Source organism: Xenopus laevis, chromosome 8S (genome assembly GCF_017654675.1).
Source record: "Xenopus laevis strain J_2021 chromosome 8S, Xenopus_laevis_v10.1, whole genome shotgun sequence".
NCBI classification, from domain to species: Eukaryota; Metazoa; Chordata; class Amphibia; order Anura; family Pipidae; genus Xenopus; species Xenopus laevis.
The window spans coordinates 89935549-90079727 of NC_054386.1; the positions used below are offsets into that span (position 1 = coordinate 89935549).

Here is a 144179-nt window from a genome sequence, read left to right on the forward strand (position 1 = left end):
TTAGGCAGGGCAGCCATCAGGGGGGACAGGGGGAAAAGTTGTAGGGGGCCCGAGGGTAAGGGGGGCCCCAGCCACGCCACACTTACTTGATTAGCCGAGCCCCCATCTTTCTGAGAGCTGCTGGCTTCGGGAAGGCATGGACAATTAAGGGGCCCTGGCCACCAATTTTCTTAAAATGTGTGGAGGGGGGGCCCATGTGGGGTCCTAGCCACCAATATTTTTTAATGGGGGGGGGCCCTCGCCACAAATGTTTTTTTATAGGGGGCCTTGACCATCAATATCATTTTATTAACATGTGGGAACCCTAGCCACCAATATTTTTTTTTTTGTTTTTTTTACTTGTGGTGGGGAGGGCGGACCTGTAGGTGGGGCTTGCGGTGGGCGCAGCCCAGGAAATTTTGTCGTATGGGGCCCTGCGATTTCTGATGGCGGTCCTGATTTTAGGTAAAATAGTCATCTTAATTGAATGTATTCTTCCAATCCAAGAAATATGATTCCATTTGTTCAGTAGAGGATACAGGGTTTTATATAATGGGGGGTAATTTCTTGTATGGTTTTTATCCTCTTATTCTCATTCAGTCTAAAGCTTTTAGAAAGGCGGTTTATTGCCAGGATCTTTATGAACATCTTAAAGAAAAGATCTTAAGGCTTGTGAACATGAAATGTTCAAGGACAGGACAATAAAACGTTGTATTAAAGTGTAACAAACCTTTAACTTTAGGCCCAGCAATGTCTTCCAGTAACAGAACGTTAATGGCATTTTTTGTTCAGGACATTGCATTTAAGTACAGTTTTCATGACTTCATAATACTATGGAAGTCACGCCCAACTGTAAAGTTATGGCATTTGTAGGTCTTCTTTTTTTAAAGGGCCACTAAAATTCTGATTAAATATTGACTATTGTTAATGGTCTAAGGGACAGGACTACTCTGCTGCTTCAACTCCCAGCGGCCCTATTCCCCCAAAGGCTCTAGATGTAGTGCATGCACGCTGTGCTTCTATGGAGGCCCTGAAGAAGAAGGGCTGTGGAGGTGTTGTCTGCGTGGTATATTGAGTTCTGAGTGGTATTGAACTCTTGGCCATAGGAAGTGGCACTGAAACCTATGACTGGTGGGTTGCAGGGCCCACCAGGGCTGCTGTCCCAGGGGCCCCTGCCTACACTCCCATGGGGCCCCAATGCACTGCCCACACCACCCTACAGGGCCGCCGCCACCCGCCCTTCCCCTGAGCACGCATACATTTAAAGTACCATCAGTGCATCAGAGGAGGGAGACCTGGGGGAGCACTGGCGAAGATCAGGTCTGGGCCGGGGCCCACCAATCCAATCCTGACTATTCTATTTTATCATGGATTTAGTTGGCTTTTTTTGAACATAAATTGCAAAAAACCCCTTTGTTAATTAATTGATTATTTATTAAAGCCCATAACATTTTCAAGATTTATTATACCCCAAGGATACAAAAAGTCTGAATCCGAAAATATTCCATCTTCAACCTGTCGAGGTCCTGTAGAAGTCAATGACAGAGCTCCTATTTCCAATTTGAAGATATTATGGTCTTAGCTGGGTTTCATACAATAATCCAAACATTTCGGGCATCCATTCCTAAAAATTCAGATTTTATTTTGCACGACAATCGGAAAAAGTTGCATTTTTTCCCAATTTGTTTGTGTTTTATTTTTTATGATTAAGTAGGTAAGGGACTCTAATTTAAATGCTTATTTGCTTCCCATTTTCACATTCAGTATCTACATTCAAATGAATATTGTTTCATTTTGGTGTGTGTATGTATGTGTATATATATATATATATATATATATATATATATATATATATATATATATATATATATATACACACACACACACATATACACACCAAAATGAAACAATATTCATTTGAATGTACATACTGAATGTGAAAACGGGTATATATATATATATATATATATCTCAAATAAAGTACTGTATATAGTAATACTGTACCAGATCTGTCCAACACTACTTAAAGGGGTTGTTCATCTTCAAACACTTTTTCAGTTCAGTTGGTTTCAGATTGTTCATCAGAAATTAAGACTTTTATAATAACTTTCAATTTGTGACCATTTTCGAAAATTAAAGTGTAAAGTTTAATTTTTCACCTTCTAAAGCAGCTCTGGGAGGTGGGGTCGTCGACCCTGTAAACTGTTCTAAATTGATTCATTTAGTTGATACATTTCTTATCTTTGTCCCTGCTGAGCAGAATCCCTGAGTTTCATTACAGGCAGCTGTTAGACTTGATACAATAGTTGCTGATACTCCAGAGATGCTGCTGAGAAATGTATCAACTAAATGTTGCAAAATTGTAACAATTCCGATGCTCCTGGATCACTGAGCTGCCAGATTGAGAGGAAATTTTGGGAAAATGGTAAAAAATAAAAGATAGAAAGCTATTGAAAAAAGCCTTTGTTTGTTAATACTTGGATTGACGGTTAATATATGTATTAGGAACACAATGTCATATCTGAATGACACACAGAACTTGTTTTTATAGTTTAAAAGATAAGAATTGATTGATTGATTGGTTTCTAGGTAAATCAATATGTGCAGCCACTGGGACAGAATGTTCTGTTATACAGATAGCTAGAATCTCAGCTGCCATAAAGCAGGACAGGACTGCTGCTTACAATGGGGATCAGATAGGATCTGTGTAGCCACTGGGACAGAATGTTCTGTTATACAGATAGCTAGAATCTCAGCTGCCATAAAGCAGGGCAGGACTGCTGATTACAATTGGGATCAAATAGGATCTGTGCAGCCACTGGGACAGAATGCTTTGTTATAGATAGCTAGAATCTCAGTCGTAAAGTAGGGCAGGACTGCTGATTACAATGGGGCCAGCACCAGCATGACCCTGATACTGGAATAGGGATCTATGGAACAAATATAACTCGGGGGGGGGGGGGGCTTTTGACTGCACAGACCAAACAGCTTTATTTGCCAGGGAGGTTAATGTGCTTGCTGAAACTCTCTTTAACATAAAAATAAATCATCACTTTTCACGTCCTACTCCTTCCTAGAATGTGCGGCAAAAGTGCAGCGGTAAAGCCGGCAAGGAATGAGGGCTACGGTACGGCCAACTATTCCTTTGGTTGTCAGCAGGGAAAATAGAAAGAATAGTGGCTAGTTACCTACCCTCCATTGTCACACTGGGCCGCTGTGGACATTGGCGCAGAGCGCACCAACTGTGACATCACACACAGCACGCTATGGAGATCCTGGCAATGATGCAGGGCCGGAACTAGGGGTAGGCAGAAGGGGATGCAAAGGTGGAAGGGCGCCAGGCAACGTACCTCTTCTGATGCCTTGCCCCTAGTTCAGACCCTTGTTTCCCCTGTGGCATCAATCCAATACTTCTTGAATATGCACTGTTCTGCGAATGCGCGCACGCACTGCAGCAGGTTCTGCGCTTGTGCACCCTCGCATATCAGAAGGAGGCTGATGTAGTCATAAGTTACTCGTGTTGCCTTTGGCGCCCAGCACTGGCTCTCCCCTCTCCTTTTGTCACACCCCCTACCTCCCTCCACCATCTTCCTATGGAGCACGCGCACTCGCACATGCGCACAAAGAGCATGTATGCGCGCACACGGGGGTGCAATAGCCGATCCGGTGCCTAGGGCACTGTTAGTACGGGCCAGCCCTGCGATGATTGCGGGCCCCATTGGGTAGTTCCGCCACTGCTGAAATGGTCCCTGCCGGTTGCGCATACTGCTGAGGAAGCAGGCCCCGCCGGGCCCCCTGTACCCATGGGCCCCCCGTGGCTGCGGGGTCTGCTTCCTCTGTAGTTACGCCACTGCACCAGTCTCATTCCAAAGATTTCCTGAGGCTGAAGGTGGCTGAATTTGCGGAGCAATAACTGTTCACCAGAGCAAAAAAGTCTATGGGCGTTATTTTTGCGGCGAAACAAGGCAAAAAATTCCCCCATCTCTAAAGGGGACACATCAAGTCCTGCAATAGAAAGTCTTTATTGACTCACATTCTGCGTGGCTGGTGGTTTTACTGCATTTGACTTCACACATAGAAACATCTCATTAATTCCTTCTCTCATCATCATAAAGGAGCCATACTTGGTCACATAAATAGATCTTTACCAGGCCTGTGGCTTTATAAGTCTCCTCCAGAACTTGAGGTTCATTAATGCCAGGCATTTCCATCGCAACCAGGGTTGCCAGGGTTGCCAGGTCTAATTTTCAAAACCAGTCCAAAACTAGCCAAGAGGCACTTCAAAAGTAGCCCAGAAATAGCACAATCTGTGCAGTGAAAAGAAGTCTAAAAAATAAATGACTATATGTTAAAATACACCTTTTTCAAATTTTCACTGTTTCGCATTTTTTCCATGAATAAAAATGGGACAGATTCACCAGTGTTGTAACTACAGAGGGAGGCCCAGGAGGTATAGGGGCCCGATAAGGCCCTTATACATATACAATTTTAATAAATATTAGGGATGCACTGAATCCAGGATTCGGTTCGGGATTCGGCCAGGATTCAGCCCTTTTTAGGAGGATTCGGATTCGGCTGAATCCTTCTGCCTGGCTGTACCGAATCCAAATTTGCATATGCAAATTAGTAGAGATGCAACAAATTTGCATATGCAAACTAGGATTTGGATTTGGTTCGCTGCATTCCTACAAATTAGGGGTGGGGAGGGAAATCGTGTGACTTTTTGTCACAAAACAAGGAAGTAAAAATGTTTTCCCCTTCCCACCCCTTATTTGCATATGCAAGTTTGGATTCAGTTGAGTATTTGGCCGAATCTTTCGCAAAGGATTTGGGGGTTCGGCCGAATCCACAATAGTGGATTCAGATCAACAGATCAACCTCTAGACATTTTAGTGGTCGGCAGATTTTTGCCCCAAAATTGTCTGATATTGAGGAAAGTCACCGAAAAACCCAAGAATGCTTAAGAGTGACGGGAGACTGGGGTGCAGGGTCAGACTGGGGGGGCTGGAGCCCACCGGGACTGCTGTCCAGGGGCCCCCCTCCAGCCCCCTCGCTCCCCTACTGTGATGCACCGAGTATCGCTAGGTGACGGAATTTTTTTTAACCCAAATATCGGGAGAGGGTCTGGCCCCGCGGGGGCCCACCGGGTTTTTTCCCAGTCCGACCCTGCTGGGGTTCAGAGCCCAAAATCTGATAACACCCGGCTTCTACACAAGTCAGTCCCCTTTGCATGCTGGGTATTGTAGTCTTACATCAAACTTGGCAGTTGGCAAATTGTTAAACAAAAACTACATTACCCAAATGCATTGGGAGTAGGGTTGACGCCTGGCAAGGTTGGACTGGGGGGCCCGGGGCCCACTGGGCCTCCTGTCCAGGGCTGCTGTCCGGCCTCTCTCCGGACCCCCTACTGCAACGCAACACGTGCGCAAAAAGAGCCAACGGTGCTGCGCGGCTCCACAATTGGTTTTTCTTTTTTGTGCAGCCAGGAGATCAAGAGAGGGGGGTCTGGCCCGGCAGGAGCCCATGAGGGCTGGGGCCCAGCGGGTTTTTTCCAGGTGTCCCACAAGGCCAGTCTGACCCTGCCCCCTGGCTGGTTAAAGATGATGGTTGACCGCAATGTTATTAATAGGGAAAAAAAATATATATAGCAAGGCCGGTATTTTTTTCCAGAAAAGTTAGCAACCCTAATTGGGAGACACAGGATTGGAATAGCAATGAACTCCAGCACAAGTGGAATGCTTAAGGGATTCTTCCCGTGTTTAATGTTCAAGCCAACACTACAACGTTTCGGGGGCGTACCCCTTCGTCAGGTACACTGAAAACCCCCCACCACCATCCTTAAATGAGACACAGGATTGGCACATTAGGGCAAGAAATACCGGGGCTGGTTTTCCAAAGTGCAAACCAGCCAAAGGACCAAAAAGTAGCCCAAATCTGTACCTTGGCTGCTAGTTTGTACTTTCAAAACTAGCCTGGCCTTTAAATTAATAGAAAACAAGGGAAAGTTGTGCTCACCACTATTTTTTAAAACCATTAGGCGGGGGTGCAATGAGGGTGTGACCACAAAATACATATAGTCAACTACAAGAGTCCTCTGCACTCAACCCATTATCAATATATTTAAGACAGAGACATTTTGTGCATACTGCTACTAAAAAATGCCTTACCCTTTAAACAACACAGGGATTGTTTGTCCATATATTGCAATATATTTAAGCTGGCCAACTACGTCAAAGTCATCCCATATCTGGCCAGTCCTACGCTTAATTTTCATCTGATTCATTAAGAATTCAATTGCTTATACATTTTACAAAGGGACTAAGTTTTACCTGCAACTTACTAGCTGCTTTCAAAGTAAAACTCCCAAACTTGGCTGCCCTTTTATTAGACACCAGTGGGATCACCTGACTATAGCTGGGAAGGGTGGGAGCTACAACATGGAGCTGGTCACTGCTCCTGTATAAACTATAACAAACAAGGGAAAGTTGTGCTCACCACTAGTTTGTTATAGTTATACATGAGCAGTGACCAGCTCTATGTTGTAGCTCCCACCCTTCCCAGCTATAGTCAGGTGATCCCACTGGTGTCTAATAAAAGGGCAGCCAAGTTTGGGAGTTTTACTTTGAAAGCAGCTAGTAAGTTGCAGGTAAAACTTAGTCCCTTTGTAAAATGCGTAATGAAGCAATAGAATTCTTAATGAATCAGATGAAAATTAAGCGTAGGACTGGCCAGATATGGGATGACTTTGACGTAGTTGGCCAGCTTAAATATATTGCAATATATGGACAAACAATCCCTGTGTTGTTTAAAGGGTAAGGCATTTTTTAGTAGCAGTATGCACAAAATGTCTCTGTCTTAAATATATTGATAATGGGTTGAGTGCAGAGGACCTCTTGTAGTTGACTTTAAATTAATAGCCCAATTTGGCAGGAGAACAGCCAACTCTGGTCAGGCATTTCCATCGCAACCGCCTAATTATACGCTGAGCCATTTGATTGGTCAAGAAGGCGAGGGCAATGTCACTTTAAGCCAATCATCGTGCTCAGTTGAGAATAGGCGGTCATGAATGGGCAACATTGTCCCGCAGCCTTATTACTCTCATTTGAAACCTTTTGCAGGCCGAGCGGCAATGTGGGCGTGGCTTGGAGACTGCGTCACGCTGCCTGTCTTCAGCAGGCGAGTGAAAGGTTGGAAGATGGCGGCGTGAGGTGTTGGAGAGGCCCCGCTGGGCCCCGGGAAATCGGGGCCAATGAACTCGTAAACTGGGGTAAGTGTTGGGAAGGAGGTTGTTATTTGCTGTTTAGCATCGCGCTCCTCTGAGGGTCGTTTAAGGGCGCGTTTGTTTAAGCTGTTGTTGTTGTTGGGTGACAAAGGATGATGGGTATTGTAGTTTAACTTGGGAACTGAAGAACAGTCCCACTTACCCTCTTTATTTGTGTCTGCGAGTCGTACGGGTCTCGGGAGATTGGGGGGTCACGTGATATCCTGTAGGGTTTTCCACTGAGGAGGATTTCCCTTTATCATATTAAAGGCACAGTCAGGCTATACAAATGTAATCACATACAGGTGTAGCCACATACAAGTGTAATCACATACAGGTGTAGCCAGATACAAGTGGAGTGGTGTCCGCAGGGATCAATAACCTCAGCAGCTGGGGCATCTCTGTATATTTCTCCTATTCCTGAATTCTATTTATCTCCTCTTTTTATCAATTCATGGGGCAGAGAGGCTCTTTACTCTGGGCTCCCAGCATCGAAGGGGTGAAAAGTAATAGAAAAAATACAAAGGAATTGAAAAAATCTATATATATGGGAACTATTGTTTTAGATATATATATAATACACAAAAGCCGTGAATATCTTGTAAATTATATCCTTATAAACGGTGAGTTCTGATGTCATCAGTTATAAACGGTGAGTAGTGATGTCATTTCTGTTACATGACTCACTGAAACTTGTGTATTATAATAAATAAAGTACACCCAGTTGTAAAATATGAGGATACTACAAGTTACCTCGGAGTTCCATGACCTGTATAAAAACACTCTGCCTTCGGCCTCGTATTTTTATATGGTCATGAAACTCCTCGGTCACTTACAATATCCTTATATTTTACAAGAGGGGGTACTTTATTCACTATATAATACACACAAGCCATGAATATCTTGTAAATTATATCCTTATAAACAGTGAGTTCTGATGTCATTTATGACGCATGACTCACTGAAATTTGTGTATTATAATAAATAAAGTTGCAAAAATATGAGGATATTCAAAGTTACCTCGGAGTTCCATGACCTGTATAAAAGCACTCTGCCTTCAGCCTCGTATTTTTATATGGTCATGAAACTCCTAAATTATAATATCCTTATATTTACAAGAGGGGGTACTTTATTCACTATATATATATATATATATATATATATATATATTATATATATATATATATATATATATATATATATATATATATATATATATATATATATATATATATATATATATATATATATATATATATATATATAATATATATATATATATATATAAACTCATAGGAATTCCGCACACCATTACTGAACACAACTGACCCGAGTGCTACTCACAAAATGTATTTAAATGCAGATCTTGGATACGTGGGTGCACATCAGGAGCCTTTAGACAAAAAAGATATTTGATTAAAAATAAAAACTTTTATTAGGACATTTTTAAAAATTGGCCAACGTTTCGGTCTCCACCTAAGACCTAAAAAAAAAAAAAAATATATATATATATATATATATATATATATATATATATATATATATATATATATATATATAATATATATATATATATATATATATATATATATATATATATATATATATATATATATATATATATATATATATTATATATATTATATATATATATACAGTATTTAGCATGTAAGGTTTTGCCTTGCCAGGAGCCCATTCTTTTCACAATCCCCTCTGAATTTAGTTTAGCAGCACAGACACTGCTCTCTGGCTTAATTATGACAATAAACAGGGCAATTAGTGGAAATGTCGTTGTATCGGGGTTCCTTATGGATGGATATTTATCAGTACAAGGGAGGGGCCCTGCTCTGTTGTGGCTATGAGACCTACATAGGGGACATGTAATGAGGGAGATGGGGGGATGTTTTGTAGTACAGGTATGGGACCTGTTATCCAGAATGCTCGGGACCTGGGGTTTTCTGGATAACGGGTCTTTCCGTGATTTGGGTCTTCATGCCTTAAGTGTACTAGAAATTCATGTAAACATTAAATAAACCCAATAGGCTGATTTTGCTTCCAATAAGGATTAATTATATCTTAGTTGGGTTCAAGTACAAGCTACTGTTTTATTATTACAGAGAAAAGGGAAATATTTTTATGTCTATGGGAGACAGCCATTCCATAATTCGGAGCTTTCTAGATATCGGGTTTCCGGATAAGGGATCCTATACCTGTACAGGTATGGGACCCATTAGCCAGAAACCTGTTAACCTGTTATCCAGGGGTGCACTGATTCCAGGATTCGCCCTTTTGTGTCTGGCCGAACTGAATACGAATCCTAATTTGCAGATGTGAATCAGGGGCAGGAAGGGAAATCATGAGACTTTTTGTCACAAAACAAGGAAGTAAAAAAATTTTTCCTACTTTTTCCTTTCCCGACCCTAATTTGTATATGCAAATTAGAATTCGGTTTGTTAGTCGGCCAAATCTTTCAGAAAGGATTGGGGATTCAGCGAAACCAAAATAGTGGGTTCAGTGCATCCCTATTTATTGTACAATATACTGGTAACTGCTCTTATTTGAATGTCTCTATAAACAATGCCTGTGGGTGACGATGGTGCCTCATTCATATTAGGGATGCACCCAATCCAGGATTTGGCCTTTATAAGCAGGATTCAGATTCGGCTGAATCTTTCTGCCCGGCCGAACCGAATCCTAATTTGCATATGCAAATTAGGGTCTGGAAGGGAAATTGTGACTTTACAAGGAAGTAAAAAATGTTTCCCCCCTAATTTGCATATGCAAATTAGGATTCAGATTTGGTTCGGCATTCGGCTGAATCTTTTGTGAAGGATTCTGGTGTTTATATAGTGGATTCGGTGCATCCCTAATTCATATATATTCATATTCAAATACAAGTCGATTTCTGGTTTAATGCAATGCAAAAGTAAAGACAAAAAACATTGGGGGTCATTTATCAACACTGGGCAAATTTGCCCATGGGCAGTAACCCATGGCAACCTATCAAATTGCTGCATTCATTGTTCTACTTGCAGCTGACTTTAAAAAGCTAATCACTGATTGGTTGCTATAGGTAACTGCCCATGGGCAAATTTGCCCAGTGTTAATAAATGAGCCCCATTGTATTTACCAAATATCTTTGCTGCCAGGGTTAGGGAAGCAATAGTGCTGATGTGCATATTCCTACCAACGGCCTAGTTACATAGTGTGTGTGTGTGTTCCTCTTCAGCCACTGTTCTACCCTCCCTGCACGAGAAGAAGAGCAGCAGCAGCACGATACAAATCCTACATGGATAATCCCAGAGCTCCCGCATGCTCCTGGCCCAGACGTTGATTGATCCTGCAGATGCTTGCTGCAGTGTCTTGAAGGTCAGGGGAAGATCAGATGACTCGGGGGCCCCGCACAATACTCTGGTGAGCCAGCCAGATTTAACACCCTGCAGCATGACAGATTTCCCATGTAGCTTTGTGGAAGGCATATAATGTTAACCTGTAGTGAGACAATCTTTAAAGCTTAACCTCTTCTGAGATGCGCTGGCTTCCCAGCATGAGAACATGCAATGTCATTTTGTGGGAAACGCTTGCACAAAAGGCAGGCAGCAAGGAAGCTAAAAAATGTTAACTTAAAGGGGAACGATCGCAAAAATGAAAATGTAATATTTGCTTAAGCCTACTGAAATAAGAAACTTTCTAAATACAATCAACTAAAAATTCGGAATAGTTTCTGAAATAATCAAGTTTATGTTCAGCATCTGTTTGTCTTCATTCTGTCTTCATGCAGGAGTTGGGTGTCAGCCAGCTAATTATTGACAGTTAAGGTGGACATAGGCGCACAGATAATATTGTGCGAAACAAATTTTCGTACGATATCCGGTGCGTGTATGGTGGGAAACGAGTCAACCGATATTGGCAGAAGACGTGAAGATATCGGCTGGACGGAAAATTTTGATCGGGTGCCTTTGAAGGAACCCAAACATCGGCCATTGTTAGTGCTGAATCGTCGGATACAGGTAGAATTCTACTGTTTATCCCTGAATATCTGACGATTCAGCTCCACGTGTGTATTGAAACAAACTATCTTTCTTGCAAAGATCTTTTCCAAGAAAGATTGTAATTGTTAGGTTTATGGCCACCTTAAGATCCAATATATCTTATCGGGGGGCTCCTTTCCTAGCAGATGTATTAGAGCTCACTCAAATAACTGATCCCAGTAGAAACAGAATCTAACAAAATAACTGCCTTTTGCACAAATCCTGCATGTAGAGAGACATGATGTCTGGTGATTTTAATAGAGTGAGCTCTAATACATCTTCTAGGCAATAATAACCCCCCTATAAGATATATTGGATCTAACTGTCAATGAATATCTGACACCCAACTGCTGCATGAAGAGAGAATGAAGAGAAACAGATGCTGAGAGAGGAATAGTGAAGATGAACTTGATTATTTCAGAAACAGTACAGAAATTTTAATTGATTGTATTTAGAAAGTTTCTTATTTCAGTATGATGAAGGTTACATTAAATTTCTATTTTCGCGATAGTTCCCCTTTTTAGGTTAAATATACAATATGTAAAGGTGACCAATACAGTGATGATTTATATCTCGCCATCTTATGATTTTTCTGTGTATTGATTTTAATAATGATTTCCGATGTTAAATGTGAATAATAAGAAGTTTATCCGTATGGATCGCAGGATAGTTTATTAACGGGGAAACCTCATTGTAAACCCTCTCTACCAACCTCAACTGATTATAAATTGCAGACCCATCTGGCAGCACATGGACTTGCAATGGTGATGGTGCTTTCCCGGCATTTGCTAATGGGAAAGACTTTCCAGCCTAAGAACAATGAGAGTCTCAGTCTATTAGACAGTAATGTAGCTGCTCCGCTCACAGGTAATCCATCATTCCAGCACAAAGCTCCGCACAAAGCTGTCGTCGGCTGCCTACTGCAGAGCTTCATGCTGAAAATGCAGATACACAGGCTTTGGTTTTTTTTCTTTCTCTCTATTGCCGTCTTTTCAAGAAGCAATTCCTTTGTCTTTGAGATGGACAATGAGTTCAGAAAGACACCGTTAAAGGAAAACTATACCCCCCAAACAATGAAGGTCTCTATTAAAAGATACTGCATAACAAAGCTCATGTGTAAAGCCCTGCTTCATGTAAATAAACCATTTTCATAATAATATACTTTTCTAGTAGTATGTGCCATTGGGTAATCATAAATAGAAAATTGCCATTTTAAAAAATAAGGGCCGCCCCCTGGGATCGTACGATTCACTGTGCACATAAACAAACCAAACAAATTATACTTCTTAGGTCACATGAGCCAATTAACAGACAGAGTTGTGTCTTTTGCTTCAAAACTTCTTCCTGTTACAGTTAGAGTTGAAGTATTTCTGGTCAGGTGATCTCTGAGGCAGCACAGACACCATCACTAAATGGTGGTTCAAGGCAAGAGATGTAAAAGGGCAATATTTACTTTAATATGTATTCCAGTTTGGCAAGATTCTTTAATATGCCACTTAGTATGATATAAACTATCTGTTGCTTAAGTATTCATTTTGGGGGTATAGTTTTCCTTTAACTGAAGAGGAGCGCAAGCAAAGAAAGTATCGGTATTAAGTATCTTAATAAAAGCTTTGCGAATTAAAAGTGAAAACTGTCTTTGTGTTAATTTTCGTTAAAAAGAAACAAATTTTAGTTCTTAGTAGGGATGCAGCAAATCCACTATTTTGGCCAAGTACCGAACCAAATCCGAATCCTAATTTGCTTATGCAAATTAGGGGCGGGAAGGGGAAAACATTTTTGACTTCCTTGTTTTGTGACAAAGTCACGCAATTTCCCTCCCTGTCCCTAATTTGCATATGCAAATTGGGATTCGGATTTGGTTTGGCCTGGCAGAGGGATTCGGCCGAATCCGTCTCCTGCTGAAAAAGGCCGAATCCTGGCCAAATCCTGAACCGAATCCTGCATTCGGTGCATCCCTCGTTCTTAGGAACTGCAAAGAAAATATTTGTTTGGCATCTTGCAAAGAGCTTACAAATATTGGAATAGTCGTTTGCCAGATATGTGTCACATTGCATAGCTCCCAGGTCTGTTGCCAACGTTTTCTCTCATGAGAAAATGGATCCAAATTCATTCTTCCCACTGCCTGGCAAACTGAGCATTTAATTTCCCAAAAGATAGTTGCGCTGTTATTATGTATTTTTTTTCACCATTAGGGGCAAATTCACTAAGCGCCTAACGCTAGCGTGAATTGGCCATTTTCGTTACTTCGCCGATTCACTTACAAACGCTGGCGTAAATTCGCTAGTGTTACTTCGCACCCTTACGCCTGGCAAAGTTGCGCAACGGACGTAACTACGCAAATTCACTAACGCACGCATTGTACTGAACGCTACCTTTAACACTAGACTTCCTTCGCCGCCTCAGACCAGGCGAAGCGCAATAGAGTAGATAGGGATTGCTTCAAAAACAGTTAAACATTTTTTCTAAGTCCCAAAAAACGCTGGCGTTTTTTCTTTATTATGGGTGATAGGCTGAAAAAGATCGAAAAAATTTTTGGGGCTCTCCTCCTTCCCCCCTACATTTCCTAACTCATGGCAACTTAACTATACAGTGGGCACATGTGTAGGGCAAAATAATTTTATTTGATGTTTTGAAGGTTTCCCAGGCTTGTGTAGTGTTGCTACGAATACTTCCATTGAAATTTGAATTTGGCGCCGTATGCAAATTAACCATCACTAGTGTAACTTCGCTTTGCTTAGCGAATCAACGCTAGCGCAAATTTGCAACCTTATGCTACCCCTGAGCGCATTTTAGTGAATTTGCGGAGCGCTGACGAAACTACACCTGGCGAAGTGCGGCGAAGCGTACGCCAGTGCAACTACGAATCATAGTGAATGTCCCACTTAGTGTTTCTGTTTTTTTTTTTAAAGGTTGATTTTTATTTATTAAAACACAAAACAAATAAGGCAGCTGGTGGTTTAGAGGTCACAGTGTTATCTAGTGGTTACAGCAAGTTTTGTGTGTGTGCTGTGATTGTGTAATTCCAAGACTGAAGGAAACATTTAAATAATAAATGTAGTGTAAGTAAAGTTTTATTTTGCTCAACTAACATGATAAAAAATTATTTGGAATTATTTCTTCGGGTGACGGGTCCCCTTTAATGAACAAAAATGATGCCGTAAGTTTGTGAAAGCACCACTATAAATCAATGTATAGTAATAAATATAATGGAAATAATAGTAAAGGTGAGGAGATCTACTCACAGTTCACCCCAGTCCATGGGTGCGTAATGCATAGCAGTGATCAAAAATTGTTAGTAGTTTCTCCAAAAATAATGACCAACATATAATTAAAAGTTCAATCAATTTACTGGGACATGCCTTAAGTCTACTAGAAATCATGTAAACATGAAATAAACCCAATAGGCTGGTTTTTCTTCCAATAAGGATTAATGATATCTTAAGGTGGCCATACACGGGCCGATAAAAGCTGCCGACAGGCCGTGTCGGCAGCTTATTGGCCCGTGTATGGGGCCCCCCGACGGGCTTCACCGATCGAGAAAAATCCCGTCGGATCGTGGCCGCATCTATTCGTTGGTGCGGTCCTGCGATCCGACCGCCCACTTACACATTACTATTCGTTAGGATCCGATTGTTGGATCAGCCCGATATTGCCCACCTCAAGGTGGGCATATCGGGGAGAGATCCGCTCGTTGCCAAACGAGCGGATCTCTCCGTGTATGGCCACCTTAAGTTGTGATTTAAGTACAAACTACTGTTTTATTATTACAGAGAAAAGGTATTCCATTTGGATAAAATGGAGGCTATGAGAGACGCTTGTCAGTGGTAATTAACTGGGCCCTTGGTTAATCTGTATGCTCAGTGCATGTTTATTCCCTTCTGTAGAATTTATTCGTATCCCCTTGTTAAAAACACCAAATGCAAACTGAATTCTTTTCTCTTTCCTCTCTTTAGGTACCTGCTTATTAAATGAGTTATGAAGCCCTTCCTTGTTGGATTTGGGACGTGGCCCCTTGTTAAATTTGACCTGTTATAATGAGATCTTGAACCTGAAAGCCAAGAATTCTGTACCAAATGAAATGTGCAGCTTTACCAGTGAACGCACGGGTGTCTCATGCCAATTACAATCCCACATTTTTGGGGTTTTTTTCTCAGTCATTTTTGCTTTTCTCATTGAGGAATGCAGATATGAACACTGTTTATTTCAACAAATCCATGAATCTAAAGGCTTAATCATTTGCGGTGTTGTTTCTCGATTCTGTCATCCTTAAAGAGAAGCAGCTGTATTGGGAAAGAAAGGCCCTGATGTCTGACAGTTTGTCATTAAAGGAACGGAGAGAAAATGCAAGCGTTTACTTAAATCAGATGGACTATGAGACCTTCCATTTATACTCAATTTCACAAATCTTTTTTTTTTTTCTCAGTTTCTCGATCTTTCTTAACCATGAGATCTGGACGGCACAGACTTGCAACGTTTCCACTTTTATATGAAGGTAATATATTTAGGACAGTGCAGTTGCGTGTTTTTCTACATCCGAGACCTCAAATGAAACAAAATCCATCATGGCCGTTTACTGATGCATCTTGTGATCTCTCATGAAGATGGAAAGAGAAGTACTTTTCATCGAGCGTTGGGAAGACTTGTACAAAAGCAAATGAGCCAAAATACGGCCCCTAAAAAATGTGTATTTTTACTCCTTACCGGAGACAAAAAACCAAAAAGAAAACAGCTTTTTGATTTTAAACTTTGAGTTTTTTTGTACTTCAGATTCATCTTTGCATATTGGGTATGTATTAAATAGGAGCTGAGAGTCCAGGTTTTTTTTTTTTAATTATTATATATATATATAGATATACAGTATATGGGGTTTGCTGCATGTATTTGTAAGGATCTTTTTGTGGTTGGGTTATTTTAGTACAATAACAAGAATAATAGGCTCTTTTTATAGTGTTCTGAGCCTCATTATTTGTTGCAGTTTAGCTGTTCCCTCATCTGGGCAGCAGGGGGGGTTGTATAAATGCAGTAGGTTGTGCAATTAATGTGGGGTAATGTGGAGTTTTAGTTTTATGTAGTGGAGATTTTATTTATTTATTTTTACAGTTTTGCAATGGTGTAACGAAGGATGCGCCGAATCCAGGATTCGGTTCGGTATTCGGCCTTTTTCAGAAGGATTCAGATTCAGCTGAATCAGTGTGCCTGGCCGAACTGAATCCAAATTTGCATCTGCAAATTAGGGGTGGAAGGGAAATCACACGACTTTGTCACAAAACAAGGAAGGTAAAAAAAATCCACTTTTTTCTTTCCAGCAATTTTCCACTTTTTCCTTTCTGGACCCTAATTTGCATAAGCAACCGGATTCGTTTCTGTATTCGGCCAAATATTTTATGAAGGATTTGGCCAAATCCCAAATAGTGGATTTGGTGCATCCTTAGGTGTAACACATTAGGAAATCTCGGGTTGTATAGAGATTTTCCTAGTCAAGATACAATACACATCTGCAGTGGATTGATTTAGGAGGGGCATTAATCCTGGAAAATACTGTTTTAAGGAAGGCCAAATTGACTCCTGAAAAGGTATATGTGAAAGCCTAAAACTATAATTATATTATATTCGTTAGGGATGCACCAAATCCAGGATTCGGTTCGGGATCCTGCCTTTTTCAGCAGGATTTGGATTCGGCCAAATCCTTCTGCCCGGCCGAACCAAATCCGATTTTTGCATATGCAAATTAGGGGCGGGGAGGGAAATCGCGTGACTTTTTGTGACAAAACAAGGAAGTCAAAAATGCTAAATTGCATGTGCAAATTAGGATTCAGTTTGGTATTCGGCCAAATCTTTCGCGGGGTTCAGCAAAATCCAAAATAGTGGATTCGGTGCATCCCTATTTTTAGTTTATTGTTTAATGGGGCTGTTGGGGTTATAATGGGCAGTATTCACAATGGGGAATACTTATTGCTGTAAGGGGATATCAAATTATCGCCATTAATCCTAGCACTGCCTGTTCCCCCCCCAAGAGAGCTAGCGCCTAGAGGCAGATACAGTGAAGCAGATATTCAGTTCTTTTTTTTTTCCCCCCGACTTAGAACAATTTGGAATGGGTGACCCTGTGTGTGAAAACCATATGGATATTTTATTTCCTAAATACAAAATAAATGAGGCGTTTACCCAAATACTCCAAACGCAGTAGGATTCATTCATTGCAGAGCTGTTTCTCCACATTGCCCCCGAATCCTCTCTCGTAGAGGCTTTTACATTTATTTTTGTTTTTTAATTTCATTACTGGGGATGTGCAATATTGCCGTACATATGTACATTTTTACTGCTTGTGAACAAAAACGTTACAAGTTGTCTGAGAACAACAAAATCACCAATGTCTTCCATTTTGAGATGTGTATAGTTCCATAAAAGCATTAGTGTTATGTAGCAAATTGTAGGATCTGTGCATGAGTACGTTTTTTTTTTTTTGAGTAACAGAATTTGTGTAAAAAACAAAACAATTTATTGCTACCAAATTAAAAAAAAGAGGTGCAGTGTTCCTTATTGGTCAGTACATAAGTCATATCTGATACTGGGGAGGATACACTGCACCTTTTTTTATCAAGACCCCATTTGTAAATGTGCCCTCAAGACGGGTTGGGGTTCTTCTTGGCAACTGCATGCTCTTAAATGTTAATACAATAGGAATTAAGAGAACGTGTAAATGATGAACGAGTAGCATTGGAGGTTTGTTTAGGAGCCTCTTCCATGTATGATTGGTCTCACAGAACAAAGACTCCAACCAAGGAAGCAATAAGAGCTCAGCTTTACGGTAGCATTCATTTCAACTAGATTAGGGTGCGACATTTTAAGGAAAATACCTCTGTGACTGGAATCCAGAAAGCACAGTATGTTGTTCTCGATGCAAACAAAGCCATACCTTGTTACATATACCTTCAGTAGCAATAATTAATGAGATTAATGCATGGTGTAGTGAATTCTGTACTGTACAACACTGGTTTTAATAATCCGCATGTTACCAGAGTCAGGGTTGTTTCGGTTCAGAGTTGGCATTTTTATTGCTCTTGTAAAACGGGATTTCTTCTAGTGTATAATCACCGTAAATCTATTTATCGGGGTTACACAATATCCTTATATTTCAGCTTTATATCTTGCAGCATATCTCGGGCTGCGTCACATTACAAGTCACGTCAGAATCCCTTTACATTGGATCAAAAATCAGCGGTTGCTCAGACCTGTCCGTTAATATGGGCAGATTAAATATATGAGCTGCTTGGCATAATTTGTATACTCTTTTTTTCCTTTACTAAATCACTTTTTTTGATGTATCGAAATAAACTGGGAATATAGTTTCATTGAATTAGAGATATTGGAAATAATGATTGTTCCATGTGTTAGTGGTTACCCAGAAATGTATACAGCCTTGTTACAGATGTTTTTGTGTTGACTCCTAGTCAATATGATCTTTTTTAAAGGAGAATTCTACCATTTTCAAAAAAAAAAAAAAACCCTACCCCCCCCCCAGCACAACTGCCCCTAACTTGATACTTACCCCTCTGTGTCGATTCAGGCATCGGAGTTCCACGCAGCCATCTCCCGGGTCTTCGTGTCTTCTTCCGTTGCCTGGGCAATTTTCGTGAGTTTCGGCACATGCGCAGTTGTTGCAAACCGTTAAATTGCGCCAACTGCACATGTGCCGCTTCACCGGTCTCCCACTCAGCGCACTGAAGACCCGGAAGATGACTGCGTGGAGCTTCGATGCCTGAATCTGCGCCTAGGGATAAGTATAAATTTTAGGGTATTTCCCCAGGGGGCAGTTAGGCTGGGGGGAGGAGGGGTACGGGTTTTTTTCTTAAAGGACAAGGAAAGTTAAACTAAATAAGTAGGTTAGAAATGTTGTACATAATGTTTTGGGCTTCTGTACCAGCCCAAGGCAACAACAGCCCTTTAGCAGTAAAGATCTGTGTCTCCAAAGATGCCCCAGTAGCTCCCCATCTTCTTTTCTGCTGATTCACTGCACATGCTCTGTGCTGCTGCCACTTACTGAGCTTAGGGACCCACTCACAATATACAGTACACATAGAATAGAAATGTCACAATATAAGGCTAAGTAATTAATTAATACAGATAATTACACAGAAACAGTGCAATTAGCATCAGAATTTAATAATCGGCAAACCTGTAGCATCAGCTTATATTACAGGGGAAGCTCATTTTCTGCTGGATAATTAGTGACGAGCCCTAAGCTTAGCTTCTCAACAGCCAATCAGAGCCCACTGAGCATGTGAGTGTCACAGACACTTTCCAAGATGGTGACCCCCTGTGACAAGTTTGAAGTCCTGGATCATTGCTGCTATTGACAAGCTGAAACTTTAGCCTCGTGCAATAAGTTCACTATATAAAATATGGCATTTTTAGCCCTAATCATTTTTAGGGTTTAGTTCTTTAAAGGGTTGAATTCTCACTTTAGAGGCAAGAAAGTGTTTGCAGATATAAATATGAATCCGCAATGTTCTGTAAACAGAGCAAGCTGTGATTGTATTGTCAGAGAAACGACATACAAGGGCAACATACAAAGCTACATTTAATTGCCAAATTTCTTGGCATTGTTATTCAGACCCTTTTTTATTTGAATGTAGGGGGAAAGGGCATAATTTGTCAGTACAGAAAGTGGGTGAAAATATTAATGCTTTACTGTAAATCAGCTGATCATGGAGAACATATAATAGCCTTGCACATATTAATCATTGCTACATAATTCAGTTTGTTTGGGTTCACAGTGACCGAGTTCTGATAGTAGACCCCTTTGCAGTTTGGGATTGCAGGAGCTGTCTGGTTGCTAGGTCCAGCTTACCTAGGCAACAAGGCAGCGGTTTCAATGAGAGACTGGAAGATGAATTGGCCTGAATATAAAATAATAAGCAATGAACAAGCTACAAGTATAGCATTGTAGCCTCATGGAGCAATCGTTTTTGGCTGCCATTGTCAATAACCCCCAAAAACATGGAAAAGCATTAAAAAACAAATAATAAAGTTGATAATAGGCCATTCTATAAAAATAGTTTCAGTATAAATTGTATTTGCTGCTCAACGGGGTGCATCAGTTTATCATATTGTTGCACCTGTAAGACCCAGAAGTAAAGTCAATAGGTTTGCCAAACCTCTCGCTCATATTAGACATTCAGGTGGCAGTTACTTTTTCTTTGAGTGGAATTGGCCTGTGCCCTGGTGTATCCCTAGTCCCCGGCAAGACATTATGGACTGACCATTCTAGTGAGTGTTTGGCTTCACTTGGATCACTGTGCCAGGCCACTATAGCGCCCAAAGCCGTTCTGTTGTTATGAGCAACTCTTCCCCTTTGCCTGAAACCATAAGCTGTGGCCTGAGCATTCTAGTTTGAGCCAACATTCCAAAAATTTGTGTCAAGTTGTTTTCTTTGGATCTTTAATTGTGCCAATTGTGTGCCAGGCCGGTTTTCTAAGCCAAGTGTTGTGAATCATGTGGGAAGGTCACGTTTTTACTGCTAATTATTACAGTTCTCACAGTTGCTCAGTTTCATGACAGAGGACATGTTTGTTAGAAGAACAGTAACACCAAAAAAATGAAAGTGTTTTAAAGGAATGACAATATAATGCAGTGTTGCCCTGCACTGGTAAAACTGCGGTGTTTGCTTCAGAAATACTACTATAGTTCATATAAACAAGCTGCTGTGTAGCCATGGGGGCAGCCATTCAAGCACAGGATACACAGTAGATAACAGATAAGTACTACTATAGTTTATATAAACAAGCTGCTGTGTAGTCATGGGGGGCAGCCATTCAAGCACAGGATACACAGTAGATTACATAAGTACTACTATAGTTTATATAAACAAGCTGCTGTGTAGCCATGGGGGCAGCCATTCAAGCACAGGATACACAGTAGATAACAGATAAGTATTACTATAGTTTATATAAACAAGCTGTTGTGTAGCCATGGGGGCAGCCATTCAAGCACAGGATACACAGTAGATAACATAAGTACTACTATAGTTTATATAAACAAGCTGCTGTGTAGTCATGGGGGGCAGCCATTCAAGCACAGGATACACAGTAGATAACAGATAAGTACTACTATAGTTTATATAAACAAGCTGCTGTGTAGCCATGGGGGCAGCCATTCAAGCACAGGATACACAGTAGATAACAGATAAGTATTACTATAGTTTATATAAACAAGCTGCTGTGTAGTCATGGGGGGCAGCCATTCAAGCACAGGATACACAGTAGATAACATAAGTACTACTATAGTTTATATAAACAAGCTGCTGTGTAGCCATGGGGGCAGCCATTCAAGCACAGGATACACAGTAGATAACAGATACGTTCTGAAGAATCCTATTGTAAACTACAGATCTTAACTGTTGTCTACTGTGTATCCTGTGCTTGAATGGCTGTCCCCATTGCTACACAGTAGCTTGTTTATATAAACTATAGTAGTGTTTCTGATCCAACAACCCGTTTTACAAGTGCAGGGCAACAGTACATTATGTTTTCATTACTTTAGGACACTAATTTTTTTTTTGGTGTTACTGTTCCTTTAATCGTGGGTATGTTTATGTACTAGGTGTTATTGTCAAGAAAATAAAATTAAAAAAAAATCAGATCTATCTGGATCCTGTTGGATTGTTAGCATTGCTTGGCTGTATAGTGTGCACGCTCAGCTGATAGGAGGCTGCTTAAAGGAATACTATACCCCCAAAATTAATACTTGAGCAACAGTTTATAGCATATTAAGTGGTATATTAAAGAATCTTACCAAACTGGAATATAGATTTAAGTAAATATTGCCCTTTACATCTCTTGCCTTGAACCACCATTTTGTGATGGTCTGTGTGCTGCCTCAGAGATCAGCTGACCAGATATACTGCGTATATATATTATAAAAATTGTTTATTTACATGAAGCAGGGTTTTACAAATTAGCTGTTTTATGCAATATCTTTTTATAGACCTACATTGTTTGAGTTTTCCTTTAATGCTTCCTGCACTGGGCACATGAAAAGCCACATATCAGCCAAGGAGGCTTCATAGTCACAAATCCCTGTTCATACATAATTCTACCCTTGGGCTGGATTTATCTAAGGTCAATATGGTCTGTCCTGAACTGCTATAGTACTTTATATCCTCAACAAAAGAAGTCTGCTAAAATACATTCAAACTGGGGGGCATCAATGTTAGAGCACAAGTCACATGATTGGGGGCAGCTGGGAAACTGACAATATGTCTATTTCAAAATTGAATATAAAAAAAAATCTGTTTGCTCTTTTGAGAAATGGATTTCCGTGCAGAATTCTGCTGGAGCAGCTCTATTAACTGATGTGTTTTGCAAAAAAACTGTTTTCCCATGACAGTATCCCTTTAAGCTATTCGTTGAATACCGACTATACGGGAGTGCCGGGTGCATCACTGAACTGCAAGAGAATCTGGGGAGTGTTGCTGTAACTCTAGAACGTAGGAAGTGCTATTTAGACATATGTATATAAAATATATATCTACACAGTATATTTTTTTAGTATTCGTAATGTGATAACGCATGACTAAATTGTGACGTTACTTCTATAACCAATATATGCATTTATCCGATAAAGCAATAGGAATTCTCCAGATTTTGTTATGAATGTACTATAGGCAGTTGTAAGTGATGGTGGAGATGGCTGCTCCATGTATGTGGAAACATACATCTTGTTGTAACTCTGTACCTCACTGCTCCAGAGTCTGGAGGAGGAATTACAAATCTACACAATGTAGTAATTGTGTAGTAAAACTGGATGAGTTAAGGTTACTATTGATATTAAGAAAGCATTTAGGTGGCTGTTAATCCTTTGAGGACAATGGTATATGGGGATGTTTTAATGGCTGCAACTCTAAAGGTGGCCATACGGGGCAGATAAAACTGCCGATATCGGTCGTTTGGACCAATTTGACAGCTTATCTGCCCGTGTATGGGGGCTTCCGACAGGTCTTCCCGATCGATATCTGGCCACGATATCGATCGGGAATGTTGGATTTTTACCCGACCCGTCGGAGCCGCTTGGCGCATCGTAATTCGATCATACGGCCGAACGCTCGAATTACCCCCGATATAGCCATGCAGTTTAGTGGCATATCGGGGAAAGATCCGCTCGTTTGGCGATGTCGCCAAACGAGCGGATCTTTGAGTCTATGGCCAGCTTAAGGGCTGCCAATGAATCTGTTCATCTGTCAGATCTGTTCCCCATTGGGCTGATTGTGGAAAAGGACTGGCTTTGTTTTTGTTTAAATTCATACGGAATAGAATGGGAAGTGGCTGACAGTGTTTAAAGGAGAAGGAAAGATACAAAAGCAGTTTATTGCCAATAGATTAGCCACAATAGTGCAAGTTATAACACTACATTTATTCTGCAGAATGCTTTATCATACCTGAGTAAACCGCTCTAGAAGTGTTCTCTATTTGTTTAGGATTGCAACTGCCATGTTGGGCTTGGTGTGAAATCATTTCCTGCCTGAGTCTCCCCCTGCTCCTTCAAATTACAGCAGGAAGGGGAGGAGGGGGAGAGGAGCAAACTGAGCATGCTCAAGCCCTAGCCCTGGAGGTTTAAGCTGAAAACAGGAAGTCTGATACAGAAGCCCATGAGTACACAAGAGAAGGAAAGAAATGTGGTGTTTCTTTTGACAGAGGACTCAGAGCAGCATTACTTTGAGGGTTTACTGGTGTATTTATATAGACCTTTCTGATAAAGCTGACTTATGCTGAGCATACATGTTTTTTTAATTAAAGGAGACATAAGATATCAAATCCCCAGTCCTTTAGGCAATTATGTATAATAGTACATGGTACTGGTCTCACACTGGACTAAAAATGAATATCATCTTTAGAAATAGCCCCATTATTGGAGCTCCCTATAGTTATGCTATGGTCCCTATGTTTCAAATGAGGGGTGGGCGTGTCTTAATGGTGCCTGCCAAAAGCACAGTAGGAGGGAAAGTAGCCAATCACAGCCCAGTAGTCACACAAGCACAGATAGGCTATAGTTCCCTATCAGGTCAGTCCAGCTGCTGATTGGTTGCTATCCTACAGTGCTGACGACTCCCCTGCACAGCCTGGGAAAAGAGGCAGTAGGAAGTGGAACAGATGGGCGGGACTAGTAGGGTTTTTGCTAAAGTTTTCAATGAATGAGCCAAAAACACTACTTTTTTTTTTTTTTTTAGCACTTTCCTTCTATAGTTAAGAGTATAATGCACTGGAACATTTGTTTTTCACGCAATATGTCTCCTTTAAGAAAACAAATTTTTTTTATTTCTATTTACGAGGCGAAGGAATGGCTTTGTTTATACAGAGCTCATTATTCCAGAGCCAAAAATTCTGTTACTGTTTTCTAAAAGAACAAAGAAATGTTATTGAGGAAAAGGCATACATACTGCTTTAAGTACTAAAACGACTTGTTCTAGTGATGTACCACAATCAGCATCTTTTTAAAGTTAAATTTTCACAATTTCTGTGTTTTTTTTTCTCCATGCAGTGGTCAATGGCTCACTGATAGTCAGACAAATAATTGATAGGGAATTGGGATTAGAGGCTTGAAATGCTGGGACACACAAGTCCAATTTTTAATGTTTACATTAAAAAAAAAAAACTAAACAGAACAACCTCCTCAAAAACACTCGCAATAATTGTATTTCAAATCAACCCGCAGGCATTTGCCTTGTCTCTGAATAACTTGTGTACGGGTTTATTTGGGAAATCCCCCTGACACTACTGTACAGTAATACTTTTACACCTATAGGAGGGTGGATCGAGCCTAAGGTTTTGGTGCTGTTAGTTATAACTCTGATACCTGTAGAGATCCAGTGTTTATTTCTAGTCATAACGTGGATCAGAAATCAATATTCGCAGTTGGTGAATACTTTCCCTTATTTTCAAGTAGGGATGCACCGAATCCAGGATTTGGTTCAGGATTCAGCCTTTTTCAGCAGGATTCCGCCGAAACCGTCTGCCCGGCCAAACCAAATCTGAATTTGCATATGCAAATTAGGAATGGGGAGTGAAATCATGGGGCCTTTGTCACAAAACAAGGAAGTAAAAAATGTTTTCCCACCCCTAATTTGCATATGCAAATTAGGGTTCGGTATTCAGCCGAATCCTCCGTGAAGGATTCGGGGGTTGGGCCGAATCCAAAATAGTGGATTCGGTGCATCCCTACCAGGATTTGGTTCGGGATTCGGCCGAAACCTTCTGCCAGGCCGAACCGAATTTGCATATGCAAATTAGGAATGGGGACTGAAATCTGGTGACATTTTGTCACAAAACAAGGAAGTAAAAAATGTTTTCCCCTTCCCACCCCTAATTTGCATATGCATTCGTGAAGGATTCTGGCGGGTTTGGCCGAATCCAAAATAGTGGATTCGGTGCATCCCTACCAGGATTCTGTTCGGGATTCGGCCGAATCCTTTTGTCCGGCCAAACCCAAATTTGCATATGCAAATTAGGGGCGGGAGGGAAATTGTGTGTTTTTTGTCACAGAACAAGGAAGTAAAAAATAACAGGCGGTTTAAAAAATAAAAAACTATTGGTATCGACGTTTCCTTTATCAAAGAGGATCAAAACATCGATACCAATAAAGTTTTTTATTTTTTAAAAAAAACAAAACAGAGTGCGACAGCATTTCTTATACATTACTTCTGTTTGCGCCAGGGCATCATCCCCCTTAGTATGTGCAGCAGTCTTACGGACTATACATATATATATATTTTTTTTAAATTGTTTTAACCAACGTGTATGGGTCATAGACGGCCTTCTGTTTTATTTGACCAACCCTGTATTTAGCAAAGACTCCTCGTGCATCTGATGGGCGCCAGAAATATCCTCAAAAGTCAGCCTGTGTATTAGAGTTAAAGGGGTTGTTCACCTTTAAATTAACTTTTAGTATGATGTAGAGAGTGATATTCCGAGACGATTTGCAATTGGTTTTAATTTCTTATTGCTTGTGGTTTTTGAGTAATTAAGCTTTTTATTCAGCCGCTCTCCAGTTTGCAATTTCAGACATCTTGTTGCTAGGGTCCAAATTCCCCTAGCAACCATGCACTGATTTGAATAAGAGACTGGAATATGAATAGGAGAGGCCTGAATAGAAAGAGTAATAACAAGTAGCAGTTACAATAAGGGGGTTACTTACCAAAGTCCAAATTTACCTCATTTGTATTAAAGTCCGACCAACTCCGAATTGCCAGTTGTACACTATTTATCATTAAAAAAAGCTTGCTAAAATCGGTTTGGGGAAAAAAAACGTATTTCCCGCCAAAAAGTCCTATTTTCCTGCCAAAATGTGAAAAAATATCGGATTTTTGGCTAAAACTAAGCGCAGACCATGATATTGAATTGGGACCTTTGCCATTGACTTCTACAGGACCCCGACAGCTTGGAGATGGTGGATTTTCGGATTCTGACTTTCAGCCTCGGGGTATAATAAATTCCGGGGGGGGGGGGGGGAAAATCGGATTTTAATTTTTTTGGTAAATTTTTGTATACGTTGCTTGATAAATAACCCCCTAAATGTGGAGCCTTACAGAGTATTTGTATTTTAGATGGGGTCAGTGACCCCCATTTGGAAGCTGGAAAGAGTCTAAAAAAGAAGGCAAATAATTAAAGAACTGTAAAAAAATAAATAATAAAGACCAACTGTAAAGTTGCTTAGAATTGGCCATTCTATAACATACTAAAAGTTAAATTAAAGGTGAACCACCCCTTTAACGTCTCTAGGTGAACAGCAGTTGTATATTGAATGATTCTCCGTTTGTTCGTTGCAGAGGAATAACGTTCTGTAATTCCTGGGATTTAGCAAACATTTATAGTCTCAGTATCGGCTACAAAACAACTTACATTTTTAATTGCATCAAGTTGACTGCGCTGAACCACTTTAGGCGGCAGTAGCGCTTGTTGCAGCGCAATTCTACCAGTCTGGGGCCTCCGTGTATTCCAAGGCAGCTTGCTTATTATCTATGCACATTTGTTGATCTGGGAGGACAAATAAAGTGTTTTAACCAATAAAAAAACAAGTACCAGTCCTGTCATGATTGTAGAAACTTTGTTAAAAATGGTTGTGAAAAAAAAATTTGCATTTGTGTTAAAATGTTAAGCAATAAACAGCACGGGCTGAAACGCACTGAAAACTCAACTGTTGTCCAGATGTTTTATTTCACATAGGAAATTCATGAAAGCTGCTTAGTGCAAAATCCATGTTGAGGTTATACCCCAAAAAAAACCCTAACCCCGAGCTGATTTTGCTGCACAATGACCTAAAGTTTTACATGTACATACTATAGATATACCCTAACATCAAAAATTCAGAGAGAAAAATTTGGGAAGGTTTGCCTTAACACACAACATCAGCAGTTCTCATGAGCATAAAGGAATTTTTATGGTGTAGTTTTTATTTATCAATGACACTGCAAATAATTCTCTACCATATACAATTTCATTCCTGAACCAACAAGTATATATTTTTTCAGTCATTTTACCTTGTCGTGTGCTTTCAGGAAGAGGCAGCACTTCAGGATGGAACTGCTTTCAGACAAGCTATCGTTTCTCTAACTTTATGTAACTAAAGGAGTCGCAGCAGGACTTGGATATATAATATTGAGTACTTTTCTTATATCTGCCGGGAAGCTGTTACCTTCCCACTGGTCTGTTGTTAGGCTGCTGGGTAGTGATGTGCGGGTCAGGTTTTTCCCCTAACCCGCCCTCCCTCAGCCCGCATCCGACTTCCTTTTATATACTCGCCCCGCCAATGACGTCACAAAAGGGGCGGAGTGAGCAGGCGATGGAAGCTAGCATTTGAAGGTGGCAGGTGGGGAGAGCAGGAGAAGAGCTCACCCCACACCTGCAAAGAGGAGTGCGAGATCGGACCAGCCCGCACATCACTACTGCTGGGGGAGGAGGGGGGTGACCACTCCAACTTGCAGTACAGCAGTAAAGAGTGACTGAAGTTTATCAGAGCACAAGTCACATGACTGAGGACACCTGGGAAATTGACAATATAGGGCAGATTGATCAAAGGTCGAATTTAGAGTTCATGGGAGTTTTTTTTAACCCATAAACTTGAATCAAATTCAAATAGTTTTTTCTCCCCCATAGGCTAAAACAGCAATTCGGCAGGTTTAAGGTGGCAAATAGTCTAATTTTTAAAGGTCCAGTACATGATAAAATTCTAGAGCTGGAGCATCACTATTAACAGTTATCCAGTGACAGTATCCCTTTAATAATGGCAGCGTAAAAGCACTTAGACACCTGAATGTCCAAAATCTCATTCCTAAACCAACGGAATTAATATAAGTTTGGTCATCCCTCTGCTTCTGTAATTTCCTCGACTCACCTAGGAAGGTTTTCCACTAGATTTTGGATTAGTGGGATTTGCTTCAATTCAGGCACAAGAACATTAGTGCGACTGGGATGTTTCACATCAGTCAAATTCACAGTTATCCAGTTCTATAAAGTACTTTTAACCCATTCAATTTAACTTAGGAGCAGATTTATCAAAGGTCGAGCTGGATTTTGGAATGAAAAAAATTCTAATTTCGAGCTATTTTTTGTGTACTTCGGGAATAGTCCAAATTCGATTCAAATTTGAAAAAAAATCCGAAAATTCTAAATTTATCATGTACATTCTCTTTAAAAATTCAACTTCCACCATTCGCCATCTAAAACCTAGCCTGTGGGGGACGTCCTAGAACCTATTTGGAGTCAATTGGTGGACTATGAAAAATCAAAAAACAATTTTGGGAAAAACTACAAATTGAATTCGATCGAATGCACTATTCCTTCAATTCGTACGATTCGAATTCGGCTAAAAACGAACCTATTCGACCAAAAAAAACTTCGACTTAATTTCGGTTGGTCTTTTTGAATTCTGAAGTTTTTGCAATTCGAAATTCAACCCTTGATAAATATGCCTCTTAGTGTGGCTCAAAGTTCTATTGGGCATTTGCTTGGCCTTTAATTGAGTCTGAGAAGAGCATAATACACATAGACACCTGTCAATAATGAGGCATTCATTATAATGTACTAGCGCTAGTAATTTGGGTCAGGCAGCTGTACTAAAGGAACGTTATGAAGTCTCCTCCATCAATAGCACGGCTGGTGTTTGTGTGGGTGACAGGCATCTGACCAGGTCATAAACAGGCCCCGGTATTTTTCTCTTGCTGTAGAAGTTGTTGAGATATTAGTTCCATTTTGAGGTGCAGCTGCACCAGTTGTGTCTTCAGCTGAAAAACAAAAACATCCTAGTTAATTGCCAATTATTTTAATCACCACTGGGAATCCATAAAGCAAATAGAATAGGAAATTGTACCTCTCGAGATATAAATATATAATTCAAGTATACTAGAGTAGGCCCATCAGAATCGGATTAAACCTGAAGGCAAGGGAAATGACGGACAAAAGCTCGTCTTTTGCAGAACTGCAACTAAAGGGTTAATTGCCTTTGCCATCTCACCTGGCACTTAGAGGGTTAAACATGTTCTGCTAAAGACAAGTCACACCATGCTGGTAAGGAGCTTCCAGGAATTTAAGATGCATAAGTAAGTCACTAACTACCAACTTGGCCTGTGTATCAGGTTAAAACAATGCCCACCCTAGTCTGTATCTGAACAGGTTTCACTTTAGGCCCCCATACACGGGCCAATATTAGATGCCAACAGATTAAGTGGGCGGCTTATTGGGCAGTGTACAGGGCCCTTCAATGGCCTTCCCGGATTGAAAGACTGACAGATATCGATCTCCCATGTTTAAAGGAATTGTTCAGTATAAAAATAAAAAAACTGGGTAAATTGATAGCCTGTGCAAAATAAAAAATGTTTCTAATATAGTTAGTTAGCCAAAAATGTCATGTATAAAGGCTGGAGTGACTGGATGTCTAACATAATAGCCAGAACACTACTTCCTGCTTTGCAGCTCTCTTGGTTTCCACTGATTGGTTACCAGGCAGTAACCAGAGACTTGAGGGGGGGCCACATGGGTCATAACTGTTGCTCTTGAATCTGAGCTGAATGCTGAGGATCAATTGCAAACTCACTGAACAGTTATGTCCCATGTGCCCCTTTAAAATCTGATAACTAACTGAGCTGAAAAGCAGGAAGTAGTTCTGGCTATTATGTTAGACATCCAGTCACTCCAGCCTTTATACATTACATTTTTGGCTAACTAACTATATTAGAAACATTTTGTATTTTGCACAGTCTGTCTATTTACCCAGTTTTTATTTTACACTGAACTGTTAAAAATCCTGTTGGATGGAGGGTCGGTCCTTGATCTGACCGGCTGTATTCTCCTCCGACTGTTAGGCCTTATGGCCCACGATTGTATGAGCCAGATATTAGCCACCTCTCTCAGGCAGAGAACCACTTGTTTGGCGAGGTCACGTAATAAGCTTTGTCTGTATGGCCAACTTTAGACATTTAGCTTTCATGGCAGAAGATCTCATTGATGGATCATACAGTCACTCAGTCTGTAGGGGGCACTGGTGATCCAATTTCTGCAGATTACTCATAGTATTCTACTTAGTGGTCATTAAAAAAACATAAATTGTAACAAATACAAGTAATTCCTCTTTCCAACAAGCCTGCCCTCTTCTGCTTTCATAAGGTGAGGGTCACGGTGGTACAATGGACACAAGTCCAGTATACTGTTCTACTGCTGAGTTATAATAGTGCTCAATCTGTACAGCATCTTCTGAAACTTTACTGAAAACCAGTGCAGGCATGGGATTTGTTATCCCGAATACTTTGAACAGGAGGTATTCCAGATAAGGGATCTTTCTGTAGTTTGGGTCTCCATACCTTAAAGGAGAATTCAACCGATTTGTAAAAAACCCGTGTAACCCCCACCCCAGGTAGACCCCCCTCCCCCCAGGCTAACAACCCCCCGGGGAAATTCCACATACGTTATACGTACCCCTCAGCGCCGATTCTTCCAGCGAAGTTCCACGCGTCCATTTTGCGGCTCCTCGGTAAGCTGACTGGGAGATTGGCAATTTCCGTGTAATTCCACGCATGTGCAGTTGTCGAAAACTGGCAAATTGCTCCAACTGCGCATGCGCAGAAATACCGATCTCCCAGAAGCCAGAAGATGGATGCGTGCAACTCCGCTGGAAGAATCTGCGCCGAGGGGTAAGTATGGAGTATTTCCCCGAGGGCCAGTTAACCTGGGGGGAGGAGGGAGGTGTACCTGGGGTGGAGGGTACTCGTTTTTTTACAAATGGGTTGAATTCTCCTTTAAATCTGCGCAAATCATTTAAATATTAAGGGACAGATATATTAAGGGTTGAATTAAAAAACATGTTATGGTCAAAACTGTCAAATTCAACTATCTGGAAGTATCCAAATTCGATTCGAGTTTTTTTTTTTAAAAAAAAAAATCGAATTTGATTTTCGAGATTCATCAAACTCTGGCCCTTTGAGAATTCAACTATTTGCCACCTAAAACCTGACAAATTGCTGTATAAGCCAATGGGAGAGGTGCAGGGATCATTTTGGAGATGTTTGCAGTAGTGATGTGCGGGTCGCCCTCCACCCACGCCGACTTCTTTTTATATACCCGCTGATGACGTCACAAAAGGGGCGGGGCGAGCAGGCGTGCGTCTATAAAAGTTCAACTTGGAAGCCGGCATTTGTTAGGTTGCTGGTGCGGGTTGAAGCTCTTCTCACTGCTCTCCCCGCCGGCGACCCGGAAAGGGGGGTGCGAGGTCGGCCCAAACGCACCCCGATCCGCAGGTATCAGGCTGGCCCGCACGTCACTAGTTTGCAGCCTTCCTGACATTTGAGGTTTTTTTTCGGAGAAAGAACTGGAAATCGAGTTTGATCGAATTCTTAATGAATTTGATTCCAGTTTTTGTGTCGTTGATTATTCGATTTTATTAATAATTTGATTTTATTAATAAAATAAATTAATACATTTGGCCAGGTCGAATTTCGAATTCAAGGAAGTAAAAAAAAAAAAAAATGAATTCAAAATTCGACCCTTGATAAATGTGCCTCTAAATAAACTAAATAGAGCCTAATAAAGTTTTGCCTCCAATAAGGATCAATTTTATCATAGTTGGGCCCAAATAGAAGGCACTGTGTTATTATTAGATAAAAAAAGGGAAACATTTGATTTCCATAGAACGCATCTCATCCATTTTGTTTCCATTAGTTTCCTTTTAATATACACTTAATACATACTTGTGCTATGTCCTCATCAAGGCTTGGAAATTCAAAATGCATTTCATTTCCTGGGACCAGAGAGCTGCATTTTAGTTTGTAGCTGAAAGGAAAGAAAAGTCATCATCTTACAGTATTTGTACCATAGTGTAACTCGCTCATTTTGCATTGAATAAATAGATCTCCAGTAAACAAAAAGCCCAAATCACTTATTAAAGGGATACTCTCATGGGAAAAAAAATTTTTTCAAGATGAATCAGTTAATAGTGCTGCTCCAGCAGAATTCTGCACTGAAATCCTTTTCTCAAAAGAGCAAACAGATTTTTTATATTCAATTTTGAAATCTGACATGGGGCTAGACATATTGTCAATTTCCCAGCTGCCCCAAGTCATGTGACTTGTGCTCTGATAAACTTCAATCACTCTTTACTGCTGTACTGCAAGTTGGAGTGATATCACCCCCTCCCTTTTCCCCCCCCAGCAGCCAAACAAAAGAACAATGGGAAGGTAACCAGATAGCAGCTCCCTAACACAAGAGAACAGCTGCCTGGTAGATCTAAGAACAACACTCAATAGTAAAAATCCATGTCCCACTGAGGCACATTCAGTTACATTGAGAAGGAAAAACAAGGAAAAACAGCAGCCTGCCAGAAAGCATTTCTCTCCTAAAGTGCAGGCACAAGTCACATGACATGGGGCAGCTGGGAAATTGACAATATGTCTAGCCCCATGTCAGATTTCAAAATTGAATATAAAAAAATCTGTTTGCTCTTTTGAGAAATGGATTTCAGTGCAGAATTCTGCTGGAGCAGCACTATTAACTGATGTGTTTTGAAAAAAACATGTTTTCCGACAACAGGATCCCTTTAAGAATAGGTACAGGGCATTGTTTTAGTCCCATTTTCTCTTTAACTCACCAGAGAATATGTTCTTTGAGGAGACAGAATAATCCTCTGAGGAAGGCATAAGCTCTAGGCGCAGAATAAAGGTTGAAGCCAATGTTGGTCCCACAGGAACGACAGACTAAAGAGTAATAAGCACTGGAAGAAATAATTCATGAGATGAAGGTTTGGTCAGCCCATTTTAAAATAAACTATTAAAGAGATACTGAAATCAGAAAATAACCTTTTTATTATCCAACATAACATCATCTTTGAATACTATTTATAATTTTGCCATACAAGTATTCGCCCGATGCTTTTACATTACCTTTCTTACCCCCATGTTCCTCTATGAAGAGGCTGCCATATTTGTGCAGCAGGAGTCCATTAGCATTAGAAACTCTAACTGACAGGTTAAGAAGGGACAGTCAGGTTGGCAAAACTGTCAGGTTTAAGAAACTTCAAGTGACAATTACTTACTAAGGCAGAACGATCGGCGAAAAACGATCAACGTGACCTATAGGTAACTTTTGATGTAGATTAATATTTTGAAAAGAAAATGTTTAGTGTCAGTATCACTTTAAAGGAACAGTAACAACAAAAAATGAATGTGTATTAAAGGAGAACTAACCTTCTCCATAGCTTCCAGGCATTGCCCCCCCCCTCACCTCTCCACAATGTGCTTTAGTGCAAGAAAAAAAAAACCTTTTAAAAACAATTCTGACCCTTAAATGCAGAGAAGAGCAGCAGAGCTCCTGGTCACCATCTTCTGGAATTCTTCGTACATTCTACGGGTCTCTTTGCTGTGACAAAGCCTGCCGGACCATGTGCAGTTGGACCAAGACAGGAATTGGCTTCAACTGAGAATGTGCAAATCAATGTTGACACCTGAAGACTATGCGTAGATCTGCAAGATGGCGACGGGGAGCTCTGCTTCTCTGCTTTTAAAGGAGAACTAAAACCTAACTAAAGAAGTAGCTAGAAATGTTGTACATTATGTTTTGTGCTTCTGTATCAGCCCAAGGCAACCACAGCCCTTTAGCAGTAAAGATCTGTGTCTCCAAAGATGCCCCAGTAGCTCTCCATCTTCTTTTCTGCTGATTCACTGCACATGCTCTGTGCTGCTGTCACTTACTGAGCTTAGGGACCCACTCACAATATACAGTACACATAGAATAGAAATGTCACAGTATAAGGCATTAGCAACGAAATGACGTCACGCTGGCGAATTTGTGCTAGCGTTGGCCGCTTTGCGCTTTAGTGAATTTGCCCATGGTGCCCGTCACCTTCAGAAAAAAGGTTTTCTATCATGTTAGTACACTTTACTTACACTATATTTATTGATAATGATAGTTCCCTTCAGTCTTGGAATTACACAATCCCAGCAAGCAGACAGGAGCCATTTATTTTGTGGACACTGCTATTAAGACAAATTGTTTATCACCCCAAAATCTTGTGTATGGACCAGAATTGGGGGCCTAATGCCCATGCACAGAGCCCTACACAATTATAGAATGTGAGGAGTGGAGTGACACGTAGCAATTGCTGAATAGAAAGTGAAAGTAATTGACTGCCCCACCAGGGCAGGTAATATTTGATTGACAGCTTGGAATTTTAAACACCTTTATAACAGTGTATTAAAACAATGTTTAAATTAGATTCCATGTTTAAAGGGCATGTAGAGGCAAAAAATAAATAAAATCCCATTTTTACTTTCTTAAATGAAAAGGAAATCTATCTCCAATATACTTTAATTAAAAAATGTCTACCGTTTTTATAAGAAACCTGACTGTATGCAGTGAAATTCTCCCTTCATTTACTGCTGTGGATAGGAATTGTCAGACGGTCCCTAACGGCTCTGCAGGGAAACAATCATACTTATGAACAGCAGGGGGAGCCCCCGCCTTACTTCCCAGCCATGCAGAACTCAAGCAGCTTTGTTTGTTTCCCTGTAGTGCAGTTGGCGACTGTATAGATTTTATTTTTGCCTTTACATCCCCTTTACTGTTTCCAACTCCAGCTGCAGGGACAAAGATCATGGAGCCAGATTTAAACAGATAAACTGGGATTTTATTTGGAAGATTATTTTGCTGCAGCCACTGGTTCTGGAGAGTTTGAGAAAGTTAGTATTAAACAATACAAAAACTATAAAATTCACATTAGATTACATGACAACACAGGGCCCAGTGCAGTCTGTATATTATGATTATTAATCAGTCTGTATCGGCTTCCGGCAGATATTATTTGACTTGTGCTGATAATTTCTGACAATTCTTAAGCAGCCCAGACCACACTGAGCATGTGCACAGTCTTGGCCTTGCAAAGATGTTTAACAAAGTTACAAGATAGGGACCCCCTGTGGCCAACTTTGAAAGCATAAATCATTTGTTTGATTAGGCTTGTGGTGCAGTAAGTTCATGTTTATGTTTAGTGTACAAAATACAGCATTTCTAGCCTTATTCTATTTTAGACTTTACTTTGCTTTAAGGTTCAAAGGACTTTTATTATAAAGCTTTAATAAAGGAAGAGGTTGAATTTCAAATGGCATGGGTCTTGGGCAGCTTATACCCTCCCAGAGAGCCGCATGTGTGACTGACTCAGCCTAAGCAACGTCCATTAGAGTGCATTCATTTCCGAACTCAGGTCTAACCTACCTAAAGCCCTAGTCTATGCAGGATTTAATACACATACTCACCAGCCTTTCAGGTTACCTTCTACCACAAAAAGTACTGATTCTCCAACATTTAAATCTTCCGTGACTCCTAAAAAAAGTACATTATGTTCAGTACATAAGCAATAGCCTTGTCTATTCCAGTATATCATTAGCTGAAAAAAAAAAGGGCTGGACATACATATTGATTCATTAAAACAGGCAAAAAGTAAGGTTATGACTATATAAGAAAAGGGGCTGAAATTTGATAAAACTAATTAGGCAGAGTGGCTGGTTTGCTCACGGATCAATAGTTGCAGCCGCTTCATGAGTGCAAAGGGTTAAAGGAACAGTAACACCAAAAAATGAAAGTCTTTTAAAGTAATGAAAATATGTAGTGTTGGCTTGCACTGCTAAAACTGGTGTGTTTGCTTCAGAAACACTACTATAGTTCATATAAACAAGCTGCTGTGTAGCCATGGGGGCAGCCATTCAAGCACAGGATACACAGTAGATAACAGATAAGTACTACTATAGTTTATATAAACAAGCTGCTGTGTAGCCATGGGGCAGCTTCAGCAGTAGTTAACAGAAAGCACAAGTTATAAACAAGCTGCTGTGTAGATGGCAGCATTCAAGCAGATCAAGTAGAACAGTACATATATAGTTTATATAAACAAGCTGCTGTGTAGCCATGGGAACAGCCATTCAAGCACAGTCAGTAGATACAACTAGTAGTTATATAAAAAGCTGTGTGTAGCCATGGGAGCATTCAGCCAGATGCACAGTAGATAACGATAGTAATTAGTTTATATAAACAAGCTGCTGTGTAGCCATGGGGGCAGCCATTCAAGCACAGGATACACAGTAGATAGCAGATAAGACTACTATAGTTATATAAAAGCTACTGTGTAGCATGGACACCTTAGACAGGATAACAGTATAGATAATACTATATAGTTATATAACAAGCTGCTGTGTAGCCATGGGGGCAGCCATTCAAGCACAGGATAGCACAGTAGATAACAGATAAGTACTACTATAGTTTATATAAACAAGCTGCTGTGTAGCCATGGGGGCAGCCATTCAAGCACAGGATACACAGTAGATACAGATAAGTACTACTATAGTTTATATAAACAAGCTGCTGTGTAGCCATGGGGGCAGCCATTCAAGCACAGAATAGCACAGTAGATAACAGATAAGTACTACTATAGTTTATATAAACAAGCTGCTGTGTAGCCATGGGGGCAGCCATTCAAGCACAGAATGCACAGTAGATAACAGATAAGTATTACTATAGTTTATATAAACAAGCTGCTGTGTAGCCATGAGGGCAGCCATTCAAGCACAGGATACACAGTAGATAACAGATAAGTACTACTATAGTTTATATAAATAAGCTGCTGTGTAGCCATGGGGGCAGCCATTCAAGCACAGAATGCACAGTAGATAACAGATAAGTATTACTATAGTTTATATAAACAAGCTGCTGTGTAGCCATGGGGGCAGCCATTCAAGCACAGGATACACAGTAGATAGCAGATAAGTACTACTATAGTTTATATAAATAAGCTGCTGTGTAGCCATGGGGCAGCCATTCAAGCACAGAACACGTGATACGATAAGTATACTATAGTTATTAACTGCGTTACCTGGGCGCCATTCAGCACAGGACACAGTAGATAACAGATAAGTACTACTATAGTTTATATAAACAAGCTCTGTGTAGCCATGGGGCAGCCATTCAAGCACAGGATACACAGTAGATAACAGATAAGTACTACTATAGTTTATATAAACAAGCTGCTGTGTAGCCATGGGGCAGCCATTCAAGCACAGGATACACAGTAGATAACAGATAAGTACTACTATAGTTTATATAAACAAGCTGCTGTGTAGCCATGGGGGCAGCCATTCAAGCACAGGATACACAGTAGATAACTGATAAGTACTACTATAGTTTATATAAACAAGCTGCTGTGTAGCAATAGCGGAAATTGAAAAAAGTATACATGCCACAGGTTAAATAGTGGATAACAGATAACACAACTATGAGCCTTTTCTCCTTTGAATGGCTGCCCCCTTTGCAACACTATCTTCTCCCACACGCGTCTTCTTCCTGCTGTGAACGGCGTTTTGGCGCATGTGCAGTAGGAGCATTTCGCCGGTACGGATCTACTGCGCATGAGCCAAAAGTCACGAAGTTTTCCGATTTCACTTTGTGACTTTTGCCGCATGCGCAGTAGATCCGTACCGGTAAATGTTCGTACTGCGCATGCGCCAGAAGAAGCAGGAAGAAGACGCGCGTGGGAGAAGATGGCGACTGTGAACTCCGTAGACTGGACCTGCGCAGAGGGGTGATAAGTTAGGGGCATTTGCCCAGGGGGGACAGGTAGGCCAGGGGGGAGGAGGGGCAACACAGGGGAGAGGTTTTGCGTCCAGGGAGTTTCCTTCTCCTTTAAGCATTCTCACATTTTCCAACGACTTTCCTCAATTTCAGACAATTTTGGGGCAAAAATCTACTGACCACCAAAATGTCTATAGGGTGACCTTTTTTCACCAATATTTACTGAAACTGTATATGTATTAGGCCTTATGGGGTCCCTATACTTCCTGGCCCCCCTCTGTAGTTACAACACTGGTGACGGCGAATCTGTCCCATTTTACGTCAAGGAAAAATGTTCAAATCAGCTAACATTTTGGGGCTACTTTTGAAGTGACTCTTGGTTAGTTTTGGGGCTGGTTTTGAAAATTAGACCTGGCAACCCTGGTACTGCCGCCTGCAGCCTTATACAAATAGAATGTAAGTATATAATAAAGGGCAGGAGTGTGGGCAGGCGCAGTAACCCATGGCAACCAATGAAAGAGCTGAGCAGTAAGTGTAAGGCAGGGGCAGGACTCACGCAGGCAGGCGATGGCGCCCAGGCTTTCCTCGTCCCCACAGACACTGAGCGAGTCCCCCAGCACCGAGTAGCACTTGTTACACAGGAATAGAACACAACCCTCCGCTCGGCCCCAACTGACGTTCAACTTTCCATGGGATCTGTCTGAGGTCTGTTCTAAACCCACCGTGCTCTCCTCACAAGCCCCCTGCATTCTCTCCACACTATGTGTAAACCTAAAGCTCCCCGCCACACTTTCAATTGGGATCTATAGTGACGTTTATGAACGCTACGCTCTAATTGGTCAACTGCTAACTCCTCATTGGCTCACAGGCCACGCCAATCAAGACGCCTCCCTTCAGCGTTGTGACGGGGAATGTCTCACCATAATAAAACTCTGTGAGACGGCTGGAAGCCTATACATAAGCGTTTCTTCCCAGCCAATCAGAGGGATGCGCCCGCGGCATCCAATCGGAATCGAAATTAGTAGGTGATGGCTGATTGGCTGGAAATGACACACCGCGAGCCAATGATGGAGCGGAGAAGCTGTGTTTTGAGTGGAAGCCGTTAGCTGTGTTTGCGCGCGTATATTCAAACGTCAGCTGTGTTGCCTGCAGCAATTGTAGCTCGTGGTACAGACAGGAATCGCCACATTGTGACTATGGAAGCGCCGACTTTATCCGAACTGGAGGGTCTGCGATACTCGGAACTGCAGAAGCTGGCAAAGACAGCGGGGCTCAAAGCCAACCTGAAGGTAAACATTGGCTCTTATGTTTTGGGTAGCCGAGGATGAGGAGAGTATAACAGTGCTTTATTAGCAGAGTCTCATGCAGCCATTACACAACAGTAACTTTAAGCTGTATAGAAAGTATGCACATTATAAGTCTTGAGCACAGTGACATCTACAGGCCATTTGTATAAACACCGCATATTCCCCCTATAGTAGGAAAGCATTTGGGCAAATGTACTAAACAACAACAATGCATTTTAAAGCCATATTATACATTCTTCACATCACAAAGTCCTTGGTCCATGCAGGTAGTTTTCTGATTGTCTCAGTACACCTTATAGGTTCACTTTCAGGCCTATTGCAGTTGACATCAGGAGTAGAAAAATGTCCTTCATCAAATGGAGCTTCTCCAAAGTCATATCTAACAGGAGCAAGACATCTTGCTTTCCATATGCGACCATCAGACAGTTCATATGTGTATGGTCCTCGGCGTCTTACTTTAAGTGGTGAAGTTAATTTAGATTGTCCTTGTTTCAGTATTCCTGGTTTCCTAATTCTGACTGAAGATCCAGGCTGAAAATGTACTTCTCTGGCACCACGTTTTCTGTCAGTATAAGCCTTGTATTTGGCTTGTTGACGTTTCACAATGTCAGCAGTAGATGATTTTGTAGGCACAGTTGTGGAAGTTTGATGTCTGCAACATGTAACTTAGTGTGCATCTGTCTGCCATGTAATGATTCAGCAGGAGATGATTGACTACCTATTACAAATATACCGACAATATCAATAGCAAGTTTTTCCCATGCTGAATCAGAGTATACATATAGAGAGTATACATATAGAGAGTATACATATAGAGAGTATACATATAGAGAGTATACATATAGAGAGTATACATATAGAGAGTATACATATAGAGAGTATACATATAGAGAGTATACATATAGAGAGTATACATATAGAGAGTATACATATAGAGAGTATACATATAGGACAGAGCCATTGGCCAGTGCTGACGAGTTTCCTTTTATTGTCCTGTTACTCCTCGTATGGTAGGAACCTTTAGCTGCAGCCAGTCAGATATTTACATTCTAAAACAGTCCAAACAGTGAATGAGGGCGGAACCAAACAGGGAATGAATGAGGGGGGGAACCAAACAGGGAATGAATGAGGGAGGGAACCAAACAGGGAATGAATGAGGGGGGGAACCAAACAGGGAATGGATGAGGGGGGGAACCAAACAGGGAATGGATGAGGGGGGGAACCAAACAGGGAATGAATGAGGGGGGGGAACCAAACAGGGAATGAATGAGTTGGGGAACCAAACAGGGAATGAATGAGTTGGGGAACCAAACAGGGAATGAATGAGGGGGGAACCAAACAGGGAATGAGGGGGGTTAGCTTGTATAAATATTGGTATTACGGCACCAAATCGATCATTTCTGACTGCAGCTTAATAGTGAATATATTCACCCCTTGTGTTTTCCATAGGAGCTGGAGGGTTACACAGCAGCCACTCAGGGTGGGGGAAGGCAATGATGCCAGTGATAGCAGTGCCACCATACAGGGTTTTGCCTGAAGCTGCTGCCAGTAGTCGTGCCCTTCTCAGTACAAACATATTGCTGTAGGGGCATAAAGCAGCAAAAGACGTTTTGGCCACAGTCATGTGACTTGTGCCTACACTTTAGGAGAGAAATGCTTTCTGGCAGGCTGCTGTTTTTCCTTCTCAATGTAACTGAACGTGTCTCAGTGAGACATGGGTTTTTACTATTGAGTGTTGTTCTTAGATCTACCAGGCAGCTGTTATCTTGTGTTAGGGAGCTGTTATCTGGTTACCTTCCCATTGTTCTTTTGTTTGGCTGATAGGGGGGGAAAGGGAGGGGGTGATATCACTCCAACTTGCAGTAAAGAGTGATTGAAGTTTTATCAGTGCACAAGTCACATGACTTGGGGCACCTGGGAAACTGACAATATGTCTAGCCCCATGTCAGATTTCAAAATTGAATTTAAAAAAATCTGTTTGCTCTTTTGAGAAATGGATTTCAGTGCAGAATTCTGCTGGAGCAGCACTATTAACTGATTCATTTTGAATTTTTTTTTTTCCCATGACAGTATCCCTTTAATTCAATATAATCAGTGGCTGGCCAGTCTACTAATTCATAAACCATTAAAAACGGTGAATAAATACAGCATAAATAAATAAATAAATGAGTAAAAATAATCAATGAGGGACCTTATAAATTCATACACACTTCTGACCACAATTCATAACACTACCATTTTTAAAAAATTAATTTCAACACAAAACGTTTTCAAAAAAGTTTTTCCTTCAAAGATGGAACTGCATCTGGCACATATTTAGAAGTAGATATTTCTTTGCAGGCACTTGTATTGTATCAAATTATCTGTTATAGTCAGGTCTGGGTTCCCTTACTGGCACAAAGTAAAGATGCCACAACTGATATTCTAATATATGGGACCTGTTATCCAGAATGCTCGGGACCTGGGGTTTTCATTATAACTGATCTTTCTGTAATTTGGATCTTCATGCCTTAAGTCTACTAGAAAATCATGTAAACATTAAATAAACCTAATAGGCTGGTTTTGCTTCCAATAAGGATTGAGTATAAAGGAAATCACTTTTAAAAATTTGGATTATTTGGATAAAATGGAGTCTATGGGAGACTGCCTTTTCTGTAATTCGGAGCTTTCTGGATAACTGATTCTACACCTGTATTAGGATGACTGCAACAGTCTGTTTTGCTAAAATCTGTCATGTGATAGGATACTGTAATAACCATGCAAGGTTCTACTGCAACATGATTCTTTAACCTCTTGTTTGCGGGGCGCCATATATAAAGGAAAATTCAGGCCTGACTGCTGAGTACTCCTTTCCTGATGCCCACATATTTGACATGGTGATTATATTTTAGTAGTGCAACACCTTTCTATCCATCTCAGAATTGCACTATTAACAAGTACTGATTCCTTTTGAACAGATGAAATGGGTTTTTGCTCTTCACTCAATAATTTCATTCTTCTTTTATGTTTTAAGGCTGATAAACTGCTCAAGGCTTTAAAAGTGCATTTTTACCCGGAGAGCAAAGATGAGAGTCCGGTAGGTAAAATAATATAAATATAAATATATATATATATATATCTATCTATATTATATATAGATATATAATAAGATATATAGATATAAACCCAATAGGCCTTGGAGTGCGGAGAGCTTTTCAGCTCTCTTGGTTTCCACTGATTGGTCACTGCCTGGAAACCAATCAGTGACTTGAGGGAGGGGCACAGGGGTCATATCTGTTGCTTTTGAATCTGAGCTGAATGCTGAGGATCAATTGCAAACTCACTGAACAGTTATGTCCCATGTGGCCCCCCTTCAAGTCACTGACTAACTCAGAGTTAGAGAGCTGCAAAGCAGGAAGTAGTGTTCTGGCTATTATGTTAGACATCCAGTCACTCCAGCCTTTATACATGACATTTTTGGCTAACTATATTAGAAACATGTTTTATTTTGCACAGGCTATCTATTTTTATTTTCTCACTGAACTATTGACTATTCACCACCCAAAAACCTGCCAAATTGCTGTTTAAGTCAATGGGAGATGTCCTGGGATCAATTTGGAGTGGTTTGCAGCCTTGCTGACATTCGAGTTTTTTTGGAGAAAAAACTGAAATAGAGTTTTTAAATTCAAATCAAATTCAATTTGAGTTTTCGATTTAGTTCATCCCAGTTTGAAAAATGTTGTTTTTTTTTTTTTTTTTTTAATAAGTTTCGAATGTCAAATTTATGGGAATTTAGGGGAGTTTTTAAAAAATCTCATGAATTCGAAATTCGACCTTTGATGTGCCTCTGGGTAAAGGGGTTTAATTTATAAGTGGATTAAGCCATATTTGTTCAGATGCGGAGATCCTAGATAGGTAGCAGTTCCCTGGGAGGCAATTGGGTGAGCATTGGCATGTGGTGGTTTATATTTTTCATTTTCTCCCTTGACTAAGGATTATGATGGAGGCTCTTCACTTACTGATACTGATGAACTTAACAGCAGCCAGGAGAAGGATGAGCCGGTCTCTGTATCTTTTGTTACTCACAGACGAGGCAGGGGCCGCAAACCATTAAAAAACTACGACACCCCAAAAGATGAATTTCTCACTGTCAGTGTTGGGACTGGCACTGAGAGTCTGGCTTCCGAGACAGACAACACCCAGGTAATTTAGTTTTTTGTCTGTTTGCTAACGGTTCCTTTCCTGAAATAAAAATTAAAAAAGTTCTACCAAACTAGAATCCACGATTTGAACGTATTTATTTTTTAAAAAAGCTTGATTTAATTGGTTCGGGTAAAAAAACAATAAAATCGAGCGAAAACCCTGAATCGTACGAGTTTTCCCCGAAAAGCACAAATTTGTCAGATTTTTGCAAATTCCAGCGCAGACTGCAGAAACGTAAAAATAGGAAAGGGACCTCTGCCATTGATTTATACACCACCTCGGAAGGTCTGAGATTGAGAATTTGCAGATTTGAGCTTTTTGTTGCATCAGGCTTTAATAAATCTCGAAAAATGTGACCAGAGTTTAGTAAATAACCCCCTAAATGTCCTAAAACTGAAAATGCATTCCAGGACTGCACTTTTTATAGGTAATGCTTTATTGATTTTAAACATAAAAGGCACAAAGCAGCATGTTTAGAACAATGTCATGGTTGGTAGATGAGACATCTTGTGTATTTAGTATCTACTGTTTAAATTTAATATTCCTTTTTTTTTTTTTTTTTTTTTTACATCAGGAAATGCTTTTAACAGCAGTAACTTAAACTTTTGCCGTTCTATCTGTGGCTTGTATAGACCAGCAGTGGGCATGCCTATTAAACTTTCTTGATATTTTCTTTCTTATTTTAAACTAAGGTTGTTGGGCCCCACAATTAAAGCCTGCTAGAGAGATCACACAAGAGGAAGGTTCCCGGTTGCACATCTTTTGGTTGTGCCAGACAATAAAAACCTATTGAAAATAAGTAGACCGTTTATGGGAACACTAACAGGGAGAAGGGTATACTGGACTGACAGATATTCCTAGTAGACTACACCCTAAACTGAAAAATCCTCTGCAGATATTTGTTAGAGTAGTTCACTTTTTTAAAAAAAAAAATTTTTGGTATATTGGAAGCAGTTACCATGTGTTTCCCTATCCATTTGCTGCTTTAAATAAAATAAAAGGGAACATATTGCCTGGAATGCTCTGATTTCTGAACATCAGTGTTTTGTAGTATTGTACTATGATAAATGTATAACTGTTTTTTTTTATAATACAATCATCCCATTTCCCTAAAGGATCAGAATTGTTTGGAATCAAAGAAAAAAAAGGTGAGCCCTCCCACTATAGACAATAAGCATAGGAAAAGGAGCAGATCAGAAGACACAAGCAAACAGAACAACTCGGAGACAACTGAGAAGCGGCAAAAGAAAGGTATATTTGTACTGGCAACACCGTTCTTCATTCTTTCTATTACCAGGTACCATGTCATATCAGTCAGTAGCCTCTTGCCAGCAGAACTTAGGTGACATTAAAAGAATTGTTCAGTGTAAAAATAAAAACTGATTAAAAAAAGTAAAATATTTACTTGTCATATGAAATGTACTCACTTTTGCTAAAACTGTTCAGGAAAGTGTAGAGGGATATAAACCAACCAAATTTGTTTAGAAAAGGAGTAGCAGTAAAACTTCCTTAAATCAACACACTTGATTAGAGATAAATATAAAATGCTTTTGTGTTATATAAAGTGCTAATATAGTCACGTGTGACGACTTCCAATCAATTCTGTGCCTGCACACACTTCATTTAACGATAAATTCAAAAAATAGATTATTTCCGTGGAAAATAAATTAAGTAAAGTGCTTGCGCTGTAATTAATTATTTAAAAGTGAATTCATGATTATAAAAATTAGGGAAAGCGCCAGCAATTCATGAGTAAACGGTCAGCAATAGAAAATAGTATAGAGGTGGAGTTGTCCCGAAGAAACTATCTGCTGAATTTTTTAAGGCAGCACACTGAGGACTGCAGTCTGGTATATTACATTTAGCTATCTATCCTTGGAGAACTAACATCACTAAAAAAACAGAAAATTCCCCAGTGCCTTAGAGTAAAAAGAGATTTAAGAGAATTGAACTTAAAATGGCCATGGTACTACTAAAATTCTGCTGATCCGTTGATTAATGATGTCGAAGGGAGAAGGTGAAAGATTCTTCTATAAATATAAAAAATAAAAGTAGAAAGCTTGCCTACATGTGTTTCGCATATGCTTTATCAAAAAACTGAGTAAATAGGATGTGCAAAATACAAAATGTTTCTAATATAGTTAGTTAGCCAAAAATGTAATGTATAAAGGCTGGAGTGACTGGATGTGTAACATAATAGCCAGAACACTACTTCCTGCTTTTCAGCTCTCTTGGTTTCCACTGACTTGTTACCAGGTAGTAACCAATCAGTGACTTGAGGGGGGGCACGTGGGTCATAACTGTTGCTCTTGAATCTGAGTTGAATGCTGGGGATCAATTGCAAACTCACTGAACAGTTATGTCCCATGTGGCCCCCCTTCAAGTCGCTGAGTAAAGGTGGCGATACACAGAGATCCGCTCGTTTGGCGATGTTGCCAAACGAGCGGATCTCTCCCCGATATGCCCACCTTGAGGTGTGCAATATTGGGCTGATCCGATCATGGGCCCTAGGGCCCAACGATCGGATCCTAACGATGAGTAACAGGCAGGCGGATCGCGGGACCGCATCAACGAACCGATGTGGCCATGATCGGCGGGATTTTTAGTCCCGTCCGATCGACATCTGCCCGACTATCGGGCAAATATAGATCGGGGAAGCCCGTCAGAGGGCCCCATACACGGACCAATAAGCTGCTGACTCGGTCTGTCGGCAGCTTTTATCGGCCCGTGTATGGCCACCTTAACTCAGAGTTAGAGAGCTGAAAAGCAGGGAGTAGTGCTCTGGCTATTATGTTAGACATCCAGTCACTCCAGCCTTTATACATTACATTTTTGGCTAACTAACTATATTAGAAACATTTTTTATTTTGCAAAGCCTATCTTATTTACCCAGTTTTTATTTTCACACTGAACTGTTCCTTTAACTTCCCACATATATGGACACCATTGACTATTGGCTACCAAGGCGATTTATCTCGCTCTATGTATCAGGAATAAAAGGCAGGGGTATGGGGCAGCACATATCAGTTCTGTTGGGCATGTATTTTGTGAAATCCGGTTGGTAAACTGAATTGCAATCAGTTATTAACTGGGGTTCTGGGTTAGGCAAACCATTTCTGTTTTGCTGTAGGAGGAGGCCTCACTCACAATTGATTTCAAAGCAAATGCACCAGCTAAATATAGAATTCCAATGTCTAAATGATATATTATATAGTTACTTGGAAACTGCTGTCATCTACCTTAGGGTAATCCTCACAAAATGCCAAAATAATATTGTGTGTGTGTATATGTATAATAAGAGTCGGTTATTTCTGTCCTGTCCATTTAATAATGTTCTGTGTGGGTCCACATGCTTCTAATGCATAGCGTAACCTGCTTATTACACCAGGTACATTTTTATAAAACTCACACCTTGAATTTGTGTTTTTGCATTCATATCTCCACATTCCCTGAATTCACTTCTTTGTGCAGTAAATCAAACGTTTATTCTGGTAATTAACATGAACTCAGTCATTCTGCATATTGCTTGAAAATACTCTTCTCTAAATCCATTGAGTGAACTTGCATATGCTTTGCTTTTATTCCAGCCAGCGACATTACTAGTGTACCTTCAGCTGGGAAGATTCCAAGATATGCCGGTCGTCTGTCTAAACCTGAATCCAAACCTTCCACTCCAAGTATGTCATGTACTATTAACACTTCTTATACAGGTATGGGATCTGAAAACCAGTTATCCAGAATGCTCCGAATTACGTAATGGACTACATTTTATCCAAATAATCCAAATTTTTAAAAATGATTTCCCTTTTCTCTTTAATAATAAAACAGTAGTTTGTACTTGATCCAAACTAAAATATAACAGTTTTTTTAATATTGAAGTGTAAAGTGTAATTTTTCACCTTCTGAAGCAGCTGTGAGGAGGGGTCGCAGACCCTGTAACTGTTCTAAATGGATACATTTAGTGGATACTTTTCTTATCTTTGCCCTGCTGAGCAGAATCCCTGAGTTTCATTACAGGCAGCTGTTAGAATTGATACAATAGGTGCTAATGCTCCAGCGATGCTGCTGAGAAATGGATCAACTAAATCATCAATAGCATCGGTCAAAGTTCATCTGTAAAGCATGGAGCACCACGTAGAGTATTTTATGTAAAATCCAGTATTTATTTAGTCCACTTAAAATTCAATACAAAAGAAAGCCAAGCTTTTGAAAAATTAGCTGGAGGGCTACGAAACGCGTCAAGCTTGATGGTTTTATATACACATGGCGTTCTTTTGTATTGAATTTTAAGTGGATTAAATAAATACTGGATTTTACATAAAATACTCTACGTGGTGCTCCATGCTTTACAGGTGAACCCTGAATTACTGAGCTGCCAGACTGAAACACCGGAGACACGAACATTCAACTTTAAACTTAGATTAAATAAATAATGGAAAGTAATTGAAAAACGTCTATATTTCTGGGGAACAATCTGAAAACAACTAACGTAAAACAAGTGTTTGGAAGGTGAACAACCACTTTAAAGGGATACTGTCATGGCAAAAAATTTTTTTTCAAAATGAATCAGTTAATAGTGCTGCTCCAGCAGAATTCTGCACTGAAATCCATTTCTCAAAAGAGCAAACAGATTTTTTTTTATATTCCATTTTTAAATCTGACATGTTTTCCGGTGACAAGATCCCTTTAAGGTTTACATGATTTTCTAGTAGACTTATGGTATGAGGGTCCGGCGCATTCTGGCTAACGGGTCCGGCGCATTCTGGCTAACGGGTCCGGCGCATTCTGGCTAACGGGTCCGGCGCATTCTGGCTAATGGGTCCGGCGCATTCTGGCTAACGGGTCCGGCGCATTCTGGCTAATGGGTCCGGCGCATTCTGGCTAACGGTCCGGCGCATTCTGGCTAACGGGTCCGGCGCATTCTGGCTAACGGGTCCGGCGCATTCTGGCTAACGGGTCCGGCGCATTCTGGCTAACGGGTCCGGCGCATTCTGGCTAACGGGTCCCATACCTGTAATGACTATTTCTAATTTTTGAACTATCACAAAAATATTTTGAGGAATGTGTAACTTACTTACTATCTTCTATGAAAAATAAATTATTTACAGCCAAGCTAATGCTGATTTACGTGTGCTGATACAGAACTTTCTGTGCTCTTTCTAGAGTAACGTATACCCTGTTATCATAATATGTGCATGAAAGAGTACAGACACACAGAATGCTGAACAGAGATGTTACCATTCTCTTTAATCGGTTTTTGTGTTTTAATTACTGGTTTTTTTTTTAGCAGTTTACCAACATTAATGTATACATTTATTTTCAGGTTATCAATGAACTATATTTAAATGGCCAATTTCTGACCTACAATAGGTTATTGTAGAGAGCTGTTTCGCACAGATTCTTTATCATAATCATTTGATACATTTAACAGATTTCAAAAAGTTGCATGAAGCTCACTTCAAGAAAATGGAATCTATAGACAAGTACATGGAGAGGAAGCAGAAGCGCCTGGATACAGTGAGCAGCTCTATCCAGGAAATGAAGGTAAACTTGCAATCTGCCATTGACAGTCCTTTTTTGGTTATTTTACTGCTCCACTAACCTATATTTCACGCTCTGCCTTGCTTGTACAGGTACAACTAAAACCCATTATCCAGAAAGCTCCGAACTACAGAAAGACCATCTCTAATTTTATCCAAATAATCCAATTTTTTTTAAAACATCCTTTTTCTCTGTTATAATAAAGCAGTAGCTTGTACTTGATCCCAACTAAGATATAAGTAATCCTTATTGGAAGCAAAATCAGCCTATTGGATTTATTTAATGTTTACATGATTTTCTAGTAGACTTAGGGTATGAAGATCCAAATTACAGAAAGATCCGTTATCTGGAAAACCCTAGGTCCCGAGCATTCTGGGTAACAGGTCCCATACCTGTATCTGAACTATTAGCAGTGCAATATTACAGTTTTTCATAGCAACATAATACAGATTATTCTTATTAAAAACTTTTTTTTTTCCATTTGCAGATGTTAACAAAAAAATCCAACCTTCTCAAGTTAGTGGAGAAAACGCCAGTCAGTGATATTAAGGTAATACTTGCCCAGTGGCATTCACATAATGATTTGTCAGACAGGTGGTAGACTGGAACATTGTTACAAAGTACACTGCAGTCCTATCTATAGTCAAATATATTATTTTTTGAAAAAGAATAGTATAAAATGGCCAAATGAGTGGCTCTATGTCAAATATTGCCACCTGTGTGCTGGACCAATATCTGATTATTTGGTTAAAATAGCATTAACATCAAAAAGAAGTGTTTTAATTAATAAAAATCAGTTTTACCAGTGCAGGACAACACTACATGATAAGAAAACACTCATTTTTTGGTGTTACTGTTTATTTAACAATCGTATCATAATGGAGGCCAATGCCTCAGGGACCTCACCCCCCAGACATGGTATTTAAATCTGACCAAAAGATAATCTGGACAATATTCAACCAGATATCTGTCAGGGGAATTTAGGCTAGGGGTGCACTGAATCCAGGATCCGGTAGTTCGGCCGAATCCTTCTGGCTGGCCGAACAGAATACTAATTTGCATATGCAAATTAAGGACGGGGAGGGAAATCGCTTTACTTTTTGTCACAAAACAAGGAAGTAAAAAATGTTTTCTCCCACCTAATTTGCAAATGCAAATTAGGATTAGGTTCAGTCTTCGGCCGAATCTTTCGTCAAGGATTCGGGGGTTTGGCTGAATCCAAAATAGTTGATTTGGTGCATCCTTTTGTGTTCCTTAGAGAAACACTGCAAGTCACCAGTAGAAGGGGTTAGAGCAATAAAAAAAAAATAAAGGACACTTGCCAGACTGGTGCTTGAGACCGATACCCCTTAAAGGATAATTCAACCCGTAGTTTAAAAAAAACCCACCCCTCCCTACCCTGGGTAGACCCCCCCCAGGCATTGGCTTGTTGTGTCATCACTTCCTGCGTTAGTCTCTCCCTGTTTACTCATAGCTCTGGGCTCAGATTACAGCAGGGAGGAGGGAGGGTAGAGAGGAACAAACTGAGCATGCTCAAGCCCTAGCCCTATAGCTTTAAGATGAAAACAGGAAGTCTGATACAGAAGCCCATGAGTACACAATAGAAGGAAAGAAATACTGTTTCTTTTGACAGAGGACTCTGAGCAACATTACTTTGAGGATTTATTAGTGTACTGTATTTATATAGACCTTTCTGATAAAGCTTACTTAATTTTAATTACTTCTCCTTTAAAAAGCTATTTAACATGACCTTAAAATTCCAGTTAATATATTGGTCATAAAAAATGTTTTTATTCTCTGCATTGTAGAAGCCAGTAAAGAGCAGGTTATCGTTACTGAGCTCTCTGCCTCCGACCACTGGTGCGTCTCCTTCTCGAACACCCACGAACCAGAGGCGATCTGGACGCTTTAGCGCCGCCAATAAGAGCATTCTGTTTGATAGATCTGGGTTCAAACCTTCAGTTCTTTCATCATCGAAAATGAACGTTAGGTAATAGGGCTAATTTTCTGCACACACACCCAACCACATACAAAAACACTTGCATTTCTTTTCTTGCACTTTTTTCCTTCAGTCATTTCTATTGCTTTTGATATAAAGGTATGGAAATCTGCTATCCGGAAAGCGCTTAACCAGAAACCTCCTGGGAAGGCTCCCATAGAGTCAATTTAAAATAAAAATAAACATTTTTAATTTTAAAAAATGATTTCCATTTCCTCTGAAATAATAATGCAGCACCAGGTATGGGATCCGTTATCCGCAAACCCCATTATCCAGAAAGCTCAGAATTACGAAAAGTGTCTTCCATAAACTACATTTTATACAAATTTTCAAAAATGATTTCCTTTTTCTCTGTAATAATAAAACAGTAGCTTGTACTTGATCCCAACTAAGATATAATGAATCCTTATAGGGAGCAAACCCAGCTTATTGGGTTTATTTAATGTTTACATAATTTTCTAGTAGACTTAAAGTATGCAGATCTATATTACGAAAAGATCCGTTGTCCGGAAAACCCCAGGTCCCGAGCATGAATCCGTATTTTGTCAAAACAATCCTACTGGGTTTATTTAATAATCACATGATTATTAGCAGACTTTAGTTATGGTTCTTGACATGTAAAGTCCTGTTATTAAAACTGCACTTGCCCGTAGAAAAATACCAAGCCCTTCGCTGGCATTTCCTTACCTTAAGATCTCTGTTCCTTTGGCATTTGTGTCCAACATTTTGGTACATCACAGTCAAGTCCTGTCCTTTAATCCAAAATGAATGAAATATCCTTTAAAGGAATTGTTCAGTATAAAAATAAAAAATGGGTAAATAGGCTGTGCAAAATAAAAATGTTTCTAATATAGTTAGTTTGCCAAAAATGTAATGTATAAAGGCTGGAGGGAATGGATGTGCAACATAATAGCCAGAACACTACTTCCTGCTTTTCAGCTCTCTAACTCTGAGTTAGTCAGTGACTATAAGGGAGGCCACATGGGACATAACTGTTCAGTGAGTTTGCAATTGATCCTCCGCATTCAGCTCAGATGCAAACGCAACAGTTATGACCTATGTGCTCCCCCGTCAAGTCTCTGATTGGTTACTGCCTGGTAACCAATCATTGGAAACCAATAGAGCTCCAAAGCAGGAAGTGTTCTGGCTATTATGTTACAAATCCAGTCACTTCAGCATTTATACATTACATTTTTGGCTAACTAACTATATTGAAAACATTTTTTATTTTGCACAGCCTATCTATTTACCCAGTTTTTATTTTTATACTGAACAATTCCTTCAAAACCCTAAGTCCCAAACATTCCAGATTATAGGTCACCTACTAGTATTGCCAAACATGTTTTGTGCTACCTTATTTAGCTAGGAACAGAAATACCAATACATGTTAGGTGAATGGATAAGATATTGTGGGCTGTAGCCTGCTGCTAGAGCTGTCATTAGTGTCTCTATCTCCCAAGGAGGCAGGGACTAACCTTATCCTTCAGTTGAAATGGTGTTTTGTTTTTCTTTGTGTAGGTTTTCTGAGGCTACAAAAGATAATGAACATAAACGCTCTCTGATCAAGACACCTGCCAGGAAGTCATCAAGCTTTTTGGCCATCACTCCAGAGAGTGAACCAAGGCAAATGTTGCCCAATGTAAAAAAGACACCTGCCAGGAAATCATTAAGCGTTTTGGCCGTCACTCCTGAGAGTGAACCAAAGCAAATGTTGCCCTCCGTAAAAAAGAATGAACCAATGACCACTCCAGAGAAAGCTAAAAAAACAGGTACCTGGTGATTTTTACCACTAGTTTGACTTGCTTGTTTGTCGATGGTTTAAGAATTCTTGTCACCTTCAATTATTCCTGCGTAGTTAGGGGCACATACCCACCCTTATCCCTTAAAGCAGGGATCCCCAACCTTTAGAACCCATGAGCAACATTCAGAAGTAAAAGGAGTTGGGGAGCTACGTTAGCATGAAAAATGTTCCTCAGGTGCCAAATAAGGGCTGTGATTGGCCATTTAGTAGCCTCTCTATGTGGATTGTCAACCTTGAGGCTCTGTTTGGCAGTGCATTTGGTTTTTATGAAGCCAAAAGTTGCCTTCAAGAAATTGAAAAATAATCATCTGATTTGAGGCCACTGGGAGCAGCGTCCAAGGGGATGGAGAACAACATGTTGCTCACAAGCTTCTGGTTGGGGATCATTGCCTTAAAGGAACAGTTCCGTGTAAAATTAAAACTGGTTAAATAGATCGGCTGTGCAAACTAAAATCTGTTTCTATATAGTTTAGTTAGCCAAAAATGTAATGTATAAAGGCTGGAGTGACTGGATGTCTGACATAATAGCCAGAACACTACTTCCTGCTTTTCAGCTCTCTAACTCTGAGTTAGTGCCCCCTCCCCCAAGTCACTGATTGGTTACTGCCTGGTAACCAATCAGGGCCAGAACTATGGGTAGGCAGAAGAGGCATGTGCCTAGGGCGCAAGGAAGTGGGGACGCCAAGCACGTACTTCTTCTTTCGCCTACCCCAGGTCTGGACCCTTGTCCTCTTACCGGCACTCTTCAGCGCGCCTCTGTGTTTGCTCTTCTGTGCGTGATCTGCTCCCCTCAACAAATTGTTATATTAGGCGCACTCATTCTTGTGGAAGCGTGCATGTGCGCTTGAGGGGGCGAAGTGGCCGGTCAGGTTACCTTGGGCTCCTTGCTGGCATGGCCCGGGCCTGTAACCAATCCATTGAAAGCAAGAGAGCTGCAAAGCAGGAAGTAGTGTTCTGGCTATTATGTTAGACATCCAGTCACTCCAGCCTTTATACATTACATTTTAGCTAATTCACTATATTGAAAAAAATTTTTTACCCAGTTTTTGTTTTTACACTGAATAATTCCTTTAATGGAAAATTGCTACATTGAGTATGAGAATAGCTGGTTGATGATGTGTGTTTTTCTGTGAATGGTTAGAGCAGTGATCCCCAACCAGTAGCTCGCGAGTAACATGTTGCTCTCTAACCCCTTGGATGTTGCTCCCAGTGGCCTCAAAGCAGGAGTTTATTTTTGAATTCCAGACTTGGAGGCAAGTTTTGGTTGCATAAAAACCAGATGCACTGCCAAACAGCCTCTATGTAGGTTGACAATCCACATGCTACCAAATGGCCAATCACAGAACTTATATGGCACCCCAAAAACATTTTTCATACTTGTGTTGCTCCCCAACTCCTTTTAACTCTGAATGTTGCTCACAGGTTTAAAAGGTTGGGGAATCCTGGGTTAGAGCAATAGTGCAGGCCTCTCTACCAACCTAATATGAATCAAATGCATTCTTAAAGGGACAGGCCACCTTTAAGTTAACTTTTAGTATGTTATAGAATGGCAACTTTTTAATTGGTCTTCATTATTTATTTATAGTTTAATTATTTGCCTTTTTTCTTCCAGTTTTTCAAATATATTGTCATTGATAATTTGTATTATTCATTTTTCTATTCAGGTTCTTTTATTCAAATCAATGAATGATTGCTAGGGTGATTTGGACCCTAGCAATCAGACAGTTGACATTGCAAACTGTAGAGCTACTGAATAAAAAGCTAAATAACTCAAAAAACACATGAAAAATGAAAACCAATTGCAAATTGTCTCAGCATATCGCCCTCTACATCATACTAAACGTTAACTCAAAGGTGATCAACCCCTTTTAAAGCTTTTTTTTTTTTTTTCCATTTGCAGATTTAAACACCACAATTCAACCGTCTACAGTTATCCTAGAGAGCACCTGTCCGCAAATTAAAGGTAATAACTTACACAGTGATGGTTTTCAAAAGCAGCACCCTATCTAGAGAATGTATTGTGTCAAGTGCAAATCATTAAATTGATAGGTTGCAGTATAGTTAAGCAATTCCTTGCACTTATAAATCTATCAGATTTCTTTATATACAATTCTTCTGGTTTAATTTCTGGGGGGTTTTTTTGTTTTAGAAATAGCTATCACACCTTTCAAGTTTACGGCTCAAACTACAGAGACCCCAAACACGAACAAAAAGGGTAAATTTAATCTGCAGGCGAGTCTCTCCCGTCCGCTTGGATACCAGCCCCACAAAGGTCAGTTTCAGTTAAAATTCTATTTTCAATTGTATATTAAACTGAAATGTATGTTAATCTGATTATTGCCACAGCTACACTGTTCTAATGTCTCACAAGGGAGAGGATTTTTTTCAACTTTTATCTGTATATTGGGGTACAGAGGTAACCTTGGAGTATAAGGCTAGAAAGTAGGTCATGAATACAGAGAAAAATAGCACCATTTCTGGTAAGGAGGGGCAGTTCAGTCATTCAGCAGGTAGGCTTCAGTTTTGTGCACTTTGAGGTAAGGGCAGACAGGAGGCGATATAATCACATGCCAACCTCCAGCAACCGCATAAGGACACGTGATTATGAAGATTTTCATTCATCCAGGTGATGGTATATCTAGTATAGGTAAATCTAAAAAACAACTGGACTTGCTGAGTAATCAATGAAGACGTTTCACTACTCATCGAGCAGCTTCTTCAGTTCAACTGACTGGTGTGGGAAATTCTCGGCATATAAACTCTTCCACTAATCCAATCACAATGGCACATTGTAACTCTTCAAAGAGATGACATCTGAAGAAATTCACAGAGGTGTAGATTCTGTGTAGTTACTGTGATAGGATAATCCAATGTGTCATGCAACTCCTAGAAACAGGTGTTATTTATGAGAGTTGTATGAATGGATGTGTGAAGTGTTCTGAAACCGCCGGGGTACAGATGTCAGAACAGCATTGTATGTAGCAGACAGGTGGTGTTGAAGGCCCCCGCCTCTGTTCAGGGATGGTTTCTCCACCTTGACACGAATCGCCTCTTTCACGCCTCGTTCAAACCAGCGGACTTCTTTATCCAAGATTTGGACCTTGCTATCTTCAAAGGAGTGTCCCTTGTCTTTAAGGTGTAGAAAGACAGCTGAGTTTTGCCCTGTAGAGTTCGCCCTCCCATGCTGAGCCATTCGCTTGGAGAGCAGTTGTTTTGTCTCCCCAATGTATAGATCTGTGCACTCCTCGCTGCAATGGACTCCGTATACCACATTGCTTTTCTTTAGGGGTTGGATCCTTTGGGTGTACCAGTTTTTGTCTCAGTGTGTTGCTAGGTTTGAAAAACACAGGGATGTGGTGTTTGTTGAAAATCCTCCTGAGTTTCTCTGACACTCCAGCTACATATGGGATGATTATGTTTTTGCTACTACTATGTGTCTCTGGTCAGTTATTTCTATTGGTGTTCCTGTTGGGCTTGGTTGTGGCGGTTTTGACAAAGGCCCAGTCTTTGTCTTTTCAAAGCTCCTCTGAGGTGTTTTTGCTCTTTGTCTTTGGACTCAACACAGAATCAACACCTCTGTGAATTTCTTCAGATGTCGCCTCTTTGAAGAGTTACAATGGGCCATTGTGATTGGATTAGTGGAAGAATTTATATGCAGAGAATTTCCCACACCAGTCAGTTGAACTGAAGAAGCTGCTCGGATGAGTAGTGAAATGTCTTCATTGATTACTCGGCAAGTCCAGTTGTTTTTAGATTTACCTATACTAGATATGAATAAGGACACCACTCCACACTATATGCAATAACACTGCATCATGAAGCACACTTACATTAAAGTTCAGTATAAAAATAAAAACTGGTTAAATAGATAGGCTGTGCAAAATAAAAAATGTTTCCAATTTAGTTACTTAGCCAAAAATGTAATGTATAAAGGCTGGAGTGACTGGATGTCAAACAGAACACTACTTCCTGCTTTTCCTTGTGCCTGGCCAATCCAAAACCTAATTTGCATATGAGGCAAATTAGGGTCAGGAACAGAAATCACTGGACTTTGTCACAAAACAAGAAAGTAAGATTTTCTTTTCCACTTTTTCCTTTCCGGGCCCTAATTTGCATATGCAAATTAGGGTTCGGTAGTCAGCCAAATCTTTCACAAAGGATTTGGCCGAATTCAAAATAGTGCATTTGGTGCATCATGATACTGTATTTCACATTTATCATGTGCCATTTATATACTTTTCTTTCTTCCCTTGTGATTATAGGAAAACTTAAACCGTGGGGAGGGAGTGAAGAAAATAAATGTGGCTCAAACAACAATGTATCTGTTTTGAAGAATAACTTCAAGCAACCCCACCTCCAGACCAGGTTAGTGATCACATCAAGCTCACTCATAGCTTGGCACTTGAAAACCAGAAAACTCATTTTTTTTTCCTTTTATTCCACCCCCCCAACAGAGAGGACAGACGTATGCAGCATGAACAGGATCGAAAGGGCAAGAGGGACCAAACGCTGGGAACAAGGAGAGGTGTCCCTGTAAAATAGAAAAGGCTGCGCATTTTAATGAGTCTTGTAAATATTCTGCTTTTCTTTCCAATTCTTTTTAACGAGTTTTGTAAATATTTTTGTACCGTTTACATTGTAAAACTTGCAAATTGTGCAAATGTTTAATTTCCAAGCTTGGCTTCTGCATCGTTTTGTTACAAGTAAGGGAAGGTAATTATTATTTATTTTATTTTTTTTTGCTTCCTTGTTTTAAAGATATTGCAAAAGCTATTCTTGCTGTTATGGAAACCAGTTCAAGCGTTTTAGCAGCTCCAGCTGACCTGGATGCGTTTTAGATATTGTACCAAGTTAAAAGTTATGTAGAATGCAGTGTTTCAGCTTAATATGTCTATAATATGACTAAAAGGAACAGGTGCCAAAACAAACTGCTGATTTAATAAATCAAATACACCATGATACAGCAGCAGGAGAAATCCAGATTCGTGCTTTATGTGGAAATATTTTCACTTCTGGCTCTCGTCACACTGTGTGCTTGGTCGCTATGTGAAAATCACCCAAAAGCTTTTCTACTGTAAAAGTACTTGTTGGGCAATTGCTGCCTATAGCCTGACCTATAGAGAGACTAAAGATTTCTATAATATTAAATGTTCAACTTATTTTTTTTAAGTAATATTGCTTCCAGTAAAGCTTTCAAAAAATACCAAATTTAAAAAGCTGAAATGAATGGTCAAAATGTGTCACTTATTAAACATATAAGGGGAACTATCGCGACAATGAAAAATTAATATAAACTTCAGAATACTCGAAAAAGTAACGATGTAAATACAATCCATTAAATATTCTGCGTCCTTTATGAAATCAAGTTTATCTTCACTATTCCTCTCTCAGCATCTGTTTCTCGTCATTCTGTCTTCATGAAGAAGATAGTTGGGTGTCAGATATTCATGGACAGTTTGATCCAATATATCTTCTAGGGAGGCTCCTTTTGCCTAGAAGATGTCTTAGAGCTCACTCTGTTAAAATCACCAGACATCGTGTCTCTCTACATGCAGTATTTGTGAAAAAGGCAGTGATTTTGTTAGATTTTGTTTGTACTGGAATCAGTTATGTGAGTGAGCTCTAATAAATCTGCTAGGAAAGGAAGCCCCCTATAAGATATATTGGATCTGTCAATGAATATCTGACACCCAACTGCTGCATGAAGACAGAATGAAGAGAAACAGATGCTGAGAGAGGGATAGTGAAGATAAACTTGATTAACAGTACAGAATTTTTAATTTATTGTAATTAGAAAGTTTTTTATTTCAGTATGATGTTTATATTCAGTTTTCTTTTTCGTGATGGTTCCCCTTTAAAGAAGCCTTTAGTTCCCCTTAAATGAGCATAGCACAGTTATCAAGAGCCTCAACTGTACTTTCTCTTTAAAATAAAATATTATTCCTGCGATAAAGTTGCACTACATCACTGCAAATCCTTTAACCTTTGATATGTTCGAGCATGCTGGCAGTCCTAGTGGAGGAGCTTCCAAGGTTAAGCAGTGATTGTTTGACAACAAAACCTGCAACGTTGTGTTTGTTTCCTGGAAGTGTTGCGTTGTCAACATCTTTCTGTATTGAGAGCGGTTTTCGGCATGAACACTAGATCTGTTCCTTAAATGTATTGTATCCAACCTGCTTTGTAGTAATAACTCAACATTAAAGCTTTCTGACTATTAACTTGTCCTTTATATATTAAAGTAGAATCTGAAATTTGCAATAATAACGAAGGATCCCAAAGAGTAATTTAGGAATGAAGCAGTAAATATTGAGCAGAGACATTGTTGCAGCTCAAGTGCCACTAAGTTGTCTTTTTTTGCAGCAGAGATTGCAAGCACTTGCAACTATAGGGGCTCGAATTTTATCTTAAATCTAGACATGCGTGTGAAAATGATCCCAACCATTTCCATTCCTCTCATCCCAGATCTTTGTCCACGTGACTTTTATATTGGGGTGATGACCGTAGCCGTGAAAGCTCTAGAGGTGCTGTGCATTTAAACAGGCAAGGTACCATGGCTATGTATTTTCTTGTTCATTTATAGTTCGGATGCCCTTTTGAGGAGAAACATCTATGTTTTGGCTAACAAAAGTGAAAAGTTCTGACTTCTATTCCATCTGCCAGCAGCTATTACAATTCTACATGGTAGTTCCTGGACTGCAGTGAAATTGAGTGGACGGAGAGGGAGGTTTCAAATTAGGGATGCACCCAATCCAGGATTCGGTTCAGGATTTTAGCTGAATCCAAGCTTTGGACAGCAAGATTGGAATAAATCTTAATAAAAGTGCAAATATTTTCCACACACATGTACTCTTTGCTGTTGCTATGCACATTTTTTTTCTCTAGGAAACTCTGTTAGATATGCAAATTAGGATTTGGTTTGCGATTCGGATAAATGCTCAAATGGAGGATTTGGTACATCACTAGTTTGGGACCAGATGGGACAAAATCATCAACTGTATCATGCTGAGCTCCCCCCCAACAGCAAAGACATAATCTCATACAATCAAAGGGGGAGCATTTTGTAGTGTTATTTTATGTTCACATTCCCACAGTAGAATTAACCGCTCTATTTATGTAAAGTACAGCTACGCCAACTGTTTGTCAATGTTACTGAAATATTGTAGTTTTTAATAGCATTTCAACAACTACCAAAGTCTTATTGATTATCCCTTAAAAACTGTGCTACAGCAGGAGGTAATGGAACAGACATTATCCATATATTTTGTTTTCTATAAATAAGTCAAAATGAGAGAACTCAAATTTGTAACAGAATGGCATATTTCACCTTTAACTATGGGGGTTGGCCGTTCTTCAGCCAGTTATTGTGAAGTTTGGTGACTGTTTTTAAGATGTAGGCCAGTTTGAAGATTTATGGTCAAGCTTATTTGATGTCTTTGATATTCTTGAAACTGGCAGAATGGCTGGGAAACCGCTGTATTTCATATCTGTAACCTTGTTATGAATTGAGGGGCACATTTACTAAGCTCGAGTGCAGGATTCGAAGTAAAAAAAAGTTTGGGCTTCAATGTTAGCCTATGGGGACCTTCCCCATAAGTTTTCTAAGCTTTTTCTGATAGAAGAAAAATCGATCTATCAATTAAAATCGTTCGATCGAACTATTTTTACTTCGATCGAACGACGTATTTGCGCAAAATCCTTGGAATTCGATATTTGAATTAGAAGGATTTAACTTCGAGGGTTAATTGACCCTCAATATTCGACCCTTAGTAAATGACCCTGAGCCCAAGAGGGGCTTGAAAACGTCTGACAAGCAACTAGTTTAAATGAAACCATGTGCATATCTGAACGTCAAAGTGGTTTTAGTTTCAAAATACAAAATATACGCCCTACTTGAACAAAAAGCTAAATTTGTTGGCACATTTATCTCTTGCGCTTATATTCCTCGTGGGTGTGGGTTCGGTCATTGAAAACACCTATATATATATATATATATATATATCTCTATCTCCTGGAAATCGAATAATAGCACAATTTGTCATCTGTATGTTCATGTACTCCTCTAGCAAGTAACTATCTATGATTCGATTAGGACTCTCCCCTTCCTAAATCAGTGGCGTTATTAGGCAGGAGCTATGAGGTACCAGGATAAGTGGTCTCAACCCGATCATAATACCAGAATTTTATTATAATTATTACATGTAGTTTCTATTCGTTTACTGTCATATTTAAAATAGGATTTCCATCCATAAACGTGAACAGGGAGCTGTTTAGGCAACTGTTTTCTCACACACAAGATCAACACAAAACTACAAGTGTCACAATATCCCGCCTTTTATTAGGTTGAAGCAATTCCCGGCATGCAGCGCGCGTGCACGTCACTTTCAATGCGTGAGAGGGTGTAGGCGGGGCTTGGAGAGTGGGCTCCCTGTACGCAGGCGCATTGATTGTCGCGAGTGGTGGCTCCGGGTGACCGGGCTGCCTACGAGGAACAGTGTCAGTAGCAGCAATGGTGAAGAAACGGAAAGGCCGGGTGGTGATAGACTCCGACACCGAGGACAGCGGCAGCGACGAGAACTTGGACCAGGTGAGTTGAGCGGAACGGGGTAGAGGCGAGGGAGAGAGCGCAAGGCCAGAGCAGGCTGTGCTGTGTCTGTATATTGGGCCGTGGTGCTTATTGGTGTCCCTCCAGCTACATTCACTCTGTGTCTCACCAACTGACCCTGGGTGTTCTGCCATAAATGACTAACATTCTATTGGCCTGTACCTTGTCTTACACTCCTCCTCCTCCTCTGTTACTACTAGTTACCTCTACTACAACTCCCATCAACCCTCACACACAGTCCCACGCATTGTAAACCCACAGCAGCCTTGCTTGTTACATCTTCTTTATTTCCTTTTCCTTATATTGAGTTATAGAGGGAGACTTTACACCAAAACACTGGTGAGGTAGCTGGTTTTCTCTGCACTGCTGGTTCTCACTCCAGAAACAATGTAGTGGAAATTGGCTGGTTCAGGGCAGAGACACACGCTGCTATTTCGAAAGATTAGTCGCCCAGCGACAAATCGCTTATTCTTGAGGTGAATAATCTCCCCGAACTGCCTCCCTGCCGTCTAGAATCGAAATCACCGGCGAGATGGCACTCGTTTAGGCTTTCACAAGTCGCCCGAAATTTCCTCGTGAGGCGACTTTGGAAAACTAAGTGTTCCGAGGGCTATCACGCCGGCGATTTAGGGAGATTAGTCATCTGAAGAAGAAGCAATTTGTCGCTGGGTGACTAATCTCCCGAAATAGCAGCGTGTGTCTCTGCCCTTAAAGGGGTTGGTCACCTTCGAACAACTAGTTGTTTTCAGACAGATCACCAGAAATAACGACTTTTTCCATTTACTTTCTATTTTTTATGTGTCACCATTTTTCCAATATTGAAGTCTAAAGAGTCATTTTTCACCTTCTGCCCCCATGGCTACTCAGCAGCTTGTTTATATAAACTATAGTAGTACTTATCTGTTATCTACTGTGTATCCTGTGCTTGAATGGCTGCCCCCATGGCTACACAGCAGCTTGTTTATATAAACTATAGTAGTACTTATCTATCTGCTGTGTATCCTGTGCTTGAATGGCTGCCCCCATGGCTACACAGCAGCTTGTTTATATAAACTATAGTAGTACTTATCTGTTATCTACTGTGTATCCTGTGCTTGTATGGCTGCCCCCATGGCTACACAGCAGCTTGTGTATATAAACTATAGTAGTACTCATCTGTTATCTACTGTGTATCCTGTGCTTGAATGGCTGCCCCCATGGCTACACAGCAGCTTGTTTATATAAACTATAGTAGTACTTATCTGTTATCTACTGTGTATCCTGTGCTTGAATGGCTGCCCCCATGGCTACACAACAGCTTGTTTATATAAACTATAGTAGTACTTATCTGTTATCTACTGTGAATCCTGTGCTTGAATGGCTGCCCCCATGGCTACACAGCCGCTTGTTTATATAAACTATAGTAGTGTTTCTGAAGCACCCGTTTTACCAGTGCAGAGCAACAGTACGTTCTATTTTGATGACTTTGATACATTTTCAGTTTTTGATGTTCCTGTTCCTTTAATAGTCACAAAGGAGATCTATCTTCTGCTACAGTGTTTGAGGAGGCAGAGTTTACAGTTGGCTTTAAAAGCATTTGGATAAATTGTGTAAATTGAAAAGCTACTTGGAATTACATTTCATTGTGCGAAACAGTGTTTGCAGACTGTGTTCCCTTATTCCCCTCTCCTGCGAAGTGCTTTAATGTGTATCTTAGCAAGATTTTATTTTTTGAATTTTTTTTTAGTGACCTTTGAATTAGAGTCCTGCAGCGGGTCAGCAAAAACCTGCTGTACCCTGCAGGTAGCGGGGTAGATGTTCCGGGTGCAGGTATAGATGCGGGTCGGCGGTTCTGCGGGTTTGCAGGTCGGGCCGCGGGTCTTCTCAATACTGATTTTTTACTACATTTTCCTGACTACACCCACTTCCGATGACGTCACTTCCGGTTTACAATGACCACACTTCCTTATTCTTGATGGTCAGCGGGTCTTGGGTCCGGGTTGCGGATAAGATACTTGCGGGTCCAAGCGGGTAAGAATGCGGGTTCGGGTTGCGGATTGTGGGTTATGGGTTCCAAAAAATGGACCTGCGCAGGACTCTACTTTGAATCCATAGATGCACATATGCTCCAGCCTTAAGCACCCCATACAACGGCCGATAAAAGCTGCCGATAGCTTATTGGTCCGTGTGTCGGGCCATGTGACGGGCGTCCCTTATTGATATCTGCCTGAAAGTCGGCCAGATGTCAATCGGCAGGGAAAAAAATCCAGTTGGATTGCAGCCGCATCTGTTTTTTGATGCAGTGGTGCGATCCGACTGCCCATATTGCCTCCATTATGATCCGATCATTGAGCCCTAGGGCCCACGATCGGATCAGCCCAATATCATCCAATTTAATGTGGGGATATCAGTGAGAGATCCACTCGTTTGGCCAAACAAGCAGATCTCCCTGTGTATGGCCACCTTTAGGGGTTTGGCACGTGGAGATTTGTTACATGTTATGTAAGCTCAAATTAAATTTCCCCCAAGAAAGATGTAACTTTCCACTAAACATTCAGTACAAATATTCAGTGGTTTTAATGTCATTTGTTTATTGGTAATTGCTGTTGAAAGCAGCGTTTGTTTATCCGTTAAAGGTCTCTTGAAACATTGTAGCTGAATCCGCCTTGTGTGCTTTCTTCACAGGTCTCTTGTGAATGCTGCTGCTACTTTGTTTCAAAAGTCACAAGCAGTGTGGAGAGCATATAAAGTTGTGATTTGTAGCAATAGCTATAGAACAGTTGTACGTAAAAGAAAAACACAAACAAAATCTCTGTGTATATATATGAGTCCTGCGCAGGTCCATTTTTTTTTTTACCCCAACCCGCATTCTTACCCGTTTGGAACCTCTATCCGACCCTACCCGCAGGAACCTTATCCGCAGCCCGGACCCGCGACCCGATGACTATCAAGAATCAGGAAGTGCTGTCATTGTAAACCGGAAGTGACATCATCGGAAGTAGACATGATCAGAAAAAAATGAATAAAACAGGAAGTGCTGTCATTGTAAACCGGAAGTGACGTCATCGGAAGTAACCGTGACCAGAAAAAAGGACTAAATATCACTATTGAGAAGGCCCAACCCGCAGAACCGCAGACCCGCATCTTTACCCGCACCAAGAACTTCTCTCCTCAACCTGCAAGGTACCGCAGGACCTGCTGCACACACACACACACATATATACACACACACACACACACACACACATATATATATATATATATATATATATATATATATATATATATATATATATATATATATATATATATATATTTTGTGGGGGGGTTTTTGGGACTAAAAATGACGATTGGACATTGGAGACCTAACAGTATGTCTACAATTCAAATTTTTTTTTGCACCCAAACTTACACATTCAAGTTATATTTTTGAAAACTCAAATATCAAAAAAAAATGTGAATTGATAGATTCAAGTTGTTTCAGGACATGAACTTGATCATTAGTTTTTTTCCCCGTCGTTTTTCATTCGACTTTCTGACATTTTTTTCCGTAAACACGCCAACATTTGAAATTCAAGTTTATCCGAGGTAGAAAAACCCTCGCACAACTCACAAATTAGAGTCTTGCTAAATATGCCCTTTATGTATACTCAGTAATAAGTAAAGCTTCTGCTCAATGTTCATTCTAATTTCCTCTCTGCTTTTCCGCAGAAAAATTATTTTATGCGCACATTTTAAGCTTGTGTGCGGATTTTTAAAAACGGTATGCTCAGGTTAAAATACAAGCAAAGTGTTCACACAAAATAATTTTTGTGCACCACAGCATGTTGTGTGCGCTGGCCTTAAAATGTATGTGCGCACGCACAACATAGAGGAACATATAAACTAATAAAGGACTGATCTGTCCGTTGTTTTGTGTTACTGGATGTTTAAAAGCCTTTCTTTTAGTTCTTAGGGCAGAGACAGATGAGAAGATTCGGGGAGATTAGTCGCCCAGCGACACATCGCCTCTTCTTCAGGAGACTAATCTCCCCGAACTTCTTCCCGGCCGGCTAAAATCTAAATCTAAAGTTTCCTCGTGAGGCAACTTCGAGCGACATCGGAAAACATAACGCTCCAAGTGCCACCCCACCGGCGATTTAGATTGTAGCCGGGCGACTAAATCTCCCCGAATCTTCTCGTCTGCTCTTATAGTTAGTATCGAGTTTGTCAGTGCACCATGACCTATTTATGTGCAAAACAATCTTATATCGGCTATATGTTGCAGTTTTGGTTTTGAGCTGGAGTTCCCCTTGAAAAGCAGCTGTTAGACTTGATACAATAGTTGCTAATATTCCACAGATGCTGCTGAGAAATGTATCAACTAATTTTATCAACTAAATGTAGCAAATTGTAACCGTTCAGATGCTCCTGGATCACTGAGCTGCCAGACTGAAACACCAGAGACACGAACATTAAACTTCAATTTTGGAAAAATGCTAAAAAATAAGAGATTAGTTGCCGGAAGAAGAGGCGATTTGTACTGTTCCAAATTTATAGATTTAGTTGATAAATTTCTTATCTTCATCCCTGTTGAGTAGAATCCCTGAGTTTTATTAAAGGTGAACTCCTCACAAACCTAACTTAAGCTTTTTGAAAAAGTAAACATAATTTCAAGGAACTTTGCAATATACATCAAATTAAAAATATGCAGCCATCTGTCCTCAGCCTGCATCCTCCAAACCCCACAATTCCCTGCACACACAATTTCAATAAGGAACGGAACATCACAGTGCAATGCATTGTGGGTTATGTAGTTCCTGCATGCTGTCTGTAAGATGTGGAATAGTTGATACAAATTGTAACATCAGTGTTTAGTCCCTCCTTCCCTGCCAGGATTTCAAATGATGCAGAAAGAAATGAACTGTTAAACAGCTGGATTTCAGCATAGGAAATGGCATTTATTCATACTTTTTGAAGAAACGGGTAACTGTGATTTGGTTTGGAAGCCAGAGTTCCACTTTAAGTGTCCTACCTCCCAGCAGAGGGCTATGTACTCTTGTTGCTGTCAGAGAAAGGGATTTAAGATATCTAAAAAAAATAAAGAGTCCCATCCCTGCTTTATTGCAGTACTTTTGTGAATACCAGTTGAGATATTAGGCTCGAGTTTGTGCACCAAGGCACTGCCATGTATCCTCAAATTGTTTATATAGCACCAACAAGTGAGGCATGCACAGTAGTGATTTGTGGGCCGGCCCAAAACCCACGGGTCGGGCGGGTTCCGGCCGACTCCTGCACAAAATCTTCAGGTCGCGGGCAGGTCCGGATCGAGCCCTTCCCTTGCTCTCCCTGCTTGTGATCTAGCACTTCCGGCGCCCAAATGAATAGACTCGTGTCCACCCCTTTTATGACGTTGGGGCAGGGCGGGCACGGGTCTATAAATAGAGGGGCCGGGTGTGGATTCAGAGGGAGCGGGTTGAGGCAGGTCGAGAAATTCTCAACCCGCACATCACTTAAGTACAGGCCAAGCTAATCGTTTATTTTGGGAAGCTTACAAATCAATTATGTGGCATTCATGACAGGAAGCTGGTAATGAGCTGCTTGTTTCAACCACAAACCACTCAAAAAGAGGTTTGTTTTCTGTAATCAGAAAATGATAAATAGCTGCTGCCTAATGAGCATCTGTGTACTGAATACAGTATTCCTCGTCTTGGAAAGGGTCCAGGATCTGTCACTTACAGCAATCCAATAACCATATGTACTTGTTTTTGTAGGAGCTGCTGTCCTTAGCCAAGCGCAAGAGGAGTGATTCAGAAGAGAAGGAACAGCCAGTAAGCAAACCGACCGCAACCTCAGACTCTGAGACCTCCGACAGTGATGATGAGGTATGTATTCACTGGAGAATTCTGCAGTTTAATAATGAAAACCACAATTCTCAAATATTGTTGGGTATTGTATGGATTTTCTGTTAAGGCATTTGCATATACATATTAACTCGTTAAAGGGGATGTAAAGACAAAAAAATAAAATACCATTTTTACTTTCTTTAATGAAAAAGAAACCCATCTCCAATATACTTTAATTAAAAAATGTGTACCCTTTTCATTAGAAACCTGAGTGCATTCAGTGAAATTCCACCTTCATTTACTTGCTGCAGATAGGAAACTTTAGATGGTCCCTAACTGCTCTGCAGGAAACAATCATACTTCCCAGAACCGGAGCAGCTTTGTTTGTTTCCCTGTAGAACAGCTGGCGAACATGTAGAGATTCATATCTGCAGCAGTCAGAGCAAGTAAATGAAGGAGAATATCACTGCATATAGTCAGGTTTCTTATAAAAATGGTACAGATTTTTTAATTGAAGGATTTTGGGGATATGTTTCTTTTTCAGTTAATAAAGTAAAAATGGTATTTTGTTTTTACCTTTACATCCTTTAATGTTTCCACTCCAGCTACAGGACAAAGATCATGGGCCAGATTAACAGATAAAAGGGTTCTATTGGGTATTATTGCTGCAGCACTGTTTGAGAGTTGAGAAAGTTCGTATTAAACAACGCAAAAAAAAAAAAAAATCCACATTGGATTACATGACAACACAGGACCCAGTGCAGTCTGCATATTCTGATTAATAATCAGTCTTGCTGTATCTGCTTCTATGTCAGATATTTGACTTGTGCTGTTTTGATAATTTATGATGATCACTAAGCAGCCCAGACCACACTGAGCATGTGCATGGTCTTTGGTCTTGCAAAGATGTTCAACAAAGTTACAAGATGGCGAACTCTTATGGCCAACTTTGAAAGCAAAAAGCATTTGTTTAATTAGGCTTCTGGTGCAATAAGTTCATGTTTCTATTTAGTATACAAAACACAGCATATCTAGCATTATTATTCCCCTCTAAATATTAAACTCTGTTCATTGTGGTCTTCTAATATTTGGTAATGATGTCAGCAGCCGAAATTGCCACCTGCTCAACGGAGGAATATCTATGGTTACTGTTAAGCTATGCAATGTTCTTACCAGGACATTTTTGCTGTGCGCATTTCCTGCAATTTCCCATTGCTGTAGATTCCTTGGAGGTGCAAGCAATCTAGTGTTTTGCAATAACCTTAGTCTTTCCATATCTTCATCCTGTTGCTTCTTAGGATCTTTCACTGGTTTGTGTCCACAGGCAAAACCAAATTTTGCCTCTCTAGTGTCCTTGCATCACTTCCCTGTTTTTCATTCTCTGTCTGGGTGTGAGTAAAAGGGGTTCAACAGAAAAAACACTTAGCTTGAGCCCTGGCTGTGTTTGTAGTAGTTATAGCATATTTTTGATAAACATTGTGTTAATTTCCCCTTAAAGGAGAAGGAAACCTAGTCGGCGCAAAAACCCTCCCCCCCCCCTCCCGTGTGTTGCCCACCCTCCCTCCTCCCCCTTGACCTACCCGTCCCGCTGGGCAAATGCCCCTAACTTGTTACTTACCCTTCTGTGCAGGTCCAGTCTACGGGGTTCACCAACGCCATCTTCTTCCAAGCGATCTTCTTCCTGCTTTGACCGGCGCATGCGCAGTAGGAGCATTTCGCAGGTACGATCTACTGCGCATGCGCCAAAAGTCGCGAAGTGAAATTGGAAAACTTTGTGACTTTTGGCGCATGCGCAGTAGATCCGTACCGGCGAAATGCTCCTACTGCGCATGTGACAAAACGCCGTTCAAAGCAGGAAGAAGATCACGTGGAAGAAGATGACGTCGGTGAACTCCGTGGACTGGACCTGCGCAGAAGGGTAAGTAACAAGTTACGGGCATTTGCCCTGCGGGATGGGTAGGCCAGGGGGGAGGAGGGAGGGTGGGCAACACACTGGAGGGTTTTTGCGCCGACTAGGTTTCCTTCTCCTTTAAGGGGTCACTTATATCTCCAGTTTATTTCAGATAACCTTTAACTTTAGTTTCCTATAGTGATGTTGTTCAGTTGAAACTTAGAGGCAAATTTATCAAGGGTCAAAGTGAAAGTTTGAATTTCAATTTGAATTCAAATTTTCGAGTTTTTTTTTTTATGGGCAAAACTGTCAAATTTGACTAGGGAATTGTTAAAATCCGATCTGAGTTTTTTTAAAATTTTGAATTTAGATTTTCGAGATTCATCATACACTGGCCCTTTAAAGGGGACCCGTCACCCAAAAAAATTATTGAAAACCCTATTTTATCACTTTACTCAAGCAAAATGAACTTTAATTACTGTATACAAATTATTTGAATCTTATTTCCTGCAGTCTGAGTTCCTGACACTGTTATTAAGGCAAGCCTTGCATCATCTCAGAATCTTGTTTGTGCACCAGAATGGGGGACCTGATGTCCACCCCCATGTACTGGCTACACAATTAAACGGTGAAGAGAACTGGGAGAATGTGGGGAGAGCAGTGACATGTAGGAAGTGCTGAACGGAAAGTGAAAGTAATTGTCTGCCCCGCCTCTATGCCTGGGCATAGAGGAGGGGCAGGCAATATTTGATTGACACCTGAGATTTTTAAATGAGCTTACAACCGCTTTGAATGCTTAAATAAAAAATTGAAACTGGATTTCATGTTTAATTTGAAAAGGACTTTTATTATACAGCGTTTTTTGTTTGGGTGACAGGTCCACTTTAAGAACTCGAATTCGACTATTCGCCACCTATAACCTGCTGAATTGCTATTTTAATCAATGGAAGATATCCTGGGATGAATTGGTTGTTTGCATCCTTCCTGACATCCGAGTTTCTTTCAGAAAAAAACCCAAAACGAGTTTTTAAAACCCGAATCGAATTAGATTCGAGTTTTCGTGCCGATCCTATTCACCCGAGTTTGGAATTTTTTTTAATAAATTTAGATTGGTCGAATTTCGAGTTCATGGGAGTTTGAGAGCTTTTAAAAACTCGCGTGAACCTGAAATTCGAACTTTGATATATGTGCCTCTTGTGGATTGAATGCTGTTTTGTATGTCAGATTTTATGTGGTCATTCAGATTAAGCTGCTCAAGTAAATTGAATATTTTATATCTGACCAGGAAGTTGCATGGTTTTTACTTCTTCCTCCATCTCGGCTGTATTTGTATTTGCAACTAAACTTCTGGCCATGCCAATTTTGACTTAAGCGGCCAGCCTTACAAGGAAATAAAAAATCAACTGCACTAAAATGTAGTAAAATATTGTTTTAGCAATGAAACCGTACTTTTGTTCGCACTGTTTGTTCGTTTTGGGATTTCTCTGATCCATGCTACTACTAGGCTCACTTCTTTTAAAGAATACATTGAGTGCTCTCCTTGTATTTTACAGTGGACAGTCACAGGCCAATCAAAAAACAAGAAAAAAGGGAAACCTGGCAAAGGAGGGGAGAAGAAGGGAGCAATGAAGAAACAGGCTAACCGGGCAGCATCTTCCGGCAGCTCTGGCAAGGAAAGTTCTGCGGAGAGCTCTGCTCCAGAAGAAGGTAAGAGATTTGTTATTTTTTCTACAGCTAGGGGACAGATTTATCGAAGTGTGAGATTAGAACTCACAGAAAAACTCTCTCGCTTTCTATTCATACCTATGGGATTTTTAGAATCATATTTATCAATGGAGTTCATCATTTGATAAATATGCTATTAAAAATCCCATAGGAATGAATAGAAATTAAGTGAGTTTTATTGTGGTGAGTTCTAATCTCACACTTTGATAAACATGCCCCTAGGGGGCAGATTTATCAAAGGTCGAGGTGAATTTGCGATTTTTGTGTACTTCGACGAGGGAATAGTCCAAATTTGATTTGAATTTGCAAAAAATTTGAAAATTCAAAGATCGAAATTTATCATCTACTGTCTCTTTAAAAATGTGACCATTTGCCACCTATTTGGAGTCAATTGGTGGACAAATTAGATCGAATGTGCTATTCCTTCGATCCGAATACGGCCCTATTCTATCGAAAACGGAGCTATTCGACCCAAAAAAAACTTCTACTTAATTTCTTTTTGAATTCGAAAGTCGACCCTTGATAAATATGCCCCTATGTGTCATGTTGGGTCTAGTCACATCATATTTCTCTTAAAGGGATACTGTCATGGGAATTTTTTTTTCTTTTTCAAAACACTAATCGGTTAATAGTGCTGCTCCAGCAGACTTCTGCACTAAAATCAGTTTCTCAAAAGAGATTTTTTTTTTTATATCTAATTTTTAAATCTGACAAGGGGCTAGTCATATTGTCCGTTTCACAGGTATCCCCAGTCATGTGGCTTGTGCTCTGATAAACTTCAGTCACTCTTTACCCAGCAGCCTAACAACAGAATAATGGGAAGGTAACCAAATAACGGCTCTCTAACACAAGATAAAAGCTGCCTGGTAGATCTAAGAACAGGACTCAATAGTAAAATCCAGGTCCCACTGGTGCACACAAGGAATATTGAACTGCTGGCGATAGTGAATATTGCCTGTGTTTATTCAGTCAGAGGGAGGAGTGGTATTGTATTTCAAAGCTATGTCCATTTTTTAATGCAGTAAAATAAAAAGAAATACTGAGTAATAATTAGATGTCAGCAGTACATAGCTAAGATTCAAGGGTGTCCCTGCTTATATTGCCATATTGTTAAAAACAAGATTGAACATGGGGGCATGTTTACTAGCATTGGAAATAAATCATTTGGAGAGATTTCTGGAGGTGTTGCCCATAGCAACCAATCAGATCTTTGCTTTTGTTTTCTAAAGGTGGCCATACACGGGCAGATAAAGCTGACAATATCAGTCGTTTGGACCAATTTGACAGCTTATCTGCCCATGTATGGGGGCTTCCGACGGGTCTTCCTGATCGATATCTGGCCACGATATAGATCGGGAATGTTTGATTTTTAACCAACCTACCCGTCGGAGCCCCTTGGCGTATCGTAATTCGATCGTTCGGCCATATGGCCGGACATTCAAATTACCCCCGATATAGCCATGCCATGCCGTTAGGGGCATATCGGGGAAAGATCCACTCATTTGGCGATGTCGCCAAACAAGCGGATCTTTGAGTCTATGGCCAGCTTAACTAATTGCTGATTGGTTGCCATGGGCATCCTCTCCAGATATTTATCTTCAATGTTAGTAAACATGCCCTTCAATCCCCAGGATGCCAAATGAGAATATAATCAATAATCATAAGTAAATTGCAGTGGCATAACTAGATGTTACTGAGCACCACAGCAAAATAATTTTATGGACCCAAAATCAATAGGTTGTCCTGTTTTACTAATATATATCAAAAATACTCATTAATTAGGGCCTCATGGAGGCCCCCTATACCTCCTGGATCCCCCTGCAGCTTTAGGGTCTGCTTCCTCTGTAGTTACGCCCCTGGTTGTCCCTTTTTTACCAATATTCATATTGAACTTGCTCATTATTTAGGGCCTCATATAGGCCCCCTATACCTCCTGGACACCCTTGCAGGATACACCACCGTGACTTCCATTAAGACCTCTGTCTTTTTCATCCAACAAGCAGCATATCCAACATACTCGCTCAGTATGCACCCGGGAAAAAACAATTGCTCAGAGACTTAAATCCACAGGGTTTGAGAGGGGCCCCTTCTAATGGCGTCTTCACTTCTCGACGGCCTTTTAGCTTTGTCAAGAGACCTCTTATGGGTGTCTTAGGGCTTTTAATGTGTTTAAATATATATGTGTTGGCATGGTTGACTAATAAACATCACCATTTTATGTATACTTGTGATAATTATTAATTAATTATATTATCTTAGTTATTCTATTCATTTTACTACTTTCTGATGGTCTCTGGTTGACCCGCTATTGAAATTTCATACCGTTGTCTGCACACAATATATATATGTGGGAAATGGCATGTGAGAATCAGGCTGGCTGTGTAGGACTAGTCTGAAGTAGTTAAAGCAAATCTTGACTTAAGCTCATCAATTGTGTCTTTCAGTTTACACATTCTACCCATAGATGACCTGTACTTACTAAATAATTTACATATATGCATACATTCATTTCAAGACTGAGCTCTAAATGCAGATCTAAAGGTATTTGAAAAAAAATAGAGGCCTGCTAACATGAACTTATTTTTTCTTTTTAGGTGAGGTGTCGGATTCTGATAGTAGCAGCTCATCCTCCAGTTCTGATTCGGATTCCACATCTGAAGATGAAGAGTTCTGTGATGGCTATGGGGAGGACTTTATGGGGGATGAAGAAGATCGGGCTCGACTTGAGCAGATGACTGAGAAAGAGAGGGAACAAGAACTGTTTAATCGGATAGAAAAGCGAGAAGTGCTTAAGCGAAGGTAAGATAAAATGCCATTTGGTGCAATTAGATTAGCACAGGTTTATATACCCAACATTTCATTAGTAGCCAGTTAACCTGCTAGTTTGAAAAATCTGCTGTACCAATGAAATACCAGTCCAAGCTATGTACAAACTGCATGCAGGTAGTGCTCTGGTTTGATCTAAAGCAAGTGCAGCAGTGCTGATCTCTGAGATACCATGACAATATCCAGAATCCTCCTCTGTGAACAATGGCTACGATAAGTGTGAGCAATGGTTGACATACCAAATATCCCAGAAGAAAAATGATCTTTAAAGCGTAATGATTATGCAATAATATGCACATCCTTTTAGGGTCAAGGCACACGCTCAGATTCAGGGAGATTATTCAGCGACTAATCTCCTCTTCTTCTGTGCGACTAATCTCCCCGAACTGCCTCCTGCCGGCTAGAATGTAAATCGGCGGCGGGATGGCACTCGGAGCACTTCATTTTCCGAAGTCGCCCGAATTTTTCTTGTGAGGCAGCTACAGAAAACGAAGCGCTCCGAGTTCCATCCTGCCAGCGATTTACATTCTAGCCCACGGGAGATTAGTCGCACCAAAGAAGAGGAGATTTGTCGCCAGGCGACTTATCTCCCCGAATCTGAGCATGTGCCCTGACCCATAATAGGGCATGAGTACCAATATTGCTTTCTATACATCTACAGATTTGAAATAAAGAAAAAACTGAAAAATGCAAAAAAGAAAGAAAAGAAAGAAAAAGATAAAAAGAAGAAGCACGATGAAGAACAGGAGAAAAAGAAACAAACACAGGTCTTGGAGGCACAGTTACAGGTAAAAAAACCTGTGCAATTAACTATAGTGCACAGTTTCCAACCTGTCAATTTATGTGTGTGGCACATGGAGATTTTATATTTCTCCCAACTCCTCCTTTAATCAGGTAACTTCACATAATAAAGAAAGGCGGTCAAAGCGAGATGAAAAGTCGGACAAGAAATCTCAAGCAATGGAAGAATTGCGAGCAGAGCGAGAGAAGAGGAAGAATAAGACTGGTAAATTTGAAATCACTACAGATAAAAATGTGTGTGTATATTACATGACATAATCGTATAATTAGCTGATATACTCAGGGTTACATTTTTAAAATAAAACAAACTTTTCTTTATATTAAAGCAGTTTAAAAAAAAAAAAGTAAATTCTGCAGTTTTACTGTTCAGATAGTCTGGAGGGCTGGTACCTAGTACAGGTAGGGGACCTGTTATCCAGAATGCTCGCGACCTGGGGCTTTTCGGATTAAGAATTATTCTGTTATTTGGATCATCATACCTTAAGCCTATTAGAAAATCATGTAAACATTAAATAGACCCAATAGGTTGGTTTTGCTTCCAAAAAAAAGGTTGATATCTTAGTTTGGACCAGATACAATGTACTGTTTTATTATTACAGAGAAAAGGAAATACTTTTAAAAAATTTGGATTATTTGGATAAAATGGAGTCTATGGGAGATGGCCTTTCCGTTATTCTGAGCTTTTTGGATAACGAGTTTCCGGATAGCTGATCCTATACCAGTATTGGCTAACAAACAGATAAGGATAGCAGACAAACAGGCTTTATAACCAATCTTGGCACCCTTGCAAACCCTCGGTTATGTGTTTTGTCTTGTGCTATAATTTACTGCTGAACAGTTTTGTGATACTATGTAGTGACACAATGTTATTGGTCAGTTCGGAGGACTGTAATTTTTGTAGTAAATGGATGGCAGAAGCTCTTTGAAAAACCATCTAGTTATGCGTTTTATTGCCTTTGATCTTACCCTGTGAATTTCTGATAAGAGTTGCATTCCTGAAAAGTTTGTTATATTTGGACACCGAATGCAAGAAAATTTTCAGGGATGCTCCTCTCATACATGAAAGTCTTAGTTTGCACAAATGAGATGCATGAAGGGGGCTCCATCTTTTTTGAAGCAAAAGTGCTATATATACTTGTGGGCGAGACGATGGCCACTGAAATGTTTAGTTGCATTTGGCCACACTGTGTTCCAGTGCATAAAGAACTCGTATACACACACACGTACATGAAGAATGTGCGTTTAAGTGTTTACTTGATTGATCAAATGTCTTGGCTTCTCACAGATGTTATTCTATAAGACCATTAAAGGGATACTGTCATGGGAAAAAATGTCAGTTAATAGTGCTGCTCCAGTAGAATTCTGCACTGAAATCCGATGCAATTATATTATATTTTGAAATCTGACATTGGGCTAGACATATTGTCAGTTTCCCCGCTGCACTCAGTCATGTGACTTGTGCTCTGATGAACTTCAGTCACTCTTTACTGCTGTACTGCAAGTTGGAGTGACATCACCCCCCCCAGCAGCCTAACAACAGAACAATGGGAAGGTAACCAGATAGTAGCTCCCTAACGCAAGATAACAGCTGCCTGGTAGATCTAAGAACAGCACTCAACAGTAAAATCCAGGTCCCACTGAGACACATTCAGTTACATTGTGTAGGAGAAACAACAGCCTGCCAGAAAGCAGTTCCATCCTAAAGTGCTGGCTCTTTCTGAAAGCACATGACCAGGCAAAATGACCTGAGATGCACCTACACACCAATATTACAACGAAAAAATAATACACTTGCTGGTTCAGGAATTAAATTTTATATTGTAGAGTGAATTATTTGCAGTGTAAACTGTGTAATTTAAAAAATAAGTATTTCACAGTTGTCTCATGGATGTTTTAACGTTTCACTCTGTACTGAGTTTTTTTTTTACCTGCAGCAGAGTTGATTGCCAGAAAACAGCCTCTGAAGACCAGTGAGGTATATTCTGATGATGAAGAGGAAGAAGAAGATGACAAGTCTAGTGAAAAAAGCAATCGATCTTCCAGATCTTCTTCTTCTTCTTCTGACGAAGATGAAGAGTAAGTGTACTTTTGATATTGTACTAGGATAGTCTGGCATTTGGGTTATGCTTTTGCATTTAGAAGTCACAACATTTTGATACATTTCAGCTTTTTACGTGTATTTAGTAGGGGTTGTTCCCATTTGTTAAGTTTGTCAGTGCAACTTTATTGGTTAAATAACTCTTTTGGCAATGTTCTACCCACATGTACCATTTTCTTTAACCTGCGCTCCTCGTTGGTTGTTTCCAGGACTGTAGAGATTCCACCAAAATCTCTGCCTGTGTCTCTGCCAGAAGAGCTCAACAAGGTTCGCTTGTCTCGGCACAAATTGGAACGTTGGTGTCATATGCCCTTTTTTGCAAAGACGGTCTCAGGCTGTTTTGTGCGGATAGGCATTGGAAACCATAACAGCAAACCTGTATACAGAGTGAGTGAAGCTCAAACAGTACTTCCAACATCGTTACACACTCCATTTCTGTATAAGTTTTTTTATATTTTATCTTATGTCATAACCACACAGTGCTGCGTCTCACCCCATTGTGCAGATACCCTGTCCCCTCTGTTTTACTTTCTTTCTGTGTTGTTTACCTTTGAATTAACTTTTAGTATGATGTAGATATTAATATTCTCAGACAATATGGAATTGTTTTTCATTTTTAATTATATTTGGGTTTTGAGTTATTTAGTTTTTTATTCAGCAGCTCTCCAGTTTGCAATTTCTGCAATCTGGTCGCAAGGGTCCAAATTACCCTAGCCAACCATGCGTTGATTTGAATAAGAGACTGGAATATGAGTCAGAGAGGGCTTGAATAGAAAGATAAGTAATAAAGAGTAGCAATAACAATAAATGAGTAGCCTTACAGAGCAATTGTTTCTTAGATGAGGTCAGTGACCCCCATTTGAAAGCTGGAAATGGGGAAAAAAAAGGCAAATTACTCAAAATATAACATATAAGTAATGAATACCAATTGCAAAGTTGCTAGGCATTGGGCATTCTATAACATACTAAAAGTTACCTGAAAGGTGAATCACCCCTTTAAAGGTGCACCTAGTTGGCCCCAGATTTATTGTTTGAACTACAATAACATTTTCTCGGTTGTCTTCCTAAAAAGGCAAACTTAAATCTAAACTATTTCATTGTATTGGCCTTTTCAACCAATTGTCTTGTAAACACTTGATGTCTTAAGCCTGATCTTGAGCCTCTAAAACCTAATTTTTTCACTTAACCGTTGTGATAATTTAGGTCGCAGAAATTACCGGAGTGGTAGAAACTGGAAAGATATACCAGTTGGGTGGGACAAGGACAAATAAAGGCCTACAGTTACGGTAAGGCAGCTATGAGACGTTGGTAAAGTGAGGTTGTTACCACAGATACATGCCAAGTCATCAAATTATTTACATTTTTGTTATCCCCAACATTACTTATTGTACTGGATACAATAATTATAATTAAAGGGATACTGTCATGGAACATCCGTTAATAGTGCTATTCCAGCAGAATTCTGCACTGAAATCCATTTTTCAAAAGAGCAAACAGATTTTTTTTTATATTCAATTTTGAAATCTGACATGAGGCTAGACATATTGTCATATTGTCTCCCAGCTGCCCCCAGTCATGTGACTTGTGCTCTGATAAACTTCAGTCACTCTTTACTGCTGTACTGCAGTGATATCACCCCCTCCCTCCCCCCCAGCAGCCTAACAACATAACAATGGGAAGGTAACCAGATAGCAGCTCCCTAACACAAGATAACAGCTACCTGGTAGATCTAAGAACAGCACTCAACAGTAAAATCCAGGTCCCACTGAGACTGATTGTTATATTAAGTAGGAGAGATAACAGCCTGCCAGAAAGTAGTTCCATCCTAAAGTGCAGGCACAAGTCACATCACTGGGTGCCGCTGGGAAACTGACAATATGTCTAGCCCCATGTCAGATTTCAAAATTGAATTTAAAAAAATCTGTTTGCTCTTTTGAGAATTGGATTTCATTGCAGAATTCTCGTGGAGCAGCACTATTAACTGATGTGTTTTGAAAAAAATATGTTTTCCCATGACAGTATCCCTTTAAGAAAACCTAAACTTCCTAGAATAATAGTTGTGAAGTGTATTTTCAAATGCTGCGCAGTTTTAGCAGAAGGATGTCAAATTCTGTTCTTGCTTCAGGCATGGCAATGACCAGAGGGTTTTCCGATTGGAGTTTGTCTCTAACCAAGAGTTTACAGAAAGCGAGTTCATGAAATGGAAAGAGGCGGTAAGTAAGTTCTTTAAGACCATGAATGGCAATTCTCCGTTGCCTGACCTGCATGTGAACTAACGGAAATTGCTAGTGTTTTGCCACCTGCCCACCAGGCTGTAACATGAAATGCTTTTATTTCCCCCTTTTGTACTTCCTAGCCGCACAAAAGTACAGAAGTCATATACACATACACATTTGTGTATGAGGGGCAAACTAATTGGACTTGACTGTTTACAGACAGAACCATGGCAGAATATGCATCACCTTCGTATTTTAAACGTATTAATTGCTCTAATAATATTTACAGAGGATAAGCCAATTTTGGAAACTTCAAGACAATATTTTGGTGTAAAATCAGTAAAAAAAGTAAAAAATTGGTGCACACACAGCCCCTTTTACTGCTGCTCCATTGACCCCTCTCCAAGCTTCCTCCTCATGCATCTATTCTTTTTATATGTCTCTGTACTAGGGATGCACCGAATCCACTAATTTGTATTCGGCCGAACCCCAGAATCCTTTGCGAAAGATTCGGCCGAATACCGAATCCCAATTTGCATATTCAAATTCGGTATACCCGGGCAGAAGGATTCAGCTGAATCCAGCGGAAAAAGGCCAAATCCCAAACCGAATCCTGGATTCGGTGCATCTTTACTCTGTACCCTGACCTCCTATGTGCAGCGGAGTTCAAAGGGGCCATCTTCTGTTTGTCTTCTGATTCTCTTCTGTCAGTTGCTGATACGGATCTTGCTGGAGCATTCACAGTAGAAGTTTTTTCAGGACATAGATTCAACTGCGCATACTCTTCTAAGATCTGTGCCACTGCTCTAACAGATGAGCATCAGAGACAGACAGAAGATGGAGCCTTTAAACTCTGCTGTGCAACTCTACAGATTTACAGCCGGTCAGGAGACAGACAGACTTTTAAAAGGAATAGATGCAGTGAGCAGGGAGCTTTGGAGCGGGGGTTAGGGTTTAGTTCTCCTTTAAAGGGAAAATATATTCCCTTGTTCAATAAGGGCTAGTCCACACTCAGTGAGGCAACTTCGGGCGAATATAGAAAACGCATCGCCGCGTGTGCATTAGCGCAGGCGACTTTTCATTGTAGCCTATGGGGGAAAAACGCTAAGGCAGTTCAGGGAGATAGTCGCTCAAAAGACGAGGCGATAAGTCGTCAGGCGACAAAATCTCCCCAAATCTCCTCGTGTGGCCTTACCCTAAGGGTACAGTGAAAAGGACTGAACATCCTTTTTCACATTTAGTTCTTGTGAAGCAGATAATTTACCAATCTCCGATAATCCTCCTGCATAATGGACTCCTGCTAATCTGCAAAACAATACGGTCACAACACAGGGAGGCCTGTACACTGGTAATATAATTACGTACCTCACAAGGACCAAACATGGAGTAGCTTCAATTGCCCTGTTTATCTTAAAAACAATAGCTTTTTCACGGCCAAAACAATAGACAATGTATGTGCAGCACAGACCCTATGAGTACTGTTCCTTTAACAATATAGGTGATTGGTGGATATTGTTCTTCTAGATGTTTTCTGCTGGCATGCAGCTTCCCACTCTTGATGAAATTAATAAGAAGGACGTATCAATTAAAGAAGCCATGAACTATAAATTTAATGACCAGGATATTGAAGATGTGAGTATCCGGTGCGCACACATTTAGTTTATTAAAATAGTTAGGACACACAGCTCAGTCACTATAGAGATCAAGGAGTAGCACCACATGATAGTATCATTATTTATTTTATTTTCAGTGATGGATGATTTTTATGAACATACTTCATATACCTAGTTTGCCACATATTTTATAGAGTAGTTTTGATTGAATTGCGTGAGCAATATGACTGCTTCCGAATATTATCAAATACAAATATGTTTAGTTTACCTTTTTTTTTTTTTTTAATCTGTATACATTGCAAAGGCAGAAAGTGTTGGTTTATATTAAAGAGTGATTTGATGGATTTATATTTTGATCTTTACCCTAAACTTCTGTGTTGCAGATTGTAAAGGAAAAGGAACGGTTTAGAAAAGCTCCTTCAAATTATGCCATGAAGAAAACGCAGCTTTTGAAGGATAAGGTAAACGTCCCAATTTTTAATTTGTTTTGTTACTTCAGTCTTCAGTGTTTAGATTAGGCTCAAGCACTTTGGAAATGTTTAAAGTGATGCTGTCATGATTTTTATGATGTAGTTTTTATTTCTAAATGACACTGTTTACACTGCAAATAATTCACTCTTCAGTGTAAAATGTAATTCCTGAACCAGCAAGTGTATTTTTTTTAGTTGCAATATTGGTGTGTAGGTGCATCTCAGGTCATTTTGCCTGGTCATGTGCTTTCAAAAAGAGCCAGCACTTTAGGATGGAACTGCTTTCTGACAGGCTGTTGTTTCTCCTACTCCGTGTAACTGAATGTGTCCCAGCGGGACCTGGATTTTACCATTGAGTGCTGTTCTTAGATCTACCAGGCAGCTGTTATATTCTGTTAGCCTAGCTTGAGGCATGAATAAATCACAAGTTTTTTCACTATATCGGAGTTCTGCTGAAATATTTTTTAGGTAGCTGCTATCTAGTTTACCTTCCCATTATTCTGTTGTTAAGCTGCTTGGGGGGAAAGGGAGGGGGGGTTGTTATCACTCCAACTTGCAGTACAGCAGTAAAGAGTGACTGAAGTTTATCAGAGCGCAAGTCACATGACTGGGGGCAGCTGGGAAACTGACTATAAAATGTCTATCCCCATGTCTGATTTCAAAATTAAATATAAAAAAATCTCTTTGCTCTTTTGAGAAACGGATTTCAGTGCAGAACTGATCAACTGATGTGTTTTGAAAAAATTTTTTTTTTCCCATGACAGTATCCCTTGAAATAGCTAAAATGCTGAGGTCAGTTACCTGTGTCCTTTTTAGGCAATGGCAGAGGAAGCTGGAGATCAAGACAAAGCTAAGCAGATTCAAGATCATATGAATGAACTAGAGGAGCGGGCTGAAGCTTTGGATCGGCAGCGGACAAAGAACATCTCTGCCATTAGGTGGGGCACTCCACTAATTGTGAGCTGGAAAGACTAGCACTCTATTCATCTCATGCCCTATTGTTACAATACAGTGGTGCACTGGGAGCCTTCAATTAAAAATCACTGGGGGTCATTTATCAACACTGGGCAAATTTGCTCATGGGCAGTAACCCATGGCAACCAATCAAATTGCTGCATTCATTGTTCTACTTGTAGCTGGCTTCAAAAAGCTAATCACTGATTGGTTGCTATAGGTAACTGCCCATGGGCAAATTTGCCCAGTGTTGATAAATGAGCCCCACTGACTTGCCATCTACGTTTTGTGTTGTGGTTGCCAAATATTTCATTTATTGAAGAGGTGGTGAAAAAAAAGACCATCAAGTTAAACATTTTTGTAAATTTTTCTTTTTTCTTAAAGGGGCTGTTCACTTTTAAATTTACTTTAAGTATGATGTAGAGAGAGATATTCTGAGACAATTTGCAATTGATTGTAGAAATGAGCATGCACTCCTGAGGCACACTGATGTGGTGAAACTCCTATTTTATTCCATGAATTAAAACAACCTCATCCTAACGCGTTTCGTATCTAGAGATACGTAATCATAGGCACAAATGTGCCTCAGGAGTGCATGCTTATTTCTACAGTTGTCTGCACCTTCACCCCAAGCTATGGGTTTGGGGCGCTGAACCCGAGCCACCACTTGATACCGGTGAGTGTGAGTCACATGTTTCACTTTGCCGTGTAACGTGTGCCTGATGGAGACGGACCTGGGGGTTATGCACTCAGGTCAACCTGTTTATTGGGTGAACCATGGCTAAATTTGTTTGCTGATTTAATTAATTAAATACATAGAGGTCGGAGTTTCACTCATCCTAACAATTAATTTTGTATAGTCGGCATTTCTTAACTTTTTTTTGGGATAGAGCCGCAAACAATCCTTTCTTTCTGAGTTTGCAATTGGTTTTAATTTTTATACTATTTGTGGCTTGTAAGTTGTTTAAAGGAGACATTTCATGTAATCTTCATATTTAGAAATAGTAATCCTCCATCCTAAAGCATGTACTGATGCAAAAAAAAAAAAAACATTTTAAAAGCAATTCACCTCCTAAAACTGTTGTTATATCAGAGCTTCAGAGAGATCCTTTCTGCTCTGAGATCCTGCTTGGATGCAGGGAGTTGATATTAAAACATGGAATTTGACTACTTTATACCTAAATGATTGGTTTCAGGTAGTTGAGGGCTGGTTAGATACACAGTTAGCATGAGCATTATTATGGCAGCAGTACTAATCTATATTGATTGTGTTATTACCAAAACGAATTTTACTTAAATTTAACATTGTTTAATCATCTTACTTGGTGGACAGTAGAAAGGGAGCACAGGTATTGCGCTAGGGCAGCTCTCCGCAATCAAAGCAGACCGGCAGGGGCGAATGTGTTCCTTCAAGAAGAGTGATGCGCTCATTCACAGAGAAGACTGCTCATTCGCCGACATCCAGATGCACGCCTTTGCTGCCAGAAAATTATGCACTCGCTTATGGGAGAAGCAAATGGGGGTCAGTGACCCCCATTTGAAAGCTGGAAAGAGTCAGAAGAACTTGCAAAAACTGTAAAAGAAAAAAAAAATGAAGGCCAGTTGAGTAGTTGCTTAGAATTAGTCGCTCTATAACATACTAAAAGTGAAGGAAAGGTGAACCACCCCTTAAAAGAAAATGCTTAGCATTAAAAAGTCTGTGTCTTCATATATTGATATGGGCAGGTGTGGAGGTGCATTGCAACCCCACTTTACAACTGAATGTATAGTAGGAGCAAAATTTCCTTCTTTGTATTAGTCAATGATTAACTTTATCAACTGTTTTTTTGTTTTGTTTTTTTAATGTTCAGTTATATAAACCAGCGAAACAGAGAATGGAACATTGTGGAGTCTGAGAAGGCTTTAGTGGTAAGTGAATTCTGATACATGGGGTCTGGGAGGAAACAACAATACGCTTTCTTTACTGGTGCAAGAATCGTCTCCTGCTCTGTTCTGAGTGTGGTGGAGTGATAGAGAAAAATGTTATGGGTATAAATGGAAATGGCACTTTTCAGCCCAAAAAAAACACGTTTCCCTAGCTGTGTTGGGAAATATTTTAGTTTCTGAAGGACTTGCCGAACTGGAACTTGCTGCTTGTATGGATTTGAGATTGCCATATGCTGTATTGCTCAGAAATACATAATGCATCAGAATTATGTTAGTGAATATATATTTTTCCCCCTCTTTCTTAGGCAGAGAGTCAGAGCATGAAGCAGCAACAGATGGATCCCTTTACTAGAAGGCAATGCAAGCCGACCATGGTGTCTAATGTATGTATACTGGGCGAATAAAGACAATAGACACCTGAGCTGTGGTGCAGCAAATTGTTAGAAAGTTCGTTTTAAATATACTTGGTGGGAGAAGTCTTGATTAACTTGTCATAAAGTGTTTATAGTATTGTTTCGTATGGTGCTCTAATTACCAGGGTTGTGATCGCACATCCTGAACCTAAGGATCGCTGAACACTAGTTATACCACTGTACAGCTTCTGCAGAGAGTTCATTCTCCTTCCAAGCAATAAATGGAGCAGATTTATGAAGGGTCCAACTGAAAATTAGAAATTTGAATTTTCACGTTTTTTTTATGGTGAAACCTGTCAAATTCGACTAGGGAGTTATTCAAATTCAATTAGAGTTTTTAGATTTTTGATATTTAGCATACTCTGGCCCTTTTAAGAACTCAAATTCGACTATTCACAACCTAAAACCTGCGGAATTGCTGTTTTAAGTCAATGGGAGACGTCCAGGAATCAATTTGGGGTTGTTTGCAGCCTTCCGGACATTCGGTTTTTTTCAGAGAAAAAAACTTGAATCGAGTTTTTAAAATTAGATTCTAGTTTTCGTTTCAATTACATTCATCTGAGTTTTGAAAATTCGATTTTATTAATATGTTACGATTGGTCGAATTTTGAATTCATGGGAGTTTAGGGGAGTTTTTATGAATTCACATGAATTTCGGCCTTTGATAAATGTGCCTCTAAATGTGTTCATGTGTATTTGTGGCAGTAAATCATTGAGTCTGCTTGTCTTTTAGTCCAGGGATCCTGCCGTCCAGGCAGCCATTATTGCTCAGCTGAATGCAAAGTACGGTTCTGGAGCCAGCACTGATGCATCCAAAGATAACGGCACGGTAAGACTACTATGTTTATCATTGGAGCAAAATATGCAATTTAATATGGGCGATGCTTTGATCATTTGTATTGGTCATACCAAATAATTGAAAATTTTCCTAAAGCAGCTCTTATACTGTTAAATTGTATTCCATTTTCTTGAGTTTTTCGGTGTAATGCATGTGTTCATTATGCTAGGCTCAAAGCAAGGATAAAGATGGAAACACCATGTCAGCCAGCGACCTCTCAGAAGACCTGTTTAAAGTGCATGATTTTGATGTAAAGATCGACCTACAAGTTCCCAGTTCAGGTGTGTAGGTTTTTGTTTTCCTTGCCCCTGTAGCTTTTACTATGGACTCTTTATAAGGTATATGTATGGGCATCTATGTGGTCAATGTTTCTGTTGTGCTTCACGTAGAAGGATGATTACAAGGGCAAGTCTATGGAAAGCTATTGCATTTTACCATTAAAGGAGAAGGAAAGCAACCAAAGCAGTTTATTGCCAATAGATTAGCCACAATAGTTCAAGCTATAAGACTATATTTATTCTGTAGAATGCTTTTCCATACCTGAGTAAACGGCTCTAGAAGCTCTCTTTGTTTAGGATAGCAGCTGCCATATTAGCTTGTTGTGACACTTCCTGCCTGAGTCTCTCCCTGCTCACTCATAGCTTTGGGCTCAGATTAAAGCAGGGATTGAGGTGAGGGAGGGAGGGAGGCAGAGAGGAGCAAACTGAGCATGCTCAAGCCCTAGCCCTGGAGGTTTATACTGAAAACAGGAAGTCTGATACAGAAGCCCATGTATACAAAATAGAAGGAACGAAATGTGGTGTTTCTTTTGACAGAGGACTCAGAGCAGCATTACTTTTAGGGTTTACCGGTGTATTTATATGGACCTTTCTGATAAAGCTTATTTAATTTGAGCCTTTCCTTCTCCTTTAAATGAATGCTGCAGAACTGGCCAGAGCAATAGTGTTGTACTCAAGGCTGCAGTTTGAGTCAAGTTGATAGAACTACAGAATTTCACCAATTTTTTTTACTTATGGCAATCAAATGATAGTAATTTATGAAGTGAACAAACCCTGTTTTAATTTCCCCGCAGAATCGAAATCTCTTGCCATCTCCTCAAAAGCACCACCAGCAAAGGACGGAGCCCCACGCCGCTCTCTGAACCTGGAGGACTACAAAAAAAGGAGAGGACTTATCTGAGCCCGGCCAGCATGCTGCTGACCTTGCATGCCCCATTTTGTAATCCTTCCCTGTTGTTTTTACCATCGTGTGTCTGGAGCAGTAGCACCGCTGGGAACTGATTCTGCGTAACTAATACTGACGTCACATGACACCTTACTTTGCTCATTGTTCCGTGGCTTCCACTTACTGTGGATCTTTCGTTATCCTTACAGTTGCCCATCTATCTACGTATATATTGCTTTTCCACAAGCTAGCCGTTTCATGGCTAAGCCTTCAAATGTAAATGTGATCCCTGCAGTAAACCAACACTACATATCCTCTGGTTCCTGTCTGCATCAACACCTCCAGGTTCTTGATTCTGGCAGTTACTTGGCAGGTCTCTTCTCCAAGAAATGGCACTTGAGGGATATGCATCCGTTTCCATCCATTAAGGTTTTCGTGGTGGACAGACATCAGATATTTATTTTTTTATAATTTTTTTTTTTATTATGAGCAGCCATAGTGTTTCTGTCCTGATGTGCTTTTGCTGACTTTGCATGCTCCGTTTTTTCCCCACTGTTTCCGGAGCAGCAGCAGCAGATCTGGTGATAGACTCAGCCTTGTATCATAAACTTACGGACTTTATGGGACTGTTCACTTGGCCACTCTTTTGGGACACCCTCCGTTTCTCTTTGGTTGTCTATTTTCCCAAACCTTTATCCCATTTTTGTTTTTTCCTGCAAGCCTGGTGTTCTATTGCTCAGTATTACAATGGAGATTTGAGCTCTATACGCAGCAAACCCTACATAAAGCGCTCTGCTTTCTTCTCTTTACCTTCAGAGAGGGTTAAGGGCCCCTCCAACTCCGCTGCTGTGTATGACATTAAAGAGACTGCCTCCATTCCGGTTCTTACAAAGAAAGGAGCCTAGAATGTGCTGTCGTTGATGCAGCTTCCTCTTCACGGTATGTTTTTGGCGGGCAGGTTTCAGGAAGATTCTTTTTAGCTGCAGTACGGTCCTGTCTGTCCTGGCTGTTTGGAAATACATTTAAAAGCTGTAAATGAGAAAATGAAACTGTAAAGAAGAAACAAATTAAATATGGTTCTCCTTATGAAAACGGGAGTCGATGAGCATTTACTCCACGACAGAAATATGCGAGTCACAAGTCGACAGAGGAGGTAAATGAGTGTTAAAATCAGCATTGTGATAGATTACATTTGTGGTCATAACTTGCACAGTTCAATTTTCGTATATCTGTTGTGGAATGATTGCTAAACAGTATATGCAAATGTATGAACAGCGGCCAGAGTGGTGAGCTGGAAAAGCATACCGGTAATAAAGAGTGTTACTCCATCTGTTGCCATCATATCTCTTAAGTTTCCTTTCATTCAGCTTAGAGCACACATAGCGTTTAAGCCACTGCAGCGTTTGTCAAGAATATACCCTCACCTACCTCAGCTTTTCATGGAAGAGACTGGGAAATGCCGTGCTTATTGCAGAAGCTAGTGATGACGGGCAGTTTTGGTAACTCCTGTCCTTCCATTGCATAAGTTTGCCATAGGCTGGTCGTTTCCTATTATTTTCAGTAGATGCTGCGATAAGTTGACATGGGTGTTTTAAAGCGGAACTCAACCCTAAAATGAATGGCTAAAAATGCCATATTTTATATAGTGAACTTATTGCACGAGGCTAAAGTTTCAGCTTGTCAATAGCAGCAATGATCCAGGACTTCAAACTTGTCACAGGGGGTCACCATCTTGGAAAGTGTCTGTGACACTCACATGCTCAGTGGGCTCTGATTGGCTGTTGAGAAGCTAAGCTTAGGGCTCGTCACTAATTATCCAGCAGAAAATGAGGTTAATCTGTAATGATGCAGGGCCGATTATTAAATTCTGATGCTAATTGCACTGGTTTCTGTGCTGCCATGTAGTAATTATCTGTATTAATTACTAATCAGCCTTATATTGTGACATTTCTATTCTGTGTGTACTGTATATTGTGAGTGGGTCCCTAAGCTCAGTAAGTGACAGCAGCACAGAGCATGTGCAGTGAATCAGCAGAAAAGAAGATGGGGAGCTACTGGGGCATCTTTGGAGACACAGATCTTTACTGCTAAAGGGCTGTAGTTGCCTTGGGCTGGTACAGAAGCACAAAACATTATGTACAACATTTCTAGTACTTCTTTAGTTAGGCTTTAGTTCTCCTTTAACGACCATGAAAAGCCATGCGTGGCATAGATAATACAACAGACTTGCTTTTGTTTCTGGAATTACAATTTGCACTAAAGCAGTTGCAATAAATTGTATAGAGAAGCCCATGCTAGCTTTTGCTGAGCTACAACTTCCAGTTTCCTATCCATTTTTATAAAAAAAAAAATCATGGTGAATGTAAATAATGTCCTACTTTGATTATAGGTGATGGTAAGTGCAAAGCTTTCTCTGCTGCTTTAGGGGGACATATGAAACTAGCAGGGTAAGAAGCTCTACCCCCCAAGGAGACAGGAAACTTACAGTTGTGCTCAGAATAATAGCAGTGTGTTTAAAAAAAGTGAATAAAGGTGATACATTTATTGGCTAACTAATATAATCATAGCAAGCTTTCAGAACATTTTAGTTACTTTTTCAAGCTGATTAACTATATATATATATATATATATATATATATATATATATATATATATATATATATATATATATATATATATATATATATATATATATATATATATATATATATATATATATATATATATATATATATATATATAAAAAAAATTTATTTTTTTTTCAAAAGGGTTGCCCGGTAACATTTTTACTGGCTAACACGGTACAACAACTTTACGTGCAAGTGAATAAAGCTCAAAATCCTTTTTATCTCCATACAGGCAAATGTATTGGGAACGCTGCACATTCTATTCCAAATCAAAGCATGAAGAAAAATGTATCAAATTTGTGTTGTTCCTTTACAGAAAGTGAATATTGGGCTGTTCCCAGACAGTTATGTTCCCTCTTTGGGGTCCAGAGTAGTTAAAGGGGTTGCCCATAAGGGGGTTGTATGCAGGAGTATAAAGGGATTCAAACCCAGGTGTTTGGGGTCTTGCCTGAGACCTCCCTTCTTTATGAGGTTGATACAGGTCTTTCGGGAGTTATAAGAGGTCAGGTAGAGGTAGCGGTTACTGTAATAGTCACTCTAGGAGAGAGAGAGAGAGAGCTCAGGGAAGTTAGCGAGCAGATGTTGCTCCAATGGGGAGGCTTAGTGCCCTGTGGTATCTGAACCACTAGCCTAGGGCTAACAGTGGGTGAGTTGAGGGCCAGTTACCAAGACAAGGAAAGTCTAAAATAGAATAAGGCTAGAAATGCTGTATTTTGTATACTAAACATAAACATGAACTTACTGCACCACAAGCCTAATCAAACAAATGATTTATGCTTTCAAAGTTGGCCACAGGGGGTCACCATCTTGTAACTTTGTTAAACATCTTTGTAAGACCAAGACTGTGCACATGCTCAGTGTGGTCTGGGCTGCTTAGGGAACGTCATAAACAAAGCTGCTTGAGTTCTGCATGGCTGGGAAGTAAGGTGGGGGCTCCCCCTGCTGTTTATAAGTATGATTGTTTCCCTGCTCAGCAGTTAGGGACCGTCTGACAATTCCTATCCACAGCAGTAAATGAAGGGAGAATTTCACTGCATACAGTCAGGTTTCTAATAAAAAGGGTACACATTTTTTAATGAAAGTATATTGGAGATAGGTTTCTTTTTCATTAAAGAAAGTAAAAGTGGGATTTTATTTTTTTGCCTCTCCTTGTCCTTTAATCCTCAGTAGGGAGGTACTCGGGGTGATGGTACATTGACTGCTACTCAATTACTCCATGAGAGGTACGGTGATGAGTGTCAGTGACTCTGCTGTATCTGAAGTGATCGTGAATACTTTACTATTTTGTTCCTGTTAACAAAGCAGTAACTTTTGCTGCAATAGAATGTGCAGTGTTTCCAATGCATTTGTGTGTAACTTATTTCTGTCGCATTGCGCCAAAAACGCCTGTGTAGTCCTACCCTTGTGGTTAAACCTACCCTTATATATTAAACAACGGCTGTCGCTTTGTTTTGTGTTTAACCCAACCCTTTAAATTAAAGGCATGTGCAGTGAACATTCCTTCATTATCTGATTGTCCCATCCACTGACCAGTTGAATTGTTTTATGACCTGTCCAATCGGCCGTTGGGATGATGTGGTCAGCGAAGACAAATTGTCCTTCAATTGGTTGTTTCGCACACCAGTTTGTATGGCCACCGTAAAGGGGAGCTGTCACCCAAAAAAAATATTCAAAATCCTATTTTATCACATTAGTCAAGCAAAATGAACTTTAATTACACTGTTTAAATGATTTGAATCTTGTTTCCTTCAGTCTGGGAATTCAAAATGATAGCAAGCAGGCAGCAGCCATTTTGGGGACACTGTTTTTAAGGAAAGCCTTGTATCATCTCAGAATCTTGTTTGTGCACCAGAATGTGGTCCCCGATGTCCATCCCCATGTCCTGGCTACACAATTAAATGATAAAGAGAACGAGGGGAAAGTGTGGAGATCAGTGACATCTAGGAAGTGCTGAATGGAAAGTGAAAGTAATTGTCTGCCCCGCCTCTATGCCACTGGCAGACAATATTTGATTGACAGCTGAGATTTTTAAATGAGCTTACAGCAGCTATGAATGCTTTAATAAAAAATAGAAATTGGATTTCATGTTTAATTTGAAAAGGACTTTTATTATACAGCTTTTTGTGTCTGGGTGACAGGTCCACTTTAAGGTATGGTTCCCCCCTTGTGGGTGGCAGAATTTTAAACACGGGGAGATAAGTCGCCAATCTCCGCAATCTGCCTTCCGACGGGGCAGGCACTCAAGAGTGCTTCGTTTGCCGAAGTCGCTTGAAGTTTCCTCGTGAGGCATTTGCGGGCGACTTCGGAAAACTAAGTCGCTAGTTAGTCTTTAGTTCTCTTTTAAAGGAGAAGGAAAGCTACAGAGGCATTTTATTGCCAATAGATTAGCTGCAATAGTGCAAGCTCGAATGTTATATTTATTCTGTAGAATGCTTTACTTTACTTGAGTAAAAAGCTCTAGAAGCTCTAGGTTTGTTTAGGATAGCAGCTGCCATATTAGCTTGGTGTGACATCACTTCCTGAGTCTCTTCCTGCTCACTCATGGCTCTGATTACAGCAGAGAAGGGGGGGGAAGAGGAGCAAACTGAGCATGCTCAAGCCCTAGCCCTGGAGGTTTAAGCTGAAGGCAGGAAGTCTGATACAGAAGCCCATGAGTACACAATAGAAGGAAAGAAATGCTGTGTTTCTTTTTAACGGAGGACTCAGAGCAGCATTACTTTGAGGGTTTACTGGTGTATTTATATGGACCTTTCTGATAAAGCTTAATTTTAACCTTTCCTTCTCCTTTAAAGCTCTTGGCGCTAGCATGGTGTTACCTTTCCATCTGACTCTGAAGAGCTCACTTGAGGCCAAGACCGACTCATTTTTCCCAGTATTTGCTTGGTACCAACTGGAGCATAAAGTTGCCCATCGTTGCTCTATGGCTTCCCGAATGTTGAAATTACAAACTCCCCCAACACCAGTAAGTTAATGAAAGTAGTAGTAACGTGACAAGGAATCCCAGAATGCACTGCAGAATCAGGAGAACAAAATGTAACGCCAGAGGCAACTAGTGTTTGTAGTTTTTTAATGAAAGTGTTGCATTTATGAAAGGAAAATCAGAACAACAAAGTATTTAACCCCTTCACAGTCAAATAGGCCTGCACTGCAGCCACATCACAGCTAATAGGTCAACCACTAGAAAAGACTCATTCCTGCCCCGTTAACCAACCTGTCTATATTGTACATTGGATACAGAACTGCTGCGGAAGCCTTAAACATGCCTTTAGCCTTTACTCCAAGCATTGCACTGCAACACCATCCAATGTCAAAACAATGACCCTTCCATATCCCTGATATTCACTGAAGCATTGAACGCACTCTAGGGCAGAGCATCGGTTGCTGAATATTGTGCTATATTTAGAGTTAGATCAAGTGATGCACAAAACCAAAGCAAAGCTTGCGTAGGGAATCTACCGACAAACCGCTTGATTTACAGCCTGTACGCTATATTGTTCCTGATTTGCTCTTAAAATGTGGGCATGCCATTGTGCCAGTGGAATACATTTTAGGAATTTTTAGTGTGACCCAAGTATGTGCTGGTGGGACAGCCAGAAAAAAATGACAGTTGTAGCTAGATAGCAAAGTACAGCAAAACCGTTGGGTTGCCTTGGCCAAGACATCACAAGCCAAGCTGGAGGATTTAGACATGACTTCGATTTGGTGGAGCCTTAAAGGGATACTGTCATGGGAAAAAACATTTTTTCAAAATGAATCAGTTAATAGTGCTGCCCCAGTAGAATTCTGCACTGAAATCCATTTCTCAAAAGAGCAAACAGATTTTTTTATATTCAATTTTGAAATCTGACATGGGGCTAGACATAGTCAATTTCCCAACTGCCCCAAGTCATGTGACTTGTGCTCTGATAAACTTCAATCACTCTTTACTGCTGTACTGCAAGTTGGAGTGATATCACCCCCCTCCTTTTTCCCCCCAGCAGCCAAACAAAAGAACAATGGGAAGGTAACCAGATAACAGCTCCCTAACACAAGATAACAGCTGCCTGGTAGATCTAAGAACAACACTCAATAGTAAAAACCCATGTCCCACTAAGACACATTGTTACATTGAGAAGGAAAAACAGCAGCCTGCCAGAAAGCATTTCTCTCCTAAAGTGCAGGCACAAGTCACATGACTGGGGGCAACTGGGAAATTGACAAAATGTCTAGCCCCATGTCAGATTTCAAAATTGAATATAAAAAAATCTTTTGAGAAATGGATTTCAGTGCAGAATTCTGCTGGAGCAGCACTATTAACTGATTCAATTTGAAAAAATGTTTTTTCCCCATGACCGTATCCCTTTAAGCTGGCCATAGACGTTCAGATAAAATCCTCGATTTGTACGATTTTCAGACCGTGTGTGGAGTGTTCCGAAATTTTTCGTGCCATGGTGATCGGTCGTTCAGACAGGTTAGAAAATTTCTGTCGATAATATCTCTGCGTGTATTGCCGATCTGACGATTTTCAGGCACCAGCTTTTGTCGGACATAAACTTTCGTACGATTGCTGTCAGGGGCGGAACATTGTCTGATCTGTTCTTTTACTCCTTTATTTAAACTGAAGGTTAGTGGCAGGTCGGGAGATGGGGAAGTCGGTTAGTTCGTCCGATATTGCAGGTAAATCTACACGTCTATGGCCACCGTTACCCTGTTTGTAGACCATGAGTTTTACCCTGTCTGTACCATAGGATGCAAAAAATGCATTGCATATTAAGATATAACCACTGGGGCAAGAAATTACGCACAGCAGGACACTTACAACCAGACAAAATACAGGGGGTGGGGTCTTTGTCAATTTTGAGGCCAAACTCTGTGGTCAAAAAGCTCCTACAAAGAAACTCCTTCCCAGGAGCTGATAACAAATGACTGCATCTTCCCTAAGCGGGTCCCACCACACCACTGCAGTTCTCCTATAGACATATGGCTGGATTCTACATAATAATATCTTTATATAATACACAAAAGACATGAATATCTTGTAAATTATATCCTTATAAACGGTGAGTTCTGATGTCATCAGTTATAAACGGTGAGTAGTGATGTCATTTCTGTCACATGACTCACTGAAATTTGTGTATTATAATAAATAAAGTACCCCCAGTTGTAAAATATGAGGATATTAGAAGTTACCTCGGAGTTCCATGACCTGTATAAAAACACTCGGCCGAAGAATATCCTTATATTTTACAAGAGGGGGTACTTTATTCACTATATTATCTCACTAAAGGCAGCAGGAGACGCTGTAGGAAGGAGGACGAGCTTCAAGCCTCCAAACTGACCTTGACAACGTCTAATTCAATAGTCCTATTAAAAGTAGTCTTTTATTCCAGGGGCAGCCGTTACTAATGATAGTGTCCATTTACAAAGACGAGCTCCCTGTAGACACTTGGGATTTTTGCTATAATGACCATGAAGCTCCTCCCCTAAAGGTCCCATTTTAAAGAGAGGGGATCAGTATAAATTAAGCCTTTGCTGGTCATTTTGGTGAGTAGGGCAGAAACCGATCTACAAAGCCAAGGAAACTTACCAAGCCGCTAGTAGTTATACAAGCCCACTCTCCCAAAAGGAAGCTGCTAGTGTTCTATGAAACGAGGCTACGTCCCCCGACAATCAACGTAACAGACAAATCAAGAATAACGTGATGGCAATAAAAGTCCGAGCAAAGTGCAAACACCATTCACTGTAAGTAGCAGTTTAGTTCTCTCGGCCTAGGTCAGGCCCGTCCAATAGAGCAAAACACCAATCCAAAATGGGTATTCACCCCACAACATGTAACACATTATTAAGCAGTGCAGTTATTCACCCAAACGTTAGAGTACCAAAGTTACTGTCGTGTGTTAACAGTTAAGACTTGTTGTTTTAATTTTAATTATTATTTCTTGTTCCTTTTTTTTTTAAAGTTTTATCCTCCCTTGGTAGTAAAATTAAAAATTAATATAAAAAAAAGGTAACTTCAAGCATAGCTTTAAATAATCGGCACAATAATAAAAACAATAGTATAAAAAAAAAAAAAAAAAGAAAGTCGTAGCTGGATGGTTTTAATTCGGAGTAGTTGGCACTCGTTAGTGTATGGTATCCAGACATCCAGCCTGCGGGGGGAGTGTTGGATTGGAGGGATCCGCCTTGTAAAAAGGCTAGAAGTTGGCTTTAGAGTGTCCGAATATACAGATGGGAAAGTGCTTGACGTGAGAGGACCACTGTGCAGCCAACTGGAAAAACTTGACATCGTTCCATTCCACTCCATCGATCAGCACTGGAAGAGGAAGGAGAAGTGGTGGGTTAGAGACGTATCAAGATCAAGAATGTTTGCAGAGTTCAGTATCATTGTATACAGCAAATGACCACTGCGATGTAGCTACCTCTGAGCATGTTCTGTTGGTGTTTAGCAGTGCAAATGAGTCTACTAATGCCTTCGATACATTGGCTCTTAGATTCCACTTCTTTATCCTTTGTCTTCTTCGGCAAAAACATGACTAGGGGAAAACAAAAATCACACTTTTAATGATTGTGCAAGGAGCAAAACAAGAGACGGCTGCTCCTGGTTGAATCGGCAGGACAACTTGTGAAAGAAACTCAACTGAACATACACCGATGGATTTTGGTTGGTGGCAAGGCAACCTTTGCCTAAAAGCGTATGACAGGGGTCCCCAACCTTTTTTTACCCGTGAGCCACATTCAAATGTAAAAAGAGTTGGGGAGCAACACAAGCATGAAAAAGTCCCTTCGGGTGCCACATAGGGGCTATTTGGTAGCCCCTATGTGGACTGACAGCCCACAAGAGGCTTTACTTGGCACTACACTTAGTTTTTATGCAATTAAAACTTGCTTTCAAGCTCAGAATTCAAAAGCACCTGATTTGAGGACCCCGAGAGCAACATCCAAGGGGTTGGAAGCAACATGTTGCTCACGGGCTACTGGTTGGGGATCACTGGCATATCTGGGTAAGGCTTATTCAGATACTGATAATGAGAGGGGAGCACCAGGAGTCCTCACCCAGCAAGTCTCCTCATGATATGGCTCTGATATAGGTCTCATTGATCATTGACCTTTCGCTAAATGTCTGATTAGTTGGCCTCATTTAGTGCAAGCAGATGTTCAAAAATAGCCAACCTCATCTCCTGGGCATTCATAGATATGGGAAGGTGTCTCTGTTTGTAAGTTCCTTTCGATTTAAAAGCAATGTGACCAAAGCCTTGTGACTACCAGGACCAAATGTAACAAAGGTGGAAATGGATATTATAATTTTTCATAGTAGATGGGGCAAGTACCAGCGTGAACCTTTACATAAGCCATTTATGTATCACTACAAGTCTGCTGCAGCAATGCCGGAAAATCACAGACCTGAGTAATCCACTGTAAGGGGAAAAGGTGAGTGGATATTCTTCTCCATTTACCTTTTTTGTTTTTTTCCTTCATGACAACGGTCATGGACATGGTGGGAGCAGTGGGAACGTCACTGTTGCTGGGAAGCCTGCTGACCTGCAGCGAGCGGAAAGTGCATTTCAAAGTGTTCTTGGCGGAGGTGGAGTCCTTCTTTTCCAAGTCTTTCTTCTTTTCGGCAAAAGGGGCCGCAATCCAGTAATCCAGTTGGAGCCCCATGAGTTCCCCTCCTGGGCTTTGGCTGTCAGGTGAAATAAAGAGATGCACCCAAATGTCACATTATGTACAATAAGCACAAAGGAGTATATGGATTTTGTGGAATGCAAGGCCCTAGTGGGAGGTTTCCTTAGAGGGATATTACTACTACCATTCTGGACATTGCTTCCAATAAGGATTGATTGCATCTTAGTTTGGAGCAAGTACAAGGTACTGATTTATTATTATAGAGCAAAGGAAAACCATTTTTAAAATTTGGATTATTTGGATCAAATGAAGTCTATGGGAGACGGTCTTTCTGTAATTCGGAGGTTTTAGCTGGCAACTGATTGTGAGCTCCAGTGGTTTTGTCTAGTCCGAGGCGCATAGCAGGATACTGGAATAAATGTGGGTTACCTTGGCGAAGAGGAGAGGCCAGACGTAACAGATGGCGATGAGGGGGGAGTGGGAGACGCTTCTTTCACAGCGGGAGAAACGGAAGGTGGAGTGGATGAAAGTACAGTGGAGCCTGATGGTGCAGCATCATCTGAATCCCCTGTAAGAAAGGTAAGTGGACATCCATTAGTTGGACATTGGTCTCTATAAGGACTCTCGGCTGTGGGTGGGACAGTTGATTCCTGAAGGAAGGCGGATATTTATAAGTGTAATGTATGTTATAATAAGCACCTGAGAATACAAGTACCTCAGATCTTGGTGTTTATTTCAGGATGTGTTTCTGCTGCCTTGGGTTTGGCTTTTGATGTAGCAGAGCTTTGGAGACTTAACCTGATTACACACATATCCAACTAGAGGCATTCCTGCCGGGGTATGTACGAGATTATCGGCCCCATAATAACTGCTTTGGAGGCATTACAGAACAGCCTTGGGTAAATATAACCTTCCACATTACTATACTCGTAGTTGTCCCATTGCTATGTAAATTATGGATGTTGATAAAGCATTTTTAAGCCCCTTTCAGTTTACACTAGACCAGGGGTCCCCAAACTTTTTCCACACTTAAGCAACATTCAGATGTAAAAAGAGTTGGGGAGCAACACAAGAATGAAATGTTCCTGGTTAGTTCCAAGTAAGGGTTGTGATTGACTATTGTTAGCCCCTCTGTTTGGTAGGACACCTGGTTTTTATACAACCAAAACTTGCCTCCAAGCCAGGAATTCAAAAATAAGCTCCTGCTTTGAGGCCACTGAGAGCAACATCCAAGGGGTTGGAGAGCAACATGTTGCTCAATAGCTACTGGTTGGGGATCACTGGTCTAGGCCCACCTTTTTGGTTCTTTGGGTAAAGAGAAGAATGAGGAAAGAAGTATTTCATTAGGATATCTCATCCAGGTATAATAAACCCCTCACTTTCAGCAGTAGCAAATAGGGCTAGAGAGTGGTTAATAATGATTATCAGAAGTTGATATTTTAGGCAAGGACTTACCTGAGGTCGCAGAAGACTGCTCAACAATACCAACTTTTACAACCTATTGAAAAAACAAAGTGTTAGTGTTGGGGACACCAAAGAGAGGAGACATATAATAAGAAACAAGATGTCCTAGTGTTACATGTGCTCACGGACATACAAACTGGTGCCCAATCCTAACACAACAGAAATTCATTCCATGCCACTAACAAGGTGCCTTTTCAAACCAGCAGCTGGTAGATTCAATGCTGCATCGACCGAACACCCATTGCGATCACTCCATGCACGCTTCAGTGATAATGGAATTGAGCAGTCTCTTAAATGTGTCCTTGATTCATACGTACCCCAACAAAAGGTATGAACTTCTGTGAGGAGTCTTCGTCAGGGCTAAAGGCAAACATCAGAAAAAAAAGATGTTCAGAATGGCAAACAGCGACATTATACAGCCAGGTGAGATTCAGCACCATTTGTGGCACCCCAAAATCCAGCATGCAGCAATCAGCAAGCAAATCATTCATTTAATTCCTGGCACGGACGTGTTTAGCAGTCATTGGAAGGATGGTATTATAGTTATAACATCTAACCCCGGAGAAGGAATGCTTTAAAGGGCACCTATCACAGCCAAAATCAAACACATATTAACAATCTGACCAGTACAAGCTAAACACGTTTAATCAAACCACTTATATAGTTTTTTGAAAAAACTGCAGGTTTTAAAAAAATCCCTTACTTTGTAAAATGGGTTCTTTCACTGAGGGAGGCCATACTGAGACTATTACAGAGACTATAATATGCAAATTTCAGGAACATGCTCAGATTGTAGCACTGCTTTGCGTATTCTACCCAGAATGCCTTGTTTAAGTAAACTCCTCCACTAGAAGTATCAGGAGATTTCCCTATCTTGTCCCCTGCTGGTGATGTTATTATGCAAATGAAGGGCACACAGTAACTTCCAGCAGGTGGCAGCACTACTGAACAGCAGCTAACACACAGGTTTCTCTGATTTGAAAATAGCTTAGAAGGGTTGATAAGCAAGCAAGGAATTCAACTGAGCATGTGCGAGATTTCAGAGATACAGTTGGCTGGGAAGATATAGGTAGGAGGAGCCAGTGAAATCCAAGATGGCTGCCTCAGCTAGAACTGCAGTGGAGATAGGGGAGATCTTGCAGAAGGAATAGTGAGCTGATCATTTACATTATACAAACAATTCTGTTTTAAAAATCGGACTTCTTGAACTTTCACATAGTGTATTTTAGTGATGATTGGTGTCCTTTAAGGAAGAACTATCCTATCCTTTACTGACCAACCAACCATGATAGGGTTCTTCCATAGCTGTGCTGAGTACACAAACAACCCAATACTCTTCCCAAGCCAATGGGTATACAGCTTTTATTATGTTTACAAAGCCTTTATCGTTCCCCAGCAGGACCTGCAAAGTTCATAAAGCTTTCATGGAGGAAATAAATGAATGTGTATATAAATAATAAAATATGAGGAATCACTGTGAAGCAAAAGGTCTCATTGTATATATGGACTTTCTTGCTTTTTTATTGCCCCCCATACATGTCCACCAGGCAGTAGAGACCACATAGAAGGGAGATATCTGAGCAGTAGGTGTATCTATATCACTTATCTCTGATAGGCTGCCAATCTGACTACTGTTGTTATGCATTACCTTCCTTCTTTGTCAACAAAACCCCCAAGGTAATTCTGAATCCCCAGTGATACCAATGAAAAAAATCAAACTAGTGTTTGCACCTACAAATCTAAGGACGAACGTACCACCAACTAGGGGTCATAGCTAGAGAATTCTGAGGAACTAACACCAACAAGGTGTCATAGCTAGAGGATGTTGCACCTACAAATCTAAGGACGAACGTACCACCAACTAGGGGTCATAGCTAGAGAATTCTGAGGAACTAACACCAACAAGGTGTCATAGCTAGAGGATTCTGCACCTACAGATCTAAGGACGAACGTACCACCAACTAGGGGTTATGACTAGAGAATTCTGAGGAAGTACCACCGACAAGGGGTCATAGCTTGAGAATTCTGAGGAAGTACCACCAACTAGGGGTCATAGCTAGAGGATTCTGCACCTATAGATCTAAGGACAAACGTAACACCAACTAGGGATCATAGCTTGAGAATTCTGAGGAACTACCACCAACAAGGGGTTATAACTTGAGAATTCTGAGGACGAACGTACCATCAGCAAGGGGTCATAGCAAGAGAATTCTGAGGAAGTAACACCAACAAGGGGTCATAGCTAGAGGATTCTGCACCTACAGATCTAAGGACGAACGTACCACCAACTAGGGGTCATAGCTTGAGAATTCTGAGGAACTACCACCAACAAGGGGTCATGGCTAGAGGATTTTAAGGAAGTACCACCAACAAGGGGTCATAGCTAGAGAATTCCGAGGAAGTAATGCAAACAAGAGGTTGTGGCTAATTCTGTGGAAGTACCGGCAACTATATGTTGTAGCTAAAGAATTCTGAAAAAGTACTAACAAATATTATTATTATGGATTTCTAGAGGGGACACTTACCATACATTCATTTTTGATTTTAATAGCAGATCATTTTTACATTTTATTCCTGAACCAATAAATGTAGAGTAGAGGTGAGATATACATTATATCTGTGACAGAGGATAAAAAGGGAGCATCGATCCAAACAGAACTGAAATGGCATTAAGAATGCGGCCATTATACACAGATGAGGCATGCTGGGAGTTGTTGGGTTTTTTTCCGCCGCAGCAAATGCAGGAGAAGGAAAGCAGCGTGCGGTAATATTAGTATATTAGAATTTAGAAATATTAATGAGCCGAAGAGGTACAGTCACACGTTACAGGTCTCTTACACCCAACGTTAAGATTAGAAATCAACACAAACTCGGATTAATGAGGCAAAACCAGATTATAGAAAAGAAAATGTAGTTGCATCCAGAAAAACCAAGCCGATTCCTCGATCAATCCCCCTCCATGGAAACAGACCTTTAACAAAGCAAATTGCCGGATGCAAATAATCTACTTGTCCCACCCAATTCCTCCTGTTTATTCCCATCCCCCTCATTATACGTTTCAAGGAAGGTCTCACTTCCAAGACAAAATGACTGCCGAAAAGGCGACGCTAACAGCGTGTGTCAGTTCTGTAAGGCTTTCTAGTAAAATACGAAGAACAAATGTATCTTATATAAATGAAGCCAAGAGCTGCCCAATATAAAGAGACAATGTGGCAGTCAAATAGGCAATATTTAGTATGAGACTAGTAGTGAGTAGTGTAGTGCAAAGGCTGCAGCATCCGGAATTTGCATTTGTTTCTCACCCGCGCAAATAAAAACAAAGAATTCAGCCAATAGAGTTGGTAATAAGAGAGAAGCGTTACCCAGAGAGGACATGATACCTTAAGGTAAAATCAAAATGAAAGCTTTTTTTCCTTTACAGGAAGCAACCACAAAAAAAAAAAAAGTAGGAACATTGTTATTTCATAGTATCGCTGGAAAGATCCCTAAGTGAGTTATAGTTCCAATACATGAGCATGAGAGAGAGAGAGACATTGAAGTGCAACGTACATTCTGAATCCACAGTTCAGTTTATAGAAGGGAAAGGAAAAAGAGCAGGTTATTATTATTATTATTATTATTATGTATTTATAATAGGGATGCACCAATCCAGGATTTGGGCCTCTTTCAGCAGGATTTGGCGGAATCCTTCTGCCCAGCCGAACCAAATCCTAATTTGTATATGCAAATAAGGGGCGGGGAGGGAAATCGTGTGACTTTTTGTCACAAAACAATAAAAAATGTTTTCCCCTTCCCACCCCCAATTTGCATATGCAAATTAGGATTTGGTTCGGTATTCGGCTGAATCTTTCGCGAAAGATTCGGGGTTCAAAATGGTGGATTGGGTGCATCCCTAATGTATATGTTGGAATGAGTCCTGCCCCTTTTGCATATATTGGCTGGTCGGCGGATCCAAGAAAGGAACGCAGAAATCGGGCTCGGGTAAATCCCGACCCGCACATCACTAGTCTGCAGGCTGGATACAGCTGGCCCCCCCTTAAGTCACAGATTAGTTACTGCCTGGTAACCAATCAGTGGAAAGCAAGAGAGCTGAAAAGCAGGAAGTAGTTCTGGCTATTATGTTACACATCCAGTCACTCCAGCCTTTATACATTACATTTTTGGCTAACTAACTATATTAGAAACATTTTTTATTTTGCACATACTATATATTTACCCAGTTTTTATTTTTATACTGAACAACTCCTTTAAATGGATTATTTACCTCTAAATTAACTTTTAGTATGACGTAGAGAGGGATATTCTGAGACAATTTGCTATTGGTTTTCATTTTTTATTATTTGTGGTTTTTGAGTTATTTAGCCTGTTATGCAACAGCTCTCAAGATTGTGATTTAAGCAATCTGGTTGCTAGGGTCCAAATTCCCCTAGCAACCATTCACTGATTTGAATAAGAGACAGGGGAGAACCTGAATAGAAAATGGGTAATAAAAAAAAGCAATAAAAGAACATTTAGCTTTACACAGCATTTGGGGGGGACCCACAGAGAAGCACAATGAAAGACAAGTGTCATTTCCGGGTGCATTGTGTTTTAATGAAGACAAATGAAACTTCAAAATCGCAAAGCCTTTATTAAGAAATAACTGACTGAAACTCCGCTTGCGCTCCTCTTCAGAAAAGGTGATTTGGTGATCCATCGTGTGGCGCTCGATTTCTCCTCCCTGCCTTCCTTATAGGAGAAATCGAGCGACGCACGATCGATTGTCGCTGTGTCGCCTTTTCTGAACAGGAGCGCAAGTGGAGTTTCACTCAGTTATTTCTTAATAAAGGCTTTGCGACTTTAAAGTTTCATTTGTCTTGGTGTTTTTCTTTTCTATGTATACAACACATTTTTTTCTTTGATGTTACTGGTCCTTTAAAGGAGAAGGAAAGGCTAAAATGAAGTAAGCTTTATCAGAAAGGTCTATATAAATACACCAGTAAACCCTCAAAGTAATGCTGCTTTGAGTCCTCTGTCAAAAGAAACACCACATTTCTTTCCTTCTATTGTGTACTCATGGGCTTCTGTATCAGACTTCCTGTTTTCAGCATAAACCTCCAGGGCTAGGGCTTGAGCATGCTCAGTTTGCTCCTCTCTCCCTCCCTCCTCCCGTCCCTGCTGTAATCTGAGCTCAGAGCTATGAGTGAGCAGGGAGAGACTCAGACAGGAAGTGATGTCACACCAAGCTAATGTGGCAGCTGCAATCCTAAACAAACAGAGAGCTTCTAGAGCCATTTACTCAGGTATGGTAAAGCATTCTGCAGAATAAATATAGTGTTATAGCTTGCACTATTGTGGCCAATCTATTGGCAATAAACTACTTTGGTAGCTTTACTTCTCCTTTAAATACATTTAGTAGCTGAAAGCATAGGAACCAGAGTCCAAGGGTTAAAGTCTTATGACCAGAACTATTACACAACCAAAAATTAAACGAGGAACTTCACTATATTCAAATGATTTGCCAGGAGCCCCGTTACCTTTTTTGCTTGTAAGTGAGCATGGCCTCTGCAATGGGCAGCTGGTGCGCACAGTTGGCGCCGGAGATATACTGCGTCACACGGGACACCACATCTGGTGGGTCTTGTACTGTGGGGGGAAGGCAGACATTTAATTATATACACAGGATTTAAAGGTCCGAGCGATTAAAGAAAACGCATCGCCGCGTGTGCATTTGCGATGGCGACTTTTCATTGTAGCCTATGGGGAAAAACGCTGAGGCAGTTCGGGGAGATAGTCGCTCAAAAGATCAGGCAATTAGTTGCCTCGCCAGGCGACAAAATCTCCCTGAATCTCATCGCGTGGCCTTACCCTAAAACTCAGCAAATAGAATCGTTTGTTGGTTGTTTGCTGCCATCTTGTGGATAACAACAAAACCGCACACTCCATAAAAGTGAAGGTGCACAGCTGTTAACTCTTTAAGTGCTAAACAATGTAAACTCATTACACCACAGCTTATAGGTTTCCAAACAGCAGAAGAGAAAGGTCAAAGCAGCCCGGCAACGAAAGGGTAAAAGTTCTGATTCCGGGACTGATTGAGTTAATTTTAGAGTTCATATCCACCATACTGGTTGCAGGGAGTCATTCCAATACTCACCCGCTGTTTGCGCATCCAGTTTACAGAAGAGATCCCTCCATGCTGGATCCTGAAAGAGGTGGTTGTACTTGTAATCTACAGATCCCAGATACTTGGCGACCGGGTGAGATCCTGTAAGAATTAGGATAAAAACGACGGGTAAAATGATTCTGTACTTATCTCTGGTTAAGGTCTAGCAATAAGGATAATGGGACAGTGATCTCCCATTACGGTGTCCCATAGGAAAGTATGGTTTTTAAAAGGAATGAAGGGGCTATTGTGATTGGATGTTGGGGACTATTACCCTTAAAGGGATACGGTCATGTTTTTTCCAAAACACATCAGTTAATAGTGCTGCTCCAGGAAAATTCAGCACTGAAATTCGTTTCTCAAACGAGCAAATTGATTTTTTTTATATTTAATTTTGAAATCTGACATGGGCTGGACATATTGTCATTTCCCAGCTGCCCCAAGTCATGTGACTTGTGCTCTGATAAACTTCAATCATCTTCTGTTACTGCAAGTTGGAGTAATATCACCCCTCTTCCTCCCCCCCCCAGCAGTTCCATCCTAAATGCTGGCTCTTTCTCTGAAAGCACATGACCAGGCAAAATGACCTGAGATGCAGCCTACACACAATATTACAACCTAAAAAAATACACTTTCTGGTTCAGGAATGAAATTTTATATTGTAGAGTGAATTATTTGCAGTGTCATTTAGAAATTAAAAAAAAAAACATCATAAAAATCATGACAGAAGGCCAAAAAATCTGGGGGTGGGGGATTCCCTACTACTCAGCTGAAGTAGCTGCTTGTGCGAGTGATCATTCACTCTGTGCAGTCTAATTAACATGGATCTAATATGAACAAGAGCCCCCGTCTCTCCATTATATACGGACTGAATTAGAATATGGACTTTAATCCTGGCTATTGCTTTCTCCTACTTACCCAGTGGGATGATGAGAAACCTCAGGTAGCCCAGCCAGTCGGGAGTCTTGTGTGACAGTTGCTCAACGAACAGTCTCAGCACGGCACTGAGGTAATTCTGATCTCCCGCCACTGCCACTTTCACCGGGTTTGGGGGCTGAGAATTGCAGTTGCAACTGAAAAAATAATAGAGAAAAACAAGGATGAAAGAGAGAAATGTCTGAGACCAAACAAGACCCGCTAGACTCTGTCCCTGTGAAGCATCAGGGGAACTAACATCATTTATGGACATTAGTCTTACTCTACACACTAGTTGTGTCAATGGGTTAAGTGGGGCTGCCATCTTGGAAAACTGAGCAAAAAATGGAGAGCTAGCTTTTAGGGGAAATTGAAAATCAAACAGAAATACAACTTCCAGCAGAGAATAGTTTTTTAGCGGGTGTACATTCATTTAGATAGCAAGGTGTAGCAATGGGCGCAGCCATTCAAAGGAGAAAAGGCTCAGGTTACACAGCAGATAAACTCTGTAGAACATAATGGTGTCATCTGTTATCCACTATTTAACCTGTACAATATAGACTTTTTTTCAATTTCCTCCATTGCTACACATCAGCTTGTTTATATGAACTATAGTAGAGTTTCTGAAGCAAACACATCAGTTTTACCAGTGCAGGGCATGAACAGTACATTATATCTCCATTACTTTAAAACATTTTCCTTGTTTTGGTGTTACTGTTCCTTTAAGTTGTCAGTAACTAGAAGCATAAGTGTAGAAGCACATTCACCCTGTGCAAACATCCTACATCACCCATCCTACATCACCCCATCCTACATCACCCCATCCTACATCACCCCATCCTACATCACCCCATCCTACATCACACCCATCCAACATCAACCTCCACCTACATCACCACACCCACATCACCCCACCCTACATCACTCCCATCCTACATCACCCACCCTACATCACCCCATCCTACATCACCCCATCCAACCATCACCCACCCTACATCACCCCACCCTACATCACCCCACCCTACATCACCCCATCCTACATCACCTCCACCCTACATCACCCACCCTACATCACCACCCACTACATCACCCCATCCAACATACCCACCACTACATCACACCAATCCTACATCACCCCATCCAACATCACCCCACCACTAACATAACCGCCCACCCCCCACATCACCCAATCCTACATCACCCCATAATCGCAAGCAGGAATGCCTAGTCCCATGGCTTTGAGTACGAGTCTCACTGGGGTAAGTAAATTGGCATGAGCTTTATTAGTGGGAAACAGGAGAGCAAGATGGCGCAGGTCACTTACTAGCGCTGTATCCTGGACACTATGGTATTGAAGGCAGCCTGGATGTCAGCAGAGGAACAAGTACACACTAAGGGAACGTCGTGCTTTTGCAAAATGTCTGAAAGAAGCTGCAAGAGAAGAGAAGAGGCACAGGAATGGAATGGAGGGGCAAGAGAAAAGGGCACTGCAGTATAAATCGATACAGTCACATCTATGTTACCTGGCCCTGCCAATCAGACGTGTTCACCAGAATGATATTCTCAGGGAGGTGATCATCTGAAATCAGGATGTGGTTTAACTGATCGTACACGGTTTTCCGGGGAATCTAAACAGATAGGAAAGTCGTTATACAGAGAGAATGATAAAACGGGTTTCTGACCAGCCTTCCCAGGTACATTATAAACGCATGATCTACGGCTCCCATATAGGCTTTGACACATTCCCTTCACTCCTATGCACTTGCTTTCAGTATAACTATATATGACGTTTGTGTTACATACATGGGTAGTAGCACCTGCTTTATTTAGCAAAAAGATAGTGTAATATTTCTTCTTTTGAATTCAGAAAGAGTTTTGCTTTACAGCAGGTCATGGGGATGGATTTAGGGTACGGTGCTTTGAAAATCTTCTTTTGTACTCCTGTGGGGTTTTAATCTATTAAAGGAACAGTTCAGTGTGAAAATAAAATAAAGAGATAGACTGTGCAAAATAAAAAATGTTTCTAATATAGTTAATTAGCCAAAATGTAATGTATAAAGGCTGGAGTGACTGGATGTCTAACATAATAGCCAGAACACTACTTCCTGCTTTTCAGCTCTCTAACTTTGAGTCAGTCAGCGACTTGAAGGGGGGCCACATGGCACATAACTGTTTGGTGAGTTTGCAATTGATCCATAACACAAAGGTCAGAATCAAAAGCAACAGTTATGACACATGTGGCCCTGCAGCGGGTAGGGTTACCCCCAAAAACCTGCGGTACCCTGCGGGTTGCAGGTAGAAGTTTCGGAAGCGGGTATAGATGCGGGTCTTCGGTTCTCCGGGTTTGCGGGTCTTCTCGATAGTGAGTTTTACGCCTTTTTTTGATCACGCCTACTTGTAATGATGTCACTTCCGATTTACAATGATAGCACTTCCCTGTTTTTACTCCTTTTTTTTTTTGACCACGCCACTGCTTAATGGGTCACTTCGGTTTAAAAACGACAACACTTTTCCCGTTTTAGCTCCATTTTTTTCTAACACACACGCCTAAGTCTAATGATGTCACTTCCGGTTTACAATGATAGCACATCCTGTTTCTTGATGGTCAGCGGGTCGCAGCAGGTTGGCTCGGGTAGCAGGTCCAAGCGGGTAAGGATTCGGGTTGCAGGTCCGGGTTGCGGATTTAACAAATTGGTTCTGCGCAGAACTCTACCATGTGGGCCTCCCTCAAGTCAGTGATTGGTTACCAGACAGTAACCAATCAGTGGAAACCAAGACAGCTGAAAAGCAGGAAGTAGTGTTCTGGCTATTATGTTAGACATCCAGTCACTCCAGCCTTTATACATTATATCTTTGCCTAACTAACTATATTAGAAACATTTTTTATTTTGCACAGTCTGTCTATTTACCCAGTTTTTATTTTTATACTTTAAAGTCAGGATGTTCCATTAAGCTATACATATTTAGTATTGGGGTGATCAGTTGTTTTCCTCAATATAAGGCTTGCTTTTCAACCAGAGGGCTCTGTTCTTTTAAAAATGGTGGGCACAGTCAGACAGATAACATGAGCTCTCACCTTGCTGGTGCTACACCTGTAGATGGACCCTTGTGTCAGGGGAGCGCTCTTATCAAGGACTGTTTGGCTCTCTCGTTTGAAGGGCTTTGCTGGGCTGCCTTCTCATTTAAGATGTATTTTTCCGGTTCTGCAATTTGCTTCCAACTAGAAATGGAAATACATTACCCTTCTAAGTATTCAGTAGAACTAGGTAAATACAATGGTTGAATGGATTATTAAGGATTCAGTCTTGGTGATCTTGCCACTAGGTGGTAACCTCTCAATGAAGACATCCAGCGTGGACAGCTCTGCATCCTGGGCTTCTTGCTGAGAGGCCTCCTGTTGGAGCAATGAAAAGGACCTGGAACATGAACTCTCAAATAACACACTCAATCAATGATTTTATGCTGAGAGACAAGTCTTTACTTAGCAATTCCTTCTCTAAAAGAAAATAAAACCTTTCTGATCTTACACCAGCTCTGTGCAAAGCAAACAATGAGCCTCTGAGCTTGCACTTATACTGCTAGAGTCTCTGCCACCACATTGGGCAGGTGCTGTACTTAGGATTTAGCCTTATTCAGCTAGCCATGGGCACAGATAATGTCTATATGGACAATACTGATGAGGGCCAGGCAAGGGTTTGGATGGGTGGTGGACCACGAAAGATGTCACTGCAGATGCACCGACACTGAACTCTTTAATCAGTGGTAATGACACACCAGGCCTGGCAGTTCATTTAGGCTTTGGCATTTCAAATACACAGAGGCCCCAAACATCCCCCACCAGACCGATAATAAGTGCTTCCCTTTGCCAGGTCGTGGAACCAAATGGATGGATTTAGGGGGCATGAGCTGGGCAGCAGTTGGTTAGAGTTGGCTGTGGGCTGGAAAACTTTTTGACCTGCCTGCCACTGATAGATAATAATAGAAGCAGTCTGCGTACCAACGACAGTGTATCAGAGACACAGTCAGACTGAGGCTTGGTTCCCGATGTCCGTCTCTCAGGCACCTCCACCTGTGGCAAAAAAGACAAAGTGTCACTTTCCAGCAAATACACATGTTTGACAATGACCATTCTAACTAGACAAACCAAGAGAGTGTCATAATAACTCCAAGGTATCAGCTTCCAAAATCTGCGAGGAAGGCACTGGGAACATACAGGCGGCCTGCTATTAATTCATCCTGACCACAGAATAAGTCAGATAAATTGTTTATTTCACAAATTACAGATGTCATGTTTTGGTTAAAAAAAACTATGAAATAAAAAGGAGATAATCTCTGGGGTTTATTTCCCACCTTTATTGCTAATTTGTTTGACTGACAGCACATTTCACATTGCTTTGTTCCTTCATAAAACAATGCAAGGTGTTTTGTAATTGGGATTATTATAAATCATACGGTATGTGTTTATGGCAGCAGTATTACGTACTCCCAATGGTGAAATCATAAAGCTTGAGGGTGTGGAGCAGCTGAAACGTATATATGTGCTATTGGGCTGATGGGGAAAAAAAGATGGCAGAAATTGCTGTTTTGTCATTTGGGTTCCACTAGAGCAAAGGCTGAAGACTTACTAAAGGGCAATGTAACCCAGTCAGACACAGGCACAATTTGAGATTATCCAAACAATCCGTGCATGTACCAAAAGGTCAGATATTCTCTGATTTAGCCATCCACATGCTGATTCAATGGAGGACTATGTACTTAGACGAACCAGTCACTCATAACTGCCCAGGACCCACTATTTGAGGATTCAGCGGAATCCCAAATCCTCCATGAAAAATGTGTCAGAAACCCAAACTGGATCCGCAATTGGTTAAAGAGAAGCATGCATGTAGCACGCAGTTAGAGTCACACGATTTTAAGGATTTAGGTAGGCCAGGCACTTGGATTTGATCGAATAAGAGTCCTGCTAAAAAAACAAAAACAAATCCTGGCTGAATCCTAAAACGATTCCTAAGCCGATTCCTGAGCCGATTCCTGAGCCGATTCCTGAGCCGATTCCTGAGCCGATTCCTGAGCCGATTCCAGAGCGATTCCAGAGCCGATTCCAGAGCCGATTCCAGAGCCGATTCCAGAGCCGATTCCAGAGCCGATTCCAGAGCCAAATCCAGAGCCAAATCCAGAGCCAAATCCAGAGCCAAATCCAGAGCCAAATCCAGAGCCAAATCCAGAGCCAAATCCAGAGCCAAATCCAGAGCCAAATCCAGAGCCAAATCCAGAGCCAAATCCAGAGCCAAATCCAGAGCCAAATCCAGAGCCAAATCCTTGCTTATAGCATATAGTAGCAAAGAAGCACCACAAGCTGGTTAGCAAAGGTTTCTATAGCTGGGTCTGTCCTATTTTATGTTTTAACTACAAATAGTCATTATCAATATTTTGTTTAAATGAGCAGCAGCTCCTACAGCAGCAGATAAACATGACACTAAAGAGATATAAGCTTTGAGAATAAGCAACATGAGGGACAACATTAGAAGCCCCTTCCTGTTCTCAAAAAGTCGTCTTGTCTTGTTATATATGTTCTATAAGTTATTTTATAGCTACCTCTGTAACAGTGCAGGAGTCACAAATCAAGGCAGGAGCTACAGTCGATACTTTTTAATGAATTTCTATCAGCTGTAGCTTTTCATGCCAAAAGCTTTCATGTTCCCATCACATGGTTTCATGCAGATAAAAATGTGTAAGAGGGCAGGACATGTGTAGTGTCACTTTCATTGATTCGGCAAAAACAGAGGGAATGGGGCTGCTGATCAGTTCTTATATGGGGCAAATCCACTTACCGGGCTCGGTAATTCCCTCTGGCTTCTTGCACTGTATAAGCTTCCGATCTCTGTCTGAGAGCTGGAGTGTGACAGGCCCTCAAAGTAAGGTCTGTACGAGATAAAGGGATAAGAATATAAATATATATGGCAATACAAGAAGGTGCATATTAAACACTCAGGGATATAGCTATAAAAAAACAACAAGACAATCCACCACAATACACCCCAAAGCACTGCACAAATACATTGGCTGTGAAAGTATCTTTGCCTGCAGTTTACTGAACTTCTGCTGTTTGATGTGTTATTTAAAGGAACAGTAAAACCAAAAAATCAAAGTGTTTTACAGGAATGACAATATAATATAGTGTTGCCCTGCCCTGACAAAACCTGCCTGTTTGTTTCACAAACACTACTATAGTTTATATAAACAAGCTGCTGTGTAGCCATGGGGCAGCCATTCAAGTACAGGATACACAGTAGATAACAGAATTTCTGAAGAATCCCATTGTATACTACAGAGCTTATCTGTTATCTACTGCGTATCCTGTGCTTGAATGGCTGCCCCCATGGCTACACAGCAACTTGTTTATATAAACTATAGTAGTACTTATCTGTTATCTACTGTGTATCCTGTGCTTGAATGGCTGCCCCCATGGCTACACAACAGCTTGTTTATATAAACTATAGTAGTACTTATCTGTTATCTACTGTGTATCCTGTGCTTGAATGGCTGCCCCCATGGCTACACAGCAGCTTGTTTATATAAACTATAGTAGTACTTATCTGTTATCTACTGTGTATCCTGTGCTTGAATGGCTGCCCCCATGGCTACACAGCAGCTTGTTTATATAAACTATTTTTTGTTGTTCAAGTAAGAAGCAGTGAATAAATTGTCATTATGAAAAAAAAGAAAGAGTAAAGGCTGCTACAATAAGCATTCAAACTACATGTCACTATGGGTGCAACTTGCAGAGATGTTTGTGTGTACAACAGATTGATATTTGCAATACACATGGAGTGCATTTTGCACATTTTTAGCGGTGTAAAAAGTCGGCGTTTCCTGGTTAAAAGCAGCTGGCGGCTTCTGTCAGCTTCAACTGCATGTGACTAACACAAAGGTCTATGAAACGAGAGGTTGCTCAGTATAAGGAGATATTTGACTGGTTGATATCACTGCACACATGTATATACAGGTATATATATTAAGAGTGATTGTGGTGCTTCTCACTTTAGCTTTGGCTTGGGTGTGCTAAGGACACTGTCATCATCTTCCATCTCTGGGCCACTGTCACTGGGATTCTCAATGTCCAGAGTGTCGTACAGTAAGTCCATGTCCTCTTCAACCTCCGGCACATGCTCCCCTGGGTCCTGCTCAGAGTCGAGCACCTAAAAACCAAGTGAATACATTACTATTCATTATATTTTGCTCTTAAAGTGGACCTGTCACCCAGACACAAAAATCTGTATAATAAAAGTCCTTTTCAAATTAAACATGAAATCCAATTTCTATTTTTTATTAAAGCATTCATATCTGTTGTAAATTCATTTAAAAATCTCAGCTGTCAATCAAATATTGTCTGCCCCTCCTCTATGCCTTAGACATAAATTACAATTGCTTTTACTTTCCATTCAGCACTTCCTACATGTCACTGCTCTCCCCACATTCCCTCGTTCTCTTTACCATTTAATTGTGTAACCAGGACATGGGGATGGACATCAGGTCCCCCATTCTGGTGCACAAACAAGATTCTGAGATGACACAAGACTTGTCTTAATAACAGTGTCCACAAAATGGCTGCTGCTTGCTTGCTATAATTATGATTAGGAAACACACTGTCATTAAAGTTCATTTTGCTTGACTAAATAGGATTTTGAATAATTTTTTTGGGTGATGGGTCCCCTTTAAAGTTAATTTTGCTTGACTAATGTGAGAAAATTTGATTTTGAACATTTTTGTTGGGGTGAAGGGTCCCCTTTAATGAATGTCAGTGAGATGAGTTATGGCTTATCAACACTCTTCAGTGCTCAAACATATTCTCATGACATTGCCTTGAAGCTGATGAGCACAGGACCCACTTGCCTGATGTTCTGCTTTACCATCTCCCTTTATTCCAGTGTGTTCAGCTCTGATATCATCTTAACCCTCTGCTCTGAATAGATAGATAGAGAGAGATGGAGAGAGATGGAGAGAGATGGAGAGAGATGGAGAGAGATGGAAGAGATGGAGAGAGATGAAGAGCAGAGAGAGGAGAGAGAGAGAAGAAGAAAAAGGAGAAGGAGAGGGAGAGGAGAGGGAGGGGAGAGGAGAGGAGAGAGGAGAGGGAGATGGGAGAGGAGAGGGGAGAGAGAGAGAGAGAGATGGAGAGAGAGAGAGAGAGAAGAGATGGAAAGATGGAGAGAGAGAGAGAGAGAGAGAGAGAGAGAGAGAGAGAGAGAGAGAGGAGGAGAGAGAGAGGAGAGAGAGAGAGAGAGAGGAGAGAGAGAGAGAGAGAGAGAGAGAGAGAGAGAGGAGAGGAGAGAGAGAGAGGAGAGGAGAGAGAGATGGAGAGAGAGAGAGAGAAGAGAGAGAGAGAGAGAGAGAGAGAGAGAGAGAGAGGAGAGAGAGAGAGATGGAGAGAGAGAGAGAGAGAGTGGAGAGAGAGAGAGAGAGAAAAAGGAGATGAGAGAGAGAGAGAGAGGAGATGGAGAGAGAGAGAGAGAGAGGAGAGAGAGAAGAGAGAGGAGAGGAGAGAGAGAGAGAGAGGAGAGAGAGAGAGAGAGAGAGAGAGAAGATGGAGAGAGAGAGGATGGAGAGAGGGAGAGATAGAGAGAGAGAGATAGAAGAGAGAGAGAGAGAGAGAGATGGAGAAGAGATGGAGAGAGGAGATGGATGAGAGGAGAGAGATGAGAAAGAGATAGAGAGAGAGAGATGAGAGAGAGAGTGAGAATAAGATGGATAGAAGGAAGATAGATGATAGAAGATAGATATAATAAGAGGAGGATAGAGGAGTTAGATAGATGATAGAGGTAAAGATAGATGAATAGATGAGATAGACAGATAGATAGACAGTCTGTTTAAGACAGGCAAGAATATTAGCAGTTATGTACCAGGGTCTTGTGTAACTCTATGGTGGTTAATAATTTAGGCAGGAGCTACACTTGGTGCAGTGTTTATAAAGCATACATCTGTACTTTTGATTACAGGGAGATCAGCAGGAGCTTAGTCCTTGTCCTGTTCTTCCAGGGCACAGAGCTCACACTTTAAGTATCTACTTCCCCAAGGCACATGCACTAAGTCCGGTGAGAAAGGTTTTCTGGCTGCTGGGGTCAGTGAAAGCCGGAAAATATCAAAAGCAGAAGGCAAATAAATAAGTTGCTAAGAATGGGCCGTTCTAGAACTCATTCTAAGGCGGGGGTCTTGTCTTACCTCATCGGAAACTTTAAACCTCCGTAACAATGCAACCACCTTCTGCTTGAAATTCTGTTGCTGTAAACGAGGAGAAAACATGACATGAAAGTTCACGCGGGATAAGCAGGATAAGACATGAAGAGGAAGACGTGGTGGTTACATTGGCAGAACATATCGCAGAAACATAAAAAGGGAAAGAAAACCCCAGCAGGGATTTATTATCCGGCATTCATGGAGACGGCTATAAACAAGCGTTAGTCAGAGCTGTACTAGTCCTGCCTGGGATAGAGGGATCTGCTACGCCTTTTTCTGGAAAATCCTGTTGGACGGGTGACTCTATGCTCTGGGGTGACATGAAACTAGAGGCTCGTGCATCGAAACTTCCCTCCATCATCAAGAAGAGGAGGCTGATATCCTTAGAAGCATTAAATGCAGTGACTTTTCAGGGCAAGTCCATATTTTCACCATTAGGCACGTGACAGGGTTACAGACGGAGGAAAATATTGGCAGGTTGAGAAGGTTCAGTGCTGGTCATGTTTGCCAGTGTTTGGTGCAGCAGCAGATGAGGATGTTGCAGATGTTCTTCACTTACTGCTCTCCTGATTCATTGGCTTGTCAGCCCAAACAAATGGAACAATAGAATAATGTCCATTCCATGTGTTGCCCCTCAAAGTATCAACACTTCCAGCCTTTGGGGCAATTGGCCAGATCCCATACGGGGTGGGCCCCTTAAGATTTCATGACAAATTTCTTCCTAGCGAACCTTCAAGTGGTCTTTCAGGTGCACCTAGAAGAGCTTCCCCAAATATCACCTTTACTGACCTTTAGGCTGAGCCCATTATCCCTCCCCACAGTTTAGGAACCACTGCAAATTTGGAGAAACAGACCCTTTATTAAAAAAAAACCTCCTACTCCCTACCCTAAATAGACCCCCCTCCCTTCTATCCACCAGTCTAGCTGCTACCCCAGGCAAATGCCCCTAACTCCTTACTTACCCCTCGGTGCAGATTCTGTTCAGCGGAGTTCATGGGCGACATCTTCTTCTCTTCGGTAATTGTCAGAATGAGACTTGCGAAGTGGTTGAAGATGTCGCCCGTGAACTCCGCTGGACAGAATCTGCACCGAGGGGTAAGTAAAGAGTTAGAGGCATTTGCCCGGGGTAGCAGCTAGACTGTGGGGGAGGGTGGTCTATGTAGGGTAGCGGGCAAGGTTTTTTTTTTTCTTATTAAGGGTTTGTTTCTCCTTTAAAGTATTCTGTCATGATTTTTATGGTATCGTTTCTATTTCTAAATTACACTGTTTACACAGCAAATAATTCAGTCTACAATATAAAATTTAATTTCTTACCCAACAAGCAGGGGCGCTCCGCCAATGAGGCGTGTTGAGTAACTCGCCTCAGGCGGCAGCGCGCCACTAGGTACCAGCGGTGGCAAAAATGCCGCTCCTGGTACTTTAAGAGCCAAATTTACGGTTTTCAAATCAGACATTCTGCTCTTCTAGCGCAGAGAGCACAATTATGCTCTCTGCGTTAAGTGTCCTATCCCTCTCCGCCACCCTTGTGGACCTTCCCGACGAAAAAGGTGTGCGCACCGGGGAGGAAGGGGGCGGTAGCAACACCAAGCTGCCTCAGGCAGTGGAGGGGCCAGGATCACCCCTGCCAACAAGTGTATTTTTTTTTAGTTGTAATATTGATCTGTAGGTGCATCCAGTGTCAGACTGGCCCACAGGGATACCAGGAAAAGTTCCGGTGGGCCCAGGTGTCAGTGGGCCCTTGTGCTGCTAAACATTTGGCCTATTTCATGGTCATTCCTTATTTCTATGTGAAAAAGAGGCTAAATAGGTGGAATAATCAATTAAAGTATTTAAAGAAATGACTATGAGAATAGAGGTTGAGTGAGGAAAGGAAGAATAATATTACTTAGAGTGGGCCCTTGGTCTAAGGATTTTGGGTGGGCCCCTGGTGTCCCAGTCCGACACGGTGCATCTCAGGTCATTTTGCCTGGTCATGTGCTTTCAGAAAGAGCCAGCACTTTAGGATGGAACTGGTTTCTGGTAGGCTGTTGTTTCTCCTACTCAATGTAACTGAATTTGTTGCACTGTGACCTGGATTTTACTATTGAGTGCTGTTCTTATATCTTCCAGGGAGCTGTAATCTTGTGTTAGGGAGCTGCTATCTGGTTACCTTCCAATTGTTCTGTTGTTAGGCTGCTGGGGGAGAAAGGGAGAGGGTTCAAATCACTCCAACTTGCAGTACAGCAGTAAAGAGTGACTGAAATTTTTCAGAGCACAAGTCACATGACTGGGTGCAGCTGGGAAACTGACAATATGTCTAGCCCAGATTTCAAAATTAAATCTGTTTGCTCTTTTGAGAAACAGATTTCAGTGCAGAATTCTGCTGGAGCAGCACTATTAACTGATGCGTTTTCGAAAAAAAAATTTTCCCCATGACAGTGTTCCTTTAAATATATCATTAGCTAATGCAGCAATTACAACATGGCTACCCTGAAGACTTCTACCCTAGACTGAGAGTGCCCCTGGCTGGGGATGGAGATAACTCCTGTGAACAATTCTGCTAATCCAATAAACGCAGATCAGGAATAACGGTAAGTGCATGAGGCCACTTTGGCTGCTGGTGCCCAGGAGGTCAGTTATTAGAGTAACAGGTTGTGGCAAAGCTCCAGATTAAGACATTCAACCATTAAAGAAGCAACACGTGGGTTTAACCGGTTCATTTTTTCTTCCATAGTTGAAATGAGACACTTTCACCTTGAAGTTAACTTTAAGTATGTCATAGAATGGCCTATTCTCAGCAACTTTTCAATTGGTCTTCATTATTTCTGTTTTTATAGTTTTTGAATTATTTGCCTTCTTCTTCTAAGGCTTTCTGGCTTTCAAATGGGGTCACTGACCCCATCTTAAAAACATATGGCCGGTAAGTCTACATATTTATTGTTATTGCTGCTTTTTATGACATCCATCTATTCGGGCCTCTCCTATTCACAAGCCAGTCTCTTATTCAAATCAGTGCATGGTTGCTAGGGTGATTTGTATCCTAGCCACCGGATGGCTGAAATTGCAAACTGGAGAGCTGCTGATTAAAAAGCGAAATAACTCAAAAACCACAAATAATAAAAAATGAAAACCAATTGCAAATTGTCTCAGAATATCACTCTCTACATCATACTAAAAGTTAACTCAAAGGTGAACAACCCCTTTAAAAAAATTTAGAGTAAAATCATATTGAGCAATAGCAGGTACAAATACTTGATAAGAACCGGAATAGATAGGGCGTTGAATGAAGCCCATGTGAGGTGTATATATCGTATATCACTTTAAATGGGAGGATCAAAAACATATTTATAAGGAAGGAAATAGAAAAGTACAGGAAGGTGTACAAGGGGGGGGCATACCTTAAAGGAACAGTTCAGTGTAAAAATAAAACTGGCCAAATAGTTAGTTAGCCAAATATGTAATGTATAAACGCTGGAGTGACTGGATGTGTAACATAATAGCCAGAAGACTACTTCCTGCTTTTCAGCTCTCTAACTCTGAGTTAGTCAGCGACTTGAAGGGGGGTTACATCATAACTGTGCAGTGAGTTTGCAATTGATCCTCAGCATTCAGCTCAGATTCAAAAGCAACAGTTATGACCCATGTGCCCCCCCTCAAGTCACTAATTGGTTACTGCCTGGTAACCAATCAGTGGAAACCAAGAGAGCTGAAAAGCAGGAAGTAGTGTTCTGGCTATTATGTTACACATTGTCAGCCTTTATACATTACATTTTAGGCTAACTAACCATATTGAAAACATATTTTATTTTGCACAGCCTATTTATTTACCCAGTTTTTATTTTTATACTGAACTGTTCCTTTAAGTGGCAAAGGGATGTTAAAACTGCTAAACATACAAAACAGAACACATTCACTTTATGCTTTAACTGCTCTTTAACTTCTGCCTTCACTTCAGAATGGTACTGAGCTCTCATTTGTCAGAGATGCGGTCTCTATCAGCATTAAGTGGAATATAAATCGCCTCTAAATTCTATCAAGATCAATCCCTCTCATCAGTGCCGGGACCATAATAGATTTGAAAATAAACTCATTACACGCACTTCAATAAATTGCCTGTAACCTCTTAGCAAGGAACAAATCATACGGACTATAAAAAAATGCAGAACAATTCTGTATCATTTATTTGTTTATTGTAAGTGTTGTATTTTCCCTTTACAGTCCCTTAAATAACAACTACACTACAGTTAATCAGTATAAACTTTCCCGAATACTGCCATTTATGGAGTGGGATTTATCTATAATGGGGAAAAAATGTAATTCATTTAATTGAAGGACGGAAGAAAATGTATAGATCTCCCGTTTGCTTCTTTAATTTCACAAGAAGTTAAAATAGGTTATTCCCACATTAATATTATTTTGAATGAGTATGAGCCATAAAAAGCAGTCCGCGTAGTCAGTTAAAAGTTGTGTTTCAAAAAAATGGAAAGAAATACCTTTGTCCCACCCTCATTTCCTGACCAGCCCCTCGTCCCGACCCCCCCCGTTAGTAAAATTAACTTCCACCGACCCTGGTTATTGACGTCGTTCTTACTATCGTTCTTCGCTGCTTCTTTGGTTTCCCAACATCAAATTCGTCGTCATCTAAATCCTGCAGGATGAGAGGCCGGGTGTGTTGTGTTTATTTAATGAAGCAATTTATCACAAAAAAGGTAGCGGTATCTATTGCAAAATTCACATATTCAACAAATAACACATTATACAGACACAAAGACATAAGCTTGGAAACTGTAGCATGGCACTCGCATCTAAATATCTGGAGATCCTCCAGCTCCCAGTCTGTTGGGGTATAATCCCCAGTAGATCCCATCTAGTGCCCTGTCCTATGCGTATTCTCTAGCTATGCAATGTTCATTTTGCTTAATAATAGTTACATTTTTGTCTTTGAAATACAAAGCTGAACTCATCCAGGCCGCTGAGCCGTACTCCACTCATCCAAACCGCTGAGCAGTACTCCACTCATCCAGGCCGCTGAGCAGTACTCCACTCATCCAGGCCGCTGAGCAGTACTCCACTCATCCAGGCAGCTGAGCAGTACTCCACTCATCCAGGCCGCTGAGCAGTACTCCACTCATCCAAACCGCTGAGCAATACTCCACTCATCCAGGCCACTGAGCAGTACTCCACTCATCCAAGCTGCTGAGCAGTACTCCACTCATTCAGGCCGCTGAGCAGTACTCCACTCATTCAGGCCGCTGAGCAATACTCCACTCATTCAGGACGCTGAGCAATACTCCACTCATCCAGGGCACTGAGCAATACTCCACTCATCCAGGGCACTGAGCAGTACTCCACTCATCCAGGCCCCTGAGCAGTACTCCACTCATCCAGGCCCCTGAGCAGTACTTCACTCATCCAGGCCCCTGAGCAGTACTCCACTCATCCAGGCCACTGAGCAGAACTGAACTCATCCAGGTCGTTGAGCAGTACTTCACTCATTCAGGCCTCTGAGCAGAACTCATCTAGACCACAAAGCTGAACATGTATATGTTACGTTTTAACATTTGAAGTATTGCCTATAAACCTCTTCCTACCTGTCCTTGCACAGCATCATCACTGGCTTCTTGCTCTGAGGAGAAACTTTCATACTCTTCCTCAGAATAGTTATCTAAAATGACAAGAACAAGCACACATTCACAGCACTTAGACCCTTAAAATGACATTTGCAATATCAAATAGGTGAGAAATCTGCAGGAATAAGGGAAGCAAAGCCCCTCTGTGCTCTAAAACACATACTGCTGCTTGGTGATTTGAGAATACAGGTATGGGACCTATTATCCAGAATGCTCAGGACCTGGGGGTTTCCAGATAACAGATCTTTCCATAATCTGGATCTTCATACCTTAAGTCTACTAGAAAATCATGTAAACATGAAATAAACCCAATAGGCTGGTTTTGCTTCCAATAAGGATTAATTATATCTTAGTTGGGATCAAGTACAAGTTACTGTTTTATTATTACAGAGAAAGTTTTTTACAAATTTGGATTATTTAATTATAATAGAGTCTATGGGACACAGGCTTTCTGTAATTCAGAGCTTTCTGGATAAGGGGTTTTAGGATAACAGATCCTATACCTGTACTAGGATTGCATGAGCCATACTATTGTCTATGAGCCATACTAATGACAAATGTAGATCCATAGAGATCTAATGTAGAACCCACCAAGTAAATGATGATTTTTACTGAACAAACATGGCAGTGTTTATATTTTAAGGGTGGAGTTTTAGGCCACACAGAGTGTTCTCCTAGTCTCTATGTACAACCAGTGGACAGGACTACCACCTTCAACATAGACAATCGTTTGATTTTTATTGGTAACCAGCATTCAGGGGGATTGAGAGGAGAGTGTCAGGCAGGGATCTGTCTTTTGGTAGAAGTGGATATTTTAAATACCAAAAAGGCACCAGATTTCTATGGCCACTACTCCTCCTGCCATCTATGTGTCACTCAGTAATGTTATTATAATGTGGCCTGTCAGCATGTGGTGTGTTGGATAATCAGCCTAATAAAGGGAAACAGCAGTAGGATTTGGTTCAGAACATATAAGCCCAGACCTGTGGATTTAATCTTTTGGTTGGTGTGCATGGTGCTGTCTTCATGGTCAATCGGTTGACTGGAGAGTGAAAAGATCCAAATCTCTGCAACTTTGGCAGATGTTTCCTTCATGTTACTAAACAGGCTCAAGACTTGGCTTCCTTCAGTGGGATGCTGCATGACCTGCCATAAAGACACAAAGACACTCTGTACTTTGGGAAATACATGATCCATACCTGATAGTCACAGTTAAGAGATTCCATACCTTAAAAATCATTTAAACAATAAACCTAGCACCATGTAGCATGGCTACCAGCAAGTACAGGCTGCCCTCTTATTATTACAGAGAAAAAGATAAAAATATATTGTAAAAAATGTAATTATTTGATTAAAATGGTGTCTATTGGAAATGGCAGTTAAAAGCTTTGTGGATAATGGGTTTCCGGAAAATGGATACCTGTATAATTATAATTAAAAATTCTGTAGCCTTTATGAAATAATCAAGTTACTCTTCACTATCCCCCTTGCAGAATGATGGCCGCCTAAGTGCAGTGTTGAGTCTGACTCAACCAGTTATCAATATATCTGAACTTATTGTCCACCCATCAGCTTAACAGTGCGCTGGCAAAACACATTGACCCCCCGAAAATTTTCAGAGGGGGCCACCCATAGGCAACTTCCGCTCCCCAGCCAATCACGCTGGAGAAGGCAAGAAAGCAGCCCAGGAGAGGGGATTTCTTAGAACTGTAAAGCAAGCAGGACCCCCACGTGACTGCAGGATCTGCTTCCTCTATAGTTTCTCCACTGTGACCACCAATATCTGACCAGGATTCCTACACGAAGAGAGACAGAATGCTCAGAGGGGAATACGGAAGAATAATTTTACAGTTTCAGAAATGGTACAGAATATCTAAGATTAGATTTGGAAAGTTTCTCATCTCCACAACATGAATCTTATATTAAATTAGGAATGCATCGAATCCGCTATTTTGGATTCGGCAGAACCCCCGAATCATTTGCGAAAGATTTGGCCGAATAACGAACCAAATCCTAATTTGCATATGCAAATTAGTAGTGTGAAGGGGAAAACATTTTTACTTCCTTGTTCATGTGATTTCCCTCCCCGCCCCTAATTTGCATATGCAAATCAGGATTTGGATTCAGTTCGGCCATGCAGAAGGATTCGGCCGAATCTGAATCCTGCAGAAAAGACTGAATCCTGGCCGAATCTCGAACCGAATCCTGGATTCGGTGCATCCCTATATTAAATGTTCATTTCACAATAGTTCTCCTTTAATAAGAAAGCAGAACAACAGACATTAATAGTACCCAAATAAGACCGCTATGGAAACAGGAGCAACACAGTAAGGTGGGGTGGTGGGTACTGCCAGTGCTGTGTATGCTACGGACACATTCATTAGCCGGCTGGATTTGCCACTAGCTTGGTCTCTGGTTCTACATTCTACAGTATATATACAATTATATAGTGAATAAAGTACCCCCTCTGTAAAAATATAAGGATATTATAAGTTACCGAGGAGTTCATGACCATATAAAACACGAGGCGCGAAGGCCGAGTGTTTTTATACAGGTCATGGAACTCCGAGGTAACTTATAATATCCTCATATTTTACAACTGGGGTACTTTATTTATTATAATACACAAATTTTAGTGAGTCATGTGACAGAAATTACATCACTACTCACCGTTTATAACTGATGACATCACTACTCACCGTTTATAAGGATATAATTTACAAGATATTCACGGCTTTTGTGTATTATATATAAATATATAATATCAAACTCAAAGCACCTGGATAACACTTAGGACGTGGCCCTTATATAACACAGTGTCACACACTGTAACCTACAGCATTTAATACCACTGAATTGTGTCTGTAAGTTACCCTCCCATTTAGACTGCAAGCTCTACGGGGTAGGGTCCTCCATCCTTTTGTCTCCTTGACACTGAGCACTTAATCTGTATTGTTTTTATATTTTATATTTATGTGAATGGTATATCTAATAATGCACTTATTGTTACTTATTAATGCAGTGACCCCTTGTTTGTTACTACTTATTTATTGTTTTGCTGTACAGTGCTTCAAGGAGCGATATACAAATAAAAATATACACACACACAGCACTTGCTGGAACAAAAGACCAATCTCCTAGTGTAAAGGTGGCCATAGATCCTATCGTACGAATGGAGGATTCGTACGAATGGAGGATTCATACGATTTTTGGACCATGTGTAGAGAGTCCCAACATTTTTCGTCTGGTGGAGAACGGTCATTTGTTCGATCGGACAGGTTTGATTTTGTCCCGACCGTCCCGTCGGAGCCCATTGCGCTCTCATCATAATCCGATCGTTCGGCCATGGGCCATGGCCATTCAGATTAACCCCATACAGCCATGCCCGTTAGTGGTATATTGGGGAAAGATCGGCTCATTTGGCGATGTCGCCAAACGAGCGGATCTTTGCGTCGATGGCCACCTTAAGTCAATCACAGTGTTCCTGCAGTCGTCCCAGCAGTTACATGTTACACACACAAGCTGCACCCTCTATTATAACATATTTGGTAACCATGGTATAACTGGAAAACATAAACGGCTATGCCCCAATATACGCACCTCAGCCATGTTAATGCTGCCGACAGCCAGAGTCTTGTAACCAAGAATTGTTCGGTTTTTGTATCTTTTCCGTCTCTGAAGCATGATCTGTAGTTTATTTCCTTCCCGTTTCAGAAAGTGAGGGTACTGCAGAGAAAGCAACACCGGAGGCTTTATTTGTGTACCGCAAGTGATTCTCTAGTACACACCTGACTTATCTAACACATGAAAAGGTTGAATTCGACTGCTGAACAGCCAACAGAAACATGGTTCTTGGGTGACATTGGAACTTGTATGGCCGCTCCACTAGTGTATGATATAATGTTTTCACCCAAGAAAACATTTGATATTTCATTTTAGAGGCACAAATAGGGGTATTGTAAGGAGGGCTCCCCGCCGCTCCTTACTCCGTCTGCGTCTTCTGCAAGATGGCGGCGTCCAGGGGAGCCATGTGGGCAGTCGGGGCGGCAAAATGTGCAACGTCAGCAAAAATCGGCCTTTAAAAGGACGTCAGATGCCTACAGACATTGCCCGATAATAGGTTCTAGTGTTCCTGGGTGCGTTATATTGATAATTCTACTGATTCTGATCCTGACCTTGGCCTGCAATATCATCTATTGAACCCTTGCTGCCTGAACTGACTCTTTCGGCTTGACGTCTGTTTCTCTTTAACCCTTGGATACCACGAACTGTGTTTGGTGCCAACTGCTTCCTCCTTGATCCGTAATTCCAACCTGAGTCTTTGGGCCCTGACAGGTATCAGCAGCAAAAAGGGAAACTAGGGGTAAAGCGAGAGGAAGCAGACCCTGCAGTTGCGGGGAGGGAGGGGGGGTGGTGCAGGAGTATAGGGGCCCTAATTGAAGGGGAACTATTGCGAAAATTAAAATTTAATATAAGCTTCATCATACTGAAATAAGAAACTTTCTAAATACAATCAATTAAATATTCTGCATAGTTTCTGAAATAATCAAGTTTATCTTCACTATTCCTCTCTCGGCATCTGTTTCTCTTCATTCTGTCTTCATGCAGCAGTTGGGTGTCAGATAACATTGACAGTTAGATCCAATATATCTTATAGGGAGGAACATTTTGCCTAACAGATGTATTAGAGCTCACTCAAATAACCGATTCCAGTACAAATAAAATCTTACAAAATAACTGCCTTTTGCACAAATCCTGCATGTAGAGAGACATGATGTCTGGTGATTTTAATAGAGTGAGCTCTAATACATCTTCTAGGCAAAAGGTTCCTCCCTATAAGATATATTGGATCTAACTGTCAATTAATATCCGACACCCAACTGCTACATGAAGAGAGAATGAAGAGAAACAGATGCTGAGAGAGAAATAGTGAAGATAAACTCAATTATTTCAGAAACGGTACAGAAAATTTAATTGATTGTGTTTAGAAAGTTTCTTATTTCAGTATGCTGAAGCTTATTTTCGCAATAGTTCCCCTTTAATAAGCAATTTCAATATATCTTGGTGACATTATGTGGGCAGACTGTCTGCTAACAATGAAACCTTCTGCTTGAGAGAATGTAAAACTACAACGTACCTGCAATGAGAATGTCAGTGCCAGGTCAGTCTCCACTTGTCCAGCAGGGGGCAGAACAATCTCATGAGAACGCAGAATGCGCTTGGATCCCTTAAAGATAGGAGAGAAAAGAGCATAACCTCATACAAAGCCAAAGCTGGCCATGAAACAGTTAATATCCCTATCCACAGGATGGCTCCTAAAGCGAAATGACAGACAGGTCTCTGAGTTCATTGCTAATCAGCACACATACACGCATAGGCTTAATGGGGTTGTTCCCCTTTAAATTAACTTCTGATATTCTGAGACAATTTGCAATTGGTTTTCATTTTTAATTATTTGTGGTTTTTGAGTAATTTATCTTTTATTCAGCAATTCTCCAGTTTCCAATTTCAGCCATCTGGTTGCTAGGGTCCAAATTACCCTAGTAACCCTGCACTGATCATCATCATCATTTATTTATATAGCGCCGACAAGATACGCAGTGCTTTACCTATAAACAAACAGGGAGTAAATGGTGGATAACAAACAAGGGTTACAGATAGGGATGCACCGAATCCATTATTTTGGATTTGGCAGAACCCCCGAATCCTTTGCAAAAGATTCGGCCGAATCATGAACCTGAATCCGACCCCTAATTTGCATATGCAAATTAGTGGTGGGAAGGGGAACATTTTTTTACTTCCTTGTTTTGTGACAAAAAAGTCACGCGATTTCCCTCCCCACCCCAAATTTACATATGCAAATTAGGATTCAGATTCTAAAAACGAGTAATAAAAATTAACAATACATTTGTAGCTTTACAGAGCATTTGATTTTTAGAAGGGGTCACTGACCCTCATTTGAAAGTTGGAAAAAGTCAGAAGGAGAAGGCAAATAACTCAAAACCTATATATAAAAAAATGAATATCTACTGAAAAGTTGCTTAAAATTAGCCATTATATAACATATTAAAATTTTACTTTTAGTATGATGTAGAGAGTGATATTCTGATACAATTTGTAACGGGTTTCCATTTATTGTTATTTGTGGTTTCAGTTATTTAGTTTTTTATTTATTAGCTCTCCAGTTTGTTGCTCTCCAGCAGTCTGGTTGCTATGGCCCAAATTATATCAGTAACCATGCATTGATTTGAATAAGGGACTGGAATATGAATAGGAGAGGACCTGAATAGAAAGAGGAGTAATAAAAGGTAGTAGTATCAATAACTGTGTAGCCTTACAAAGCATTTGTTTTTTTTTTAGATGGGGTCAGTGACCCCCATATGAACACTAGGAAGAAAAAGTTGAAAATAATTCAAAAACTAGTTTAAAAAAATGAAGACCAATGAAAAGTTGCTTAGAATTAGCCATTCTATAAAATACTAAAAGTTCAAATGAAGGTGAACCACCCCTTTAACTTAAAAATAATGAGCCCCAGGGGAACGTTTCTTCATGGCACAAACATGGCTGGAAGGGAAGCAGAAAATGTCACATGTGGTACCTTTTTGGTGATGCTCATAGAGGGTAACAGGGAAATAAAACAGATCACAAGGATTCTGGCAGCACTGAGCGTAATCTCTAGGGATGAGCATATTTTTCGCAAAGTTTGCTGCAGAAATGGAGCCCTTAGACTTCAATGGGGGAGAAAAAAATGACGCGCATCAAGAAATTTTGACGCCCATAGTGCGTTTCGGCAAATTTTCCGAAGCGAAATTCGCCCATCCCTACTCATCTCATTCCAGCCTAACAGCAACTATCAGGCGGTTCTTTCTTCTAACACATTGTCACACACGGCATACCTCTCAACATTTTGGAAAGAGGGACAAAAACACCCCCTAATTACCACGTTCATTTTACTAAATTTGGCAGGTAATGAAAGTTTAACCGCATTTCTGTGGTTTTTATGTGTTATTACAGTTTTGCTAATGAAGGTGAATTGCCCTTTAAGCTGCAAGCCACAGTTTCCCAGAGAGACCTGCTGATCTTAAATGGTTACAACTGCTTCTTATCTTAAATTGTTACAAATGTATCGAAGTTCACCTGCCACATATTCTGGGCTCTATGCCAATAGTCAATTAAGTTTTAGAAACGTTGTATTTTTTTCTGGCTGTTCAGTGCAGGAGATCAAAGAGAAAGTCGGGACATTTGAGTAACAATCCGGGACTGCAGGCTGAGCTGTCAAAATCGGGACAGTTGGGAGGTATGCACACAGAATAAACCGATTTACCTGCATCTTCACTGCAATGACCACTGAAATATGCTCCTTATCCAGCTCCTTCACCACCAGAAGTTTCTTCAGAGTCAGACTGCAGAGCCTGTGGAAACAGGAGACAGAGTATAAACTGCCACATAAATGCAGAACGGATACAGGAGGCAACACCTTGTTTGTACCCAGTATCTCTATGTAGCGTATTCTCACTGACAATTACTACTGAGCCAGACAGAAATAAATAAAATCCAAAGAGATATTATTTCTTGCACTAAATAGGGTAAAATATAGTTCCGTCCACTGGGAAGCCTCTGTATAAACAACCTCCTCCCTTCCTCTAGCAACAGTCTTTGAGATAAGAAGCAATTTATTATACAGACGCTTGCTTTCATATGGACAGGAAGGTGCTACAATAAGGGCTCTTACCTGCGCTCCCCTGCGTTCCGTTTTTCTGCGTTCAGCCGCAAGGGAGTGCAGGAATAGACGCATTACGTTTTTTCCAATGGGGCTGTACTCACACAGGCGCATGTAGGCGCCGAACGCAGGTTGAGACGCAACATGCTGCATTTTTCCTGCGTTCGGCGCCTACACGCGCCTGTGTGAGTACAGCCCCATTGAAAAAAACGTAATGCGTCTATTCCTGCGCTCCCCTGCGGCTGAACGCAGAAAAACAGAACGCAGGGGAGCGCAGGTAAAAACACTCGTCAGTAAGAGCCCTTAAGTAGATCGAATCACCAGAATAAACCACAATGCACATGTTTTTCCTTACTAATCAGCCATTGTATTCCACTTCAGCACCCAAATAATTCCATGAAGTGGTAAATTGCGAGGGGAGTGCCCTGTGCTGCAGAGTGACAGCTGGGTGTGCAAATAAGAGTGCAAATAACATGATGCAGAGCAAACTACTCTCACTGCTTAACAGGATCAGGGGAGCCTGCAATTATCCAATCAGACTCACATAAAAGGCAATATTATTGCTTATAAAAGAAAAAAGTGAGTATCATATAGAGAGAAAGTAAGAATATTTTTTTCATAAAGTGAATGAAAACAGAGCAGTCACTATCTGGCAATAAAGTGATGCAATTGATGAGTGATTTTAAGTATAAATGCATTTATTTTAGCATCATTAGATGATTCCAGCCTATGAGGCATTATTACAACTGCTCACAACTTGCTTATGACTAAGTGCCCTACACAGGCACGAAACGCGTCAACCTTTACCTACACTATTGTTAAAGGGATTCTGTCATGATTTTTATGATGTAGTTTTTATTTCTAAATGACACTGTTTACACTGCAAATAATTCACTCTTCAATATAAAATGTAATTCCTGAACCAGCAAGTGTATTTTTTAGTTGTAATATTGGTGTGTAGGTGCATCTCAGGTCACTTTTCCTGGTCATGTGCTTTTAGAAAGAGCCAGCACTTTAGGAGAGAAATGCTTTCTGTCAGACTGTCGTTTCTCCTACTCAATGTAACTGAATGTGTCTCAGTGGGACTTGGATTTTACTATTGAGGCAGCTGTTATCTTGTGTTAGGGAGCTGCTATCTGGTTACCTTCCCATGTTCTGTTGTGAGGCTGCTGGGGGGGAAGGAGGGGGCAATATCACTCCAACTTGCAGTACAGCAGTAAAGAGTGACTAAAGTTTATCAGAGCACAAGTCACATGACTGGGGTCACCTGGAAAACTGACAATATGTCTAGCCCCATGTCAGATTTCAAAATTAAATATAAAAAAAACTGTTTGCTCTTTTGCAAAATGGATTTCAGCGCATAATTCTGCTGGAGCAGCACTATTAACTGATGAATTTGGGGGGAAAAAAAACATGTTTTCCCATGACAGTATCCCTTTTAAAGGGTGTTGGAACCTTTAAATAAAATAACGAATAGCATTTATTGACTGGGGTCCAGTTTGTGCCGGCACCATTATGTAAGTGTTGTGTGGTGCTGAGGGGGCGAGCAGCGGGGTAAATAGATGTTACCGGGCCCCATAGCAAATTCATTTTAGGGCCCAATACTTATTCAGGGGTTGTCAAGTTCTACCGATATTGAAATTGCTCATTATTTGCGTCTCATGGGGCCCCCTAAACCTCCTGGGCCCGCTGGGTCTGCTTTGTCCATAGTTAAAGGCTCAGTGCGACACACACTTACATGTTATGGCAATGCTCATACCTTCCTGATAGGGGCAACATTCTGCTCAGGTTATACATATAACAATTCCAAACACAAACATATTAGGCTGTTCCAAAAAATAGCAGTGTCTGCATTCTTCTATACAAACTCATTCACTGTATTAACGGAAACATGTTTCAAGCCGTTGCTTTCCTTTGAATGACTGAACTAATATTTAGTTGTATAATCAGTGTTTCTGAGAACTGCTGCACATCTGTGTTACATGGAGTCCACCAACTTCTGGCACCTGTTTCATTACACAATTCTTCTGCATTTCTTGCTTTTGCCTCACAAACACCATTTTTGAAGTTTTCTATTGGATTTAGGTCCAGGGATTGGGTTGGCCACTCTAGAACGTCAATCTTGTTGGTCTGGAACCAAGATGTTGCTCATTTACTGGTGTGTTTGGGGTCGTTGTCTTGTTGAACACCCATTTCAAGGGCATTTCCTCTTCGGCATAAGGCAACATGATCTCTTCAAGTATTTGGATGTATTGAAACTGATCCATGATCCCTGGTATGTGATAAATAGGCCCAACACCAGAGTATGAGAAACATCCCCATATCATGATGCCTGTGCCACCGGCTTTACTGTCTTCTGTGACTTGAATTCAGTGTTTGGGGGTCGCCTGACAAACTGTGTCTGTAGCCTCTAGACCCAAAAAGAACTATCTTGCTTTCATCAGTCCACAAAATGTTGCTCCATTTCTCTTCAGACCAGTCAGTGTGCTCTTTGGCAGATTGTAAGCTCTTCAGCACATCTTTTTTTCAACAATGGACAGCGGGGGCTTCTTGCCAATAGCTTGGCTTCTCATAGGCGTCTTCTAATTGTAACAGTATCACAGGTAACATTACACCTTCTTTGATCTTACTGGAGCTGATCATTGGCTGAGTCTTTGCCATTTTGGCTATTCTTCTATCCATTCCAATGGTCATTTTCTGTTTTCTTCCACATCTTTCAGGTTTTGGTTGCCATTTTAAAGCATTTGAGATCATTTTAGCTGAGCAGCTTATCATTCTCTGCATTTCTTTATATGTTTCCCCCTCTCCAATCAACTTTGTAATCATAGTACGCTATTCTTCTGAACAATGTCAGATTTTCGGGTTGAGTAAAACACAACCCGCCCTCCCACAACCTGCGCCTTCCCGGATCCAACTTCCTTTTATAGACCCGCCCGCCCCGCCAATGACGTAACAAAAAGGGCAGGACGAGCAGGCGTGCGGCTATAAAGCTGGATGTCGAAGGCGGATTTGAAGGTGGCGGGCGGGGATAGCAGTAGAAGAGCTCAACCTGCACCCACCCACCACCCGTGAAGAGGACTGCAAGCTCAGCCGGAACCCGCCCGAATCACAGGAATCGGACCGGCCCACAAATAACTAAAATACACTATAACCAACATGCACAACATCTGCTCCTTCCTTAAATAAGGCCTGTAATGGACACCTGATTTTTCACAGAATGAATGATCTTTACTAATTGAACTCCACACTGCTATTATTTGGAACAAGCCTCAATTAATGATTCAATGAAACAGAATCAGCAGCATGTCGTGACTGTTGGGTCTGTTGGTTTTCTATTACTCTTCTACACCTACAAGTAAATTATTTGCCATGTAGAAATATAATTTTTTACCAAAAACGGTGATCAGGTTAGTGATGTCAGACTGCTATTATTCTGAACACAACCGTATACAACATATTGTGAGTGGGTCCCAGCAGCACAGAGCATGTGCAGTGAATCAGCAGAAAAGAAAATGGGGAGCTACTGGGGCTGGGGTTGTGTAGAGAACCCCAAAAGCATTTCTGCCCTACATCTTTGTGAAGCTTGATTTCTCCTTTAAAAAGAAAATGACAACAATGTTAAAAAGACAAGGCATTGTAATGGCAGATCCATGGACAATGCCCCATTGTTGGGATGGACAATGCTACAAGGCTCCTTTATGAGCGTGTGAGGCCGAGAGACACAGAATAGGATATGCAGGTAGTAGAAAACATAAACGCATGTTGTTTTTCCAGCAAACAAAGAACAAGGAGAAGGCTCTTGGCTATGAGATCACTTGGTGTTGCTCATCCCAATGATTGTTCATCAGCAGCTGGTAAAACAGAACGGAGGCCGGGATGGAAGCCGTAGAGCAACTGGTACTGAGGCCGTGGACAATGAGTTCTGTATCTGGGGATGGAATGCGGGAAGGACCTTCGGCAGCTGTAAGGGATTCATTGTCCGCCCGGCACACGGGAAACGAGAAACATTCTAGCGACTTCACAAAGTGCTGACAAGTGAATCTTAACAGCTGCACAACAGGGTGCTAACTAGTCGTAAACCTGCCTCACACCCTCGGCACAAAGGCCAAATGAAATAGGAAAAAATAGTGAATTTGGGATGCTGACCTAGTCATGTGAGCACCACACATTACCTACATTTCACATGTATAACAGACACCAATATACATGTCAAATGGGGGTCACTGACCCCAGCAGCCAAAAGCATATTGTTCTCCAAGGTTTCCGTTTTATGGTACGGTTACTTTTTCTCTCTATTCGCACCCTCTACTTTTCGTCCTTCGGACTCTTAATCGAACCATTGTCTGGCCAAACTGAACCCGACTAACCAGATTGCTGCCTAAATCATTGAAAAAAAACCCCACAAAATTAAGAATCAATCATCTACATCATCTGAAAAAATATATATATATATATATATATATATATATATATATATATATATATATATATATATATATATATATATATATATATATATATATATATATATATATATATATATATATGTTATATAGTGAATAAAGTACCCCCTCTTGTAAATTATAAGGATATTATAAGATACCGAGGAGTTTCATGATAAAAACACGAGGCCGAAGTCATGGAACTCCGAGGTGACTTTTAATATCCTCATATTTTGCAACTGGGGGTACTTTATTTATTATAATACACAAGTTTCAGTGAGTCATGTGACAGAAATGACATCAGGCTCACCGTTTAAGGATATAATTTACAAGATATTGATGGCTTTTGAGTATTATATATATATATATATATATATATATATATATATATATATATATATATATACACACACACATACACACACACACATACACACACACACACACTGTATATCACATATAACACACATATCTTCAATATGAGAGGGGATCTAAACCCAAAAAATAAATTGATAATTTTTAATATTTAGTGGTTCTAAGATATTGACAGTTTTATACGGCTAACAACCGCCTTTCAGCTCAAAAGCCCTCACTGAAGGTGAGAGTGTGAGAACCAAATTGTCCAGTATAATCTGTTAATTCTAGTGTTGCTTTCTCTCTTGGGTCCATTCATAAACTTGGGGCAAATTTGCTCCAGAGCAATGACTAATGGCAACCAATTAGACTCTTGTTTTCATTGTTCTACCTAGAGCTGGCTACGAGTTAGTGCCCATGTGCAAACTTGCCCAGTGTTTATGAAAGAACCCAAGAAGAGACAGCAACACTAGAGTTAATGGACTATACAGGACGTTAGACAATTAAATTCTGACACTCTTGCCTTCAGTGACAGCTGCTGAGCCAAAAGGCTTAAATTAGCAGTCTAAAACTGTCACGATCACAAAAAACGCTAAAAAAAAAACCCAGAAAATGAATGAAATTTCTATCCACTCTAAACAAAAGTAGCTCTTGTAAACATATTTAAACCCCCTTTTATAGAAGCATAAGATTGCCCAGAAGAACTTCATTTAGTTATCATCCTTTGAAGGAGGCATTACAGCAAGAATTCTGCCACTGGAGGGCCTGGTTTCATTTTTTATGGCATGGGGTGAATGCAGAGGTGCAAGTAATGACAGATTTAGGAGTATTTTGTGCTTCATGGAATTGCAGTGACGACGTGTGAAGGGTGAAAATGCAGAATTACGTGATACAGATAAAGTATAGAATACATGTCACATACGGCTCCCTAAATACTAAAAAATGCTAAGCTCCCTGGTCACGGCTCGATCTTCCGCCTGTAGCAGCCGACTTTGGCCTCAGGAGGAGCCCTTTAGTTACTCAGATGCTGCCAGGTCTTACCTTAAGGGAAACAAAGCAGATGTTCTGAACGAGCAAAGGGGCACGTTCGTTTCCAAGGTTTTGGACAGTAGGCAACATTTCAGGGAATAAACAAAAGCATAGTCAGGCAGGCTGGGGTCGGTAAAGGCGGAGTTCAAGCAAGGTCAATCAGGCCGGGGTCGGTACAGGCAGCGTTCAAAGAATAGTCAGGCAGGCAAGGGTAAATACTGGAACCAAACAAGACAAATATCGCACCCAGGATACTAACAAGTTAGACCTAAGAACGGGCACCGATCACAAGCCCAAAGCCCCATTAAATAGTTTGAATTTGTGTCAAAAAAGGGGTTGACGTCACAAGTACAGCGCGTAAAACCAGGAAGTGTGCGCCATGCACGCCCTACGAATCAACCAGCAACGGAGGAAGAAGCACCACGTGGCGGCGTTCCGCCGACCCACTAGACCACCAGGGTGAGTATTCGTTAAATACAGTAGATAAAGTTTATTCACAAGCCGACGGAATCACCCATTCCGATTAGAAGAAAAGAGGTTCCGCCTAAATATTGGGAAGTGTTTTTTTTACAGCTGTGAAGATGTGGAATTCTCTCCCCGAATCAGTGGTACAGGCTGATACATTCGATAGCTCTAAGAAGGGTTTAGGGTTTAAGGATGGTGTTAAGCAAGTGAGGGAATACAGGGTTATGGGAGATAGCTCATAGTACAAGTTGATCCAGGGACTGGTCCACATTTGGAGTCAGGAAGGAATTTTTTCCCCCTCTGAAACAAATTGGAGAGGCTTCAGATGGGTTTTTTTTTGCCTCCTCTGGATCAACTGGCAGTTAGGCAGGTTTAAATAGAGTTAAAAGGTTGAACTTGATGGACGTGTGTCTTTTATCAACCTAACTCACTATAACTAGGATGCGTGGAGTCTATGAGAGACAGTGGCGTAACTACCAGGGGTGCAAAGGGTGTGATCGCACCAGAGCCTGCACCCCCTGTGGGGCCTGCTGGAGCCTAGAAAATGAATATTGCTGGTGGCTGGGCAGGGGGAGATTTTACAACGTGCATGCCATCTGCAGTCCATCGTGCAATTCATAGGGGGAGGGCCTGACAGGGGTGCCCGGGTACCCATTATGTACCAGGGCCCGTCGGTGAGTAGTTACGCCACTGATGAGAGACAGCTTTACCATAATTCACAGCTTTCTGGATAATGGACGACATACTTGTATAAAATGAACTGATTTACTTTAGTTGTTTTGGAGCGGTTTGTTGAGTGCCTGCTTTTAATTTGCCTTCGACTTTTTATTCTTTTGGGCTGGAGGGAAGAAAGGAGTTAAAAAAGCCCCCTAGAGGGCAATATTCTGTTGCGGCTGCTCGAATGACTACAACAACACTATGAAGCTGCCTTAATCTTCCCCCTGACACAGATTTCAAAACAAAAGCTCACGTGCCGCCCCTGAGTAGCAGCTTGCCAGCATCCAAGCCGTGATTTATCTCTTGGCAAGGGACTCATGGCTTTCCCCAGCTAAATGCAAATTAATCCAAGTCTAAGTGAAAGTTTCAAGCAGCAGAGAAAATGTTTCCAGTGCAAAGCGCCCCGTTCCTTCTCACTTGGAAAGCCCAGCCTGTTGTTTTGGTGCTAAGATTCTACAAATATGGGCCCCAAGCAAAGGTGCCAGGCACAGGAGAATATGTGCTAAGGCTTCGGGCCAGAAGACTCAGAAAGGCTCACTAAGTCCACAGATTTCCAGATGAAGCTATTAAAAAGATATGTAGCCATCTGAATACTGAACGCGACTGTGCCCAAGAAGACCGATTTAATGGAAAACGAATCCTTCAAAATGAATACTTAAGTTGCCTTTTAAAGAATCTTGGCAAACTGGAATATATATTTAAAGGAGAATGAAACCCTAACAATGAATATGGCTAAAAATGCCATATTTTATATAGTGAACTTATTGCACGAGGCTAAAGTTTCAGCTTGTCAATAGCAGCAATGATCCAGGACTTCAAACTTGTCACAGGGGGTCACCATCTTGGAAAGTGTCTGTGACACTCACATGCTCAGTGGGCTCTGATTGGCTGTTGAGAAGCTAAGCTTAGGGCTCGTCACTAATTATCCAGCAGAAAATGAGTTTCCCCTGTAATATAAGCTGACGCTACAGGTTTGCTGATTATTAAATTCTGATGCTAATTGCACTGGTTTCTGTGCTGCCATGTAGTAATTATCTGTATTAATTACTAATCAGCCTTATATTGTGACATTTCTATTCTATGTGTACTGTATATTGTGAGTGGGTCCCTAAGCTCAGTAAGTGACAGCAGCACAGAGCATGTGCAGTGAATCAGCAGAAAAGAAGATGGGGAGCTACTGGGGCATCTTTGGAGACACAGATCTTTACTGCTAAAGGGCTGGTGTTGCCTTGGGCTGGTACAGAAGCACAAAACATCATGTACAACATTTCTAGATGCTTCTTTAGTTAACAGAGGTGGCTTTGTCCATTACTTGGCCCTTAGTTAATTCTAGAGGATATTGGTAGAATGGTGCAATTAGTTTCTGAATATTTGGCCATGCGTCTACCTACTTACACCCAAAATAACATATGCAGCGCAACACTCAGGGGCAGACTGGTCTGCTGGAATGCCTGCAGGTATGGGATCCGTTATCTGGAAACCCATTATCCAGAAAAATCAGAATTACGGAAAGGTTGTCTCCATTATATTCAAATAATCCAGATTTTTTAAAAAAGATTTCCTTTTTCTGTGTAATAATAAAACAGTATCTTATACTTGATCCCAACTAAGATATAATTAATCCTTATTGGAAGCAAAACCAGCCTATTGGGTTTATTAAATATTTACATTATTTTCTAGTAGACTTACGGTTCATGCTCCACACGTACTTAAACAAAAAAATAAAATGGGTTAAAACCAGCAAATAAATGATCTTTATTAGAGTATCATCCTGCGATGGTAAAGACGGCAGGAAATGCGCAAAGCTACAACTGTCGTCAGGATGTTGGGCTCTCTAGGCGGGAGCTCAGCATTGTCATTTAATCTAAATTTGATCTCTTCCATATCAAATGTAATCCTCTTAGTGAGCTTTATGGAGCGAGCAGAGGGATGAAATTATGTGATAGGAGCGCGGTGAGAAAAAGCACTTGTTCTCCAGGACAAGAATGAGCCGAGCTTGGGAGTGTTCCAGGTGGAGCAGGGGAGAAGATTAGGAGCCATTTATAGACTTAATACAATACTCGGCACTACCCAACCTGCGGCACATGCTAAGGTGGAAAAAATACCTTCTCACAAACAAATCCAGCATAAGCATCTTATTGTATAAGCAATATTAACTTTTAGTATGTTGTAGAATGATCAGTTCTAAGCAACTTGTCAATTGGTCTTTTTTGTCGTTTTTCCACCTTTCAAATGGGGTTCACAGACCCCCCTCCATCTAAAAAAACAAATGCTCTGTAAGGGCTCTTACACACGGCCGTTCCGACCTGCGCTCCCCTGCGTTCCGTTTGTTGGCGTTCAGCCGCAGGGGAGCGCAGGAATAGACGCAAGTAATGATTTGAAATGGGGCTGTACTCACTCAGGCGCGTGTAGGCGCCGAACGCAGGAAAAATGCAGCATGTTGCGTCTGAACCTGCGTTTGGCGCCTACACGCGCCTGAGTGAGTACAGCCCCATTTCAAATCATTACTTGCGTCTATTCCTGCGCTCCCCTGCGGCTGAACGCCAACAAACGGAACGCAGGGGAGCGCAGGTCGGAACGGCCGTGTGTAAGAGCCCTAGGGCTACGTATTTATTGCTCTACTATTCATGTTCCAGTCCCTTATTCAAATCAATGCATGGTTGCTAGCAGGGATGCACCGAATCCAGGTTCAGGATTCGGCCTTTTTGATTCGGATTCGGCCGAATCCTTCTACCTGGCCGAACCCGAAATTAGGGGTGGGGAGGGAAATCACCTGACTTTTTGTCACAAAACAAGGAAGTAAAAAAAATGGTTTCCCCTTAACACCCCTAATTTGCATATGCAAATTAGGATTCGGTATTCGGCTGAATCTTTCGCAAAGGATTCAGGGGTTCGGCCGAATCCAAAATAGTGGATTCGGTGCATCCCTAGTTGCTAGGGTCATTTTAACCCTAGCAACCGAACCGTTGAAACTCCAAACTGGAGAGCTGCTGAAAAAAAAAGCTAAATAAGTAAAAAAAAAACACAAATAATAAAAAATTAAAACCAATCGCAAATTGTCTCCGAATATCACGAAGAGTATACTAAAAGTTAACAAACAACCCCTTTAAGACAGGAGAAGGTTACAGGAAAAAAGTTAGCAGATTCGGTACACTGATAATTGAGTTCTGGTACACGCCCCCTAATTACCATGTTCGTTTTAAAAAATTTGGCAGGTTATGAAAGTCTAAACACATTTCTGTGGTTTTCATGTGTTATTATAGTTTTACTAATGAAGGTGAATTGCCCTTTAAGCTGCAAGTCACTGTTTCCCCAAGAGACCGGCTGATCTTAAATTGTTACAAATGTATCTAAGTGCACCTGCCACATATTCTGGGCTCTCTGACAAAAGCCAATTAAGTTTTGGAAACATTGGATCTTATTGGGAAGTATGTCTCTGTGCTGCCTTTAGAGATCACCTGACCAGATATACTGCAGCTCTAACTGTAACAGGAAGAATTGAAATTGGAGTTACTGAGAGAAACAGCCAAGAATGCAGTGCTTGCTGCTAATTGTGCTTTATTGCCACGACATGTTTCGGGCTCAAGGCCCTTTATCAAGTATTATGTAACACTTGATAAAGGGCCTTGAGCCCGAAACATTTCGTGGCAATAAAGCACAATTAGCAGCAAGCACTGCATTCTTGGCTGTTTCTCTCAGTAACTCCAATTTCAATTGATTTACTCTACACCTGAGGTGGGGGTGTACACTGAGATAGAAGAAGCCTATTAAACCACTCTCCCAGAGCGCAGTCACTTCTATAGTGTGTAAAAGCAAGACAGAACATAAGCATCTTATTTTGAATTAGAAATGTTAAAGGGTGGTTAACTTTTAATATGTTATAGAATGGTCAATTCTAAGCAACTTGTCAGTTCTTCATTGTTTAATAGTTTTTGAATTATTTTCTGTCTTCTATGTCTTTCCACCTTTCATATGGGGTTCACTGACCCCCATCTAAAAAACAAATGCTCTGTATCACTCATCTTTCTATTCAGGCCTCTCATATTCATGTTCCAGTCTCTTATTCAAATCAATTCATGGTTGCTAGGGTCATTTGAAGCCTAGCAACTGAACTGTTGAAATTGCAAATTGAATTACTGCTGAATAAAAAGCTAAATAACAAAAAACACAAATAAGAAAAACTGAAAACCAATTGCAAATTGTCTCAGAATGTCACTCTCTGCATCATACTAAAAGTTAATTTAAAGGTGAACGACCCCTTTAAGATGGGAGAAGGTTACGGGAAAAAAGTTAGCAGACTCAGTAGACTAAATATTGTGTTCTGGTAAACAGATGTCCTGAAAATCAGGGTTTACTCTTACTTGTTTTTGACCATGTGCACAAAAATTAAGATTTGTGCCCCATTTACAGGAAACATTGCTCACAATGCTGCAAAATTATTATTATTATTCAACAGAGGAGGCTATGCATATTACTTGGTCCTTAGTTAATTTTAGAGGATATTGGTAGAATGGTTCAATTAGTTTCTGACTATTCAGCCATGTGCCTACCTATTTATACCCAAAATAACATATGCAGAGCAACAGTCAGGGGCAGACGGGTCTGATGGAATACCTGCAGGTATGGGATCCGTTATATTGAAACCCATTATCCAGAAAACTCAGAATTACAGAAAGGACGTTTCCATAGACTCCATTTTTATCAAATAATCCAGATTTTTAAAAAATAAAACAGTAGCTTGCACTTGACCCCAACTAAGATATAATTAATCCTTATTGGAAGCAAAACCAGCCTAATGGGGTTATTTAATATTTACATGATTTTCTAGCAGACTTAAGGTATGAAGACCCAAATTACGTACAGATCTGTTAACCTGAAAACCCCAGGTCCTGAGCATTCTGGATAACTGTAATGTCCAAAAAATACTTTTAGAGATTCTGTAGCTAATACATATTTTTTGTGATTCTGGATAACAGGCTAAAAAGGCTAAAACTAAGTAAGCTTTATGAGTAAGGTCTATATAAATACACCAGTAAACCCTCAAAGTAATGCTGCTCTGAGGCCTCTGTCAAAAGAAACACAGCATTTCTTTCCTTCTATTGTGTACTCATGGGCTTCTGTATCAGACTTCCTGTTTTCAGCTTAAACCTCCAGGGCTAGGGCTTGAGCATGCTCAGTTTGCTCCTCTCCCCCCTCCCTCCTCTGCTGTAATCTTAGCCCAGAGCTATAAGCGAGCAGGGAGAGACTCAGGCAGGAAGTGATGTCACACCAAGCTAATATGGCAGCTGCTATCCTAAACAAACAGAGAGCTTCTAGAGCTGTTTACACTGGTACGGTAAAACATTCTACAGAATAAATAGCATTCCAGCTTGCACTATTGTGGCTAAACTATTTTAAGTCGAATTTGTATGCAAGTTGAAACATATACATTTACTTATTAAATGCAACAAGACAGAGGTTTGTCTTAACATAGTATTTATTTTCACCTTTCTGTGCAGGATTCGGCCTTTTTCAGCAGGATTTAGATTCCGCTACCTAAGAACCCTTCGTGAAAGATTCAGCCAAATACCAAACCAAATCCTAATTTGCATATGCAAATTAGGGGCAGGGAGTGAAATCAAATGATTCCAAGGATTTTAATCCATTGATCGAACAAAATTCCTTCGATCATAAATTTGCTAGAAAGCCAATGGGGACCTTCCCCATATGAAATAATTGTCGAATAGTGGAACGAATTTTAGTTCCAATCTTTCGATTCGAAGTCGAGGTCGTAGTCGAAGGTCGAAGTAGCCAATTCGATGTTAGAAGTAGCCAAAAAATAACTTCGAAATTCAAATTTTTTTTTAATCTAATCCTTCACTCGAACTTAGTAAATGTGCTCCTTGAAGTTAACCTGAAGGTGAACAACTCCTTTAAGAATCATTAGTCAACATTGTATTTTTTAATTTTACTTTCCCTTTAACTGGCTTCCAGCAGCATGGGGGGGGGATCATATTGCTTAAATGAAGAACGACGCAGGGTTTTAAAGGGCTTGTTAATGAGAACCAGTCCCTCTCGGGAGGCTCTCCATATATATCAGTGGTTGCAGCTCTCTCCTAGATAATACGGATTTATTCACGTTGCAAACAGGTTAATGAAGGAGCCGCTGTGCAGAAGAGCCAACACTTCATTTGTTTCCAAGTGCCTCGTACCTTCTATAAACAAGAGGGCAAGTGTGATTAAACACACAGCTCAGAGAAGAGCAGCTCTCTCGTGGAATACTTGAAAATAAAAATCATTTGAGAGTGGCCAAAGCCTTGGATGACGTGAATGAGCAGATTCCTACCAGGTATCTGCCATTGTTATTAGGGATTTTATGTTTGTAAGGGTAGGACTACACAGACGTTTTCTGCGCGATCCTACACGCTGCGACAAAACACATGCGACGGAAATAAGGTTAGAGATAGAAATGTCGGATGAAGTCGCAGCGTGCTGTGTCGGCATTCAACAGTCGCGTCGCATCAGATCATTCGACATTTCTATCTCTTGCCTTATTTCCGTCGCATGCGCCAAAAACGTCCGTGTAGTCCTGTCTCCGTCCCAGGCACCCACTCACAAAGGCTGTAGCAAAGGCATGTGACACCCCTCCCACTGCTCTTGTGTAAGAACTAAAGCCATTGTATTCTACAGAGCTTATCAGTTATCTGCTGTTGTATATGTGTACCCCAACGCCCTACATTCTATTCTAAATTACTGGCCTTTACTGGTGATTTAACAGTGAGGACAGATAACTAGAAGCCAAGGGGTATCACACTAAGGGGGTTATTTATTTAAGTCTGAATGCGAAAGTCCGAATTTTTTTTTTTTTTTTTTTACAATAAAATCCGAATTTTTAGTGGGAAAAAAAAAACCTCACATTTTTCGCGATTTATTAAACCCAGTGGATGGAAAAAGTCAGAATCCGAAAATCCAGCATCGCAGCACTGCCGAGGTTACATATAAGCCAATGGGAGAAGTCCCAAACATATCCTGATTTGTGCAATAATCCGAAGATTTTGTGGTTTTTCGTCAAAAATCCGAGAAAAAGTTTTTGTGAGGAAAATCTGAACGTTTTGTATGATCAGAATTTTTCAAGGTTTTTTTCCCTGCATAGGAATTTTTTGGAATAATGTATTGATAAATAAGGGGGGAAAAACGTGCGGAGTAGTTTTCAGAAAATAATGGGATAAATTCTGACTTTAATAAATGGGCCTCTAAATGTCCATCTTAAAGAAGTGGTTCATCTTTAAGTTATCTCTTAGTATATTACAGAATTCTAAGCAACTTTTTGATTGGTCTTCATTCCTTTTTTTTTTTTTACAGTTTCGGTTCGGCCGGACAGAAGGATACGATAGAATCCGAATCCTGCTGAAAAAAGGCAGAATCCTGAACAGAATCCAGGATTCGGTGCATCCCTATTTTCAATTGATCATTATTATTATTTTTTTATAGTTTTATGTGTTATTTGCCTTCTCCTGACTCTCTCTAGCTTTCAAAAAAGGGGTCACTGACCCATCTAAAAACAAATGCTTCTTAAACCACAAATTTATTGTTATTGCTACTTTTTATTCCTCATCTTTCTGTTCCGACCCTCCCCTATTAATATTCCATATTCTCATTTAAATCAGTGCATGGTTGCTGGGGTAATTTGCACCCTAGCAACCAGACTGCTGAAATTGCAAACTGCAGAGCTGCTGAATAAAAAGTAGTCAAAAACCACAAATAATAAAAAATGAAAACCAATTGAAAATTGTCTCAGAATATCACTCTCGTCATGCTCATCAGCATATCCTTTAGCACCCTTGTAGGTACTGGGGATGCAGTATGTGCTCCTATAATTGGGGGCAGGAATTTTTAGGACTGGTTATAGATTGAAGCACTTTTGTGTTATTTAGCTTTTTATTCAACAGCTCTCCAGTTTGCAGAGTCAGCAGTCTGGTTGCTAGGGTACAAATTACCTTAGCAACCATGCATTAAATTGAATGAGAGACTGGAATATGACTAGGAGAGGCCTGAATATAAAGATATGTCATAAAAACTAGCAATAACAATACATTTGTAGCCGTACAGACAGTGGCGTAACTACTCACTGACGGGCCCTGGTACATAATGGGTACCCAGGCACCCCTGTCAGGCCCTCCCCCTATGAATTGCACGATGGACTGCAGATGGCGTGCACGCTGTAAAATCTCCCCCTGCCCAGCCACCAGCAATATTCATTTTCTAGGCTCCAGCAGGCTCCACAGGGGGTGCAGGCCCTGGTGCGATCACACCCTTTGCACCCCTGGTAGTTACGCCACTGCGTACAGAGCATTTGTTTTTAGATGGGGTCAGTGACCCCCATTTGAAAGCTGGGGGAAAAATCAGAATGAGGAAAATTTTCAAAAACTATAAAAAAAAAAGACCAATTGAAAAGTTGCTTATAATTATAAGGTGAAGCACCACTTTAACAGCAGCAGTCAATATATTAACTGATCACCTTTGCAATGAAGAAAGCCATTGGTCCAAAAAATAGAGAGAAGATTCAAAAGCATTAGAAGAAGTATAGAGAGGTGAAAGAAAGGATAAGCCGTGGATTGATTCAGCCTACATCATGCCATTCCTCTCCTCCAGCAGAATGTGAGCTGCTCAGCAGATTCTCCCCGCCAGCAGACAGCAATCTTACGGCCCACGGGGAGAAGGAAGGGGCCAGCAGGGCAAGCAGGGAAATCAATGAAGTCTTTGCCGCTGCCTCTGCTCTAGTCTTTTCCCCCAAAGGGATTCTAAACAATGCTCTTTCCCCCAAAGCCCAAGACGCACTTTAACAGATTCTGTCATGATTTTTATGATTTTGTTTTTATTTCTAAATTACACTGTTAACACTGTAAATAATTCACTCTACCATATAAAATTTAATTCCTGAACCAGCAAGTTGTAATATTGGTGTGAAGGTGCATCTCAGGTCATTTTGCCTGGTCATGTGCTTTCAGAAAGAGCCAGCACTTTAGGATGGAACTGATTTCTGGCAGGCTCTTGTTTCTCCTACTCAATGTAACTGAATGTGTCACAGTGGGACCTGGATTTTACTATTGAGTGCTGTTCTTAGATCTACCAGGCAGCTGTTATCTTGTGTTAGGGAGCTGCTATCTGGTTACCTTCCCATTGTTCTGTTGTTAGGCTGCTGGGGGGGGAGGGGGTGATATCACTCCAACTTGGAGGAAACTTCGGGCGACTTCGGAAAACGAAACGCTCAGAGTCTCATCCCACCAGCGATTTAGATTATTGCTGGTGGGAAGGCTTTTCGGGAAAATTAGTCGCTGATATACTA

General features: G+C 40.7%; 3 protein-coding genes, 1 long non-coding RNA gene and 1 other non-coding gene across 6 annotated transcripts in view; 3 read left to right on the top strand and 2 right to left on the bottom strand.

Annotated features, from left to right (window-relative positions):
* The first annotated feature begins 7065 nt into the window (after positions 1–7065).
* On the top strand, positions 7066–16084 carry LOC121397545. The gene is made up of 3 exons (XR_005963738.1): positions 7066–7246; positions 10470–10654; positions 15228–16084. It is a non-coding gene; the product is annotated as an uncharacterized LOC121397545 (long non-coding RNA).
* Positions 16085–29245: 13161 nt separating this feature from the next.
* On the bottom strand, positions 29246–39256 carry LOC121397546 (protein Mis18-beta-like). The gene is made up of 5 exons (XM_041574368.1): positions 38920–39256; positions 36059–36125; positions 33400–33522; positions 32504–32585; positions 29246–29548 (listed from the first exon to the last, which is right to left on the bottom strand). The coding sequence occupies exons 1-5, from the start codon at positions 39110–39112 to the stop codon at positions 29456–29458; spliced, it is 558 nt and encodes a 185-aa protein (XP_041430302.1). The 5' UTR covers positions 39113–39256; the 3' UTR covers positions 29246–29455.
* A 303-nt stretch (positions 39257–39559) lies between these two features.
* nusap1.S (nucleolar and spindle associated protein 1 S homeolog) lies at positions 39560–57735 on the top strand. Its single transcript, NM_001095711.1, is given in 13 exon segments — positions 39560–39652; positions 42684–42746; positions 43643–43852; positions 44968–45103; positions 47440–47529; positions 49284–49396; positions 49881–49943; positions 51202–51383; positions 52911–53161; positions 55094–55156; positions 55343–55465; positions 57456–57558; positions 57648–57735. Coding segments are annotated over 13 exon segments (1578 nt in total).
* Positions 57736–61582: 3847 nt separating this feature from the next.
* LOC108704443 (RNA polymerase-associated protein RTF1 homolog) lies at positions 61583–87875 on the top strand. 2 transcript variants are annotated; one of them, XM_041574366.1, is made up of 18 exons: positions 61583–61777; positions 67528–67638; positions 71044–71197; positions 73810–74014; positions 74703–74829; positions 74936–75047; positions 76777–76918; positions 77150–77327; positions 78144–78226; positions 79066–79153; positions 80681–80788; positions 81153–81230; positions 82056–82177; positions 84044–84101; positions 84425–84502; positions 85266–85361; positions 85540–85651; positions 86443–87875. In XM_041574366.1, the coding sequence occupies exons 1-18, from the start codon at positions 61700–61702 to the stop codon at positions 86547–86549; spliced, it is 2037 nt and encodes a 678-aa protein (XP_041430300.1). In that variant the 5' UTR covers positions 61583–61699; the 3' UTR covers positions 86550–87875. The 2 variants fall into 2 exon arrangements, with proteins under 2 accessions (XP_041430300.1, XP_041430301.1); XM_041574367.1 differs by lacking the exon at positions 61583–61777 and adding an exon at positions 64823–64957.
* Positions 87876–95037: 7162 nt separating this feature from the next.
* The window catches only part of pacs2.S, an 86829-nt gene continuing 37687 nt past the window's right edge, over positions 95038–144179 (bottom strand). Inside the window, exons 2-24 of the transcript XR_005963805.1 lie at positions 127452–127539; positions 125265–125354; positions 123728–123853; positions 121111–121273; positions 120089–120162; positions 119089–119145; positions 114504–114563; positions 112326–112483; positions 111116–111206; positions 109282–109353; positions 108559–108678; positions 108361–108429; positions 106808–106912; positions 106609–106715; positions 105288–105442; positions 104361–104471; positions 103744–103852; positions 98545–98587; positions 98219–98261; positions 97193–97331; positions 96595–96821; positions 95560–95673; positions 95038–95453 (exon numbers count right to left, since the gene is read on the bottom strand). This is a non-coding gene — a transcript (phosphofurin acidic cluster sorting protein 2 S homeolog). The remainder of the gene's footprint in view (positions 95454–95559; positions 95674–96594; positions 96822–97192; positions 97332–98218; positions 98262–98544; positions 98588–103743; positions 103853–104360; positions 104472–105287; positions 105443–106608; positions 106716–106807; positions 106913–108360; positions 108430–108558; positions 108679–109281; positions 109354–111115; positions 111207–112325; positions 112484–114503; positions 114564–119088; positions 119146–120088; positions 120163–121110; positions 121274–123727; positions 123854–125264; positions 125355–127451; positions 127540–144179) is intronic.

Excerpts from the sequence above, each read along its gene's own strand:
- LOC121397546 (XM_041574368.1), bottom strand. The coding sequence starts at position 39,112 with ATGCAGGGGGCTTGTGAGGAGAGCACGGTGGGTTTAGAACAGACCTCA. Across the intron at positions 36,126-38,919 it reads GGGCGCCATCGCCTGCCTGC|GAGTCACGGAAGATTTAAAT; the intron begins GTGAGTCCTGCC and ends TACTTTTTTTAG. Across the intron at positions 32,586-33,399 it reads CTCAAAGAACATATTCTCTG|CTACAAACTAAAATGCAGCT; the intron begins GTGAGTTAAAGA and ends CTTTCCTTTCAG.
- LOC108704443 (XM_041574366.1), top strand. The coding sequence starts at position 61,700 with ATGGTGAAGAAACGGAAAGGCCGGGTGGTGATAGACTCCGACACCGAG. Across the intron at positions 74,015-74,702 it reads CGAGAAGTGCTTAAGCGAAG|ATTTGAAATAAAGAAAAAAC; the intron begins GTAAGATAAAAT and ends ATACATCTACAG. Across the intron at positions 81,231-82,055 it reads CGCAGCTTTTGAAGGATAAG|GCAATGGCAGAGGAAGCTGG; the intron begins GTAAACGTCCCA and ends TGTCCTTTTTAG.